General features: G+C 34.6%; 1 pseudogene; it reads right to left on the bottom strand.

Moving 5' to 3' along the window:
* Positions 1–54,302: 54,302 nt before the first annotated feature.
* LOC112410038 (protein enabled homolog) lies at positions 54,303–108,840 on the bottom strand (annotated as a pseudogene).
* Positions 108,841–132,434: the final 23,594 nt, after the last annotated feature.

Raw genomic sequence — 132,434 nt, 5'->3', positions numbered from 1 at the left:
ACAACCTAAGTGTCCATCGACAGATAAATGGATAAAGAAGATGTGGCACATATATACAATGGAATATTACTCAACCATAAAAAGAAACGAAATTGAGTTATTTGTAGTGAGGTGGAGAACTTAGAAACTGTCATACAGAGTGAAGTAAGTCAGAAAGAGAAAAACAAATACTGCATGCTAACACATATAAATGGAATCTAAAAAAAAAATGGTCAGAAGAACCTAAGGGCAAGATGGGAATAAAGACACAGAGCTACTAGAGAATGGACTTGAGGATATGGGGAGGGGAAGGGTAAGCTGTGACAAAGTGAGAGAGTGGCATGGACATATATACACTACCAAATGTAAAATAGATAGGTAGTGGGAAGCAGCCACATAGCACAGGGAGATCAGTTCAGTGCTTTGTGACAACCTAGAGGGGTGGGATAGGGAGGGTGGGAGGGAGGAGGACACAAGAGGGAAGAGAGATGGGAACATATGTATATGTATGACTGATTCACTTTGTTATAAAGCAGAAACTAACACACCATTGTAAAGCAATTATACTCCAATAAAGATGTTTAAAAAAAATATATATATATATTGGAATTGTCAACTTTATGGCTATTAATTCTTTAAATAACTATTAATTAAGTTTAATTTCTGAAGCAAATTAAATTACACATATTTATTTATTTTATGTCAGTTCCAGGAACTTTCACTTCTTTCTTTCTTTTGCTACAAAAATTATTTTAATTGTACTTTTGTCATCAGGTACCTCCTTTGAGTATAAATTATTTACCTAAAATGGCATGTTTAAGGTAGTAGCATTTGCTTCTTAGAAAAAAAATGAATATGGGTAGCTTTTACGTAGTGGTATAGTTAAAACTGCTTTTGAAAAGACACCAATGTACTTTGTAAATTAACTCTGGGTCTATTTACCCAAGATAATATAAATTTTATTTCTATAAATTAAACAAATGTTCCCTTCATTAACACATTTAAAATGTCAACAACTATATCATTAGATCCCTGGAATTTTTTTAAAAGTACACTTTAGGGATAAAAGTACAAACAATATTTAATAACTTGAAGAGCATAACCCTGAATTAGAGTTACTTTTAAAAATCTTTTTAAGTATGACAAACATTTAGAAGGATGTACAAATCTTATGTGAAAAGCTCAATAAATTACCAAAAAGTTAATAAAACTATGTACCAACACAAAAATTAATAAAAATATTAATTCCAAGATAAAGAAGCCTATCTTCTCCAAATTAATTAATGTTTAATTGTGCTCCCATGGATTCATTTTCATCCTTTTGAACTTTATGTGAATGGAATAATCTAGTGTTCCTTTTTCTTACTTCTAGCATGTTTTAGTCAATGTTATACTGTTGTATGTAGCAATCTTCTACTTATTTCCAATGTTATTTAAAATTATATTTTACAAATATAATGCAGTGCATTTATCCAAATTACTCTTGAAGTATGTTTGACTATGTAGTTTGCAGTCATATGGGACCATAATATGACTAATGTATATCTACATATGACTTTTAATATATTTATATACAAATTACTGTTAGGTATATACCTATCAGTGGAGGCTCTTGTGATTAATTATGTGGATTAAAAGTAGTTATACAAATTTTTATTCCCATCATCAGAGTTTGTGTATTCTAATTATTTCATATCCTTGCAATTATATTTTTAGCCATTCTAGGTTTTATATAGTGAATTTTTAATGTGATTTTATTTTCACTTCCTTAATAAGTGACACGTTGAGTACTTTTCATATATTTATATTTCATTTTCCCTTTTGTGATGGCTCTGTTAAATTCTTAGGACTCTGTCTTTTTGTCATGCATTTATAGGTATTATTATTATTTTTTTGTGTGTGTGGTATGCGGGCCTCTCACTGTTGTGGCCTCTCCCGTTGCGGAGCACAGGCTCCGGACGCACAGGCTCAGCGGCCATGGCTCACAGGCCCAGCCGCTCCGCGGCATGTGGGATCTTCCCGAACCGGGGCACGAACCCGTGTCCCCTGCATCGGCAGGCGGACTCTCAACCACTGCGCCACCAGGGAAGCCCTATAGGTATTCTTTATGTTTCCTAGATATAAATGCCTTGTCAATGATAATAAATGCATATTTCACTTATTCTCTAGAGTTTGCACTTTCATTTCCTAAGCTTTGCAATGAACTGATTCTAAGGTGACTGTCAATGATTATGCTACTTCCTATGGCTTTGTATGATCCTGCACATTTGTATATGGGGGCTGTAACTTGCTTTTCACTAACAAATATAGCAAAGCAGAAGGGATATTACTCCTGTGATTAGTTTGCATCACACAGCAATGGAGTTGAGATGTTACTCCCACGATTACGTTGCATTACATAAGACACTATCTTAGTAGTGTGGATAAGTCATTCTTCCTGGCTTCATGAAGTAAGCAGGCATATTGAAGAAGCCCAATTGCAAGAAACTGCAGAAGGCTTTTAGGACTAGATGAAAGCCTTTAGGAGGCAGCCGGCAAAGAGTCAGAACCCCAGTCATGCAGCTGCCAAGAAACAGATTTTGACAACAACCAGAATGAGCTTGGGCGCAAATTCTTCAAACTGTGGTAGCCCAACTGCAATCAATGTGTACGTGTGTGTGTGTGTGTGTGTGTGTGTGTGTATACATACATACATAAATATATATATATAGTTGTGTCTATATGAGCATGGAAATTGACAAAATGATATTAAAATTTATATAGGCATAAAAACTAAAGAAATAACCAATTTTAGAGAACAGAGTTCACTGTACATTAATTTATAATTACTATAAAGCTACTGCAATTATTCAGGGGGTTATAGGCAGAAGGATAGATAACTAAACCCATGGAATAGATTCAGGATGCTAAAGAGACAAAGATATAAATGTATCTTCATACATTGGAAAGGTAGCCCTGCAGAGCAGTGAAAAATGTACAGTCTTTTAAAATCATGACATTGGATCAATTAAATAGTTACATGAAGAACACTAAACCATGAATGCTACCATCTACCATACACCAAGCCACTCTAAATAGATTGCAGAAGGTAAAAGATCACATCTTCTAGAAAATAGCATAAGAAAAAATATCTAGAATCTTGGAACAGCCAGTAATTTCTTAAATAGGACATAGAACACGAACAATAAAAAAATATATAGACATCCTTACCACAAACCTAGTGGCTTAAAACAATGCATATTTATTTTTTCTATTGGTCAGAAGTCCAGGCATGGTTTCGTTAAGTGCTCTGCACAGGGCTTGGGTCAAAAGTCTGGTTTATTCTCAGAATTCTATTGCTAACATTATAGGTAATAAAAAAAAAAGAAAGATATTTCTTCTCTAATATCCAGTTTTTCTTCACAGGCATTGATTTTTCTCTTACGTCTCTTATGTCTCGATCTCCCTGCTTTAATGTATCTTAAAAGTGCTCTAAGGCTCACCAAAGGGGAAAAAAAGGAAAAGTTTTATCAAGGGCATTGCCAGTCACTGATGTCAATGAACCAAAAGTACAGTGTTGCAAGGTAGGCATGTTCAATATTTTTTCTGCTGATCATTCTAATATTCTTATACCTGGCAGCACAGTTTTTTTGTTTGAAGTCAGACTGATGCGACAATTAATTTGGTTCTCATGCATGTACAATCGGTATGACAGTGGGCAGATTACTAACATTCTTCCCATTCATTGTAGGGTCTGCGTACCTCCTCCTTTGAATCTGAGTGGGTTCTAAGACTACTCTGACCAGTAAAACATGAAAGAGGTTATTCTATTGCCCATTTTCAGGGCAAGGACTTAAGAGAATGGCAACTTATACTTCCTGTGTGTTGAAAACCAGCCTCCATTCTCTGAGAAAGTTTATGCATTTCAGTGATGAGGTCCTTGAATTTCTCAGCTGAGCTCTGAGCTGACAGCCAATTCAAATTTGCTAACCATGTGAGTAAGCCATCTCCAAAGTCAATCCTGCAGCTTTAGTCAACCACCCTAGCTGATGCCACATAGGACAGAAATAAAGTGTCAAATGAAGTCCTTTTTAAGTTTCTGACCCATAAAGTGATAAGCAAAATAAAATTGTTGCTTTAAGCCACAGAGTTTTGGTGTAGTTTTCAATACAGCAATAAATAACCAAAACAATCAATGATCTAGAATTTTCTAAATTAGCTAGAGGACATTTATTCTTGCAAAGGAAGGGACTGTTGAGAAAAGAAAAAAATTAAGGTAGAAAACTATATTCTGGGCTGAAGACCATTTGCTACTCTCAAAAACACCTGAAAATGTTTTCTAGTACATGCTATAAAATATTGATGATACGTATTAATAATTGATAAAAGTAAGCAATAATGATTGTAAATTTATCATATAATGCAACCTTTATAATAGTGGAAGTAATAATTTTAGAATATTTAAGCCTAGATTATAAGAAAAGAATACAAATAATTTGTCTCATTCTTATAAATCTATTAAAAATAAAAATGAATAAATAATAAATGAAAGCAATAAACTACTACTTTTGCATTTCAAGATGATTTTTAATAGAATGGCAGAATAATAAATATTATCTTTGGGGAAATGTGGGAAGTTAATTCCAGCAAATCCTCCTATTTTCCCACAGGAAAACCTTTTAGAAAATAGTCTTTTGTTATTAAAAAGAAATGTACTACTTGAATGGAAGATACATGTAAGGTCAGTTATTACTTAGTTACATTGGTCCTTTAATTTTGAGAACAACAGGTATTAGAGGAAGCCCATCCTTTCCCCTTGTTCTGAAGAGCACATTTAATTTCTTAGATAACTCTTTCCTTAATGGCAATTTTCCTCTCTCTGCCTCTGGAGGAGTGACACTCAGGTTCTTCCATTTTTCTCAAATATGCTTTTTATAGCAAACCCCTGCTTCAAAAGTATTTCTATTCTTCCATAGCTGCATTAACACTAATTGTCATATATTTGTACATCTCATTGTATGTCTTATCCCAAGACCAGGTTCAATGAATATAGAAATTCCTATTAATGCTGCAGTGTATCCTTTGCCCCACCCCCAAGCTGTGTCTCTAATAAAACCAAATGTTAATTTGTATACAGTTTCTGCTTTGGTTACACATTTGGGTTTCCTGACATACAGATTATTTTTGCTTTGGAAGTTGGTATCTTTGCCAAACCTACAAAATATATAGCACAAACAACTAACTTTATAAAACAACTCTCAAAATTTCCTTGAATCACTCTGAAGACAGTACCTATTCCTTGCAATGGTAACAGCATTGGTCCAAATATTTTAGAACTGTCATTTTAGAACATTTTTATTGCATAAAACAAAGAATTTTAAAATATTTTTGCAGTTTAGAGGCCAAACTGGATATTAAAATAATGGCCAAACATGCAGAGTGGATTTTGTTGGTGATTCTGAACACAATATCAAAGGATGGAATTTCATTTATAATCTCTAGAAATAAATGTTTACTTCATATAAGTTACTGAAAAGAAAAAGAAGATAAATCAATGGATATATAAGGGAGAATGATACAAGATGATCATTTTAAGTATTTGCAATAATAGTAAAATTATATATGCTCAAACCGATGCTTGCTGAAAATTAACTAGAATAGAATACTTATACTCTCCAAGAGAATCAAAGTGAATTTCTGTAATTTTTCTCACCAGATATTTTCTATTAAAATTGGTAGTTTTTAAACTGAATTCAGATGAACACAAAGCAGATAGAAACCTGATATTCCTGAGGATTATCAAACCCTAAACGTGATAGAATAAGGCATTTTGAATAGTAGCTTTAACGTAAGTGTCAGACTCAGATCTCTGATTTGGAAATCCCTTTGGCTCAATCAGAAGGTAGCTGCTGTCATAAGAAATGAGATATTTGAAAGGTATATTACAATTCTGCTGGCATGTATTGTCTTTAAAAACTCCTATATCCATAAGTTCACAAGAAATGTCCCATTGCCTCATGAATATTTTAGAAATGAGTAATATTTTTTGCTTAACTCTCTGTTTATTTTGGGATATAGGGTATGTAATTTTTTAAAATCAAATCTGGCAATATTTGAATGTAATTAAACTTGCTTCTGGTCAGGTTTTAAGTAAAAATAAAAATGACTGTTAAGGAGATGATCTTAAAATATTTTTAGATACATACATCCCACACTTGATATGAAAAATTTAGATACTATAAAATTCAATAGAGTATTTATGACTTTCATATCACTTTCAATATTAAATCAGAGGTATAATCCAGTGAACAAAATACTCCATAATTTAAACATTCAAGAAGCAAATTTATTATCACACTAATCAAAAAGGTATATGAGATGCTGTGACCAAAACTAAATAATATGCCTTTTATTGCTTGATACTACACTGAATAAATGAATGCTCAATAAATTCTTGTCCCATGATCAATCCACCAAATTAAATTAACTTTCAGTCACGATTCAAGTATTTAAGAATGGAATTATTATTCTAACTGAGCATATAACCAATGAAAATTATTATGGGTTTAAGAAGAAAACATTAGATTCTAGAGGTAAATGATAACATTTTAACATCAAATATGGTGACATACACAGTTTTCAAATCACTGTTGCTAAATTCTCAATTAATATAATTGAGTGGCTCTCTCCACGAGCCACCCATTCATTTTTTCATTAGATCTATCAGTGAAATGCTGTGAATCATTAGATGAATAATATACTGAACACATAAGATGACTGATATATTGGTCGGCACTTTTGTACGAATTAATAGGCAAGTGTAAGTATTTTTGTGTTTACTTTGGACATAGTTTTGAACCAGAAGCTGCTAGTTATGTAGAACATGGAATATGAGCAATAATGCATGGAACAAAGACCATGGCTATAAAGAAAATAATCACAAAAGAAATGACATTGAAACATTCTCTGATCAAAGAATATGAACTTCCCAGCCCCCACATTCTCCCCAAATTAAGAAGTATATACAGGGAAGATGGGACAACATGAGCAATGACACAGAGAATTTAAAAACATTATCTACTCAGTGTTCTGAATGCATCCTGATATGGCCAGAAATATGAACAAGCTTGAAGAAATGTCAGAAGCTAATTGCATATTTTAAGAGCCTATTATGAATTAGAATATTTAGGCCTTTCACATGATAAGTCATTTAATTTAATCCTTATAAAACTTTATTCTGAGATAGGTAGACATAAAAATCTTACACAAAGTAGAACAAACAAAATCACAGACATTGATGACCTGATAATTTCTCAAATATTCCGTACGTCTCAAAAGAACACTCATTATTTCTATAATTCAATGCTGCCTCCAAGGAGATGGGCCTGCAAATCCTAGGGCTGAACATAAAATATCTTGCTTGCCAGGCTAAGGAACTAACTTTTTCTTTTACTGTAAGAAGGAAAACAATAAAAATGACAACACTGTGATAGTGCTATGAACAAATGGCATTTTAAAAGGGAAGTCTGTATTCCTGTCCTACCACTAGGTTTTTCAGAACCATTTTTTTTAGATTCCATATATATGTGTTAGCATACAATATTTGTTTTTCTCTTTCTGACTAGAGGGGTGGGATAGGGAGGATGGAAGGGAGACACAAGAGGGAGGAGATATGGGGATATATGTATAGCTGATTCACTTTGTTATAAAGCAGAAACTAACAAAAAAAATAAAAGTCAAAAAAAAGGGAAGTCTAGAAGACAAGTTGGGAGTTGAATTCAAAGTGAAAAAATAGACATGTACTGAAAGAAATGAGATAAGAGACAATAAACCTTGAATAACGGCAAAGGCAGCAATGTTGGCAAGAAAAATATAGTTTTAGATAATTAAGAGGGAAAAAAACCTTTTCTACTTGTATTTTGAAGATGTAAAAGAATAAAACTAAATATAATAATCAGATGTTTAGGTTATTCAACAAATAATATAAAAAAACAGGAGAAAACCTAGAGAGATGATTTCTTATAATTTTGAGAAATTTCACATAAGTTGAATGATTCAGGAGGCATTTGGATATCAATCTTGGGTTTTCAAAAGTGATCTAGGTCAGAAATATATATTTATACCTTAGAATTTATACTACAGTTGAACCTGTATTAATTCAAACACATGTAGTATGAGAAGGAAAATAAACCAAAGAAGAAAGGCTTGAGAAAACCATTTAAGGGCCAGGAAAGGAAGCTAAAAATGAAAATGTCAAGGGTTTGCCAGTAATGTGGACCTACCAGAACTCTCATACACGGCCAGTGGGCATGTAAAATTGGTACCATCACCTTGGGAAATTATTTAGGGGTAGATACTAACACTGAATATATGAGTTCTCTATAAAGCACCCAATAATTGTTGTCCTAAGCAGACAACCAAGAGAAGAGCATTTAAATATTTAATGAAAGTGTATACAAGAATGCACACAGCAATTCTAATAAAATAATCAAAAATCAGAAAATATCCAAATACCTATCAACATTAAAATGGATAAATAAACTGATATATTCACACAAAATACTATACAGCAGTGAGAATGAATGGCTTAATCTACATGCAACAATATGGATAAATCTCCCAAAAATAATGTTGAGTGAAAGAAGCCAAACGTAAATGATTACTAATATATGATTTTCTTTATGTAAAATGTAATAACAGGTAAGACTATTTTGTGACATTACAAGGTAGTAACGATACTCTTGAAGGAGTGTTCAGTGGCTGAGATGGAGCAGCAGGACTACAACGTGTTGCTAGTAGAGATCTGTTTATTGATCTGGGTGCTGGTTACACTCAGGTGTTCAGTTTGTGTCAATTTAGTGAACTGAACACTGACTGTTGTAGGATTTACTGTATGCTTGTTAGATGTCAGTACAAAGGTTTAATCAATTCCACGATTAATCATCACAAAACTATGAAGCTATCTAAAGAAAGGAACAAAAAAGAAAAACAAAGACTGTACACTGAAGTAGAAGATGGTATCTGTTACCTTTAGCTAAATTCACATCTGTATTTTGGATGTCAGCATTTGACAGAATCTTGTTTAAATAAGAAAACGTGTCACATACTCTATGGTGCTGTGTAAATTGAATTAGACTTCAGTCAAAGAAGTTTATGTCATAACATATCGTTCTGTACAAGACTAGAAGTATATAAAAATGAAAAATTACAATACTTTCTTGAAGATGGTACATAATAAAAATGCTTTTTATTTTACTCAGTCTATTAAAAAAGCTACTTCACAGTGTCAAAAAAATATTTTTGGTATGAAATGTTAGTAAGATAATACCTTAGGTCCCAGCCATATTTACTTAACTAAGACTGAGTATTATCAGATAATAAAAAGCTGATTTTGTCATCTATGCAATTGATAATAACTTTGCTATTGAATTGATTGTGTAGATATTTAAATAAAATAGAAAATTACAACAAGGAAAAGCATTTTTTTGTTATATAAAAGGATGTTGCAGAATCTAGATATACCATGCAATCTTGGTGTACTCTTTTGAAAACCCTTATTCTTGACCTGCTCAACGAATCATCAGAAAGTTTTTTCCAAACATGTGCTGCTGTAAACTATCTGAAGAAATTAGTTTACAAATCAAATGGAATAAATATAGAAACAGGCAGGAATAATCTGTAAATATGAGCTCTTTCCTGTACCTCATCCTTTCTCTAAATGCTGCCGAGAGAGAAGATAACATGGCTGACTTAATTTTAATGAACCATAAAAATTATCGATGATGCGTCCACCTCTCCCCCCACCCAAATACCCAAAATCAAGAGGTGTCCTCCACTTAACTCTTACTAGAATTGTAAATAAAATCTCTCTTTTTTTTTATGAAAAATTTCTTTCTTATAAACCGGCATGTCTCTCTCTTATTGATATCCTAATTTCTGCCAGCCTATCTTAAAACAATGTATCGGGCTTCCCTGGTGGCGCAGTGATTGAGAGTCCACCTGCCGATGCAGGGGACACGGGTTCGTGCCCTGGTCTGGGAAGATCCCACATGCCGCGGAGCGGCTGGGCCCGTGAGCCATGGCCGCTGAGCCTGCGCGTCCGGAGCCTGTGCTCCGCAACGGGAGAGGTCACAACAGTGAGAGGCCCGCGTACCGCAAGAAAAAAAAAAAAAACAATGTATCTACTTCCATTTTTGCTATTATTCAAATAGGGGAAAAAATAAGGAAAATTAATCAAGTGACTTTATGTAATTCAATATTGTGTGCATTCAAGCCAGTATTAGCATCTTCTATATTTTCAAATTAGATTTTTACATATAATTGTCCAATGATTTACTTTTCTAAATTAAAAAAAAAATTATTGAAGTATGGTTGATTTACAATGTTGTGTTAGTTTCAGGTGTACAGCAAAGTGATTCAGTTATATATACACATATATGTATATATAACTGAATATATATTTTCTTTTTCAGATTCTTTTCCCATATAGGTTATTACAAAATACTGAGTATAGTTCTCTGTGTTACACAGTAGGTCCTTGTTGGTTATCTATTTTATATATAGTAGTGTGTGTATGTTAATCCCAAGCTCCTAATTTATCCCTCCCCACCTTTCCCCTTTGGTAACCATAAGTTTGTTTTCTACGTCTGTGGGTCTATTTCTGTTTCGTATATAAGTTCATTTGTACCTTTTTTTTAGATTCCATATATAAGCAATATCATATGATATTTGTCTTTCTCTATCTGGCTTGCTTCACCTAGTATGATAATCTCTAGGTCCCTCCATGCTACTACAAATGGCATTATTTCATTCTTATATAAAACCAGATACAATGATTTACATTTAATTAAAGGACTATATTCCAAAACTATTGATTGTGAATGATCTAAGAAAGAATTATAAATTCTAAGCCTATCATGTCTTAGACAACGTTATTCTTGAAAAACTAGGTAAAAGAGAGGGGGTATTAAAGTGGTCTGCACCTATATCTTTTTAAATGTTAACTTTGAAACAGCCCTGTTCTACTAACATGGGATTGCCACACCATATATTTATTTTATAAGGATGAGCATTCTTTCAAATATAAGTCTATGGAAGTCAGGGAACAACTCTATGAGAATGCCTTTGTACTTTTATGTTAGTTTGCATGTACACAACTAAAAGATATTTCTTTAATTTGGACTCATGTCTTTAACCTGAATTTGGTTTTAGCAACTATTAGAGAATCAGGCTTCAATCTGAACTGGCCCATATAGCCTGCTATAGATGCCCAACCATCCCCAGAATTACAGAAAAAAAAAGAAAAACAAAACTAAAAAAGAATCAAAGGTTTGAAATTTATGTAACTCAAGTAATCCAATAGTTTCAAAAGAAATTATATACATATTTTTTCTATCCCTATACTAGAATACTCATATAGCTAAAGCTTTATACCTTTATAACTTATCTGGATATTTCAAAAGAGAATCCAATCTTATATTATTAGTCTTCTATACATGGTCCTTACATATCAACATAGATGTTGGAGGACGCTTGCTGATTTCCACAAAAACTTTTAGTTCTTGGCTTAGATTTAATGCCTCTATTAAATAATTGATAGCAATTGATATCTTTACAATATTTAGTGTTAAAACCATGAATATGCTATAACAAATACATTAATTATATCTTCTTTGATACATCTAATAGAATTTTATATTTTCCATAGAACTGCTGTATATCACTGCTTAAATTTATATATAGATATTTTATATTTTATGTTATTCGAAATTGAATCAGTCTAAGATATTGTTTATTTCTATTTCTAGAATATCAAAATACAAGTAAATTTTGTATAAGTTTCATATGACTGCCATACTTTTATTAATTTTAATCACTTGTATGTTGATATTTATGAATTTTCTAGGTAACAACCACATCTGAAAATAAAGTTTAAATATATATACATTAAAAATATATTTAATTATTTAATTTAATAACTTATGAATTACCTATAATTTTTAAATGCTTATAATTTATAGGTCCAAATATGTACATTATTAGAATAAAAATATTAATAAAATTATAAAATAGTTATAATAAAACTACATTATATATAAATATAAAATGATTTATAATTTAATTTTAAAAAGTAACATATTTCAGATTTTTTATTTCTTCTTGAGGTAGTTTGGTGAATTTTATTTTTCTAGAATTTTTTCTACCTCATTTAAGCTTCCAAATTTATCAGATATACTATTTATCATAATATAATCTTATTATTTGTTGCCTGAAGCATCTATAATCCTGTCCCATTTTTATTAATCATGTGTGTTATGTTTCTTTTCTATATTTTTTTAATCTTGCCACATAATTGCCTGTTACTATTCCTTAAGTTCACTGATACTTTCTGACATTATTCAAAGTTCTCCTATGTCTATCAGTGAATTTTTCATTTCAGAGAGTCTATTGTTCAGCTTCCACTCATTATAATCATGCTTTTCCTTAAAGGTTGATCTTATTTATAGTGGCTGTTTTATAGCAATTGTCTGTTAATCTAACATGTTTTTCATTTTTGGACCTGAATTTATTTTTTTTTCCTATTACTTCATCTGTTTCTTTGAATGTCTAGTTTTTTAAATTGGAAATTCAACCATTTGTAATTTATAGGGTTAAATACCTATGTTTAGTTTTCTTCATTCCAAGATTATTACTGTTTGGGAAAGTTAAGTTGTTCATAAGTAAAACTTGAATCTTTTTAGGCTTCTTTTTAAGTTTTGTTTGGTGTATATATAGTAGCCTTTTCTCAAAGGTACTTTAAGATCTACTATATATCCTGATCCTTTAAATGGCTCTACTGAATGCACAGCATGTTGAACTATATCTCAATATTTGGGTGGTGGGTAGTCATATATCTCTCTGCCCTGTTGTAATCTCTGAAATTGTTCATCAACTTTTTGTGTTTTCACATATAATTGTGAAATACTGGTTTCCAGCAACAGGCTAAAGCGTAGGCTATGAACATATTTGTAATTTTTTCTTGGCATCTCTCCTCTTTTGTAGTATTTTCCCCTACAAATCACAGTTGCTGCAGCTGTCAAGAATTCTGATTTCTTGATCCTCAACTCACCACAGTCATTGTGTTTTGCTTGGGTTATTCATCTTTATACCATGCCTGGAAAACCTCTTCATGGACACACTTGAGGTTGTATTAGGGCTCACCTTGTTTGTTTCTTTCACTCAGGGATTACAATCTCGTGCTGCCTGTTTCCTAGTATCTAAAATATTTTTCCTTGTATATTTCATTTCCTTCCTACTTAAATGTGAAATGAAAAGTCTGGCACCAAACTACTCCAACAAGACTAGAAGTGCAAGTTTATACTTGCCTGTTCCGTTGTTTTTGAAAATCTGCCATAGCACATTTTACAGTTTCCAGTATTTAAAAAAAAATTTCTTTAAACAGATTGAGCATAGATTATTATAAACACCATGTCATATAAATCTATTGTGTGTAGACCATGAATGCCTGGTAAATGTATTTTCAGTTGATTTTCACCCAGGTTCAGCATTTCTTATTCTCTTGTATGCTTTGTAAAATTTCACAGCTTACTGGCCATTGTCTTGAACAATAATTACAGTGTTCTCTGAAGTCAAAGAAAGTTGTCCCTTCCCTCCAGATATCTTTTCCTTCCTTTCTGCTATCATAGGTTTGAGAAGGTCTCAAACCAAATTAAAGATGTAAATTCCCCTGATTCACCCAGGCTGAGCATACTATGAATATACAATAGAAGGTTAAGTCTGTGACCATAAACTCTTCAATATTATTTTTTTTAATTTCATTTTTCTCTTCTTTTCCACTTTGTGCTAAGGAAGTCCTCCCTACATTTCTTAGCACTTGTTTGCTTTTACTTTGAAGATTAGTTCTTTAGCTCAAGAAAGGGGAAAATGGCAGGACTCTAGGCTATGATCTGTGTCGTTTTGGTCTGCATCAACGAGGGAACCAATAGAGCTGACTGGAGTATGCGTAAATGCCATGAGGGCAAAAGTATCATTAATAAGTATTTTCCCCTTCCTTCTCTTCTCTTCCTTCCTGCTTTATGTAAAAATGGACATGGGAGTTTCCCACTGTCTTTTTCATATTATTAATATTTCAAGCATCTGCTTTGCCAACACAGATGTCTACTCTATAGGGTAAAATGTGCATTATAGGATAGTCACACAATCCATATTCCATTAGAAAATATTCCTATTAGAAATATTTATTTTGAACCTAAGGTGCTTCTTGTACTTTTCTAATTCCTCTATAAGTCAAATCCTTATAATTACTTCTAAGTATAGTAATACTGAGTTTTATCCACTATCAACATGAACTGAACAAATGTTATGTTTGATATTACATGAGGCACTGCTTTTGGTGAAAAAAGTTGTAAAATACCAGGATTCCATAGACAAAAGGAACTGGAAAGAACTTACTTGAGTTCTTTTAGAAGAAAAAGGTTTTACTGGATTTTAAGACTGTCATCATTCAAATGAATTGAACCATTATAACCACACTTACAAATGCTGGAGGAAGTCACAAAAAAGAAGATCCTTATTATATACTTATGCCAGAAAGTTAGCATCTCCCTAGAGGGAAATTTTTGTCATGCTCCGTGACTTACGATATTGTTAGGAATGTTAAAAGGATTTGTCATGGTAAATCCACATGGTTAGAATTATAGTATGTAGAAATAGCATATCCTAAAAACTATGTTAGAAAAATAAACCGTTTTTAGATTTACAACACCAGATTAACAAGACATAAAGAAAGGAGGCAAGTCACACAAAAATTTAAGTTGCCTAAATATCCAAATCCAGATATAAAAGGAAGATTAAATTATTAACTTCTATCACAAAATTAATAGGGAAATGTAAATGTGCTCTGATAAAATAACTAGATTTTCTTTTCTAAAAACAAGAAAGCCTAAACAAATGATAAATGTATTTAATTTTATAAACGTATTCTAAAATTATTTCCTATGTAGTGATATTTAAATCAATTATTTTATACATAGGTGAAATGCCAGAAAATAATTTAAACTAATGTTTGGTTGTCACAAAATATGATTGGTTTATTAAATCTAAAATTCTTTATTTCAATGGGCCACCTTAAATATTATTCAGTTATGGAACTTTCAACCTCTGCCTAATTGTATCCTGAAAAATATCTCAAAATACAAAAAAATTCAGTTTCTTTATTTAGATAATCTGACAATGTATTTATCTGGTGAATTATTCAAACCAAATTCTAACCAAGCCTCTAGTCAAAACTTTGTAACAAATTTTATTAATTCTACCATTGGGATATGTTTGTCATTTATTGAGGGGATTGGTTAGAATGCTAACACTTATTTCATAACCATAGAACTACTGAAGGGGATTTTTGAGAATGTAGGGCTTAGTCACATCAAGTTCAGGGTATAGCAGTGAGGAACCGTAATAAACTGCACATATTCCTAACTCATCATCCTGAAGGTTACTAGACAACTTATAAGCAAAACCCACTTTATGCAGACACCATATAGATAAAGACAAACAGGCACATATTATATATGAATGGAAAACTGATGCTCAAATATTAATATAAAAATATATTATTTTTTATTAGCTTGTGCATTATTTATTTCCCCTATTCAAATACACACCATCCTGAGAGTGAAGCTTTGAACAGAATTTCATACCTGCTCTTTCCATCCCATTGAGGGAAATGTCTTCGTTAATAAGAGACACAGGGGTGACCTTCCAGATGGCGGAGAATTAAGACATGGAGATCACCTTCTTTCCCACAAATACATCAGAAATACATCTACATGTGCAACGACTCCTACAGAACACCTACTGAACACTGGCAGAAGACCTCAGACTTCCCAAAAGGCAAGAAACTCCCCATGTACCTGAGTAGGGCAAAAGAAAAATGAAAAAACAGAGACAAAAGAATAGGGACAGGACCTGCACCACTGGAAGGGAGCTGTGGAGGAAAAGTTTCCACACACTAGGAAGCCCCTTCACTGGCAGAGATGGGGGTTGGCAGGGGAGAAGCTTTGGAGCAACAGGGGTTTAGAGGGCAAAGCGGAGAGATTCCTGCAGAGGATCGGTGCCGACCAGCACTCACCAGCCCGAGAGGCTTGTCTGCTCACCCGCCGGGGCGGGTGGGGGCTGGGAGCTGAGGCTCTGGCTTTGGAGTTCAGATTCCAGGGAAAGGACTGGGGTTGGCTGTGTGAACACAGCCTGAAGGGGGCTAGTGAGCCAGAGCTAGCCAGGAGGGAGGCTGGGAAAAATTCTGGAACTGACTAAGAGGCAAGAGACCGATGTTTCAGGGTGTGCAAGGAGAGGGGATTCAGAGCACCGTCTAAATGAGCTCCAGAGATGGGCATGAGACGGGGCTATCAGCGCGGACGACAGAGAAGGGCATGAAATGCTAAGGCTACTGCTGTAGCCACCAAGAAGCCTGTGTGCAAGCACAGGTCACTCTCCACACCTCCCCACCCAGGAGCCTGTGCAGCCCGCCACTACCAGGGCCCCATGATCCAGGGACAACTTCCCCGGGAGAACGCACGGCGCGCTTCAAGCTGCGCAACATCATGCCGACCTCAGCCACCACAAGCTCGTCCGATGTTCTGTACCCCTCTCTCTCACTGGCCTGAGCCAGAGCCCCCTAATCAGCTGCTGCTTTAACCCCATCCTCTCTGGGTGGGAACAGATGCCACAGAGAGGGGACAGAGGCGGGGCCAACCCAAAGCTGAACCCCAGGAGCTGTGTGAACAAAGAAGAGAAAGGGAATTTCTCCCAGCAGCCTCAGGAGCAGCAGATTAAACTTTCATGGTCAACTTGATGTATGCTGCATCTGGGGAATACTTGAATAGACAATGAATCATGCCAAAATTGAGGTGGTGGACTTTGGGAGCAGCTGTAGACTTGGGGTTTGCTCCCTGTGGCTGACAGCATCTTGGTGCTCTGGCCGGGTGTCAGTCCTGTGCCTCTGAGGTGGGAGGGCTAAGGTCAGAACATTGGCCTCACAGCTCCACATAATATCAAATGGCGAACGCTCTCCCAGAGATCTCCATCTCAACGTTAAGACCCAGCCCCACTCAACAACCAGCAAGCTACGGTGCTGGACACCTTATGTCACACAACTAGCAAGACAGGAACACAACCCCATACATTAGCAGTGAGGCTGCCTAAAATCATAAAAAGGTCACAGACACCGCAGTACACACCAATGGATGCGGTCCTGCCCACCAGAAAGACAAGATTCAGCCTCATCTACCAGAACACAGGCACTAGTCCCCTCCACCAGGAAGCTTACACAACCCAATGAACCAACCTTAGCCAATGGGGGCAGACACCAAAAGCAACGGGAACTACGAACCTGCAGCCAGTGTAAAGGAGACACCAAACACAGTAAGTTAAGCAAAATAAGACAGAGAAACACACAGCAGTTGAAGGAGCAAGGTAAAAACCCACAAAACCAAACAGAAGAAGAGAAAATAGGCAGGCTACATGCAAAAGAATTCAGAGTAATGACAGTAAAGATGATCCAAAATCTTGGAAATAGAATGAGGAAAATAGAAGAAACATTTAACAAGGGCCTAGAAGAACTAAAGAGCAAACAAATAATGATGAACAATGCAATAAATAAAATTTAAAATAATCTAGAAGGAATCAATAGCAGAATAACTAAGGCAGAAGAGCAGATAAGTGACCTGAAAGATAAAATAGTGGAAATAACTACTGCAGAGCAGAATAAAGAAAAAAGAATGAAAAGAATTGAGGACAGTCTTAGAGACCTCTGGGACATTAAATGCACCAACATTCGAATTATAGGGGTCCTAGAAGAAGAAGAGAAAAAGAAAGGGACTGAGAAAATATTTGAAGAGATTATAGTTGAAAACTTCCCTAAAATGGGAAAGGAAATAGTCAAACAAGTCCAGGAAGTGCAGAGAGTCCCATACAGGATATATCCAAAGAGAAACACACCAAGACTCATATTAATCAAACTATCAAAAATTAAACACAAAGAAAGAATATTAAAAGCAGCAAGAGAGGGCTTCCCTGGTGGCGCAGTGGTTGAGAATCTGCCTGCCAGTGCAGGGGACACAGGTTCGAGCCCTGGTCTGGGAAGATCCCACATGCCACGGAGCAACTAGGCCCGTGAGCCACAACTACTGAGCCTGTGCGCCTGGAGCCAGTGCTCAGCAACAAGAGAGGCCGTGATAGTGAGAGGCCCACACACCGTGATGAAGAGTGGATCCTGCTTGCCACAACTGGAGAAAGCCCTCGCACAGAAACGAAGACCCAACACAGCCATAAATAAATAAATAAATAATTATTTAAAAAAAAAAAAAAAAAGGGGCAAGAGAAAAATAACAAATAACACAAGGAAATCCCCAGGAGGTTAACAGCTGATCTTTCAGCAGAAACTCTGCAAGCCAGAAAGGAGCGGCATGACATATTTAAAGTGATGAAAGGGATTCAGATTTGACAGAGAAATTAATACCTTTACAGACCAGTAAAAGCTAAGAAAATTCAGCACCACCAAACCAGCTTTACAACAAATGCTAAAGGAACTTCTCCAGGCAGGAAACACAAGAGAAGGAAAAGATGTACAATAACAAAACCAAAACAATTAAGAAAATGGTAATAGGAACATACATATCAATAATTACCTTGAATGTAAATGGATTAACTGCTCCAACAAAAAGAAATAGACTGGCTGAATGGATATAAAAACAAGACCCGTATATATGTTGTCTACAAGCGACCCACTTCAGACCTAAGGACACATACAGACTGAAAGTGAGGGGATGGAAAAAGATATTCCATGCAAATGGAAATCAAAATAAACCTGGAGTAGCAATTCTCATATCAGACAAAAGAGACTTTAAAATAAAGACAATTACAAGGGACAAAGAAGGACAGTACAGAATGATCAAGGAATCAATCCACCAAGAAGATATAATAATTTTAAATATATATGCACCAACATAGAAGCACCTCAATACATAAGGCAAATGCTAACAGCCATAAAAGGGGAAATCAACAGTAACACAATCATAGTAGGGGACTTTAACAGCCCACTTTCACCAATGGACAGATCATCCAAAATGAAAATAAATAAGGAAGCACAAGCTATAAATGAAACATTAAACAAAATGGACTTAATTGATATTTTTAGGATATTCCATCCAAAACAACAGAATGCACTTTCCTCTCAAGGGCTCATGGAGCATTCTCAGGATAGATCATATCTTGGGTCACAAATCAAGCCTTGGTAAATTTAAGAAAATTGAAGTTGTATCAAGTATCTTTTCCGACCACAATGCTATGAAACTAGATATGAATTTCAGGAAAAATATATGTAAAAAATACAAACACATTGAGGCTAAACAACACACTACTTAATAACTAAGAGATCATTGAAAAAATCGAAAAGGAAATCAAAAAATACCTAGAAACAAATGACAATGAAAATATGATGACCCAAAACCTATGGGATGCAGCAAAGCAGTTCTAAGAGGGAAGTTTACAGCAATACAATCCTACCTCAAAAAGCAAGAAACATCTCAAAAAAACAAACTAATCTTACACCTAAAGCAATTAGAGAAAGAAGAAAAAAGACACCTCAAAGTTAGCAGAAGGAAAGATATCATAAAGATCAGATCAGAAATAAATGAAAAAGAAATGAAGGAAAGGATAGCAAAGATCAATAAAATTAAAAGCTGGTTCTTTGAGAAGATAAACAAAATAAATAAAACACTAGCCAGACTCATCAAGAAAAAAAGGGAGAAGACTCAAATCAATAGAAGTAGGAATGAAAAAGGAAAAGTAACAACTGACACTGCAGAAATACAAAGGATCATGAGACGTTACTATAAGCAACTTTATGCCAATAAAATGGACAACCTGGAAGAAATGGACAATTCTTAGAAAAGCACAACCTTCCAAGACTGAATCAGGAAGAAATAGAAAACATAAACAGACCAATCACAAGCACTGAAATTGAGACTGTGATAAAAAATCTTCCAACAGAAGCCCAGGACCAGATGGCTTCAAAGGCAAATTCTATCAAACATTCAGAGAAGAGCTAACACCCATCCTTCTCAAACTCTTCCAAAATATAGCAGAGGGAGGAACACTCCCAAACTCATTCTACAAGGACACCATCACCCTGATACCAAAACCAGACAAGGATGTCACAAAGAAAGAAAACTACAGGCCAATATCACTGATGAACATAGATGCAAAAATCCTCAACAAAATACTAGCAAACAGAATCCAACAGCACATTAAAAGGATCATACACCATGATCAAGTGGGGTTTATCCCAGGAAATCAATCAATGTGATAAACCATATTAACAAATTGAAGGAAAAACACATATGATCATCTCAATAGATGCAGAAAAAGTTTTCAACAAAATTAAACACCCATTTATGATAAAAACCTTGCAGAAAGTAGGCATAGAGGGAACTTGCCTCAACATAATAAAGGCCATATATGACAAGCCCACAGCAAACATCATCCTCAATGGTGAAAAACTGAAACCATTTCCACTAAGATCAGGAACAAGACAAGGTTGCCCACTCTCACCACTATTACTCAACACAGTTTTGGAAGTTTTAGCCACAGCAATCACAGAAGAAAAAGAAATAAAAGGAATCCAAAATTGAAAAGAAGAAGTAAAGCCATCACTGTTTCAGATGACGTGATACTATACATAAGAGAATCCTAAAGATGCCACCAGAAAACCACTAGAGCTAATCAAAGTTGGTAAAGTTGCAGGAAACAAAATTAATGCACAGAAATCTCTAGCATTCCTATACACTCATGATGAAAAATCTGAAAGAGAAATTAAGGAAACACTCCCATTTACCACTGCAACAAAAAGAATAAAATACCTAGGAATTAACCTACCTAAGGAGACAAAAGACCTCTATGCAGAAAACTATAAGACACTATGAAAGAAATTAAAGATGATGCAAACAGATGGAGAGATATACCATGTTCTTGGACTAGAAGAATCAACATTGTGAAAAATGAGTATACTATTCAAAGCAATCTACAGATTAAATGCAATCCCCATCAAACTACCACTGGCATTTTTCACAGAAGTAGAACAAAAAATTTCACAATTTGTATGGAAACACAAAAGGCCCCGAATAGCCAAAGGAATTTTGAGAAAGAAAAATGGAGCTGGAGGTATCAGGCTCCTGGACTTCAGTCTATACTACAAAGCTACAGTAATCAAGACAGTATTGTAGTGGCATTAAAGAAGAGATATAGATCAATGGAACAAGACAGCAAACCCAGAGATATATCCACGCACATATGGTCACCTTATTTTTAATAAAGGAGGCAAGAATCTATAATGGAGAAACGATAGCCTGTTAAATAAGTGGTGCTGGGAAAACTGGACAGGTACATGTAAAAGAATGAAATTAGAACACTCTCTAACACCATACACAAAAATAAACTCAAAATGCATTAAAGACCTAAATGTAAGGCCAGACACTATAAAACTCTTAGTGGAAAACATAGGCAGAACACTCTATGTCATAAATCACAGCAAGATCCTTTTTGGCCCACCTCCTAGAGAAATAGATATAAACCAAAAATAAACAAATGGGACCTAATGAAACTTAAAAGCTTTTGCACAGCAAAGGAAACCATAAACAAGATGAAAAGACAACCCTCAGAATGGGAGAAAATATTTGTAGATGAAGCAACTGACAAAGGATTCATCTCCAAAATTTACAAGCAGCTCATGTGACTCAATATAAAAAAAACAAAGAACCCAATCCAAAAATGGGCAGAAGACCTAAATAGACATTTCTCCAAAGAAGATATACAGATTGCCAACTAACACATGAAAGGATGCTCAATGTCACTAATCATTAGAGAAATGCAAATCAAAACTACAGTGAGGTATCCCCTCACAGACAGTCAGAATGGCCATCATCAAGATACCTACAAACAATAAATGCTGGAGAGCATGTGGAGAAAAGGGAACCCTCTTGCACTGTTGGTGGGAATGCAAATTGAAACAGACACAATGGAGAACAGTATGGAGGTTCCTTAAAAAACTAAAAACAGAACTACCATATGACCCAGCAATCCCACCAACTGGCATATACCCCTAGAAAACCATAATTCAAAAAGAGTCATGTACCACAATGTTCATTGCAGCTCTATTTACAATAGCCAGGGCATGGAAGCAACCTAAGTGTCCATTGACAGATGAATGGATAAAAAAGATGTGGCACATATATACAATGGAATATTACTCAGCCATAAAAAGAAACGAAATTAAGTTATTTGTAGTGAGCTGGATTGTAGGGCGCGGCTGGATAGCCATTGCGCATGCGCTAAGCATGCCGCTAGGGCGCATGCACCTAATATGCTAATCAGGTTTTGAAGCAGTGGCCTATCCAAAGTCCGGCTTGCGAAATGCGATAACCATACGGACGAATCGGGGACTTACACGAGTCCTTAAGCCCTTATATAAGCAGACAGGCTCGAGCGTACGGGGTCTTCCTTCCATCCGCCTGAAACCAAGCTGTACTCCAATAAAGTGTGATGCGAGAAGAATCTAGCGTGTGGTGATTCGTCATTCTGCTGGTCAGAAGCGGCTCGCCGCACTGGATGGACCTAGAGAGTGTTATACAGTGTGAAGTAAGTCAGAAAGAGAAAAATAAATACTGTATTCTAACACATATATATGGAAACTTAAAAAAAAAGTTCTGAAGAACCTAAGGGCAGGACAGGAAAAAAGACGCAGACATAGAGAATGGACTTGAGGACACAGGGATGGGGAAGGGTAAGCTGGGATGAAGTGAGAGAGTGGCATTGATATATATACATTACAAAACGTAAAATAGATAGCTAGTGGGAAGCAGCTGCCTAGCACAGGGAGATCAGCTCGGTGCTTTGTGACCTCCTCGAGGGGTGAGATCGGGAGAGTGGGAGGGAGGAGATATGGGGATCAATGTATATGTACAGCTGATTCACTTTGTTATAAAGCAGAAATTAACACATCAGTGTAAAGCAGTTCTACTCCAATAAAGATGTTAAAAAATAAAATAAAATAAAATAAATGAAAAGGAAAAAAATAAGAGACAATATAAACTATGACTATTATGATGGAGATCTGAATAAACAAGTAAGGCATTTGATACCCTATCTAACAGGTCTATAGTGCATTTCCAAGGAAGTCATGCACTTGTAATGGAAACTACAGAAGAGGAATAAGTTGATGAGCCAAGTGTGGAGAAAGTGCAGTGGAAACACTGCCCAATGTTTACAGAAGCTTTTAGTGGTTTAAATTATCTCCAGGGACACTGGAAATTGACAAGGGAGTAAGAATTCTTTCAGCACCAGTAATAAATGGAAGAGTTCTTTATATAGTTAGATTTTTTGTTCACAGGGAGACAGGAGAGCATGATTTCTACTACCTGAAAATCTGTTGTTAGTAAAACAGTCAGACATGTCATAAAATATTGACAAATATTAACCTATTTACATGAGAATATCACAGAATTTCTCATAGAACACAGATATCATAGCACATGTAATTATTTTCTAGTTAGGAATGTTAAAAATATCATATCCCATAAAATGTACACATAATTATCTAGGATTTAGTGGTGCATTCTATAAAATAGTGTGCATTCACGCCTTCTATATGTATATGACTTTAATTGTTCATCTTCAGGGCTTACTACTTCCCTCATGTCCATAATTACATCTATATTTATATATCTGCATCTATATATAAATTTATCTTTAGAAGTCTACTCAAAACTATCTATTGATGGACTAAAAAAATTTCAAACTTCATGTAAATAAATATTTGTTGATTACTTCCCCCCCATCTCTTGTCCAAATGGTACCCTCCTCAGTAAACGTCACTTAAATCCACATTATGCCAATAAAATTGTGTTGTGATTTTTGACTTTGATATTATCCGTCTTTTACACACCACATCTGGTACATAAGCAAAACTTCTTGTCTTCTTAATGTATCCGAAATGATCTCACCTGGACTATGATAGTAGTATCCAAAATGGTTGTCAGCATTCTCTATTACTGTCTGTTTTCCACATATTTTTGGTAGCATTAGAGTCATACTTCTGTGACCATAAATCAAAACCCATCATTACCATGCAAACTTTTTGATCACATCAAAACAAAATCCAAATTCTTGCTCTCATTTTAAAAAACAAAACAAAGAATTAACTATAAGTCTATATATATTAACTTGCCGAAGGCTATTCCGCTAAGTCATTTGCAACCATATTTTTTACTCTCAGCTCACTACACTTTAGCAAGACTTATATCTTTGCTCTTTGTTATTAATAACAAATTAATTATCATAGCAGTAAATTTGTTATTGCTGTTCTCTATGCCAGAAATAAGCTGCTGCCTAACTTGTTTCCCACTTAATTCACTGTCTGCTCAAACGCCATTGTCTCCCTGGACTACTCTTATAAAAATAGCCACATCATCTATCATTCTTTATCTTCGTTTCCTGTCATATTACTGTTTGAAATATTATGGGGTTTTTTTTTTGTTGTTGTTAGTTTATTGACTATCTCTGCCAACTAGAATGTTAGCTCCACTTCCGCAAAGGTTTTTATCAACGTTCCTATCTGCTATATTCCCAAAAAACTGTGCTTGGGACCCAGAAGATTTTTTTTTTAATTTTGTTAAATGAATGAATGAGTGAATGCAGAGTTAACTGTATTCTTCTCTGGAGGGTTTATGATCAGTTTTATCCAAAAGCTTACAGCTAACTACTTAGGGAACTAGGGGATATTGGCATACTAATGATTGAAAAGGAAGTTTGAGCTGAAATAATAATTGTAACATTTAAAATTTGGAAAGAAAAAAGTTTACTTTTAATTGTGCTACCATCTTCATATTTTTCTCTCAGTAGGCAACTTTAGGACAATCATAGTGCTTAATATTTATAATTAGATTTTTGTTGTTTTACAAAGAAATGTTTTAATGTAATGTAAAAGGTGGAGTGAACCAAAACCTACCCATCCCATCAGTTTACCAAAACTATTTTTCTGGTATTAGCGAATTCTGATTTGCTGTTGGTCCTGTATATAGACAGACAGAAATGAAGTAGAACTGCCTGCCTTGTAATGGGATAATGCATAATACTTTGTGTTTTGTAAAATACATGGTAAAAGGAAGTTTTATTAAAAGTATTATGAAATACATAGGCCAGGAGTTTAGACGACCAAAAAGCTGATAAAATAGGAAAGACATATAATTAGAAATATCCAGAGAATAAAGATATGTTACAGGAAACTTATGATGGAAACAGTGTATTTCCTGTAATTAAGATAATTTTCTCATAATTTCATTCATAGTAATCCATTTTGAATGACACTCATGATGCACTGTTTGTTGAAAGAAGCAGGCAACAGAACAGCATGGACACTTTGATTTTAACCTTGTTACATTAAACATGGCACACTGTCCTTGTCAACCTTATCAATTACTCTATTTAAATTGATTTATTACATTAGTTTGCAACTGTATCTTGGAAACGTGTGCTGACAACTTTTCATTCAATTCATCAGTTCTTTCTTTCAAAAGATCAATTACCTTATTGTATTTTCTAGACCATTACCTGGGATTGAAGTAAGTCTCACAAGGTAATTACTTACGTTGTCCTTCTAGTACTTTAAAGTCTGAGTTTATTAACCTTTCTTAAGCCAAGAGAGAATTTACAAGACATCTAGAGATTTATTGATAACTATTAGTTTAAATGACTTTAGTAAGACTTTTATATCTTATCAACTATCTCATTATACATATTTTTAGCATGCATTACTATTTTATCTGAAACTTAGCAAATTAAATACATTTTAACATACTTAATCTATAAACATAAAAGTTTTGTTAAAGAAAGATGGAATAGTTCTATAAGTATAGTTTGGAAGCAGAGTACAAATTAGTCCATCATGCTCAACACTCTCTAATAATAGTAAATGTGATGAGAAGTTATTCTGATGACAAGGATATTCTCTCCCTTCTTTCTTTGCAAGATTCCTGTTTATACTGTTTGTAGTACACCAATCCAGTGTTATCTTAAAATGCTAGCCTGTTGACCATACTATATACTAGTATCCAATTTTTCTTTAATGACTTCTGACTAAAGAGTTCTGAAACTCAGATGAGAATTTGATTGCTTTGAGGCCAAAAACATGAATAACTTATGTCCTAATATATAAGAAAAGAAACAAATGCAAAAAGTAAGTCTTTTCTTGTAAGATTAATTAAAGTGTTAAGAGTTTATTTTATAAGAAGGACTATAGAGATAATAAATAGAAGTTTGGTATTTAACACATTATTCTCAGAGATCTAGGCAGTGCAAATAAACTGAATCAAATGCATATACATACTGAAAAAGAAGGAAGAAAAGATAAAATTAGGATTGCCTGAAAATAAAATTTTATAGCTGAAGGCCATGGTCAAAAATTAAAATATTTTTTAAATTATGAAAATGCCATACAAAGGCAAATGAGGTAATTAATACAAAATAGGTTTTCTACAACAAAAATAACACAAATAGGAAATATATTTTAAAAACTGACAAAATATAAATTATATTAGAGCAAATAAAACAGATATCCAAAATCTATGATAGAATAAAAAATTTACTAAAGGACAAAATTAAAGCTTTATGTAAAATGAGATGTTTTGCTTTTGGAAATGAAATCCATAGCCAGCAGAATCTCATTACTGTTGTTAGAGCATAGTTTTATGCAATTTCTTGGATGCTAGTTTCATATATTATCAAATATAAAATATTTCTTATCTTTGATCAAGCAATTCTACTTCTAAGGATTTGTTATATACATATAGCTGCAATGTGAAAAAATATTTATGTGAAAATAATTTCTCCAAATCTTTTATTATAATAGTAAAAATTTATATAGCCAAAAAGAGAGGACTAGTTATGTAAATATATACAAACCATTACCTCAGTTAATAAATAACATTAGATAATCTTTAAAATGATTATTTATGCATATATACTACAAATATACACATATATACAGAAAACATTCATATTATCTCAGTGAAAATATCTGTAAAAGTGTATTATGTAAATATATGCATTTAGTGATATCTGGAATAAAGGCCATCAAAATATAAAATGTGATTATTTCTGAAGGTTGAACTTTACAGAATGAGTATGTTCTTCCATGTCTTTTACTGTATGATTTAAATAGTGGATACTATGCATCTATCATTCTAAAAAATATCATCTCTTAATTAGAAGGTGAAAATTAAAGTAGAGCTAAGAAAGCATTTTTGTTTATATAACTATTATTTTTCAGTACAGAAATAATTATCAGAACAATATAATGCTATATGGTTTTAACACTAATAATTAAAGTTATTATTAACTTTAAAAGTTTCTCTCCTGAAATTACATTGCATTAGATGCTATTTAGTGATTCATTACTATTTTATAGAATGTATACTTCTTTAAAAGATACACATAAATCATATAGCTGTATGGGGAACTATCTCCAAATATATGGAAAAAATAAACACTATTGTGAAAAATGCCTGAAAGAGTTGGATGTTAACTCTATTTTTTAATTAAAGTATAGTTGATTTACAATATTGTGTTAAATATTGCACACCAGTTTCTGCTCTACAGCAAAGTGATTCATTTATGTGTGTGTGTGAATATATATGTATATATATATATATATATATATATATATATATATATATATCCTTTCTCATATTCTTCTCCATTATAGTTTATTACAGAATATTGAATATAGTTCCCTGTGCTATACAGTAGGACTTTGTTTTATCTATTTTATGTATAGTAGTTTGTATCTGCTGACCCCAAACTCCTAATTTGTCTCTCCCCTACCCCTGTCCCTTTTGGTAACCATAAGTTTGTTTTCTATGTCTGACTCTATTTCTGTTTTACAAGTAAGTTCATTTGTATCATATTTTACATTCCACATATAAATGATATCATCTGTTATTTGTCTATATAACTCTATTTTCTTTACTTTTAACAAAAAGTCTTGATTTGGAAGTGAGCATTATTAGACATGTTTAATTCTTGAAAAAGTAGAAATACCTGTTTAATATGAAATTCTGTAGTAAGATGACATAACATATTTTTCTATTATTTCTGTACATGTTCTTTCCTGTAATTATAAACTAAGTTTGTAGTTTTTATTTTAATGAGGGACTAATCATATTGATAACAGAAACAGAAGACTTCAATTACTCCTCTGGTTTCTTTGTTTGTTTTAGTTAAATCTGTGCTCTATAAAAATGACTTTCTCCTTCGCTTTAATATATAATAATCTTAGTCTCTTAATTGATCAAATATTCATTCATTCAAACATTCGATGAACATGTATTTTGTACCATCCATACGCCCAACACTAAACTAGGCACAGTGGCCTATTTAAAAAAAAACATAGGGCTTCCCTGGTGGCGCAGTGGTTGGGAGTCCGCCTGCCGATGCAGGGGACACGGGTTTGTGCCCCGGTCCGGGAGGATCCCACATGCCGCGGAGCGGCTGGGCCCGTGAGCCATGGCCGCTGAGCCTGTGCTCCGCAGCGGGAGAGGCCACAGCAGTGAGAGGCCAGCATACTGAAAAAAAAAAAAAAAAAAAAAAAAAAAAAAAAAAACATAAAAGAACTAAAAATTCTTAACTCTGAGACAAAACCATAATCCAATAGTTATAATAAAATCTAATAGATATATTAATACCATGAGTACCAAGCTCATGATAGGGAGTTTCAAAAATATCTTGCCACGGTAGGAAATATAAATCTTCCTACAGAAAATATCTAAATATTGGTGCTACGATTTAAAGATACAATATTTTCCCCTATTCACAGAAAGTATAAGGCGTAGTTATTATACTAATTTAGGTGGAATTAGTGATTAAACACTTTGTGATTTAAGTGTTTTGGAAGGTAACTTATTTTGAGTTACAAACAGAAGCTTAGTGAAAAAGTTTTGTCTGTTTAAAGTTGTAGCTCTAAACCTGCGACAAAGACTTGAAAACCGCCCTCTGGTGACGTCTGAGGACTTCCTCTGCACCATCTGTGCTTTTGAAATGTCAGCACTATAAGTATCTGATACTGAGAACAAGCTGCAAGGAGCTCACAGAAATAGGACTACTAACTTTTATCAGATTCAGCCCACTACTTGCCATAGATGGCAACAGAAACAATCTGATGTCCTTTACTTGATGAAAATGGTCTTCAGCAGAAACTGTTAAAAATGTAGGGATTCCTAAGAATTTGCTGACACAATATTACAAATTTGGATAAAATTTCAATTTTTTATGGTAAATTAAAATTTTATTATTACTTTTTTTGGCTGAGACGCTATAAGGAACTTAAGAAAATTGGATATATTCAATGCCCATTAACCTTTGAAATGTTTGTTACTGACCAAAGAAAGATGGTATTTTGCCTGTATTCGAATCAAATAATATTTACAAATGGTTTAATCAACAAAATGACATAATTATTCTCTGTATATTACTAAATAGCTAGTTGATAAGAAAGAAAATCCAACGAATATGCAATCATCTCATCTCAACATTAATTTTACCTGCAATAAAAATTTGAAAGAAATATAAATTTCTGTCTACCATCTTGTGGGATTTTAAAAAAATGATATTTACTCATACAAATATCTATAAATGGGTTTTACAATCTATCTTACAAATATCTTGAATTAAATTAATATAAGCTAATGTAAGAAGATCAGTGTGGTGGTATTTTATAACAAACCATGTAGAAGTAATTCAACTGTCAACTTAAAATGTTAGGGACTTAAAAACATACTTTTTTCCAGAGTAAAAAACTTTTCATATAACATACACAATGTTTTTCATTAGATACATTATTATATCAAAAAGGAGAAGTTGCAGTTTTGTTTTTGTATAGAGTTAATATGATTCCAACTATCAACTTGAAGAGTAGCTGTATAACATAACAATGGGTGCATAATCAAACCATGAGTTACAAACCAGTTACAGTATAAAGAACAGCAGTGACTTCTGAAATAATAAGTGTTCTTTTTCCCTTTTAAAATTGTCAACCATGACTAATGTGCCTTTTTTTGGTACATCACCCAATTTGAGAGTTTGTTGGTATATATATATTTTTTTAATTGGAGTGTAATTGCTTTACAATGTTATGTTAGTTTCTGCTGCACAATAAAGTGAATCAGCTATATGTATACGCATATCCCCTCCCTCTTGGACCTCCCTCCCCCATCCATCCCACACGTGTAGGTCATCACAGAGCACTGAGCTGAGCTCCCTGTGCTATACAGCAGGTTCCCACTAGCTATCTATTTTACACATGATAGTGTATTTATGTCAAACCTAATCTCCCAATTCATCCCACCCTCCCCTTCCTCCCTTGTGTCCACACGTCCGTTCTCTACGTCTGCGTCTCTATTCCTGCTCTGCAAATAGGTTCATCTGTACCATTTTTCTAGATTCCACATATATGCATCATTAGTAGAGATGTGGATGGACCTAGAGTCTGTTATACAGAGTGAAGTAAGCCAGAAAGTGAAAAACAAATATTGTATATTAACGGATATTTGCTGGTATATTCTTGAACAGCTTTTGCTATTTATATAGCCTTGGGATATGAATTAAAGTTGTATAGTGCATATGAATCCCCCACTGATGAGAATACTCTTTACTTGTTTCTACTCATGAGGACAATAATTTTTTATTTTAAAATCAGGAAAATAAATAAAATATATAGATATAAATCTTTGTGCTGTAAAAATGAATCTAAAGCAAGGAAGAACCAATATTGATCATACATAAATGTAATATTATATTTATATTAACAAAATTTAATTTAGTTAAATGATATTTTTTTCATGTAGCCAACAATTTATTTCTCTAATTATATAGAAATGAAATGTCAGTAAGTATTATTTCCTGGAGGACATGACACTGATTCACTGCAGATAACTGCTGTATAAGCAGTTATAAAATGTTCAGTAATTGTGACTTTAACTAATTTATATTGTTTATTAGTCAAAGTATGAAGAGTTTCATATTCCTATATTTTGGTGCAAAGAAGAGCTGACCCCTGTGAATTGTTAGATTCAAGCATAAAGTCACATAAAATTAAGTAGGTACAGAATTACTTAATGAACTCAGACTGATCATAATTCAAAATCTGAAAGAAATTTAATTTTATATTGACTATCTTCTATCTTTCTGTTTTATTTTTATTGCAGGAGAGATATTTCTTATAATATCTTAAGAATAGTATGAACTTTTTCTTTCAAAAGTAGGCTATAAATATAGATTTCCTATAGCTCTTATTGAAGTAATTTAAGCCACCACTTTTCAGATGCAGACTTATTTTTTCCTCCTGATTAGGTGACACCAAACTAATTTACTCTTTTGTATTATAAGCACTTCGCTGGCTTTTTTTTTTTTGCATACTGTTTGTCACAGGACAATGCAAAAAGAAATACATCAATTTTTACTATTGTACAATAGCATCTCAATGAAGAAGACAGTATATGGTATGGCGACGACAACAGTGCACAAATGTAACTGACATTTATCAATAAATGTAAAGACAATGAATTTTAATTATAAAACTATTTCCAAGTAGGTATGGACATTTTTTTTGTAAATACCAGATTTTCAGTAAAAGGGGTTTCACTTCTTTCAACTGAGATGGTAAGACAAGAATCTATCAGATTTCAGGGCAAAAACACAATGACAACTCATCAAGAAAATGAAGTAATAAATCTTTCACTGTCAAAGATTATCACATTCAATATGACGGAGTATCATATTCAATATGATGGACAAACCTCTTTTAGAATAACAATGGTACACTCTTGACAAAATACTTAATACAAAATAAAATAAAAAATGAACTGCATAAAGGCAAGACCACATTAAACAGGAGTTGAAACTTGGAAGAAGGCAAAGATTAATTTCTGAATTTGGGGGCTTTGGCCTGAGGGAGTGGTGTAAGGCAGAGAGAGGTGCTTGGAAGCCGAAGATACAATAAAGACCCCACCATCATTCTGGCTTGAAAACTCAGATGACAGGGCTTCCCTGGTGGCGCAGTGGTTGAGAGTCCACCTGCCAATGCAGGGGACGCGGGTTCGTACCCCAGTCCGGGAAGATCCCACATGCCGCGGAGCGGCTGGGCCCGTGAGCCGTGGCTGCTGAACCTGCGCGTCCGGAGCCTGTGCTCCGCAATGGGAGAGGCCACAACAGTGAGAGGCCTGCGTACAGCAAAAAAAAAAAGAAATAAAAAACTCAGATGACAGAGCAAGGGTTAACCCCTGCAGCAGAAATCTGAGAAAGGAATTCCAGAAAGAGAGAGCTTTAATTTTTCTGTTTAAATTTTGCCAATTCACTGGCTAAACTCTGAACCTCTTATTTATAGCATTCATGCTGCCAAGCTAAAGCTCAAAGAATTGAACTGAGATTTGAACTGCCATCCACCACAAATGAGAAAGAGTTTGCAATTTTTACCTTTCCAATTTAATTTCCCACACAACAAAATTATTACCACTCTCTGGGAGAATACAACAAAATCCACAGTCTACAATATCTAACATCACAAAGTCCAGCACACAATGTAAAACGATTTGACCCATGCAGAACCAGGGAAAACACAACAGAGATAATCCAGGTGTTGGCAACATTAGGCAAGGACTTGAAAGCCGCTATTATATCTATGCACAATGAAGTAAAGAAAAATACCCTTAGAATGAATGAAAAGATAAGAATATTAGCAGAGAAAAAGAACCTATTTTTAAAAAGAGGTAAATATAGAATTTCTAATTGTAAAATATGATGTCTATAATAAAACCTTCGCTGAGGGCTGCTGGTTTCAGCTACAACACCAAAAGGGCTTGATAGTCATCCCTCCTGTCCTCACAAGAAGCTGGACAAATTAAAAATCAACAATCTTTCTCGGACCCATTAGAGAAATGAAGTCACAGGACAAACTGCTATGCTGAAATCTGAAGAGAAAGGAGCACCCACAGTGTTAAAGGAGGCAACACCTGTTTACCTGGAATAGAAGCTCCTGGTGCCATAAACTAGCATGAACACTGAAATGCTTGATAAATTTCTGATATTGATAAATTCCTGGAGACTGAATATGAACTGGTATGAAAGTGAAAACTCCTGAAGGCTGCTTCTGTTGGAGGTCTCGCTCTTTTATAGGTATTCTTTCTAAGAATTTTACCACATTCTTATTATGAGAATCTGTGAAACATTTCCTCATGAATCTGGCAGAGGAAGGGGAGAAGTAACTATTGTAAAACATGCCCAGATCCTTCTCCATAACTAAGACCTACTTTCTTTGCAAGAATGGAATTCTGGAACAACGTATTGGGTGTGCATTAGTCAGTGTTCTCCAGAGACACAAAACCAACAGGAGAAGAATACATACTGTCCTCAATACCTCAAAAGTCCAAAACACTGTTAGATCTAATTTTGATTTTATGAGGCTGAAAACAGTTTTCCTATGCATGCCAGTGGGATTGAATCTTGCGAATAGGCTCAAGAAACTTTATTTCATAAATACAACCCTGAATTTTGTTAGAATTTATCATCCACCCTCCTGGAAGAAATGTGGTAATGTCTCAGTCGGGGACTTTGAAACTGAGGATTTTGTTTTGAAACAAAACAACCACCAAAGCTTTGAACATCAGAGGGTAAAAACACTTGTTTTAAATCCTGCCCACCTCCTAGTGATAAACAGCAGAGGAGTTTAGGAGTTAAGATACTGCTGTGGAAGACTTCCCTTAGCACTTCTCTACATGGGACTCTGCCTGATAGAATTACCTCTGACCCTCATGGCATGTGGAAGTACAATTATTTAATAAATCAATTACTAATATACATTTAAACATGGAAGCCACAAAAAGTCATTGATTTGCCCAACGGACTCCAAACACAAGGTCACTTTAACTTATTTCCTCTTTGTGAACTTTACTCAGATTTCATCAGCAGACTTTGGGTGGACCCGTATTCCGTGGGTCTGCATAAAATGGTAACTTGGGTACCTGTATCAACAGACTAATAATAATCTGGATCTCTCGCATACCTGAAGTTTCTCAGATCACTGGACGAGATACATATGACTTTTAATCTCCCTTAGGATAGGAAGAGTTTATCTCTACCCCTAGGAAAGCAGCAGATGTGAGAATAGAGGGAGGATATATACACTACCACTCTCTCACTTTGTCCCAGCTTACCCTTCCCCCTCCCCATGTCCTCAAGTCCATTCTCTAGCAGGTCTCTGTCTTTATTCCCGTCTTGACCGTAGGTTCTGCATGACTATTTTTTTTTTGACATTCCATATATATGTGTTAGCATACGGTATTTTTCTCTTTCTGACTTACTTCACTCTGTATGACAGACTCTAGGTCCATCCAACTCACTACAAACAACTCAATTTCATTTCTTTTTATGGCTGAGTAATATTCCATTGTATATATGTGCCACATCTTCTTTATCCATTCATCCGATGATGGACACTTACGTTTCTTCCAGGTCCTGGCTATTGTAAATAGAGCTGCAATGAACACTGTGGAACAGGACTCTTTTTGAATTATGGTTTTCTCAGGGTATATGCCCAGTAGTGGGATTGCTGGGTCATATGGTAGTTCTACTTTTAGATTTTTAAGGAACCTCCATACTGTTCTCCATAGTGGCTGTATCAATTTACGTTCCCACCAACAGTGTATGAGGGTTCCCTTTTCTCCACACCCTCTCCAGCATTTATTGTTTCTAGATTTTTTGATGATGGCCATTCTGACAGGGGTGAGATGATATCGCATTGTAGTTTTGACTTGCATTTCTCTAATGATGTTGAGCATTCTTTCATGTGTTTGTTGGCAGTCTGTATATCTTCTTTGGAGAAATGTCTATGTAGGTCTTCTGCCCATTTTTGGATTGGGTTGTTTGTTTTTTTGATATTGAGCTGCATGAGCTCCTTGTAAATTTTGGAGATTAATCCTTTCTCAGTTCTTTCATTTGCAAATATTTTCTCACATTCTGAGGGTTGTCTTCATCTTGTTTATGGTTTCCTTTGCTGTGCAAAAGTTTTTAAGTTTCATTAGGTCCCATTTGCTTATTTTTGTTTTTGTGGAACCCAGAAAAATGGTACAGATGAACCGGTTTGCAGGACAGAAGTTGAAACACAGATGTAGGGAACAAATATATGGACACCAAGGGGGGAAAGTGGCAGAGGGTGGGGGTGGTGGTGTGAAGAATTGGGCGATTGGGATTGACATGTATACACTGATATGTATAAAATTGATGACTAATAAGAACCTGCAGTATAAACAAACAAACAAACTTTGTTTTTGGTTATTTGTATGGAAATATGTTAATATAAATGTTTCAGACATTACATGAAATTTTTAAAAATCTTATATATTCTGGTATGTCATAAGTCATAATTCTAGTTATTACTTTAAAATGTATATCTCAGAAATAACTAAATTTCCTTATCAATTGCATTATGAACTTTCATCAAATCTTTAACCGTGGTCATTTTTAAGTCTTTTGTCATTTACAGACAGTTCTGGGTGTACTCTGATGCTTTCACAAAAATATTCCTATAAAAGGGTTTCATCTTCAAGGAATGCATGGAAAAGACTCTGACAAGTACAGGTTTATGATAACTGACTATACTGCTGAACTGAATGAATAAGCATTTTTAGAACTCTAATGGAAAACTGATGAATTCATAAAATTGCTAACAAAAGATCAAGATGAAAAAAAATAATTACATGGGACTGAGTGAACTGATGAGGATGATTATAATTTTTGTGACTTTCTGTTTGAATACAAAAAAAAATTACAGGCCAATATCACTGATGAACATAGATGCAAAAATCCTCAATAAAATACCAGCAAACAGAATCCAGCAGCACATTAAAAGGATCATACACCATGATCAAGTGGGGTTTATCCCAGGGATGCAAGGATTCTTCAAAATATGCAAATCAATCAATGTGATACACCGTATTAACAAGTTGAAGGATAAAAACCATATGATCATCTCAATACATGCAGAAAAAGCTTTTGACAAAATTCAACACCCATTTATGATAAAAACCCTCCAGAAGGTAGGCTTGAGGGAACTTACCTCAACATAATAAAGGCCATATATGACAAACCCACAGCCAACATCGTTCTCAATGGTGAAAACCTGAAACTCTTTCCAGTATCATCAGGAACAAGACAAGGTGGCCCACTCTCACCACTATTATTCAACATAGTTTTGGAAGTTTTAGCCATAGGAATCAGAAATAAAAAGAAATAAAAGGAATCCAAATTGGAAAAGAAGAAGTAAAACTGTCACTGCTTGCAGATGACATGATACTATACATAGAGAATCCTAAAGATGCTACCAGAAAACTACTAGAGCTAATCACTGAATTTGGTAAAGTAGCAGGATACAAAATTAATGCACAGAAATCTCTTGCATTCCTAATGATGAAAAATCGGAAAGTGAAATTAAGAAAACACTTCCATTTACCACTGCAACAAAAAGAATAAAATACCTCAGAATAAACCTACATAAGGAGACAAAAAACCCATATGCAGAAAATTATAAGACACAGATGAAAGAAATTAAAGACGATAGGAATAGATGGAGAGATATACCATGTTCTTGGATTGGAAGAATCAACATTGTGAAAATGACTATACTACCCAAAGCAGTCTACAGATTCAGTGCAATCTCTATCAAATTACCAATGGCATTTTCACATAATTAGAACAAAAAATTTCACAATTTTTATGGAAACACAAAAGACCCCGAATGGCCAAAGCAATATTGAGAATGGAAAACGGAGCTGGAGTAATCAGGCTCCCGGGTTTCAGACTATACTACAAAGCTACAGTAATCAAGACAGTATTGGTACTGGCACAAAAACAGAAATATAGATTAATGGAACAGGATAGAAAGCCCAGAGATAAACCCACACACATATGGTCACCTTATCTATGATAAAGGAGGCAAGAATATACAATGGAGAAAAGATAGCCTCTTCAATAAGTGGTGCTGGGAAGACTGGACAGCTACATGTGAAAGAATGAAATTAGAACACTCCCTAACACCATAAACAAAAATAAACTGAAAATGGATTAAAGACCTAAATGTAAGGCCAGACACTCTGAAACTCTTAGAGGAAAACATAGGCACAACACTCTATGACATAAATCACAGCAAGATCCTTTTTGACCCACCTCCTCCACCTTCTCTGATTGTCATGGCTAGTACTTGCAAAACTATGTTGAGTAAGAGTGGTGAGAGTGGACATCCTTGTCTTGTTCCTGATCTTAGACGAAATGCTTTCAGTTTTTCACCATTGAGAATGATGTTTGCTGTGAGTTTATCGTACATGGCCTTTATTATTTTGAGGTAGGTTCCCTCTATGCCCACTTTCTGGAGTGTTTTTTGTTGTAAATGGTTGGTGAATTTTGTCAAAAGCTTTTTCTGCATTTATTGAGATGATCATATGGTTTTTATTCTTCAATTTGTTAATATGGTGTATCACATCGATTGATTTGCATATACTGAAGAATCCTTGCATCCCTGGGATAAATCTCACTTGATCATGGTGTATGATCCTTTTAATGTGCTGTTGGATTCTGTTTGCTAGTATTTTATTGAGGATTTTTGCATCTGTAGTCATCAATGATATTGGTCTGCAATTTTCTTTTTTCATAGTATCTTTGCCTGGTTTTGGTATCAGGGTGATGGTGGCCTCATAGAATGAGTTTGGGAGTGTTCCTTCCTCTGCAATTTTTTGGAAGAGTTTGAGAAGGATGGGTGTTAGCTCTTCTTTAAACGTTTGACAGAATTCACCTGTGAAGCTGTCTGGTCCTGGACTTCTGTTTGTTGGAAGATTTTTAATCACAGTTTCAATTCATTACTTCTGATTGGTTTGTTCATATTTTCTGTTTCTTCCAGGTTCAGTTTTGGAAGGTTACACCTTTCTAAGAATTTGTCCATTTCTTCCAGGTTGTCCATTTTATTGGCATAGAGTTGCTTCTAGTAGTCTCTTAGGATGTTTTGTATTTCTGCTGTGTCTGTTGTAACCTCTCCTTTTTCATTTCTAATTTTACTGATTTGAGTCCTCTCCCTCTTTTTCTTGATGAATCTGGCTAATAGCTTTTCAATTTTGTTTATGTTCTCAGAGAACCAGCTTTTAGTTTTATTGATCTTTGCTATTGTTTTCTTTTTTTCTATTTCAAGTATTTCTGCTCTGATCTTTATGATTTCTTTCCTTCTGCTAACTTTGCATTTTGTTTGTTCTTCTTTCTCTAGTTCTTTTAGCTGTAAGGTTAGATTGTTTACTTGAGATTTTTCTTGTTTCTTGAGGTAGGCTTGTATAGCTATAAACTTTGCTCTTAGAACTGCTTTAGTATTGTTTAGCCTCTATGTGTTTGTGTTTTTTACTTTTTTTTCCCTGTAATTCATTTCTAATCTCATAGTGCTGTGGTCAGAAAAGATGCTTGATATGATTTCAATTTTCTTAAATTTACTGAGGCTTGATTTGTGACCCAAGATGTGATCTATCCTGGAGAATGTTCCGTGCACACTTGAGAAGAAATTGTAATCTGATGTTTTTGGATGGAATGTCCTATAAATATCAGTTAAATCTTTCTGGTCTATTGTGTCATTTAAAGCTTTTGTTTCTTTATTTATTTTCATTTTGGATGATCTGTCCATTGGTGTAAGTGAGGTGTTAAAGTCCCCCACTATTGTTGTGTTACTGTCGATTTCCTCTTTTATAGCTGTTAGCAGTTGACTTATGTATTGAGGTGGTCCTATGTTGGGTGCATATATATTTGTAATTGTTATATCTTCTTCTTGGATTGATTCCTTCATCATTATGTAGTGTCCTTCCTCGTCTCTTTTAACATTCTTTGTTTTAAAGTCTATTTTATCTGATATGAGTATAGCTACTCCAGCTTTCTTTTGATTTCCATTTCCATGGAATATCTTTTTCCATCTCCTCATTTTCAGTCTGTATGTGTCCCTAGGTCTGAAGTGGGTCTCCTGTAGACAGCACATATATGGGTCCTGTTTTTTTTATCCATTCAGCAAGCCTGTGTCTTTTGGTTGGAGCATTTAATCCATTCACGTTTAAGGTAATTATCGATATGTATGTTCCTATGACCATTTTCTAAATTGTTTTGGTTTGTTTTTGTAGATCCTTTTTTTCTCTTGTGTTTCCCACTTAGAGAAGTTCCTTTAGCATTTGTTGTAGAGCTGGTTTGGTGGTGCTGAATTCTCTTAGCTCTTGCTTGTCTGTAAAGCTTTTGATTTCTCCATCGAACCTGAATGAGATCCTTGCCGGGTAGAGTAATGTTGGTTGTAGGTTCTTCCCTTTCCTCACTTTATCATGCCACTGTTGTGGAGGCATGACCTCTATGCTATGATAATCTTATTGGACCTTGTCAGGTGCTTTACCCAGCATGCTAGTGTTGTACTGTCATTTCATCGGCTGTATGAGATGGCTCAGTGGATGGTAGCTTTAACCACAGTCTGGAGATTTTGAAGAGTCCTCTTGCTTTAGGACCCACTCAAAATTTGCAGACTTTTGAGTCACTCAACTATTTTGAGCAATATATTCCATCCAGTGTCCTTGGTGTTTCTTCCATCATTTCAAAAAAGTCTCAGAAAACTGTTTTTTTCTTTGTGGTACGGGCTACAACATGCTGAAATGTATTAAGAAAATATCTTGTTCTGCTTCATATGATTATATACTTTAAAAATTCATAAATGTGATAGGTCCCTCATTCTTCATGCCTTTTATCTCTTACCATGAGGCATACTTCTGTTTTACTTTTTCATCTAGAATACCTGCAACTCCCTGCTCACCAGATCCAATTAGCATCATTGATTATGTGAACTTATGTGTGCTTTTTTATGAATGGCAAGATGATCAAGTTTACTTGGGCCACATTATTATGGTTGACGGCTTATACAACCATAAGACAGTCAATGTGGACAGCTCTCCTTACCACATAAAAGTCAACTGTTTTTGGTCATACTTATTGTTGGAGACTGAAAAAAAAACCAAACCAAACCAAGCCAAACCAAAACAAGGAACACCTAATTTGGCAGATAATGGACTGAAATGCCAAGTGCCAGAGACTCTGTTGAGTTCTGGCAATCAAGATACCTCAAACATCACAGCATCTTGTGTCCTGGCTACCACTTGACTAAATTTAAGATAGTCCACAGACAAATGTCATGATTCATTTCCCCCCCTAAGGATCAAGCAGGTAACTGAGTTAGAGAATAATAGGATTTACTGCCTTCCTTTTAATTTATTTATTTTCTGGAATTCCATTATTTTTTAAACTTTAAAAAAAATTCTATTGAAACATAGTTGATGACAATGTTGCATTAGTTTCAGGTGTACAGCAAAGTGATTCAGATATATCTATCTTTCTATATATATCGATACACACACACACACACACATACACACACAATACACAGGCACATGAAAAGATGCTCCACATCACTAATTATTAGATAAATGCAAATGAAAACTACAATGAGGTATCACCTCCTGCCTTTTTAAAATTTTGAAGATGGCATCAATCTTTGCAACTTCTACTTGTGATTCACTCTCTTGACTGGGGCCTGGAACTTCAGGGAATTTCATTTGGCTCTTCCTCCTACTATGACTTTTAACCCCCAAACCGTGTAACTCATGTGAGGGCTTTCTTAGATGTTAAATGTTTGTGTTCTAGTTACATACTCTAAGATTGGGAACATATTAAGTTGCTCTCTCTGGCACAACTAAAGACTCTTAGTGAGTGCATTCTAACTCTGCATTACTAAAGATAAAGCTTTTCCTAAGCAGCAATATAATCTGCATGGCTTTGCCTGTTATAGATTATTGTGCAAAATGTATTGTTTCCCCTTATTTTTCTCACGCAGGGCACTAGTTTAGAATAATCTATTTGATAATGCTCACCACTTGGCTATATAAAGATCTAACAGATGTTTGCTTTTTTAAGTTATATTTTAATTTACTCCCTAGTAATATCTGTATTTTATTAATAATAGCTTAATAATAATGTGTGATCATTACAGATCACTTAGAAAACATTAAAAATAATAAGAAGAATTCATAATTTTATCCCACAGAGATAATTTAAGAATTTAGCATATTTCCTTCTAATTCTTTTTCAATGACTACGTTTAATGTGTTTCTATTTATGTATGCATGCGTGTGTGTGTGCGTGAGTATGGCCTCTTCCACCACAAATCTGTATGTATAAATAGAAATAAAATTTTTATTTTACAATAGTTTAGATTGACAGAAAAGTTGCAAAAATAGTATAGAATTTCCATATTCCCTGCACCTAGTTCCTGCTATTGTTAATATCATATATTACTATGGTAATTTATCAGAACTAATGAACCAATATTGATACAATATTATTAACTGGCCTACTATTATTAATATTACCTAATTTTTTACTTACTGTATTGTTTACTGTTCCAGTATCCCATCTAGGTATACTACACTACAGTTACTCATGTCTCTATAGGCTCTTCATCTCAGACCTTCCTCATTTTTAATAGCTTGATCCTTTTCAAAAGTACTAGTCAGGTGTTTTGTAAACTGTTCCCAAATGTGAGTTTGATGGCAAGCATAAAGAGGTGGTATTTTTGAAATAATTTTATTTTTGTTATTTTAATTATAAATAATTTATACTTTTTTTTTTTTTTTTTGCGGTATGCGGGCCCCTCCGGACGCGCAGGCCCAGCAGCCATGGCTCACAGGCCTAACCGCTCCGCGGCATGTGGGATCCTCCCGGACCAGGGCACGAACCCGTGTCCCCTGCATCAGCAGGCGGACTCTCAACCACTGCGCCACCAGGGAAGTCCTATACTTTTTTTAAACTCGAATTCTGCCATGATATTTTCTGTTCATGAACTTCATCTCATTTTCTTTATACTGTTGGTTTTTTCCTGTCAATTTTCTGTATACATTCTTTATCATTTTAAAATTTTCTTTTTAAAAATAAACTTAAAAGAATTTTAGAATAATTTAAGAAGGTTTATTGAAAACTTGCAAAAATAATACAGAGATTTTTGGTATTCTCTAAATCACTTTCCCATGCTGCTGACAATGTAACAGGGTACATTAATCAAAAGTAAGGAATGAGCATTAGAATATTCCTATTACCTAACTCTGGATTTTATTCAGATTCCACTGTTTTCCATTAATATTCTGTTTTGCTTCAAAGATCCACACTAGAATACCACATTGCATTTAGTCATCATATCTCCTTACCCTTCTCTGGTCTATTACAGTTTCTTAGTTTTTCTCTTGTTTTTTACTTAATGTTATTTCCCAAGTTCTTTGGATCCAATAAATAAGTAGGTAGGTTCCTTATACATGGTGTTTTACCTGAATCTCTCACTATGAGGAAGTATGACATGATGAAACCATTTTTCTTATGTTTAATTAACTTCATATTACATGTTTTTGCCTCTGTTTTAGCAGTTTCAACTAAATAAATTATGCATAGTAAAGTTTTTATTTATCTTTTATCACTGTTTCTATACATGTTATGCCGAATCTCCCTGCCCAACCCCCTACTAGTACCTTAATCAGATTTTGTATCTTGCCAGCCACTTTATCTTTTTCAAGCTAAGTCCAGCCTAAATAAAGTTCAATTCCCACCTTCATTTGAAGCTCATATTCTACTTTCATTCCACTATGAAGACTTGACCTGGGATTCTGAATTTTGGAGTTGGGACCCACAGTGGTATTGTCTGGTTCCAAGTTACCTCCTTTTTACTCCTTCTCTAAAACTTAGATGTCTGAATGTAAAGAGCAAAATAATATGTGGGTCTTCACTAATTGGCCATTTAATGGTGTTCTTTCTTTTGCGTGTTGTTGATTCTCAGGTGAAGAGTGACTGATCCTTAAGGCACTTGGTGTGATTGATGCTCAAATCTTGATCCTTCATGGGGAAACCATGTGTTTTGTAGACAGCTCATTGGAGTTACTCTCTCTAGTTTCCTATACTTTCTGCTTGTCCTTTTACCCCCTTACTCACCTCCTTTATCTGAGGCTCTGACCCAAACACACTTCTTCTTTTGATCCCTTCGAATAGCAGGCAGCTCTTTCGAGTGAATCCGGGTAGGGTAACTCAAGTCCAGAAAATACTGATGGCATTTTCTTAGACATAACAAAACACGGGGATATGGACTGCTTATTTTTGACTCCTGTTTCAGTCTTGTCGCTTCTCCCTATATTTTTGTGGGTGATGGTGGTGGTTGTTTATGATGTTAATGCAGGCACAGATAAATCTTGCCTAAGAAGATGTCCAACTGGGGAATAAGAGGGTACCGCTCCTGTCCTCCTCCTTGTGCCTTTCCTTCTCCTGCCACTCATCCTCTTTTGTTCTTCTCTTTCTGACGTACACTCTGATACCCACAAGAAAACAGCCCTGAGATAAATGTTAGGCTTTTCTAGGTTGGGTTGAACGCCATGCTGAATAACATCAGTGTTCTCTTTGTAAAGAAAGAGATCACGAACATGGAACAAACAAATAGTAATGCCCATTACAGATGTGAACCTGGCACATATTCATATCTGACTCTCTAGTCCATGATTAGGGGAAATTCAAGGTCACATGATAAGTTAAATACAGCTAGAGGAAACTTGTGATGCTTAGTGAGATAATCTATAGTTAATCATTAGAATGCATTTAGAATTTACATAGTACAAAATGGTAAAACAAAATCATAGAGATCAGAATCAGAAAAACTATGTTCTGGTCTAAGTCTTATGAATAATTAGCTGTTTCTTCTTAAGCCTACTTAAGTTTTTCTTCTTCAATTTTCTCACTTGCCTGTTCACTAGAAGCGTATTAAATCCCATTTCTTATCTGAAACTGCAATGAAGTAACAGTAATGGTAATAATCATTGACATCAATATCATTTATTGAACACTTACATTTGAGCAAGTTCCCATGAAAACAAGTTAATACTACGTGTAAATAAATAATATACATAGTGTGCATATATGTATACAACATTATGAATATTTAGTCATATACTCACTTGTTTTCTAATAATAGCCTTTCCTCTATTTTCCCACTTGCTATAATATTTTGAAAAACATTGGTTTCTTTTCAATATTGGTACTGTAGAAAATTTAAATTATATTGGCATTATTACAACTCACATTGTAAGATAAGCACTTTAGACCTTTAGGCAGGAAGAAATAAACCAAGCATAATGGCCCTTGAGGCAGGCTCTAGATATTTATTACCACTCCCTTACAAAATCACAGTCCAAGATGACAAATAGGCCCCATGCAAAGAAAACAAATATTTAAAATAAACTTTTTAATTGAACTAGTTCATGGTTCCAAATAAACCATTATATATGAAATACGATCACAATTACCCTAGCACTTAGTTCCTAATATATCATCAGAGTCAAGTGAGAGAGTAAGTAGCATGACACTGGAAGTATTTAATTATTTTCATTTAATGATACTTCTATAACGGGACTCTGTGGAATCTAACCCTGTTATCTCTGCCAATTTTTATATCGGTTCAATATGAATACACTGAGAGTGAGAGTATTTGATTTAATTTGCCAGAGGTAGTAGTGAGCCCAACAGCTAAAATTATGGAGATACCCTTTGACATATGTGATCTGAGGACAAGTTGGCTGTGACATCTATTACACAGCTTCAAATGATCTGGCTGGCTGAGTGCCTCTTTTGCAGTCATAACTCTACTTGCTTCTTTCATAAAATGAAGTATTTAATTTGGCATGATCACTTCAGCTAGAAGAGGACCTATTTCTTCAGTTAGAATCTCCAAACAAAAAGTACCCTTTCTGACCTCAGAGAATCTTTACTGTGATTTTTAGGACATTCCTCAAATCAAATTTGAAATGTAATTATCAGAGACAGCCATTTAATAATACATAATTGGCACTCATTTCATTTTACTCTTCTTTGTGTAGTCAGGTGCCAAAGAAGCTTATATATTTCAAGCATAATGATGATGATAATAATAATAATAATGCTATTTTTAAATGCCTGCATTAGTATTTCTGTCCTCAAATACTATTATGTGCTTTTCCACTTTAGCATAATTACAGATATATCCATTAGCCTTCAAAGCAAATGTGAGGAAATGTGTCTCTGTCTGGATTGAACATTAAATTTGGCAAACTTATTGCTGCCATCAAAGTGCCAGAATTAAGCTGCATGCAGTTCAAAGGGCACTGCCTATGTACCTAGAGTTCCCTATTTATGCTAGTCCCCTCTCACCCCAAAACATCCTTAACCTTAGTGTTTCTGATGCTATTAACAGAATCATATGAGCAGGAGTGTTCTTCAGAGCTCTTTGGTACAAGCTCTGACACAAGGCAGAGATAACTAGACCCTCAGGAATAATGGGCATAAGGTCTGTGCCTACTTCTAATTATTGGAAATTCCTCACCACTTGCAAGAAAAATTTTTCTCCTTTTATCTCTATGTACTAGTTTAATTCCTCCTTTTAGAGTGTATGTGAACAAGCAGACATTCATTTTTTCACAAAATTCCTCAAATATTTGAGTGGAGCAAACTGTCAATACGTATTTTTTTTAAAAATTGTCTACAAAATCACAAAAGCATTTATCTCTCATAGTTCCTCCTCTGTTGTTTCAAAATAGCACAGTGGAGACAAGTTACAATTCAAATTTCAAATACAGGAGTTATTTATCCAGAGACATGGAAATGTTTCATCACTTCAAAACACATAAAGCCTAATTTTAAAAAAAATGCAATGAGATAATCTCAAGGTCTAAATTTATAGGACCTTTTATTTATAGGTTTCACAGGTTATTGTAAAAGCACACAGAGAAAAATATTTTTTCTATCGTAATTACAATGTATTCAGTTTAAAAATATGAAATATTTGATTCTAGATAGTTCTATTTGTATCGATCACCTATCAAAAGAAACAACATTTGGGTATTTATTCATACATAAAATGTTAATTTGTGTTTAATTTGATGAAATGACTGAAGTAAATAGGTCATACTTATTTTAAAAGATATTGTCACTGATCACAAGTGATGACTGAGTTTTAGTAAGTGTAGACTAACTTATCACCAATGCAATTTTGTATAAAAAATTTATTAAACAAGATAAAATACAGAATTATTTATGTTCCACATCATATGTAGTTAGATAGATAAAAACTGATTAATAACCACTATGAAGATTTTCTAAAAGATGTAATAAAGGATAATATCTTCATTATACTGATAGAAAATTATAAACTGATTTTACTCTTCAATTTTAAATGTGAATATTCTGAAATGTTACTGAAAAATGTAACTTTTTTTGTAGTTAAGAAGTTACTGGTACTTCTACTAGTACTACCAGAAAGAGAAATTAAGAAAACAATCCCATTTACAATCACATTCAAAAAGAATAAAATACCTCGGTATAAATCTAACAAAAGAGGTCAAAGACCTGTACTCAGAAAACTGTAAGACATTGATGAAAGAAATTGGTAACCACACAAATAGATGGAAAGATATACCATGCTTCGGAATGAAAGAATTAATATTGTTAAAAGATCCATGCTACCCAAGATAATCTACAGATTCAACAAAATCCCTATCAAAATACCAAAGGCATTTTTCACAGAACTAGAACAAATAATTCTAAATTTTATGTGAAAACACAAAATACCCTGAATAAGTAAAACAATCTTGAGAAAGAAGAACGAAGCTGAATGTATCACGCGCCCTGATTTCAAACTATACTACAAAGCTACAGTAATCAAAACAGTATGTTACTGGCACAAAAACAGGCACATCAACGGGTAAATGGATAAGAGAGATGTGAGATATATATATATATGTATATATATATGTATAAAATATATAATGGAATATTACTCAGCCATAAAAAAGAATGAAATATTCTCATTTGCAACAACATGGATGGACCTACAGGGTATTATGTTAAGTGAAATAAATCAGACAGAGAAAGACAAAAACTGTATGATTTCACTTACATGTGGAATCTAAAAACCAAAACAAATGAACAAACATAACAAAACAGAAACAGAGTCATTTATACAGAGAAGAAACAGGTGGCTGCCAGAGGGGAGGAGTTAGAGGAAGGAGAGAAATAAGTAAGGGAAATTAAGAGGTACAAATTTCTAGTTGCAAAATAAATGAGTCAGGGATATGTACATTGTGGGGAATATAGTCAATAATTATGTAACATCTTTGTATGGTGACAGGTCAATTATACTTCAAAAACAAACAAACCGGGGCTTCCCTGGTGGTGCAGTGATTATAAACAAAAAAAAAAAAAAAAAAAAAAAAAAAAACCCAGGAAACTCATAGAAAAAGAAATCAGATTGGTGATTGCCAGAAGCAGGGAGTGGGAGAGGGGGAATTCAATGAATGCAGTCAGAAAGTACAAACTTCCAGTTATAAGATAAATAAGTACTAGCAATGTAATGTACAACACGATAAACATAATTAACACTGCTGTATGTAATATATGAAAGTTGTTGAGAGTAAATCCTAGGAGTTCTCATCAGAAGGAAAAATGTTTTGTATCTATATGAGATGACAGATATTCATTAAACTTATTGTGCTAATCATTTCATGATGTATGTAAGTAAAAATATTATGTTGTACACGTTAAACTTATACAGTAATGTATACCAATTAATTACATCTCAATAAAACTAGAAGAAAAAGGTACTAATAGATGATAACACAAAAATGTTCTCTTTATTTACAGTATACTGATATGAGAAGGTAAATAACTTAACTCAAAGGAAGAGACTGTCTTCTTTTGAGTATGGAGGTTCCTTTAAAAACTAAAAATAGAGCTATGATATGATCCAGCAATCCCACTCCTGAACATATATTCAGAAAAGATGAAAACTCTAATTTGAAAAGATACATGTACCCCAATGTTCGTAGCAGCACTAATTATTTTTTTTAATTTACTTTATTCAGGTATAGTTGATTTACAATATTGTGTTAACTACTGCTGTACAGTAAAGTGATTCAGTTATACATATATATACATTCTTTTTCATATCCTTTTCCATTATGGTTTATTACAGGACACTGAACAGCAAACCTTGTTGTTTACCCATTCTATATATAATAGTTTGCATCTGCTAATCCCAAACTCCCAATCCATCCCTCCCCCACCCTCTTCCCCCTTGGCAACCACAAGTCTATTGTCTATGTCATAGCAGCACTATTTATAATAGACAAGACATGGAAACAACCCAAGTGTCCATCAATAGATGATTGGTCTAAGAAGATGTGGTGTGTGTGTGTGTGTGTGTGTGTGTGTGCGTGTGTGTATATATATATATATATACACACACGCACACACACACACACACACACAATGAAGTATACTCAGCCATAAAAAAGAATGAAATATTGCCATTTGCAGCAACATGGTTGGATCTAGAAAATGTCATACTAAGTCAGTCAGAGAAAGACAAATACTATATGATACCTCTTGTATGTAGAATCTTAATGAATCTATATACAAAACAGAAACAGATCCACAGATATAGAAAACAAACTTATGGTTACCAAAGAGGAAAGGGAGGGGGGAGGGACAAATTAGGAGTATGGGACTAACAGAGATAAACTACTATACATAAAATAGATAAGCATTGAGGATTTACTGTATAACACAGGGAGCTATATTCAATATCTTGTAACAACCTATGACAGAAAACAATCTGAACAAATATATATATAATTGAAATATTTTATCAATTTGCTAAACCTGTGATAATGTACAGCAACTACAGTCTGTACATTTTCACAGGTTTAACAGTTGACAAAATTACAGTCTCTGCCTTTTTAAAATATAGTTGATTTACTCTATCATGTTAGTTTCAGGTATACAACAGACTAGTTTCTGAACAATCAAATGTCTTGTGTTTCTAGTAATATGTGTCAATTTGGAAAGTATGCTGTGTTGTCTCGATAACTTTTTGATTCAGTCAATTTAAAAGAAAGGCAATTGCAAAAGCAAGATGTATATGTGTATATATATATATATGCATGCTATGTGTGTGTGCATATAGACAGCAAAATACGTATATACATGTGTGTTTATGTATGTGCGTTTGTGTGTGTTGATGTAGGCACAGAGATATAGAAGTCTAGTTGACCTTTGAATAACTCCATGGTCAGGGGTGCTGACCCTCCCAGCAGTCAAAAATGCGGGCTTAACTTCACACTTGCCCTCTGTATCTATGGTTCAGCATCTGCAAGTTCAACATGTAGTACTGTAGCGTATTTAGTGAAAAAAATCCACCTATAAGTGGACCTGTGCAGGTCAAACCTGTGCTGTTCAAAGGTCAATTGTAAATACAGATATAAGTATGCTCATTCAAGTTTCCTAAACATTAGCATAATACTAGTCTAAATACTAAATAACTAAATGAATAATGCTCATCATATGAAATGTACCAATTTCTTTCAAGACAGCTGTACAGCTTTCCTTGATAGAATAATCACACTTAGATATTTCATTTTTGTAATAAAATTTGCGTATCTACCTTTTAAAAAAATTTTCTAACGTGTAATATTACAATTGTAATTATTCTCCAGTGTAAATGAATACTAATTAATCAAATACATTAAAATGTATCTGAAGACATAATATGCTTCTCCAGAGTGTAACTATTGAATTGGTGATTTCAAACATTGGTAGTGTCTTAATTTCTGTAATATATTTGGAGAAAATAAATTAAAAGTATCCATAACCTTCATTTTGTTGGGTGACTTTAGTTATATTTTACCCCTTAAATTATTTTTAAAGGCATATGGCTTTATTCTCTTTTTTCTTTTTCATTTTATGGGTATCAAGAGAACAGTTATTTTTGCTGCCATAATGAGAATAAAATTTTTTCCAAAATTTGACCACATGCTTGGCATATAAAAAGAAGATAAGCCTTAGTAGAAATATACTATAATAAAACATATAAATACAGAAAAAATAGTATGTCCAACTATACCCATTTATGAAAATAATATGTATAATGATACAAATATCAATCTAAATTGTTGAATATGAGGAAACTATTCCTGATATGAAACATGAAAGTCACCAAGTTACACATTAAAATAAATGTGAACTTATTGACTAATAGGTTACATAATACTTTATGTTGCAAGCCAGGTTGTAAGTGCTAACTTTTGAAATTTCACAATATGAAAAACAGTATTTGATCTGTTTTGAGAACAGGAAACTGAGGCTCAGAAATGTTATTTAACTTGTCCAATAACTCACAATTAGCAAATGATGAAGGCAAGATTTGCACCTGGGTTCTTTGCTGATTAAATGTACACATTTTCCAAGATGAAGAGTGTTGTGATGGTCTTTTGAAAAGCCAGTAATTTTTTGAGGTACTACTGAGACTCCTCAAGGCTATCAGAGAATATAAACAAGAGGCAGGGTATGGTGTGAAAGGACTGTTATTTTTATTTTTGAATTTTTTTACAATTCATAATGTTTTTAATATACTGCAATTGTATTTCAGTCGCACAAAGTTAGCATGTAGGAAATTTAAATGAAACTATGGTAAAAATAGCAGAGAACTAAAAAAATCGAAAAAGGATAGGAATAAAGACACAGGTGTAGAGAATGGACTTGAGGACATGGGGAGGGGGAAGGGTAAGCTGGGACGAAGTAAGAGAGTGGCATGGACATATGTACAGTACCAAATGTAAAATAGACAGCTAGTGGGAAGCAGCTGCACATAGCACAGGGAGATCAGCTCTGTGCTTTGTGACCACCTAGAGGGGTGGGATAGGGAGGGTGGGAGGGAGACACAAGAGGGAGATATGGGGATATATGTAAACGTATAGCTGATTCACTTTGTTATACAGCAGCAACTAACACAACAATGTAAAGCAATTATACTCCAATAAAGAAGTTTAAAAAAAAAAGCTAAATATGTAAATAAATAAATAAATAAGTGAGGGAAGTACAATTAAAGCATGAGAATTCAACATTCATTGGTATTTCATCTTCAGTTTTTTCATACTGACACTTGATACTTGCAAATTTTGAAACAAACTTTGAGATCATGATGACTATTCTGAAGAGATTTCAGCACCAGAACTAAGATTTGTACATTCAGTTGTTTTGCGATTGACTTGTTAGCCATTTGCATAGCGTATAGTACAGATTTGTCACTGGTCAGATCACAGTGTTGAAGGAAAGAAGTACCTTCCTGTAATTAGAAAGGATCCCCTAAACTGCACTCACCTTAAGACATCCAATGTACAAGAGCACAAAAACCATCACAATAATGTGTCTCCAAGGAACATGGTTTTGATAAGGAAAATAACTTAAGCTTCTGTTTCCCATTTTAATTACTGAAATCTCTAACAATGACAAAACTGTCACATAGGACAGTAAACATATACAGAAATTCAATCAAACTTCTTGGAAAGAACACATTTAGCAATCTGGGATAATGCAGAATGACAGGAAATATAACGTGATTCAACACTGGTTCTTGTAGTCATTTTACACAGACATCATGTTAGTATTAGACCAAGGCACAAAACATTTATGTAATTATACAGAAAGGATCCCCTAAACTGCACTCAGCTTAAGACATCCAATGTACAAGAGCACGAAAACCATCACAGTAATGTGGTTCCAAGGAACATAGTTTTGGTAAGGAAAATAACCTAAGCTCCTGTTTCCCATTTTAATTACTGAAATCTCTACCAATGACAAAAATGTCATATAGGACACTAAATGTATACAGTAATTCAAACTTCATGCAAAGAACATATTTAGCAATCTGGGATAATGCAGAATGACTGGAACTATAACGAATGTGATTCAACACTGGTTCTTTTTGTCATTTTACACAGACGTCATGTTAATATTAGACCAAAACACAAAATGTTTAGTGCATAAACCAGTTTCTTTTTTAAGATCTATCATTTTTATCTTGGTCTTTTATCTTACTTTGACCACCTGTACCCAGTACTCTATCCTACTGCTCAACTTAATCAACAAAATCAAAAGTGATTTCTGACCAGATTTATGGGGGACATATACATTTATATCATCAAAGTGTTTCCATGACCAAAAGTACAATAATAAAGATGAAAATGCCTCCTATTTCTTTTAGAAAATAGTACTTTATAAGCTTGCTGCATCTTTAATGTCTTTACTATTGGACGACAATGAATAGTTGATAGAAAAAAAACTATACTTAATTATGATAGCTCATCCATCACAGATTAACCTAAAAATGAAGTTTCTACAGAAACAGGAACTATTTTAACAAGGAAAAAAAATTCCCTCATTCAAACCTCTTTGAAGTGGTAATGGCTGCAAACCTGCAGCATTTAGAAAAGTATGTTATCAACAAGCTCTGTCTTATGAACTTAGATTAAGAAATCTAGAAAGCAGATGGTGGATTATTCCTTCACAATTTTAGTAAAATTACTAATAATCAAAGATTTCAAAGCAAATATGGCACATAACAACCCAAGCATAAATCAAGATGGAGAGTCTGGAGAATTTTTGATTTCCTAAATTTTCAAAAAATTCTATCATTGCAACATACAGGATTTCTCCCCTATTTTAATCTTAGAAGTTTCAAAGGAAAGGGAGTGGATTACATACTCACACGTGAGTGCCCGCACACACGCACGCTCACACACACACACTTGGTGGTAAGTAGAGTATCTAGCTCCTTCTTCCCACCACCTAAGTCTCACTTTATTTATTAAAAGAAAATTATGCAGGACCCCTCGTTGTTTTCCTTTTGTCTAATGATTTCTATGACCTTAATTGCTGCCATCATGGTTACTTTTCTAGTATTTCAACATAAGATTCAAAAGCAGCTTTGTAGTCAGGAACGTGTACCTGAACACCTGTATAACTGCAGGGCACCTAGGTAATAATAACTGACAAATTCAGGGATCGAACTTTTGAGTTCCACAGTAAGATATAATTCATGTGAATTATAAATGGTCTGAATCATGTTTCAGACCACTGAACTTACTGAAGTTAAAATACAAATAGCTGAAGGCATGATGTAAAAGATTAAGTACTTGGTTCTGTTAACATATTTACCAATTAAAGTCACAAAATATTCCTCATTATTATTCATGCAGATAATTGAGAAAAAGATAGTGCAGAAATTAAGTTTAAATTAAACATTATTCCTTCCCTTCCTCCCACTTCCCTATACTCTACAAAATGTTTTCCCTGGGACTAGGCCTTGAAAAGGCCACTACGTATTAGTTTGACATGCATTACTGTCTGCAATTAAAAAAGCTAATTTTGTGATGGTTGTAATTATATTATAAAAATGTCCACATTCATCAATCTAAAAAGGTTGAAAACCTACAGTGAATCTACAATATAGTGTTTTACATTTGACCACTGGTTTGTGTTATGTAGGAATCATAGATTTGGTAAATCACTAATAATTTAGGAAGGCATCTAAACCTTTAAATTCTGGATGAATTTATGTTCGAATCTACAAAATTGCTTTAAGGCTAAACTCGAGAGACTTCCTATCATTCTAGAATTCCTCACTCTGGGCAAATCATTTTTAGGACACTTTCTTATAAATATCACTCTTTGAAAGCACATACAATTCCAACTGTTCCACATTTTATGGTCTTAACCTACATAGGGCTGATCTCAATTATTCATGGGACATCAAATGTGATAGGAAGACAAACCTGAGAGAAACATTTACAATACAATAGCATAACTTGCTAAATTCTTCATCAGCATTCTCTGAAAAAAACTTCTCAAAGTCTTTCTCCTCTTTATTTTAGCAATGGATTGTGGAAAATGTGTGATTTTCTGTTGACATGAAAATATTTCAAGGCACGGTGTCCTTGCCTGACTGGTTTAGTATTTTCTGCATAACTGATACAGGAACTCCTATACAACTCTCTTCCACCCTGTTGTAAAGGTCAGAAAAAAGCATCAAACTGGGAGGGTACTAGCTTATTGCCAGAGTAGTAATGTCTCAAGACTTTCAAAGTATGTTGTCTTTTCCCTCGCTCTGTTTGTCTCCATTTTCTGTTTACAGCTCACAGAATGTAGCGGTTTTGTTGTTGTTAACAGTTGTTCTTTGCAGGTTTTTTTTTTTTTTTCTTTCTCCAGATTAAAGTCCTATCTCTTCTTAGTTTGTTTCTCTATGTGATATTTCACTTGGTCAGTTCCTGCCTGATTGCATCGATGAGCTCTTCTTGTAGCTTAGTTACTTCTTTTCTCATTTCTTCTAAAGTGTTTGGCTTCAGCCTGTCATAGTCCAGTCCTTCTGTCTGGACTCCGTTGACACTGGACTGTGATGAGGGTGCAGATTTTGGTCTGTAAATAACAGGTGACTTGCTGCCATTCATTGTATTTGTTCTTTCCCAAGGTTTTCTTGTTGGTTCAGGTGTACTTGTTGAAGAGGCCTTAGAAGTTACAGGCTGAATCTTCATTTTCGTCTTCTTTTCGTTCTGTTCCAATTGTTGATCACTTTTTAGCAATTCTCTTCCTCCTAGCCAGCAGGGTGCTCATTTCTTCCATTAACCCACCACCCCTAACGGAAGGGGTCCTTTTCCACTACCTGTATTTTTTAGAGGCCAAATTCACACCAGTGATCTCTCCGCTTGGGAAACAGGAATCCTCCATCCATGACACTTTCCTAAGTTTTGATCCAGAAATTGCAGCTGCAAGTCCAGTTAAAGGGTGACTGTCTTCAAACATGGATCCCCAAGAGATCCAGATGCAGGGAGGGGAGAAGCAGGGGGTGGTGGAGGAGGAGGGGGTACCTGATTAGGAAGAAGGTGGTAGAGGAGGCGGAGGCCCTGAGGATGGAAGTGGATGGGATGGAGGGAGTCCTGGGGGAGGAGGGAGTGCGGCTGATGCCTGGGCAGGACCCGGTGGGAGTGGAGGAGGGGGTGGAGGTGCCGGTGGTCCCAAGTCAATGCAAGCCTGGCTCAGCAGCAGAGGAGACTCCCAGCACAGAGCTTAGAGGAGTCTCCACAGAGGCAGGGGCAGCAGTGTTTGACATTCTTCGCTCTCGCTCGCATTCCAGCTGCTCCCTTTCTAGTTGCTCTTGCCGCTTTCGTTCTTGCCTTTCTCTGTCCAGTCTCTCCACTCTTGTCTCTCCCACCCCAGGCAATCCTGAACTTCTCTTTCTTGTCTCTCTCTCTCCAGCTGCTCCTGTTCTAGTCACTCCCTCTCCAGCCCTCCCCTTTCTAACCTCTCCCCCTCCAATCTCTCCCTTTTCATTCTTTCGCCCTTTCCCGCTCCAGGTCCTTTTCTTTGCTGTGCTTGTAGTTGCCTCTGAATTTTTTTGTGTGGTACGCGGGCCTCTCACCGCTGTCCGGGGCACGAACCCGTGTCCCCTGCATCGGCAGGCGGACTCTCAACCACTGCGCCACCAGGGAAGCCCTATAGTGTATTTTTAATTTTAGTTATTGTAATCTTCAGCTCTTGTTTTATATATATATAGTTTTATCAAGTTCTCAGTGACTTCTTCAATTCTTCTCCTGAGTTTGGTAAGCAACTTTATTATTATTACCTGAACTCTTTACCAAGTAGATTTCTTATCTCCATTTAGTTTAGTTCTTTTTCTGAGGTTTTGTCTTTTTCTTTCTTTTGGAACATATTCCTTTGTCTCCTCATTTTGCTAATTCTCTGTGTTTATCTCTATGTATTAGGTAGATCAGATATATCTCCTGGTCTTGAAGGAGTGGTCCATTGTAGGTTTCCTGTGAGGCCCAGAAGAGCAATCCCCTATGGTCACCAGAGCCGGGCACTTCATGAGTATTCCTTCTGTGGGCTGTTTGAGTCCTCCTGTTGTGGTGGGGTCATGTTTGCTACTGGTGTACTGATTGGTGCGGCTGTTCCCTGGCCCAGCTGTTTGCAAGGCCTGGTCATGACTGCTGCCCCAGTGAGGCTGGATTCAGGGCCTGACTGCAACAGCTGTGGGTATGGTGGTTTTATGGGGTTGGTCCCCTGGCACAGGAGTCATTTTGTGGGGGAGGCATGCCAGACCCACCTGAGGCTGCCTGCCAGGTGTGGTGGGGTAGGGCTTGCTTTGGAAAGGCACTGACCAGGGTGGATGGATTGGACAGGGTGGGTCCTCAGGGGACTGCTAGGACAGGGAAGGAAATACTAGCAGGGTAGTTAGCAAATGTCAGAAATAATGCCCACCAGCGCCTGGCCAGCTAGGTAAAAGGAGAATTAGAAAAATGGCATCTACCACTGGTTTGGTACCTTGATAAAGTTCCAATAGATCCCTGATCCTTTGGGACTCACCCTAAAGTTTGTCAATGAATCTCCTTCACATATAGCCCAGGCACTTTTCAAACACAGGTCTCTTTGCCGGAACTCAGAGTGAGTGAGTTTGCGCACAATCCATTTAAGAGCAGAGTCTGTTTGCTATAGCCCTCCAGCTCTCCCAGCCATAAGCCTCGGTGGTTTTCAAAGCCAGACATTATATGGGATCACCTTCCAGGTGCAGGTCCCCAGGGCTGGGCTGCCTGATGTAGAGCTCAAACCCTTTGCTCCTTAGGGAGGACCTCTGAGTTTGTGATATCCCCTCCCACTGTGGGCCACTGTGCCAGGGATGTGGGTCCTGACTAGACTGCATCTCTGCCCCTCCTAGCCATCTCAATTTGGATTTTTCTTTATATCTTTAGCTGTAAAAGAGGCATTCTTCTAGTCTTCAGGTTGTTCTTAGAAAAACTTCTATACATAGCATAGTTTTTGTGTGTCTACGGGAGGAGGTGAGCTGAGGTTCTTCCTACTCCACCATCTTGATTCTCTCCTCCTTCTTGAAAGGACTACTCTTGATGAAGATATACAGTGAATTAAAGGCAAGTATTTTGTTTGTGAAGGAGCAGGAGCATCTGTGGCATATACTAGAAATTTAACAGCATTATATTCTTCCAAACCTGGTTATATGATATTTTCCCCATTAATCACATGGCAAGGTATATATGAGTAGTAATGCAGAGAGTTGGCAAGTGTCATATTGCAAAACAACACACAATTTATTTTCCAAAAATACTTATTCTGAAAATTAAATGACACCTTAAACAAAATAAATGTCCAGAATATAACTTAAAATTTGGCTGTTTTATCAACAAAGATTATCCACTTCTCTTTGACACTTAATCACTTTTGTGCTATCTTTATATGGACACTATTTTTTAAGCTGAAAATTTTCATCATTATCAACATTAACATTTATTGTGTACTTAATCAAAAAAACTTAATCTACTCAGGAAGGATTAAAATTTTGAAAGTGCATAAATATTTTAAATATCTTGATCTTCTACTACTGATGATACTTTCTACTGCCACTAACATTGACTGTTCATTTGTTTCTGTGTAAAACAGATCCACCAAAACATAATTTCCAGAACATAATTTCCAAGAAAGATTAATTTGGAAAGCAGCAGATTTAAAAGTTCATTCAATATCATTTTTAAGCTTCTCTTGAAACCAATGACAAAATTTCTTGGCAAGAGTGAAAACTAGAGTTGCTAGTACTGTACTGACTGTTGTTTTTTTAAAAATGGATTTAACTGGAATGTGGATTTCTTCTTAAAATAATGCAATGAGGAACAAAATTCTGGAAAGTATATTCCTTTTGTACATTATCAAATGTCAGGAAATATCTTGTATATTATGAAATTACATTCATTTTACATTTTAGGAAAATACTCATAAATTATGTAAATGATTTGTGAAATTATTATGGAAAATATGGAATTATTGTGAAAAAATATGGGAATTATCTTCCTTTCTTTAAACATGTACTACACGACAAATATACTTCCTCTGCAGCTTAAATTAGTTTTGTTTACTCTCTGCAAAAGTTAAAAAGTTACGTATCTTATTAATACAAGATTATTTATTATAAATTTGCTTTTCTTTTTGCCTACCTTACCTAAAATTTTCATCTCAGAGAAGAGTAAGATAAATTCTAAAAGGAATATGGAGACTGAGATGTACTATCGAGGGATATACATTGAATAAAGAGATAATATTCATGTTCTAATATAAAAAGCATTATACATTGTGGGGAGGATAACTGTGTTAATCAAGATGTTATTATGAGAGAGGATTTTCTAATTTTCTACCAACATTCCCATTAGAATGTCAATAATGCACCTAAAGGAAACACATAAGTACATTGTCCTTTGTGGTGGAGGGTAAGCATCATCCACAGGTTTCATCATCTCTGATTATGGTAGAATGAGATTTAGTCCTTTTCTGACCCAGTGATATTTGAGGGGTGAGAAGGAAAAAAGTAAAGAGAGAGAGAGAGAGAATCACATTTGAAAGAGTCCCATTTTCCACCTATATAGTCTTTAACATAAAGAGGGGGATATATGTTATATCAGGCAAGATTCTACAACGGCAGAGATAGGAGAGATAGTGACTCACCTGGCTCTCTAAATTAGATTGAGGAAAGTGGATATCTAGAAGGCTTCTATATAATAATCTAGTACACAGATATCACCACAGAACCTTGGCAGTGTGCTTAGGTATGAGTCATGAGCCTTTCAGAACCTGTAGGCTTAGAATTAAGAACTAAAATATAGCTGTGAATAAAAATGCTGAGCAAAAAACACAAGTGGGATTATTGTAGTGAGTCAGATGGAAAATTTTGTGGGATTTAAGGTTTGTTTTCACCAAGAAGAGAAGCTGAGCTATGTATATCAAAGAGTGTCCCAGCCTATGCTGACTGTCTGGATGTGATTATTATTAATAGCAACTCTTTACTGTCAAAGTATTCCATTCTGAACAATAAGTCACATGGTCACTACAGATAATGTATATTCTCCAAGGGCTTTGCCATTGAAATTATAGAAGTAGAAAGAGGAAAGGGATGCTGAGTAACTAGAAAATTTTATCTAATAGACACCAAACATTATTTAAAAGGACTACAAAAAACTAAGGTATCATACAATTTTCAAACTTTATATAACAGAAAGTTACTTTTCTCCCTCATCCATGCATACATGCTATTGAGTCAGACCAAATTAATTAGAGATTAACTATTATGCTTTCTAGGCACATCAGCATTGTAGTATGAAATAAATTTTCCAATTCCACATCATTGCACTATTTATAAGATTTAAAGATAATGGAATAAAATTGTATTTTTGTTTTGTCTTTATTTTTGAATTTTATTTAATTTTTTTATACAGCAGGTTCTTATTAGTCATCAATTTTATACACATCAGTGTATACATGTCAATCCCAATCGCCCAATTCATCACACCACCACCACCACCCTCTGCCGCTTTCCCCCCTTGGTGTCCATACATTTGTTCTATACATCTGTGTCTCAACTTCTGCCCTGCAAACTAGTTCACCTATACCATTTTTCTAGGTTCCACATATATACGTTAATATATGATATTTGTTTTTCTCTTTCTGACTTACTTCACTCTGTAGGACGGTCTCTACATCCATCCACGTCTCTACAAATGACCAAATTTCATTCTTTTTTATGGCTGAGTAATATTCCATTCTATATAAGTACCACAACTTCTTTATCCATTCGTCTGTTGATGGGCATTTAGGTTGCTTCCATGACCTGGTTATTGTAAATAGTGCTTCAATGAATATTGGTGTGCATGTGTCTTTTTGAATTATGGTTTTCTCTGGGTATATGCCCAGTAGTGGGATTCCTGGATCACATGGTAACTCTATTTTTAGTTCTATAAGGAACCTCCATACTGTTCTCCATAGTGGCTGTATAAATTTACATTCCCACCAACAGGGCAAGAGGGTTCCCTTTTCTCCACACCCTCTCCAGCATTTGTTGTTTGTAGATTGTCTGATGATGCCCATTCTAACTGGTGTGAGGTGATACCTCATTGTAGTTTTGATTTGCATTTCTCTAATAATTAGTGATGTTGAGCAGCTTTTCATGTACTGCTTGGCCATCTGTATGTCTTCTTTGGAGAAATGTCTATTTAGTATAGTCTGAAGTCAGGGAGTCTGATTCTTCCAGCTCCATTTTTTTCCCCTCAAGACTGCTTTGGCTATTCAGGGTCTTTTGTGTCTCCACACAAATTTTAAGATTTTTTGCTCTAGTTCCGTAAAAAATGCCATTGGTAATTTGATAGGGATTGAACTGAATCTGTAGATTGCTTTGGGTAGTATAGTCACTTTCACAATATTAATTCTTCCAATCCAAGAACATGGTATATCTATCTGTTGGTTTCATTTCTTTCATCAGTGTCTTATACTTTTCTGCATACAGGTCTTTTGTCTCCCTAGGTAGGTTTATTCCTAGGTATTTTATTCTTTTTGTTGCAGTGGTAAATGGGAGTGTTTCCTTAATTTCTCTTTCAGATTTTTCATCATTAGTGTATAGGAATGCAAGAGATTTCTGTGCACTACTTTGTATCCTGCTACTGTACCAAATTCACTGATTAGCTCTAGTGGTTTTCTGGTGGCATCTTTAGGATTCTCTATGTGTAGTATCATGTCATCTGCAAACAGTGACAGTTTTACTTCTTCTTTTCCAATCTGTATTCCTTTTATTTCTTTTTCTTCTCTGATTGTCGTGGCTAGGACTTCCAAAACTATGCTGAATAATAGTGGTGCGAGTGGACATCCTTGTCTTGCTCCTCATCTTAGAGGAAAAGCTTTCAATTTTTCACCATTGAGAATGGTATTTGCTGTGGATTTGTAGTATATGCCCTTTATTATGTTGAGGTTAGTACGCTCTATGCCGACTTTCTTGAGAGGTTTTATCAAAAATGGGTGTTGAATTTTGTCAAAAGCTTTTTCTATATCTCTTGGGATGATCATATGGTTTTTACTCTTCAGTTTGTTAATATGGTGCATCACATTGACTGATTTGCATATATTGAAGAATCCTTGCATCCCTGGGATAAATCCCACTTGATCATCATGTATGGTGCTTTTAATGTGTTGTTGGATTCTGTTTGCTACAATTTTGTTGAGGATTTTTGCATGTGTATTCATCAGTGATACTGGTCTGTAATTTTCTTTTTTTGTAGTATCTTTGTCTGGTTTTGGTATCAGGGTGATGGTAGCCTCATAGAATGAGTTTGGGAGTGCTCCTTCCTCTGCAAGGATGAGTTTGAGAAGGATGGGTGTTAGCTCTTCTCTAAATGTTTGATAGAATTCACCTGTGAAGCCATCTGGTCCTGGATTTTTCTTTGTTGGAAGATTCTTAATCACAGTTTCAATTTAATTACTTGTGATTGGTCTTTTTATATTTTCTATTTCTTCCTGCTTCAGGCTTGGAAGGTTATACATTTCTAAGAATTTGTCTGTTTCTTCCAGGTTGTCCATTTTATTGGCATAGAGTTGCTTGTTGTAGTCTCTTAGGATGCTTTGCATTTCTGCGGTGTCTGTTGTAACTTCTCCGTTTTTATTTTTAATTTTATTGATTTGAGTCCTCTCCCTCTTTTTCTTGATGAGTCTGGCTAATGGTTTATCAATTTTGTTTATCTTCTCAAAGAACCAGCTTTTAGCTTTATTGATCTGTGCTATTGTTTTCTCTGTTTCTCTTTCACTTACTTCTGCTCTGATCTTTATGATTTCTTTCCTTCTGCTAACTTTGCGTTTTGTTTGTTCTTCTTCCTCTAGTTCCTTTAGGTGTAAGGTTAGATTGTTTACTTGAGATTTTTCTTGTTTCTTGAGGTAGGCTTGTATAGCTATAAACTTCCCTCTTAAAACTGCTTTTGCTGCATCCCATAGGTTTTGGATCGTCATGTTTTCATTGTCATTTGTCTCTAGGTGTTTTTTGATTTCCTCTTTGATTTCTTCAGTGACTTCTTGGTTATTTAGTAACATATTGTTTAGCCTCAATTTGTTTGTGTTTTTTACGTTTTTTCCCTTGTAATTCATTTCTAATCTCACAGAGCTGTGGTCAGAAAAGATACTTGATATGATTTCAATTTTCTTAAATTTACTGAGGCTTGATTTGTGACCTAAGATATGCTCTATCCTGGAGAGTGATCTGTGCGCACTTGAGAAGAAAGTGTAATCTGCTGTTTTTGGATGGAATGTCCTATAAATATCAATTAAATCTATCTCGTCTGTTGTGTCATTTAAAGCTTCTGTTTCCTTATTTTCATTTTGGATGATCTGTCCATTGGTGTAAGTGAGGTGTTAAAGTCCCCTACTATTATTGTGTTACTGTCAATTTCCTCTTTTATAGCTGTTAGTAGTTGCCTTATGTATTGAGGTGCTCCTAAGTTGGGTGCATATATATTTATAATTGTTATATCTTCTTCTTGGATTGAACCCTTGATCCTTATGTAGTGTCCTTCCTTGTCTCTTGTAACATTCTTTATTCTAAAGTCTTTTATATCTGGTATGAGTTTTGCTACTCCAGCTTTCATTTGGTTTTCATTTGCCTGGAATACCTTTTTCTATCCCCTTGCTTTCAGTCTTTATGTGTCCCTAGGTCTGAAGTGGGTCTCTTGTAGACAGCATATAGATGGGTCTTGTTTTTGTATCCATTCAGCAAGCCTGTGTCTTTTGGTTGGAGCATTTAGTCCATTCACGTTTAAGGTAATTATCCATATATATGGTTCTATGACCATTTTCTTAATTGTTTTGTGTTTGTTTTTTTAGGTCCTTTTCTTCTCTTGTGTTTCCCACTTAGAGAAGTTCCTTTAGCATTTGTTGTAGAGCTGGTTTGGTGGTGCTGAATTCTCTTAGCTTTTGCTTGTCTGTAAACCTTCTGAGTTCTCCACTGAATCTGAATGAGATCCTTGCCAGGTAGAGTAATCTTGGTTGTAGGTTCTTCCCTTTCATCACTTTAAGTATATCGTGCCATTCCCTTCTGGCTTGTAGAGTTTCTGCTGAGAAATCAGCTGTTAACCTTATGGGACTTCCCTTGTATGTTATTTGTCGTTTTTCCCTTGCTGCTTTCAATAATTTTTCTTTGTCTTTAATTTTTGCCAATTTGATTACTATGTGTCTCTGCTGTTTCTCCTTGGGTTTATCCTGTATGGGACTCTCTGTGCTTCCTGGAATTGGGTGGCTATTTCCTTTCCTATGTTAGGGGAGTTTTTGACTATAATCTCTTCAAATATTTTCTCGAGTCCTTTCTCTCTCTCTTCTTCTTCTGGGATCCATATAATGCAAATGTTGTAGCATTTAATGTTTTCCCAGAGGTCTCTTATGCTCTCTTCATTTCTTTTCATTCTTTTTTCTTTAGTCTGTTCTGCAGCAGTGAATTCCACCATTCTGTCTTCCAGGTCACTTATCCGTTATTCTGCCTCAGTTATTCTGCTATTGATACCTTCTAGTGTAGTTTTCATTTCAGTTATTGTATTGTTCATCTCTGTTTGTTTGTTCTTCTAGGTCTTTGTTCAACATTTCTTGCATCTTCTCAATCTTTGCCTCCAATATTTTCTGAGGTCCTGGATCATCTTCACTATTATTATTCTGAATTCGTTTGCTGGAAGGTTGCCTATCTCCACTTCATTTAGTTATTTTTCTGGGCTTTTATCTTGTTCCTTCATCTGGTACATAGCCCTCTGCTTTTTCATCTTGTCTATCTTTCTGTGAATGCAGTTTTCATCTCACAGGCTGCAGGATTGTAATTCTTCTCGCTTCTGCTGTCTGCTCTCTGGTGGTTGAGGCTATCTAATAGGCTTGTGCAAGTTTCCTGATGGGAGGGACTGGTGGTGGTGAAATCTGTTGCTCTGGTGGGCAGAGCTTAGTAAAACTTTAATCCTCTTGACTGCTAATGGGTGGGGCTGTGTTCCCTCTCTGTTGGTTGTTTGGCCTGAGGCAACCCAACACTGGAGACTACCTGGGCTCTTTGGTGGGGCTAATGGCAGACTCTGGGAGGGCTCACGCCAAGGAGTACTTCCAGAACTTCTGCTGCCAGTGTCCTTGGCCCCATGGTGAGCCACAGCCAACCCCCTGCCTCTGCAGGAGACCCTCCAACACTAGCAGGCAGGTCTGGTTCAGTCTCCCCTGGGGCCACTGCTCCTTCCCCTGGGTCCTGATGCGCACACTACTTTGTGTGTGCCCTCCAGGTGTGGAGTCTCTGTTTCCCCCAGTCCTGTCGAAGCCCTGCAATCAATTCCCACTATGCTTCAAAGTCTTATTCTCTAGGAATTCCTCCTCCCGTTGCTGGACCCCCAGGTTGGGAAGCCTGATGTAGGGCTCAGAACCTTCACTCCAGTGGGTGGACTTCTGTGGTATAAGTGTTCTCCAGTCTGTGTGTCACCCACCCAGCAGTTATGGGATTTGATTTTACTGTGATTGCGCCCCTCCTACCATCTCACTGTGGCTTCTCCTTTGTCTTTGGATGTGGGGTATCTTTTTTGGTGAGTTCCAGTGTCTTCCTGTCGATGACTGTCCAGCAGCTAGTTGTGATTCTGGTGTTCGCACAAAAGGGAGTGAGAGCATGTCCTTCTACTCTGCCATCTTGGTTCAGGGCCTACTCTAAAATTGTGTTTTTAGAGGTTTTGAACTATGTATAGGGAATTGAAACGCATTACTCACAAAGTAGTTTCAAAGATATCAGCCCCTGCATTATGAAAAATGGTATAAACATTACTTCCATTTATGTTTATTTTCTCACTCATGTCCCTCATACTGGATTTATGGTTTCTGGAGCTAATACGTGCTTTGTTTTTTGCTATTAGTACAAAGAAGTTATATTGCTAAATATAGCTATTTACAAATAAAGCTCACATTTCAACCTCAACAGAAGATGGGGAAATTAATTTTTGTACTCATTATATTTTTATATATGTTCTTATTTAAATCTGAAGAACAACTTACATAAATTACAGAGGAAACTAAAATATATTAAAAATGTTCCACAATTACATTAAAGAAAAAAAGTTTTTGTTCAAATACAGAAGATAACAAACTTACCTAAATGTGTGATAACCTGAAATATTCTGCAAAGTTGTGTTAAAATTATATTTTTGAAATTATTAAATATATATTAATGCCTCTAAGGTATAATATTCTTCTAGTGTCATTTTACCAGGCAAAATATGAGAAGACGGAAAGTTCTTTCACTTTTATGTTTAATTTTAACATTTTAATAAGCAAGCGAGAGTCACAGAAGTCATTTGTTAGGTTAAGATAAATGTTACAGAGACCTTGATAAAATGTCAATGTTAGCAGAAGAAAGTCAACATATGATACAGTTAAAGTGTGTGTATGTGGGTGTCCGTGTGTATATATGTATATAATCTCTTAACTAGATAAACGCTCCATTTATAATTTTAATCCAACACACATATAAGGCAGGAAAAATGATAAAATATTTTAAAAACAAGTTTATGTTTAACAAGTATCATTTATAATTTTTAAAATTCTATCAAAACTTGACTGTGTTTTGAAATTATTATAAGTGAATAATGTCTACCCAACTATAATATGGCTATCAATTTATTATATTTCAAAGGCAAAGGATTTAGGGTGATATTATGGAGGGTGATCATTTTAAAACGGTATCAAATACTGTATACACCACAATACACCTGCAGAACATTTGTTTTATTAACACACCCACCCACCCCCAGACACACTTTTAAATGATTTCTTTATAAAGTATGTAGTAGCTGAACTCCACATAGACTCTGTTATGTAGAAGGAGATTAAATAGATGTAAGTGTTATATTTAAACTAAAGATTGGATCAGATTAGATACTTTGCTAAAGATTTATCTTGAAAAATTCTAAATGGAATAGTACTACCTTAGTTAACAAAGGACAAAGAGGATTTTTAGGGCTGTGAAAATATGCTGTATGATACTGTAATGATGTATACATGTCATTGTACATCTTTCCAAACTCATAAAATGTACAACACTAAGAGTGAACCCTATGTAAACCATGAACTTTGTGTGATTCCAATGTGGCAATATAGGTTATTCAACTGTAATAACTGCACCACTCCGGGAAGGGGGTGGCATGGTTCATAGTGGGGGAGGGTGTGCATGTGTTTGTCAGGAAGTATATGAGGAATCACTGCACTTTCCTCTCAATTCTTCTGCAAATCAAAAGCTGCTCTAGAAAATTAAGTTTTAAAAAATTAAAATAAAACGATGATTAAGTCACACCTGATTTAAATCCGATGCTTATTTATCATGTTTTGTGGAAATTCAAAGTAAATGTTGCAAGTAACAGTAATTTGCAAATTGAATTAGTTTTTTTAAAATCAACCACAATTTATTTTATTTTCAATAATAGTGGGATATTGTGTAAATCATTAACAGATCCATTTCATCTCAGACAACCAGAAAGTCTTGGTAATAATCAATATCTGGCTTTCTTTTTAGTTATTATCATACTTTCAATCCAAACTCCATTCAAAAAGGATAAATCCCACTCATTAGTATCTTGAAAACATAATTTTGCAATAGGACATTGCTAAAAATTCCACAGATATCTACAACTTTGTTATAATTATATCTGTTTTGCAGAGTAATTTATTAATATGACGTTTTAAAACCCATTATTAAAAGCAGAAAACCAATAGAAAATTAGAGCACATGAACAAACACTTCACAAGAGTAATATCTAAATAACCAACAAGATTTGAAACACTGGGTAGGATCATTAGCCATTATCAACATGCATATTAAAACATTTAACCCATACCAAATAATGGATTAAAAATATCAGAGACATCAAATTCTGGTGAGTGTGGTACAAACATAATAAAATTATGTTAAAACAAAAAAACTAAATTATGAAAAAACAGTCATCTTAAATTCAAGTTTTCACAAGTGCTTCAATTCAATAACTGAAGTAATTTACCTGTAAGGTATTTAAACAGCCTTCTATTACAGACAGAATTATAGTTACTTTATACTGGAAGAATAAGTTTTTTAAGCTAACACATAAGGGCTTTAAATACTGTTTTATTTGTATATAACACATTACAGTGTTTTAATATAAGGCCCTTCCTCCTGATACCCATAACTCTTATTTCTTTACAGCATTCAGTATATATGGACTATTTATCCCTTAATAAAATGTGCTGAAGCAGTTTCTGAAAGCCATTTCAGTGGAAGTAGTTCCATCATCTATACTGCCTGTTGATAAATTCTATTATTTTACTTTACAGGTTAACACTTGAAATACCCAAAGTACTATCAGAGATAACCTGAAGGAGCAAGCAGCATGGATTTCATCTGTATAAAATGTTAAGGAAAGATTTGAAAAAAAAATTTTTCACTATAGTAAAGAACATCTCAACAGATGGAAAAGCTAATCTTGCATTTGTGATGAACATCAGAAATTCCTTTCAGAAATATTATTAGCAAAATTTAGCTCACCGGATATCTGGTAAAAGTCATATTTTGCTAAAAGCTATGCAATTAAGGAATTACTTGACTTTGGTTCAACATTCTAAAATTATAAATAAATTAACAGACGAAACTGCCAAAAATCTTTCCAGCCAGTAGGAGTTCAGGTTAAGGTGGTAATATCTTTTGGGCAAAGAGATCTATTTGATTAGAATACAGAGGTAGGGCAAGAATAGATGTCCAAAATTATGTGTTCTCCTAACTTAGCCCTGGATTTTCTTCAAAGGACAAATCCGGTGAAGTTCCGACCATAATGTCCAAATCCTTATTTCTAAGTTAAAAAAATCTATGTTGCATACAGACCAATTTATGTTTTGCTTCATTCAAAATTTCATTTTTTTTACATTTAGTTATATGGAAATTCTGAGACTTTTTAAATGCTATATTTAACTAAGTTATTTCCTTATATCTGAGGTTAAATTTATCTTGTTATTTCTTTTTACATGATTTCTCAGTGTCCTTCTTATGTACATTCTTTTCTACTGTTGTTTTGGGAGAACTGTCTAACCAAATGTTATTTTTAGGATACATCAGATAAGTTTCTGGGTACTATAGCGTTTAAGAACATAGGCCTGAACCTAGAGTCTGGGACTGTAAGTCTGTCCTGGCCCTTACTAAATGAGTTACCTTGGTACCCAGAGAAAACCATAATTCAAAAAGACACATGCACCCCAGTGTTCACTGCAGCAGTATTTACAATAGGCAGGCCATGGAAGCAACCTAAATGCCCATTGACAGATGAATGGATAATGAAGATGTCGTACATATTTACAATGGAATATTACTCAGCCACGAAAAGGAACGAAATTGGGTCATTTGTAGAAAAATGGTACAGATGAACTGGTTTGCAAGGCAGAAATAGAGGCACAAATGTAGAGAACAAACATATGGACAACAAAGGGGGAAGCGGGGGTGGGAGGGGTGGTGGTAGGATGAATTGGGAGATTGGGATTGACATATATACACTAATATGTATAAAATAGATAACTAATAAGAACCTGCTGTATAAAAATAAATAAATTAAATTAAATTTAAAAAAATAAATAAATGAGCTACCTTGGGTAAAGTACTGATTGAACCTCTCTGCTTAGAGACTCCATCTGTAGATGGGGCTGTAGGATAATGATTAAATAAACCAACCCATGAAAATACTAAGAGGAGCGGAGACCATGTATCAATAAATTCTCAATAAATAATAGGTATTATTTTTATATTTGTACATCCTTTTGTCTGTCTTTAAGTACAGTTGGTTGCCTGTCTAACCTATATTTTACAGCCTGTCACTGTGCCAGGCCTCCTGCTTATTTCTCATAAAATGAGAATAACCCTCAAAAAATATCCCTGGATTACTGCAGTAATCTCCCAATTATTGCCTGGTGTCTGATCAATCAGTTGTCCAGTGATGTCAGATTACTGTGTAAAAGAATATTCTCCAAAACATATTCCATTAAACCTTGGTCTTTTTTGGTGTATCATGTGAGAAAAGTAATATGTGGTTTATGTTCAGAAAGCCCATTGTTTTACATGGTCTTTTTGGATCTCCATAGGAATTTTAGCAAAATACAGCTCCTGGGGAGTACTGCAGTTAAATTTTGTTTAACTCATAATTTGACAAGTTTATTTCAGAAACTTCGCTCCAACTAAGAAATCGTATTACTATTATTAACTACTGTTCTGAGGAGCATGTTATAAAAACACTACAATTGCTCTATCTTGAATTAATAATTTTTTCTCAGAGTGTAAGGCAAGGAATTCATGTGATTTGGGGGCAATGGAGTTACTACAAGTATACACAAATACAGATGAGAATCAAATATTGTCTGTGTGATGGAATAGATAATAGCTGGAATATATGAACTAATTTTCAAATATATATATCTGCTTTTATTACTAATAATATACTCCTATTATTAGTATATACTAATAATATACTTAAACATGCTATTTAATATATAGCAATTTAGTATTACATAAATGTTAAAATACAATTAAAATCATGTAAGACTACATATTACACTTCATTGTTATAAAAAGGGTAAGAACTATATATGAGGAGAAAAGACCTAGTTTTAAAAATCAGCTAAACATGGACTAAACGTCTGTTCCCTCATTAACACAACTGAAACCACTATTTATATGAAACCTCACTTATAAGGCTGTTATGAGCAAAGTTTGTCAACATTGGTAAAAATTTCTTCAGAGTCCATAGCATCAAGTACATAATAAGATGTTACTTCTTTCATTCTTTCCTTTTGCTTCTCAAGTGTAATTTTATCAGGGTATAGACTTGTCTTTTTCATTTCTACATTCATAGCATATATAGCTCACTATATACATTATAATATATATAGTAGCTCTCCAAACAATATTTGCTAAAGTGATTGATTGTAAAATGGGGATGGCAGAGAGTTAAAAAAATTATTAATATAGAAATAAAATATGTAGCCAATAATCACATTACTAAAATGCATATTTATGGAATTTTAATTTTTATTCATTAAATAAAGATGAATATTTGTTCTGTTTGTTTTATACAAGTATAATTATTTTTCTACTTCGTTTGCATACTCACTTATAAATCTACAGCTGCTTATGTTGTCCCAGCTGGCAAGAAATGTAATTTTCACAGCATTTGTCATAGATATTAGGAATATGCAAACCTCACCTGAGCACTCACACTATTTAAAACCCCAGATTGACTCAGAGCATTAACATTACTTCTTCATACTCTTAGCAGGAATCTGTCTTTACGTTTAGCCTAAGTCTAAGACAAATAAATTTGTCTGAGAAAGTCAACTACATATAGTCAACTCTCTTTGCCTGAGCTGCTAGTAATTTGTTTAATGTAAATTATGTACCCAAAGCAAATCTATGAGTCATTAGAGAACCATACAGTAAACCCCCAAAAGAGCAAATCGTCCCAGGTAAGCTCATTTTCCTATTGCAGCATATGGGCTAAAAATTGAAGATTTTTTAAAAGTTTGTAGTTTATTATCATTACCATCAAAAATAACTGTTCTAAGAACAAACATACTGTAACATCAGAGTGGTCATTGTTCAGGATTTCTGGCTGCAAACAATGCAATCATGAGCCACTTAAGCAGAAACTGAATTCATTAATGGATGTTTGCCAGTTTACAGAATCTCTGGTAAGGCCAAAACAAGCAAGAAAAAGGTAGCAACAACGTTCCACACACTGCAGTGATTTCTCTACCTAAACATCACTGCCACTATCAGTGGCTCCTATCACATTCAAGGACTGGTATCAGAAACTCTACTACTGCCACCCTTGAGGAGCAGGACACCCTGTCTCATAGGTTGCTAAAAGACTGATTTCCTTCTAGGTGTTTCGGACCGGGGCACGAACCCATGTCCCCTGCATCGGCAGGCAGACTCTTAACCACTGCACCACCAGGGAAGCCCTATATCTAAATCTTGCTTGGTTGCATTCACTGGAGTAACTGGATTAAATAACTGTTCTCTACTTGAAAGGGATCCTGTGGATGCAGGCTTTATAATTCTGAGAAGGTAGGACTCATACTGTCAAAAATTATCAAGATACAGAGATGGAGTGCAAAACATTGGATAGCTATAGGTAACAGATGGTCTCAGAGTAGTAGGAATAGGAATAGTAGGAGTAGTAGGAATACATGCTCTTTTACCAAAACAATAAATGTTTATTTAGAACACTGAAAGACTTGCTTTAATCATATATGTAGCTATTAAGTGATCAATTATTTATCAATTGTGACACTGTAATGAGTGTTGGTGGCACAAAGCTACAGATACCATTCTGAACTACTGTCAATATAGCATAGAAAGTAGATATATGGTTGTAAGTTCACAGAAACAAGGCAAATCTGTAATGACGATATACAGATGGAAAATCAGAGGGGACATTTTGTTTGTCTTCATGGGAATGTCATAATTATCTTCAAAAATAAAATTTTGGGGACAGAAGATGTGACACTGAAAAAAGTAAACATTCTAAAGGTGGACAAAGGGACAAAAGGTATGTTTTTCTCAGGAGAAATATACAGTTGAAGTTAGAAACCATCACATTGTGTTGAGAATTTTCTTTGCTCGAAAGTATATTTTATTAGATATTAATACAGCCACTCTTGCTTTCTTATTTTTTATTAATGTTTGCACGGTATATGTTTCCATTATTTTATTTCAACCTATCTATGCTATTGATGAACAGAAATTCTTGTAAGCAACATACAGTTTAGTCATGATTTTTTGTCCTGTTTTGACAATCTGTATCTTTAGATTGGCTCCAAACAACAAATGCAGATACTTACAGATCATGATAGAAACAGACACTGGCATGCTTTAACCTCAGAATTCCAGTTTCTAATACCGCAGCACAGTAAGTATTTCTAATTTTGCTTCATGGCTTGAGAATGGCAGGAAATGACACAGAACAGGAATAAATTATACATCCATCAAATCATTGTCAAGTGCCTACCATATGCCAGGCTGTGATATCTGTTGGAGTTGTAGTGATAATCAAAACTGGTACTTGTTGTCAGAAGGCTTACAATCTAGTAGACTATAGTACCAGAGCAAGTTCTGTAGTGTGACTCATTAAACTGTTCTAAATACACATGTCTATTGTCAAGACTGGTCCTAACGATGAGAGATGGAATTGGGATGGGGTTATCAATGGTCTCAATTGAAGAGAGAAGAGGAATTCAGAAGTTAGACATTAGGAAGATAAAACATAAACTATTCCAGGATATCTTTTCTTTCTCTCTCATATTTTGGTTGTTAGTCAAGAGTCAAGATGTTTTTCTACTTCTTAAATAATCTGTAACATTCCAATTGAAAACGTTCCCCTGATTTAAGCCATATGAGGTTTTACATTAAATGACTTAAAATTTCAAAATTAAACTCTAATTAAAACAATATCAAATGTGTCAGTTTTATGTTTAACTTAATATATATACACAAGTCAACCTACTTATGAAAAGGTGTATCCATTTTTAATGTCTGTATATGAGTTCATATTAACATACTGAAAATATCATAGGATTAATTCTGATGATATTTACAATTAAAATATAAGTTAAAAAAATTTTCCCTACTACTTTAGTACTTAGGAAGGGTTGAATATTTGTTTAAAGAATTAATTATGGTAAAGCACAGGAAATATAATTTTATGATTTCAATCTTCTGCTTCATTGATTGATAAGAAGCTCAAGTTCTTTTGCAAATACTTTATTCTGACTATCCTCCATCTAACTTGCTCTGTTTTAATTCCTTGTCCTTGGGGCTATGGGTATAAGTCAAAAGTTTGTGCTGAAGATGGAATATATTTTTATTCATTTAGAGTAAAATAAATACCTCCCCTTTGTTCTATTTCTGGATATATCCTCAGCACTGGAAGACTGCCTTGTACAGAGTAGGCAACTGATTAATATTCTTTGAGTTAAATACTTTAGACTTCCAGACCTAAACCTCATGCTACAGGAACAGTTATCAGAAAAGTCTTATATTAGCAGTCACAGGGTATTTTAGCATGGGTAACTAAACTATAGGTTAATTTCCAAAAGATAAACAACCTACTTTACTTGCATTTATAGCAAAAGGAAGTGATATGGGGCTTCCCTGGTGGCGCAGTGGCGGACATTGACAGTCTGCCTGCCGATGCAGGGGACCCGGGTTTGTGCCCCGGTCCGGGAAGATCCCACATGCCATGGAGCGGCTAGGCCCGTGAGCCATGGCCGATGAGCCTGCACGTCCGGAGCCTGTGCTGCGCAACGGAAGAGGCCACAACAGTGAGAGGCCTGCGTACCGCAAAAAAAAAATAAAAAATAAAAAAGGAAGTGATATGATTTAGATAACAAAGCTTACCTAACCTCTAACACTGAGTATTAGTTTGGATCCACCTATTGAAGACACTACAGGGATAATCAATATCCAACTGAGATCCACTAATGCATTTTGTATTTTGCTGATCACCCCCAAATATATTTATTTTTGTAGAACAATCTTTGGAAAATATTGTAACCAGTCATCCTTATTCATCAACTTCTGAATATTTATATATAACACTTTATCTGAAAAAATCATTACCCTTTATATGTTCTTTTTTATCCCTAGGCACACTCTATAATCTTGGAAAACGTCAAAGATCAACATAATAAAGAATTGTAGTATAAAGCAACTATTCTTATAATGGTACTTATTTCTATAATAGACTTGCTATTTGTTATAGTTTAGCTTTGAACAACATATAAATTTTGGTAAAAAATATTAAAACAAAATTTATATGGAAGCTATTTTTTGTTAAAACATACTTTGACTATATTAAAGATAAAGCCACTTTCAGAATAAAACAATTTAAAAAAAAGAAAGTACTAAAGAAGGAGAACATGCTTCCCAGCTGAGCTAATAGCAATGAAGAACATTTTTTGGATTTAGTCATGGCACTGGGAGGTTGAATGACAGTTTGATGGCCTTGGAGACTAGCAGCCTTGACAGAGCCTCTGAGATCTGTCAATCAGGGATGAGTGGACAGGGTTAAGACCTAAGGGCCATGAGAATAAAGGTAATATAATAGAGAGAGCCTTGTCTCAGGAGAAGAACAAAAGTTTCTGAAACACACACATCCCTAAAAGAAGCATTGATAAGTACAGCAGCTGCCTCATAATGACGGCAAGAATAACCAACTAGGTTATTAAATGCTCCCAATTTGTAGGAAGTCCATTTACCTCCATAGGAAAGTGTTTAAAATTCAGCAAAATGAATTCCTAGGGAGAGAGATGTTTTTATCTCTGTATTTAAAAGTTTTGGGGCTTTTGCATCCATTTCAAAACAATTATTATTTTCCATTTTGCCACTTCATATAACTGAAAACAGTGGCTTCAAATGTAATTAAATTACAAAAGAAAAAAAGTTATCTCCACAGCTCAAAGCTAAAAGAGTTAATCTTTGAAACATGGTCAGTGTTGAAATGAGTATTTCCCAAATGCTCCATTACAGCTAAATACTTGAATTCACCCTTTATTTGAAAGAATGTTTTCTGTTTAAAGTTTTATTAAAACTTCTGGATACATTAGAAATTTAATTTAAGGGCTTATCAAATTATATCAAGTAAAATTGGCCTCAGACATAATAGAGTTTAAAACTTGACACAAGCTGGAAGCATTGCCTCTTGGTAAAACTCTTTCACGGAAAAATGTCACACAAATGTGTTCTTAGAAAAATAAAATGTATGGAGAAAAAATTAATTTGTTTTTATTTATTATACTTATAAGCTCTGAATACAGATGGAGAACTCGAATCTTATTAATTAAACCAGTTATGTTTGGATTTATCACTAATTGTTTTAAAAACTTAAAATTAATAAATATATATCTGAAATATTCTAAACTTACAGAGTCTGAATAAATTTGAAATATCTATATTAATACGTTTTAAAACTTTAATAAGTACAGCGCTTCACAGGCGACTCAGAAAGTAATGAACATATTAGTATTTTAGCAACTTTACTATTTAAAAAATTAATCCACTCACATATAAAAAGAGTAAAAATAGTACTGAAATATCATTTTTTTCTATTAATCATTTACGTTAATCTAACTAATATTTTTAAAATGCTGACATGACCCTCTGTCTTAGAATTGACAATTTTAGCCTTGCTTCCTAACATTCTTGGAAGCCTTATGATGATTGATTTTGTAGTGAATACAAAAAATTATGATAAAGGCTCTTTATGCTTTCCAAACAAACCAACCTAGTACTTAAACAGCAATTACAACAATAAAATCTATTCAAAGGTTACCCATCAGTTGAAATTACTTTAAAAATTTAATGTTTCTTTTTCCAGTGACCAGAGATTTCTTGCTATTCTTGAGCACGTACTACCCTTATTCACTGCACTGACTGCTGTTTCTCCATTTCTTATTCCTGCTCTTTTAATCTTGGTTCCCCATCACTATGGATGATTTCAGGTATCTGTTTTCTTCCATCTCCTCTTCATTTTTTCTCTCTCTATTCCTAGGGGCTTTATGAAACCTCATCTTAATCAACTACACACATACAAGTGTGGTATTTTAATCCAATTCTGACCCTACCTACACCGAGGCTGATCAACAAGGCTGGGAAAACACACAGAATTATTTAAACTATTCTCACTTTAAATTAATGATCACAGGCTTCCAGAGGAATGGACTGATCATGAAACTCCTCCCCAGTCCACACACTTGTGCTGTCCTAAAACATCCTATACTTTCTCCCCAAACTTCACTCTCACCTTACAATATTGATCTCTACCTCACTGGGAAAAATCAATCAAAAGAGAATTTTCGAAATCTCAAACCACCACCCAGGTCTCCCAAGGTCACCAATATTCATTTTTATTAAATTGTATCATCCTCATTCATGGTACTTTTCATAGCATTTTCATCACTTTCTATCATAATGAATAATTTACTTATTTGTGTTGTTTATAGTTTGTCCCCATTTGCTCTATCTCCCAGTGCCTAGAATAGTGCCTAGCTCATACTGACCCTCAATAAATATTTGTTGAAGTACTTATCCATATAAATAACTTCTATATCTGCACTTTAAGACCTTGCTTATGTTCTCATTCTGAAGCCCTGTTATTAATCATCCACCTGCTGGAAATGTAAACTTAAATACTCATCAACTTATGTTATTATTTATATATTATTCATTGAAAGTATTATTTATGATTGTCAATAGCTAGTTATGACAAGTAATTACTGGTTAATAATTGGTATTGATGGTCTTTATTCATCATTTATTTAAATTATTCATAAATCATTTGATGTAGAGCCAAGACTATTTTTAATATGATTTCATTAATTGGAGTCCTATATGAACTTCCTAACTATGCCTAAGATGTGTTATCTATGAGTTTCTCTTTCAGGTTCCTTAAAGAAGAGTTAGAACTAGTTCAGTTGCATCATTGGCAGTGTTTTCTGCCACCTACGAAATCATGTTTTTTCAATATTTTCTGAGCCACATTCTCCAACTGCCTATTCCATTCTTTTAGTTACACAATATTTTTCAACAGTTTTAAACTAAGGTATTTTTTTAAAACATCTGAAACCAGGACTCTTCTAGGTTATTATGAGTTTTGCCTAGTTTTATAGTTGCCCTGCTAATTCCTAAGACAATAGATTTTCCTTCCCTTACACTTATCAAGGCCATCAAAAGCATAAAAACTGCAACTCTCTTTGCATACACATTTTATTGTTTTATGCAGTGCTTAATGAAATAATATAATTAAAGCTATAAAATAAACTGACATTAAAAAGTTTAAAAACCAAGAAAACTGAATTATTTTCCTATTGCTGCTGTTTCAAATTACAAGGTCAGCAGGGCAGCATCTTCTCTCATCTCTGACCTTTTTTTTCTTATCCTTTATCTCTCTCACTTTGGCCCTCTGAATTCCATTTTATAAAGGTCCTGGTGATTAGATTGCACCCATTTGGATAATCCAGGATAAATCCTCTTATCTCGAAATCCTTAAATCTGTGAAGTCCTTTTGCCACATAATACAATATATTCAAAGGTTCTGGGGAATAGAATATGGACATCTTTGGAGGCATTATTCTGTCTACCGTACTGACCATAAATTTCATCTCTTAGGAACAAAATTACACCCAGGTATTGCTCAGTAGAGAGTAACCTGCAAGTGTCCAGTGGTAACCATGCTTTAAGCATCAGTAGAAAAGTTTTAAAGAGGGAAAGGAGAGTGTTATTGATCTCCAAATCTGCTAAATAGAGGTCTATTAAAATATTCTCCTCTGAATGTCTATTACACTTTATATTTCATGTTTGTCCAATTAACATCATACTATGAATTTTCCATGTTAATAAACAGAGCTGCCATCATATTTTCAATATTAAAAGTGAAACAAAATTTATTTAATCATTTTTGTATTGATAAGATTTTATATTTTCCAGTTTTTTTTTCTTTTTGCAATCAAGGGTACAATAAATATCCTTATACATCTTTCCTTAGTCAAAAATGTATATATATATTTTTCAGACATAGTCTATAGAATTCTACTTTAAGTGCAACCAACTGATGAAAAATTAAGCTAATGTTGTCACTGGATCCAGACAAATAGTTCTCCCAAATGACTATGGCAGTATACATTTCCACCTCTACCTTAACATGCCTTTGCTACACACTTAATAAAATTTTTTTTTCTCAATTTAATTACTGAAAAATATTTCATTGTTTTAATTCACTTTTCTCTATTAACTAGTGAGGAAGGGAAATTTAAATGCATTTAAGTAAGAATTTCTAAGACTTTGAAAGTCAAAGTAACTCAAAATAGCAGTTTATAGCATTGTTGTAGTGCTGCGAGAATCTGTCCTGTAGCACCTGCCTCTGATGTTCAACAGTAGTAGTAGCCAAGAATGAAAAGTGGATTTCAGTCCAATAACCATGATAGGGCAATGCCATGAGCAGTGATCAGCAGGAGAAGAATGCATTCAGCAGAGTCTGTGGCATCATTTTGGCACAGTTTCCCACAATCTGAATTCCTGTGATTCCTTACTATTTTCTCAGAAAGATTCTCCAGGTAACTTTACAGTTAATTCCAAATTATTCAACTGCCTCTATGAGATATCCAATAAATAAATAAATAAACACACACACACACACACACACACACACACACACACACATTAAAGTGACCTAAAGTCAGTTTCAGTTGCTTAGAGGTAAGAAACCTATGTAAATTATTTAGTTTCCTCACATGTAATACAGGGCTCATATACTAGTAACCTTAGGGGTTCTAGTGAGGATTAAAAGAAAATATATGCAAAGCCCTTAACACAGTGTTTTTCAGTAAAAATTATTAACATATTTTAATATCATTTTCATTGTTTTAATTCTAACACATACAATTGACACAGGTCATGAGAGGAATAACGTGTCTAGCGACATAGCATAGGACCTAGTATCCATTAAGTTTTTAATAAATAGAAGGCTCTTTACTGTTTCATTCCTTCAACACCTATTTATTGAGGGCTTACTATGTGCCAGAGTCTTTGAGGTACTGGGATGGATTAGGGTGCATGTGAGATAAGAGTTCTGCAGGAGACATATAATTAACAATAACAGAAATAAGTCAATCACACAGTACTGTTTATGTGCAATTCTACTAGGTTAATGTGTATAGCTTAGCGCAGGTTAAGGAAGACACGGAGTGTCAGAAGGGGAAAACAGGGGCTGGTGGCATTTTCAATTTTAAATAATCTTGTTAGGACAGGCCTCAAAGGCAGATGATATTTGAGATTACTGGGAAAAAAGTGAGGAATTTTGTCATGGGGATGTCAGAGAGACAAAAATATTCTATAAAGGATAAAATTAATGCAAAATTGCTAAAATTTGCCTGGTATGTTAAGGAACTGTTGCAGACTTTCAAGTGCAGTTCAATTTGTGGAAAAACATATCTTAAAAAAATTTAATTCATTAATTTATTTATTTTTTGGCTGCATTGGGTCTTCATTGCTGCACGCGGGCTTTCTCTAGTTGCGGTGCTCAGCCTTCTCATTGCAGTGGCTTCTCTTGTTGTGGAGCATGGGCTCTAGGTGCACGGGCTTCAGTAGCTGTGGCTCACAGGCTCTAGAGCACAGGCTCAGTAGTTGTGGCGCATGGGCTTAGCTGCTCCGCAGCATGTGGAATCTTCCCACACCAGGGATTGAACCTGTGTCCCCTGCACTGACAGGTGGATTCTTAACCACTGCGCCACCAGGGAAGTCCCTAGAAAAATATTTTTATGGCAGCGCAGGTATGACAACTACATCTAACTTATTTCATATTAAATATAATCAAAATGGTTTTCCTAAAGAATAGCCATTAATCATTTAATTTAGATCAGTAAACAAAATTGCTTATAAGTGAGTTTTGCTTCTCATTTACCTAATGTTGGTATGCAAGTCTTATAGATATTGGACATCTTTTGAGACATAAATCAGGACATTGTCTGAAAGCTTTTTTTTTTTTCGCTTATTAGGTAATTTGGAATCTGTTAACATCTAAAATCCACAATAATATATAATTAAAAGAAAGATTAGTTTAGGCTGATTTTTATTCTCTTCTTTCCTTTCCTTTGTTTTCCTTCCTTTCTATTTCTAATATTTCTTGGAACCTTGATTAAATGATGTATCTTAAATTAGTCTGTCAATACTGAAATAGTACAGTGTTTTTAATTCAGAGATGTAAATTACTTTATTGACAATAATCATAATAATTGGGAATCAAAAACATTTCTTCATATATTATTACATATAGTAATATTTATATTACATAAAATATGTTGATTCTTTTACTTATAACAGCCAAAACCACTGCTTCTCAAACTGTAATGTACCCAAAAATTAATAAAAAGATATTATCAAAAAATACAGATTCTGATTCAGTAGTTCTGAGATAGGACTTGAGATTCTGAATTTTTAGCTCCTTCATAATGCCAGTGGTCCATAGATCACACCATGATAGTAATGGCCTCTCCTATGCCTTAAGAGATATTTTGATATATTAGAAATTTATGAATAATTTAGTATACATATGATATACTAATAAAGAATATAATGTTCCATGACAGTTCACATTGATTAAAAAGCAAGTATTTTCAACTCTGAATATATAAAAATGAGATATTCCAATAAACATCATTTAGCTTCACTGCAGAGATAGTGATTTTAAAAAGATGTCTGGAATAAACATGGTAACTGCTGTAAAAATCTAACATCAGAATACAGTAAAATGTATGTACATTTTTATTTTTAGTTGATAATCAATTAATAGAAACATTGTTAACCGACTATTAACATTGCTATTTTCTAAAGTATGTAAGAAACATGGAAAGGTAATGTCAACAGTGTCTATTTTTGCATCTTAGAAATTCCTTTGTTAAGCCTCAAATTAATTAATTAATCAATTAATTAATGCAATCTACAAAATAACTTCTGATCTCATTGAGGCTTTAACCTAGGCCAAGAAGTGATTTTCAGAAGGCAAAAAAAATTACAAATCATCTATGTAAATGCACATACAGGGTATTCACTCAAGATAAGGAAAATAAGACAGCTATATCATATATCTTTATTCTGTTTAAAATTGAGCTGTAGGGGCTTCCCTGGTGGCGCAGTGGTTGAGAGTCCGCCTGCCGATGCGGGGGATGCGGGTTCGTGCCCCGGTCCGGGAAGATCCCACATGCCGCGGCGCGGCTGGGCCCGTGAGCCATGGCCGCTGAGCCTGCGCGTCCGGAGCCTGTGCTCCGCAAACGGGAGAGGCCACAACAGTGAGAGGCCCGTGTACCAAAAAAAAAAAAAAAAAAAAAAAAAAAAATTGAGCTGTAAATGTCCATTTTATACCAAATAGTAGCATTTTATTTTAGCATTTACATTAACAAGATGCAATAATGCAATCAGTTGTTAATTATTTTGAGTAGTGGCTGTGCTTTCCATTCATGGCTTGGTATATTTATTGGCAAATTGTTATAGCAGCATATGTCTGGTTTTAATGATATTTCACTAACTTATGGGGATGAACTGTTATTTAGAAACACATAAGATCTAGTTCACAGGGTAGTTCATTAGTCCATAAATAACCACAGTTATTTTATTTTGCCTTGACTTTACAATATGACTTTTTAATATCTCTGTTTTTATTTTTTTAATCCTATGACACTAGACTATAAACTACCTAGTAGGTTATGATTTTTTTGCATGGACTTTCCACATGTATTTTAATATCACCAGGAAAAGTATAATTCTAGAAGACTGAAGTACCTCAATAATAGTCTTCAACTGAATACATCAAATGATGTTAACTTTCACTTTTTTCCCTCTTTATTATACAGTGTTCCATGTCTGTATCTGTCTCCTTTTGGAGAATGCTCCATTTTTCCAAGCCATTTCCCAAGTTGCTTAATATCTTAATTTCTCAATTACCATGGCATCCCAGACAGTGTGCTGTGCAAACTTTCCCTCAGGGCAATGGCATTTCTTCAGCAGAATTAAATGTGTTGTATACCTATCCTTTAAAATATAAAGCCTGCAAAAAGTAAATTTTCTTATGAAATTTAATAAAATTTATTAAATAATAATAAATGATGCTAATGATGAATCCTTGGAATCTCTGGTATAGCACCAGGAATTGTTATCTATCTTATTTTTTGCCTCCTAGTCCCTACTTACTCAATCAAAAAAATATGCAAGACAATGGAGTGAATTCCTATGACACTAAGAAGTTAGGGATAAAATGCATTATAATAGATTTCTTTCCAAGTTCACAAGAAATCTTGACTCTATTCTTTGGTCAAGATAAGCGTCCAGGCACTCATTACATTAAAATTATAATATTTACTGCCAAGAACGTACTAAGCATCTAATTTTCACCTATATTTTACAAATACATTAACTAAGACAGACTGTGGAAGCGATTTAGTGAATAGTGCATTAGCAGTTTTAAAAACAAAGCTAAAATTATATTAAATTTTCCCGACCTCTACTTTTCCCATTACACTTTAGAAGATGGGAGTACAAAATTAAAAGAACACAGATTTTTTTATCCTAGATTTTATTAGCTCTTTGTACACTTGATTAAATGGTTTTCAAACTGTGTCATTCAAAAAAAAATACAGGCCTCTTGTCTAAAATATTTGGGAATCCATTCTGATGTAATTCTTGGTAAGAGAAGAGCACATTTTCTATACTTTGACCATAATGGTTTGACAGTAAATGCTTTTTTCTTTTAATAAGAACACTTCATTGTCCAAAAACTGTAGAGTATTAACAAATTTGAATGAAAATATATGTTGTGTTTGTCCTTTACTGTCAATGGTACACTATTCTTACTTAATCACCACTATAAAAGAGACTGAGGTTTAAATAAAGTCAGAAAATGAGTTAATTTTATAGTTTAGCTCAACCAGGAGACTAGTTAGTCTTTGCCTTGTATTAATATTAGATACAATGTATCAATACAAACATTTATCAAAACCTTGAAATAATTATCCAGTACCATCCTAACTCATTTCAACATTAAAAAAATATTAATGACTTTGTGTTTGAAAACTCATAAATTACAAAAAGGTTTAACCTTTATGAGAGAGAAGGTAGGCATTCTCCTATATGTAATCTTTCAAAAATTCACTTTAGAAAAACAAAATAATTTATTTGCCCTTGACTGAACCTAAATTTTAATTATGGAATATATATAAGGGGAAAATACTGCTTTAACAGAAGGCATGTTTATGCACTTAGAAATAAAACAGGATATAATAAGTGTTATTTTCAGATCTTAGAGAAAATGAACAGAAAATCAAATCACAAATGCAGGTGAAAGATAAAATTCCTGGATAAAAAGAATTCTCAAAGGATTCAACAGCATACAGAATTCCAACTTGTAGTGTATTTTAAGTTTTTTCTTAGTCATATTTTTTTGTGGTCCATATCTTGCAATTTTCTTTTATTTTAAAGATATTGCCTAATGAACTGCTTTATCATTTCCTTCCTTCCTGTCTCTTTATTTCTTTCTTATCCTTTGTACATTGTTATTCATTTTAGTTTATTTTTGTTGTAATTTTTGATTTTTGTTTTTCTAAAACAGAAAACATCTATGTTTGAGTTTAGATATGTAATATAGTAATACCTAAAATATCTAAAAACATTTGATTGGGACATATTCATTTTACATGCAAATTTGGAATAAACATTTCTTTAAAAAGTTGATGAAAGAGAAGTTGAGGCTGCTTCAACTAATCCAATATTTGAAACTGGGTCATCATTTTATATCAGTCATAGGTCTTAACCCTGTTATTGGTTTCAGTAACACTGAAGAAAAAAAACTGATTCATCAATACAAGTAGGCAGAAATAATAACATTTTATACTTGCTTTTTTCTGTATCCTTTACAATATTTACTATTATATCTTAAGAACAAAATAAATTGCCAAAGTTTATATTTCCTGTTTGGTAGCAAGCAGTCTCACAGCAAAACTAAAAGGAGGGTACAGAAAGCTTTCATATACCACACACACACATCCATATCCCTCCCACACCATTATCAACATCCATCAGAGTGATACATTTGTTACAACTATACTGTAATCTACATTGACACATGGTCATCAGCCAAAGTCCATAGTGTATATTACGGTTCACTCTTGGTGCTGTACATTTTATGGGTCTGATCAAATGTATAATGACATGTATCCACAATTATAGTATTATAAAGTATTTTCACTACCCTAAAAATCCTATGTGTTCCATTTATCCATTCCTCCCTCCTGCCAAACTCATGGCAATCACTGATTTTTTTTTTTTTTACTGCTCCATAGTTTTGCCTATTCCAGAATATCACATAGTTAGAATCATGCAGTAGGTAGCCTTTTTCAGATTGGTGTCTTTCACTTAATACGCATTTAAGTTTCCTCCATGTCTTTTCATGGCTAGATAGCCCATTTTTGCAAAAGATATACCTGATAAACGACTGTTATCCAAGATATAGAAGAACATTTAAAACTTAATAAGAAAACAAACACCCCAATTTAAAAATGGGCCAAAGACCTTAGATACCTCACTGAAAAAGATATACAGAGGGCAAATGAACATATGAAAAGATGCTCCACTATACATGCCACCAGGGAAATGGAAATTAAAACAACGAGATATCACTACACATCTATTAAAACGGCCAAAATACAGAACACTGACCACACCAAATGCTGACGAAGATACTGAGCAATAGGAACTTCCATTCATTGTTAGTGGGAATGCAAAATACTACAGACATTCTGGAAGACGCTTTGGCAGTTTCTCACAAAACATAACATACTCTTACCACAAGACACAGTTGTGTTCCTTGGTATTTACTCAAATGAGCTGAAATCTTATGTCCACACAAAAACCTGCACACAAATGTTTTTGGCAGCTTTACCCATAATTGCCAAAATGTGTAGGTAATAACCAGGATGTCTTCCAGAAGGTGAATGGATAAACTGTGGTACATCCAGACAACGGAATATTATTCAGCACTAAAAAGAAATGTGCTATTATGCTTGCTTTTTATTTTAGTAAATTCATTTAAACTCTTGAAAACAAAGGAGCAGAAAATTCATTTTCAAAGTTAAATCCATATAAATACATTGGCATATATATATCCATTAGTAAATTTAATCTGAAGGTGTAGAAAAATAGATTTCTTACTTTTTTAATATCTATTGTTTAGCAAAAAATCGTTTTTTCACAAAAACTTTTTTCACATTTTTGTTAAAGTTTGACACAGAAAAATGTGATTATAAAGCACAATCTTAGATACCACTGCACTTGTACCTGTGAAATGTTATTTTTTTAACTGAATTTTGTAGGTGTTGAGTAAACTATTTTCTATGTAATTCAAATTATTTGCCTTTTCAAACAGGTTAAAAATGTGAAATATAGAATTGTCAAGTGCGGCTCATTTTGTTTATGAAAATATCAAGAAAATGTGAGTTACCACATTATATTTTAGAAAATATTTATATATTGGGACTTTTACAAAGATCTGAAAATAAAAGAAAATATGGCTCTTTGACATACCTGGAATATTTTTCTGGACTCAGACTACATGTGTCAACATGAGTCAGTTTGTTCCCTATGCTCTTTGCTCAGGAAGATAAAACTGTAAATCTATACTGAACTTTATTTTTTGCTTCAGGAATCTCTTGCAGAGAAATTTATCTGAAACAGTAGCCTGCTCAGCTAGACAAAGCATTCACTTATCACACAATATCGATACCTGCTTCAAGACCATCACCACATGTCATATCTATGGCTAATTACAAATTGGAAGATCTAAATTGGACTTTTTAAACCTAGATCCCAAAATCCTATTATAAAAGCCTCTTCTGACTTCCCCTTTTTGAGACACTGCTAAGTCTCTATCAAGGTAATATTCTCCCTCAGTCCCTCACTGCAATGAGTTCTAGAGAAGGCAACCTCCATGCTGGTAAATGCTTCTATCACATGTTTTTTCTACTCCAAGGCTAAAGAAGACTGTTCCAGGTGAGTAAAATTCAAAGCACTATTGCAGCTGAGACTGAAGACTCAGCCATGTGGCATAAGTGTACCTAGCTCTGGACAGTGAGACTTTTTGAATGCTGGAACCCATAACTTGCTCAGAAAACTGAATGAGCAAATCCTTGCAAAACTGCCCTTGCTAGAGAGAAGGCGTGGCTATGCCTTCTTCTCTTTGTTTCATTTGTCTCTTACACCATCTCATCCACGTTGAGTCTGTAGACTGCTTTCATTTAAGAAATGGTACTAGACCTGCTCTTTTCTGATTGGGTCAAGTTCTCTGTTACTAGTTGATGTGCTAGTTTGTTAGTTTCTCATTAGTCTTTCCATATCAATTGAAGGGCAAGATGGAAGTCTTGAAAAGAATGTGGAAAAGAACAGATGTAAGAAGCTACCTACATTTAAGCCTGGGTCAAGGCTAGCCTTTGTCTTTGAGCAAATTAGAGAAAGGCGGCAGGTCTGGGATGGTAAATTAGAAATTGCCCCTCCCCTGGGTGTTATGGCTCAGTTGGAACAAAATATTTACCACGAGGCATTTCTGTTTAGAAAAATGGTCCCTTGTCCTTGCAGAGGAGGACACGTGACTTGATGAATGGAATCCCGGCTGCATTTAATTCACCCCTCAGCAGGGCATCTATGTGCCCTGCACAAACTCACCAACCATATGAGAAAACCCTGAATCCAGTTTGCTATATTTAAACCAAAGCCACGATTATAGATACACAACCCCACATTGACATTTATCCGAAGCTGGAGTTTGCATTCCCTACTTGATACATTTAAGGTACAAATTCAGTTTTAGTGTATACATATTAACAAGGTCACAAATAACTTTGAACTTTGTTTCATTTAGAACTTGAAACCCAGACTGCATTTTATTTTCCCTTTAAATATATTGTTAATTAGTCTCAAAGTCTATAGCATTTTTTTTCTCTCTTATCAGTTCAGAATTACTCCCTTCAGAATGTGGTAAAAGACTGATGTAAATTTAGAGTTATGATCTAATTTTTCTTATAAGAAATCAATACGAAAATTTGTATGAAGGTCTTGCTCTTAGTAGTTTTTTTTTTTTAATTGAAGATTGAGGAGGATTAAAGGTACATCTAAAAGAATTTTGTTGCAATTGAGAAAAAAAGTATCAGTTAGATATGTCCCTTATAGTTTACCATATGAATGAGGCTCCACAATTAGTCCCTGCAGGAGAGTATCTGTGTCATATCCTCAGTCCCCCCAGTGAATCTTAAGCCCCACAACTCAACTCCAGTATGCATGCCTTAAGTTCTTCCCAAAGTATTCTAGCTCAGTCTCTTTTCATAATTTACTTCCTTTGCTCTTTTATTTTCCAAAAGGAAACTCCTCAAGGGTAATGAGTAAAACACATGAATTTAAGCTCTGCAGAGTCAAATGATCACTACCCACTTTTTCAATAACTCTATGAAGGATATATAATTTGTTATAAATATAAACTGAGAAAAGAAGAATTTAAACCATTCACTTTTATCGCTAACAGGCTGGACTAGGTTAAGTTTGCATCACCTCTATATGGCTAATTGTTTTGCAGGGAATATTTTTTGGTTCCATCATGGAACAGGAACAGCAATGCTGTGTGGCTAATTCTGTTTGAGGGAAGTCTTTTAACTATATGATAATAATTTACCCTTTAACTATATGATAATAAAATTTACCCTATCTTAAAATAGTTTATTTTATTCTCATCATTGTCCTTCCTCTTCTGTACAAAATTAAGCCTATGTTAGTATGTGCATAAATCAACATGGAAACATTAAAAATAATTACTTCGTGTTAATTTCACTTACGAAACATTTGCCACATGTCGAGCACTATGTGAATCATGCTTCTCCTATGTGACACTTCTGAAAAAGCCAAAGTTATCCACCACCTATAGAAAAACCAGAGAAAGCATTTTGAGTGTTAAGTTCTTTGCTGAGTTTAGCTAATTTTACACCTTTATTTTCCTTTTACCCTCATTTACTGACCTAAGAAATTTGTTTTTGCCATAACATGTATTTTTGTATGTCATTTTAAATCCAGCTAAAATATAATCATGTAAAAATAAATAATGCTATGATTTTTTTTATTACTGGCAAACACATTTGTACAGAAACTCCTAAATCACAGAACCTTGAAATGAATTGAGGCAACAACAACATCTGCAGCAGAAAAATAACTATTACTATAAAACCTTAATACCTAGAACCTGTAATTAACCAGCATTCATTAAAGATCTGAATTCACAGAAATGATGCATACATAAGTAGCCATGCACATTTAGTTTAGGAGAGTGTTTCTGCAAGACTATTTACTATAAAAAGAAAAATGCACATGGATATAAGCAATTGTAATGGTATTTATATATAATTCAGCACATGGTAAATGTACATAAAGAGCCCAAGTAGTTAGATCATTTTGTTATAATGGAATGACATCTGTGTTATATAAAACATCATATTCATTGTCTGCCAAAATATTTTTTGTTTGTTCTTTTTTCAGTTTTCCTCTTTGTTATTCTGTGACAAAATTATACGACAGCTATAATGGCGTGGCAACCAAAAGCTTAAAGGCTTTCTCAGGAAAAGAAGAGATACTAGTTTGTGATAACAAATGCTTACTCTATTTGTGATTTATCAAGTGAGACTGATGTGAAAATTTTTTTCTCAAAGTGAGAAATATCTCTAAATTCTCTAAAACTATTCAAAATATGTCAAATACTTATTAAATATTTAGTAACATGTTAAGTAAATTCTGACCACTTTTCAACAGAAATTTAGTGATAGTTTACTCAACATGTCTAGAAACTGACTTAACTCTAATTGGAAGGGGAACAAGTGCAGAGTCCATTAATTTCACAACTAAGTGTTATTTGTATGGATTTTGGAGTCATAAAAACTTAAGAAAATTATCCTTTGTGAGACTCTGTTTTTGCTTTATCTATTATCTGATGATATTTAATCCATCCTTACAAGGTTTTCACAAATACGGGCACTCTGTATTTTTTAATGACACTATAATAAATGCTTGAGACCGTATAAGATGCTATAAAACTACTTTCTGTTTTTATATTTAGGTAACTTGCAGATTCATCCTGAGTGAACTGAACAGATTTCTCTGTAATTCTCTAGTGGTAGTGTATCTGCTCCAAATTACTTGTATAATCATGTGCAGGCCCCAGAGTCATCTATTCATTGATTTGAATTACATTTTCTTGCCTCTATGGGTTGTGGTAGGGAGTTACCCTGTGGAAGTGGAACAAAGAATTTGCCTGTGATATGTCTGACCTGGTCTATACTTGCTGTTCTTAATTGTACACTGTACTAACTGACATGATTAACTTTACATCAACTTAACTAGGCCACAGTACATAGATATTTGGTCAAAAATGTCTGGATGTTGCTGTGTAGGTATTTATTTAGATGAAATTAACACCTGAATCAGTGGACTTCGAGTAAAGCAGATTAACCTTCATAATGTGAGTGGGCCTCATCCAAACTGTTGAAGGCGTTAAGAAAAAGACTGACCTTCTCCAAGGAGGAAGGAAATCTTCCAGAAGTTTGCATTTAGACTTAAACTGCAAGATCACCTCTTCCTTAGGTCTCTAACCTGCCAACTTACCTTGCAGATTTAGGACTTGCCAGTTTCCATAATCTTATAAACCAATTTCTTAAAATAATCTGTACCACCCCCCCACACACAGTCCCTATTGGTTCTGTTTCTCTGGGAAATCCTGACTAAAACACCAACTAAGCTTTGTGCATTTATTTAGAAAATATTTTGGGGGTGAAACATTTGTCATTCTAGTCAACTTCATCCATGTACTACATGCCAGGTACTATGTTAGGTGTGGATGAAAAAAAAAAGATAAATAAGACATAAGTTATACTTTGAGATGACTTGAAAATTTTGTAATGAGAAATATTAAAAATATCATTGAAATAAATAGTAGTATATTTAAATATAGAGATAACAGTTCAAAATATGGAGAAAAAAGAGTCAATAACAAAGAAAATTCATTAAAGAATGAACTATGAGGCAGAAATTGCCTGCAATGAGAATGGAAAGAAAAAGCATAGAGCACTATGAATGTCATGAAATTACACTGAATTTTATTCTATAAATTAAGTCATTCATTGAAAGTTTTTAAGCTCAGGAATCAAATGTATAGATTTAGATTTTTGTTTTGATCATTCTGATGATATTATAGGTGATAAATTTGTACAAGGTGGGAACAGAAGGCAAAACTATTGAGGGTATTATTGTATTAAGTTAGGAAATAAATGATAATGACCCAATCTACAGATGGAGTTAAGGGGACATATTTACAAATATGAATGAGACTGATTTGGGGAGTTTCATTAATGGGGTCATTAAAATGACTTCTATTGAGATTTCTAGCTTGGGTCATTGGGTGATAAGGCTACCTAAATAAGACATGCCAGACAAAAAGAACAGATTCAAAGAACAATATAATGAACTACATGTTGGAAGTGTTGCATTTCAGACACTAGTTAAGTAACTATATGCTGTAAGCTTGTTTACTTTCTCCAATGTAGTCTGATTAGACCTACAATCAGCTGCCACTAGGTAGGTGACTGGTTTTTGAAGTTCAACCAGTGAGACAGAGATCTTTTCTAGTCATAGACAAATGAGACGATTTCCACTTTACTCCTTGGATAAGGAATAACATCCACGTTAGTTTCTTTCTAGTGGTGTTGGAATTAAAATCCTTTTAATTGAAAGAAGAACAACAAAATCCTAGGAAAGAAGTGAAGGAAGAAGCTCCCTAACCTTGCAATACAATTCCCCAATAACCATATGCACAAGAAAGGAGAAGGTTGTAGAAAAAAGTGTCTGTAAGTTTGTGGATATTTCCCTGGCTTTCTTGGATACTGGGATATTTCTAAGCTATTCCTCGTAAAACAAATTAACTTTCTGATTCATTTATTTCCTGATCCTGAATAACTCATTTCTGCAAATGGTTATTTCGGGAATTATATTACAAAGTTAGGAAGGTTCTTCCCTCACTTCTTTCCTAGGATTTTGTTGTTCTAATTTTTCTTTTCCCTTTTGATGAAGAAATATGTATAATATTTTTAAAATATAAGATGAGCATTGAACTAGATATCGACAGATTATGTTCAAATTCTTGCTCTATACAGCTCTAAAGCATATGTTACCAGACAGATTACTTAAAAGTGAGGAACAGTTAAATAAATATTTATAGCCTATTTCACACAGTTGTAGGAATAAAGTTTGAAATATATGAACACTTCTAGAAGATGGACTTGTACACTGTAAATATTCATTAAAATTTAGTAATTACAGATCTTTAGTTGCAAATAATTTTAAAACTATTACCCCAAATTTCTGATTGTAAAATTCTTGTCCCTATTCTGTGACTTTAAATTCTTAAGTTTTCATTCTGTAAGTGAATTCAAATCCTTCCATTTGTAAGAAGAAACATATACAGATTTCCATAGATTGGGGGGGTTATTTTTTTTTTTTTTTTTTTTTTTTTTTTTTGCGGTACGCAGGCCTCTTACTGTTGTGGCCTCTCCTGTTGCCGAGCACAGGCTCCGGACGCGCAAGGCTCAGCGGCCATGGCTCACGGGCCCAGCCGCTCTGCGGCATGTGGGATCTTCCCGGACCGGGGCCTGAACCCGTGTCCCCTGCATCGGCAGGCGGACTCTCAACCACTGCGCCACCAGGGAAGCCCTGGGGGGGTTATTTTAAGGGCATATAGGCAAGTTGTTACTGTAGAATATTTATTTAGATTTATCCTATAGATGCCACTCCCCTTCTGATACAGGTTTTCTTTGTCATCACTTCTTGTCTACTCCACATCTTTTATCAACCTAGACTCTGTCCCTATCCTTGTTTCTCAATTACAGACATACCAGGAAGCAGGGTTTTTCTGGCTGGATAATCACTATATATAGGCATATATAATCACATATATAGGCAAACTCTTCAAGCTAAGTGTTCTTCCTCATAAGTGACACTAAGCAGGCTAAGGATGGATGACATTGGAAGGATTCCATCTCTAATTCAACATTGGAAGGGTATCATCTCTAATTCAATCAACTTGGACCAAGTTAGCAGAATCATATGTAATGAAGCTAGAGATCTAGCTGAGCAGGACCACCTTTGACTGCTTGCTGAGAAGCTATCTTTGCATATTGAAGACTGCCATTCCCACTAGCAGAAAAGTAGGTCAGACAATACATATTTTACAATTTTATGTAAAATTTTAGTAAAATTTTTAGTAAAATTGCATTGCAAATTTTCATGGATTCATTACGATACAGATCTACTTAAATAAATATTGCTATGGAAATAATTTGACAAGAACAAGAAATGATGCCAGAGGGAATAAAGCAGGGATAATACATACAAACTCACAGTAGAGGCAGAAAAGATATTTTGTAAAATTTATTCTATGAATCTAAATAGTATTACCATGATGCACAAGCACATTTGCAAAAGGTTTCCCTCAGGAAAACCATATTCTGAACCATAATATGAACCATGCAGAAAGATTCATGGATCAGGAAAAAATCATACAGAAAAAGTTAAAAGATCATTAGATCATTATTTTCCTTAAAATTCAGAAAACTACTGTGCTTTACAACACTTATAGGTTTCACGTTTTGGTAACAACAATGTGGTAGGCAGAACAATGCCCCCACCACCAATAAAATAAAAAATTAACAGTCTTATTCCTCAAAGTGAATATGCTGGGTAAAATAAGAAGAATTACAGTTGCAGATGGAATTAACGCTGCTAATCAGCTGACCTTAACATGGAGAAATGATCCTGGATATTCCAGGTGAGCCCAATATAAGCACAAAAGTCCTTAAAAATATTGAATACAAGAGGGAGGCAGAAGAAGAGAATCAGAGAAAGATGTAAAGATGAAAGGAAGCTGAGTAAGAGTGAAGGGGTATGAGAAGAACTTGACCAACCATTTCTGGCTTTGAACATAGAGGAAAGAGGCCCCAAACCAAAGAATGCAGGCAGTCTCTAGATGCTGAAGAAGGAAAGAAAAGAGATTCTAGCTAGAGGAGATTAAGGTTACAGATGGAATTATGGTTTCTAATAAACTGACCTTAAAATAGGGCCAGTAGCATGGATTATCTAGGTGGGCAATTGCTAAATAAATATTTTATGTGAAATGAATGAACACAATGTAGGGAAGGGACATTTAAAATTGACTACTGATAAGTTAATACAAAAATGTGGGTAAGGGCTTCCCTGGTGGTGCAGTGGTTGAGAGTCCGCCTGCCAGTGCAGGGGACACGGGTTCGTGCCCCGGTCCGGGAAGATTCCACATGCCGCGAAGTGGCTGGGCCCGTGAGCCATGGCCGCTGAGCCTGCGTGTCCGGAGCCTGTGCTCCGCAACGGGAGAGGCCACAACAGTGAAAGGCCCGCGATGTTGGTGACGCAATTCTGAACGAAATTGTTTTCATTTTTCATAGACTTCGCAATTAAAAAAAATTACAAAATACCAAGGTGTAATTGAATAGATATGAGTATTAAAATCAAGATTCTAGTGCTTAGAAAGCTCAAAGCCAGATAAGTATAAATGCGTGTTAATATTTAAAGTTTATGTGTATTTGTATAGAATAACAAATTTATGGCATGCAAGTCTGAACAAAAACTCATAAGCCTTATTTTAAAAGGTCAAAAACTGTGCTATTCTCCCCTTCAAATTAGGGGAGTACTTTCTTTTTAATCATTTTATGAAATTGCTGTATATTTCATTTCAGGCCTTAAAAGATATGGCAGTCCCACTAATTGAAATAATTTTCTTCTTTATTCTAATTAAATCCCTCCCTTCTTTAATATGCACTGGAAATTTATGTCATAGAGGAGTCACCAATAGTTTATTCCCTGGATTACCTTATGGTCCACTCAGCAGTACTCTAATACTCAATTTAAACATACATTAAAAATGTTTCTTTATAATTTAATTGGAAGGAATTTTAGCTCAGTTAATGAATTAAAACTCATTCATGGCACAGACATGATTGTTCTGCCTCCCTTTAGTTTGTAGACTTTATTGCACATACCACCTGCTTGACACTCACTTTAAGATGTCTAGGAGTTTGGATTGTCAACTGGATTTCAGAAATTAATAATTGTTGACTTGTAATATATTTTCAGCTTTATTAAGGTATAAATGACAAATAAAATTTTAAGATATTTAAAATGTCCTGGAATTTTGTTTGTTGGGAGCTGATTGATCACTGATTCAATCTCCTTAATAGTAAGCAGTCTGTTCGGATTTTCTGTTTCTTTATGATTCGGTGTTGGTAGGTTACATGTTTCTAGCAATTTATCTATTGCTTCTAGGTTGTCCAGTTTGTTGGTATATAGTTGTTCATCCTCATATCTTATGTTCCTTTGTATTTGTGTGTGTGGTAGCAGCATTACAACTGCTACTGCATTTTTCGTTTATAAATTTATTTATTTGAGTCTTTTATTTTCTTGATGAATCTAGCTAAAGGTCTATTTTGGTTTTTTTCAAATTGTGATATTATTAATATATATTTATGATTTCTGAAATAAAGCTTGTAAATTATTAACATTTGGAATGAGCTGAAATAAAGGATTTATGTCTTATCTTTTAAATCGTCTCAGATCAAGCTCTTCCAAGGGCTAATGAACACATAGGAACCATCAAGATTAATACAAACATTCTGATCTCACAAGTAAACATAGATGAAGGTCCCACAAGTCACTCAGTAAGTAAGAATACATAGCAAAAATGATGAAACATTCTGTGCTTTGTTTCTGGTTATTTTTCAAGTGAACTATACGATTTTAAGTCTCTGCAATTCAGTTTGTATTTGTGTGCAATAGGAGAATTGAATATTATGCAAATTATTATTATACCTCCAAAAGTTCTTATACCAACGGCAATAATAGGCATCATCCATGCCATTTAATATTTAGATTAATTTCATGTAATTGATTCTTGGTACTTTTTTTAAAATATAAATTTATTTATTTAATTTTGGCTGCATTGGGTCTTCGTTGCTGCGTGTGGGCTTTCTCTAGTTGTGGCAAGCAGGGGCTACTCTTCAGTGCGGTGTGAGGGCTTCTCATTGAGGTGGCTTCTCTTGCTGTTGAGCAGGGGCTCTAGAGCACAGGCTCAGCAGTTGTGGTGCACGGGCTAGGTTGCTCTGTGGCATGTGGGATCTTCCTGGACCAGGGCACTTTTCTGTCCTAGTTCTGTAAAAAATGTCATTGGTAATTTGATAGAGATGGCATTGAATCTGTAGATTGCCTTGGGTATATGATCATTCTAACAATACTGATTCTTTCAATCCAAGAACATGGTATATCTTTCCATCCGTTTGTGTCATCTTTTGGTACCATTACTCAATATATACATTTTCTACTCTCAAATAAAACTTAAACTATGGATTAGTCTCAAGTTAATGTTTTCTTTAAAGTAAATATAACAAGTTTTTGAAAATGTAAAACAAAATTATTGTTAGACAACAATTTTATTTTATATTTTTGGAAAGCAAAAATAAATAAAACAACTGACAATGTACAGTGAGCCCCATCACAATGAAATCTCAATCATAGACAATGCTATCCATCTATTAATATCTCCTTTCTTTTGCGTGGGTTTGTGTGTGTGTATGAAATAAAATTCAAATGTGTAAATAACCATATTTATTCAAAATACATTCATATGAAACTAAGTATCTACACATATGTAAAGGGAAAGAATAATTATATCATCTACTGTGTCAGATGTTTTGAGTTTTATATGATACAGTCATTTAGTTACCCGTCTTTTCATCACACTTCATATTTCCAGAATATTTTATAGTGTTATCCATCTAAGAGATGAACACATGTTTGTGAATGACTGAATGGTTATTAAGATTGGTGAAGTTAAGCCATTCTCTTTTCAAGAATTTTGTAGACTCTGGTTTATGAAAATCTCTCAGAAAAATACAATGTGATGATAAATAAATATATTCCAAAAAAATAACATCAGAAGAATTTTAGAAAAATACCCATAATTCAATATTGAAAACATAATTGAAAACCAGAAATGCACATATTTGCCTTATGTTTGCCAATACTTGTAAACCAAAACCTGTTACTTAACAAGCATATGTAGAAAAATGCAAAATTATATCATCCATGAAAGTGAGAATTACAAAAATACATTTACTTTCAATCAGGGAAACAGGAAAGCTTATTTTGGTTTGAAAAAAAAAACAAAACACACAATTTTACATGAGAATTAATATGTCCTGTTCTGACTTTAGGTGCTATTGAGATTTGAATTTTAAAACATGTATGATTCAAGTAACCACAAGCAACAAAATACACATTAATGTCAATCATTGTTGATAACACTAGATAGTGCCAACCGAATCTGAGAGTAAAATATCTTTCAAGGAATACACCCTCATCTCAGGCAACAATGATGTCCATAGGTAAAGCTCCACCAAAAATGAATTGCTAATTCTAAATTATAATGCACAAAAGGAAATAATTTATCATGAGAATAAGCTAAAACAGTTAAGTGACAAGGGTAGATTTACAGGAAACTTAATTATGAATATTACAGTATAAAATAATATAAGCATGCTTACTACGATTAAATGAACAATATACTTTCAAAGTAGTCTAGACATATTTGAGAAAGATCTAACTAGAAATTCTTGCAATTAGAAGAATAACAATACAACTAAAATATAAGCTCAGTGATGGATATAAAACAAGTTAGCACAGCCACTTAGAGAATTTGTGTACCCGAGTATATATTTTAAGTTACAAATATGTGCATATATATTTGTATGGATTTATAGATACAGATACAGATACGATAACAGGTCAGAGAAAGAAAGATATGGAAAATATGAAGGAGAGAAAGAGACATGGGGAATACATTAAAACAACTGAGCATGAGTTATGGAAGATGCAAACAGAAAAGAATGGGGAAAATAATGAAGTAATAATGACCAAGATTTTTTCAGAACTGATGAAAATATGAATTCAGATTTAGGAATTCCAACAAAACCCAAGAGAAGTATGGAAATATAAACCTACTGACAAATAGAGTATCTTAAAAGAAGTTGGAGGGGCTTCCCTGGTGGCGCAGTGGTTAAGAATTCACCTGCCAATGCAGGGGACATGGGTTAAAGCCCTGGTCCAGGAAGATCCCACATGCTGCGGAGCAACTAAGTCCACACGCCAAAACTGCTGAGCCTGCGCTCTAGAGCCCATGAGCCACAACTACTGAGCACACATGCCACAACTACTGAAGCCCATGTGCCTAGAGCTAGTGCTCTGCAACACAAGAGAAGGCACTGCAATGAGAAGCCCACGGACCACAATGAAGAGTAGCCCCCGCTCAGTGCAACTAGAGAAAGCCTGCACACAGCAACAAAGACCCAATGCAGCCAAAAATAAAACAAAATAAATAAGTAAATAAATTTATTAAAAAAAAAGAAGTTGGAAAGAAAAGTAATAAATAGTAGACTGAAAGATGATGCTTCAACTCTAACAATAAATGCAGAGTAATAGCTTCAAAATGTGGGGAGAAAAATTTGCAACAGAAACTGTTTTATTCACCTAATCTAAGACTCCACACTGAAAAAAGAAATATATTTTTAAGTAAAAATAAATAGATAGATAACTTATAACAAACATGTCCTCAATGTAAGAGACTGTAAAGTCTGTACTTACAGAAGAAAGAATTTGAACCTAGAAGACTGAGCTGCAAATAGGAATAGTTAAAAAAGATAATGGCAATTATGTAAAAATTCTGAATGCTTAAAACAATGAAAGTAGCAGTAATGAAACTGTAAATAAAAATAGAACTGAAACACTGGATAACAGTAATGGAAAGACACAAAGGTGTGACCAGAATTAAGGCTTTCACAGAATCTTGGCATACTTGGAAGGAGGAAAGAAACAATGATAACTGTGTATGCTAAAGGGTATGTGATACAATGATAGAAACAGAATGTTTAACTTCCAAATCATACAACTAACTTTCTATATTATGAGGGTAAATAAAAATATTTTAATATAGCTATACTATTTTGATAAACACTTAATGAAGCATTTATAATGGTAAGATGTACTATATGTAGTATCAAAGGAACTAGCACTCTCAGATGTTCAGTGTTAGGGACAACAAGTGCTGAATCTTCTAATGTATGAAAATTGTACCATAATTATAGATGAAATAAATCCCCTGAATCTATGCTAATTATTCTTACATAAGTTAAATGTAGAAATTGAATCTGTTTTACTTGCTATGTAGAAGCTATGCAATGCATTTTTGATGACTAGAATATTTTCTATTTCCCCACTTGGTAAGAAATATGGATTGCTTTTCATTTGATAACCTAATGTTTTTTCTATATTTAATTTTTTTATAGAATATGAAGATTATGCAATCTTATACAGTTTGCTTAACAAAGATAAAAGGAGCTCTTTTAAGTGTCAGAAAACGGCAAAGTCAACAGTTTTCACAGTACTGAATTGCTAATTAGTGAGTTTTTCTCCTGCATATGTAACAATATCACTTTTAACAAAAGACCTAGGTAAGAAATATTGCCTATAGTAGGAAAGTTCCAAAAGTTTGGTGTCAAATAGACCTAAGTTTTCCAGTCCCTACAAATGTTTAGCTTATAAACAAGTGTAATTAGATCTGATACTTGGTTTCCTCAAAAGAGGTATAAAACATGTACAATATTTATCTCATTTTGGAAAAATATATAAAAATTGTATGTTAAGTCTGTAGCACTACATCTGACACAAAGTAAGTCCTCATTAAATGATGGCTACTAGAATAAGTTTTCCAACAATTATTTTATAATTTCATAGATGATTTTTATCACAAGACTCACTTTGACATCATTTTTCCTTTTTTCTGGAAAGTTCTAATTTTTGAGAAAAATATCAATATACCTAAAATATTATTAAGGTTGGGAAAAATCATGCTTTGTATACAAACAATTTAAACTTATATTCCTCTGTGTGTGTGTGTGTCTGTGTGTGATTAAATTGTCTGTATATTCTCCTAGTTTTTCTCAGATTATCCATGCTAATTTTTTCTTTATTCACTTGTTTCTAAATCAGATTCCAGTTTCATTTGGTTGTTTGTATGAGTTTAGAAACATTTTTTGTGTGTGTCAAATTTGTTTAGGAATTTTTTTTTGCAATAAAAGCCCTAAGCTTGCTACAAAGGATTATATAAGATTTATTTTCTAGTAAATAATTTAATAAGTTGACTATGTATGAATCATTATAATAGAAAAAGGAGCAGGGAAATTTTTTGATATGACTCATAAAGGTAGAATAAATGCTTCTGAATACCTAAAAAGAAATAGTTATTTGTCAAATCGTAACACTTGAAAAAAAATTGCAAGAGTGCAGGTGAATCCAGTTAGAATTTTTGCCAAGACATTCTTAACATACATTTAGAAAAAATGGAGAAAACTGACTTAATAATTTGGACAAAGTATATTCATAGAGAAAGTAAAGGAAAAAAACCCCAAAAAACAATTATATCACCAAAAAGTCCCAAATATTTAGGAACATACCAGAATTATTAAGAAAATATTTGTCTAAAGAAACAAATATTTTGATAGTTTTTAAAGGTCATCAGAATTATTACCTTGGACTTTTAATAATCACTGAATATAATTACATGTATATGTTGTAATTTAGAAAACATTTAAATATTTTTGAAAGCAAATGTTTGGGAGTGTGACCATAAGTAGCATAATAATATTATGGCATTCATAGCTTGTAATCTCATATTCATTAGTCAGTATCATGCCCATGACATACAGGAAAATGAAGTTTATCATATAAAAGTTGAGAATAAATTCAGTGATCAACAGCGAATGATCTTCATGATATGCAATTCAAGGTTTAAAGCCAGTAGAGCCACAGTTGTACTCTGAATCACACTGTGTGCACAGTAACTACAGTATTGCCTAAGATCATGGAGACTGGCTAGCACTTTTCACATACTGGAAAAAACGGAGAATACTGAGAATTTGGCCCTAACCCAATGTCTTCCCTTTCTTCTATCCAGAGATAGAAGCAGCCACATGAAGGCTCCTATCTTCCCAGACCACAAATGCACTAAGGATTCATTAAAAAAAAAAAAAACTGCAACACTAGACCTAAGCTTGAAAGCTTGCAAGAGCTCCAAGATGGCCCCGCTGACAATGTTATGCTTGGTCTTGTGGCTTCAAGACTCCTTCTGCCAATGGGCGGACAATACATTCTATCTGATGTTTGATGATCAACAAACTTTCTGTGAAAGGCCAGACAGTAAATATTTTAGGCTTTGTGGGCCATATGATCTCTTTCACAACAATTCAAACCTACAGTTGTAGCATAAAGGCAGGCATAAAATATATATAGATGAATGTGATTCCATTCTAATAAAATTTTATTGATGGACTTTAAAAATTTAATTTAATTTAATTTTTGCATTTTATCCCATTGATTAAGAAATGTTTAGGAATATAAAAACTATTTTTTTGTGAACCCCCAAAAAAAGAGGCAGGCTAGATTTGGCCGACTGGCAATAGTTTGCCAACCCCTGATTTAGGTCACCATGATAATCAGATATAGACAGAAAAGACCTGACAAAAATAAGTAACAATGCATCTAAGCTGTGCTATGAGCTCAGGAGGAAGGCAATCAGAAGGAAAAGGTCCAACATGATTTATCAGCTACAGAAGAAAGTTTACTAAAATTCTAAAAAAACCAATTACTTATACATGATTAAGAATAGCACAGGTGTTTTCAATGCAAAATAAAAAAAGTATCTAGAAGTAAAATGTATTTTTTAAAATGAGATGACTCAGTGGAACACCAAAGTTTCTTGAACTAAAAGGTTTGCTTTCTAGTTAAAAAATCAATAAGTCAAGTAAAGGAAAGAACAGCTGCCCCTGAGTCCTAAATTATGGACAAAGTAAAGGAAATATCCTAAAACATAAACAGAAAAAAAGGAAAGAGATTAAAAATATGAAAATTATGAGGAAAGAGACAAAATCCCTGGAGTTCAGATATTGAGAATTAATAACTAAATATTAAAAACCCAGGTAAAAAAGAATTGATAGTAAAAATTTAAAAAATGACAACAAATAATAGAGACTCATTCCTGGGCCAAAGAGAAATCCAAGTCTACTTTCTTGAATGCATTGATTTCTAGCAGACTAATCATGAAAGACATGCACATAGACATTTCCTGACAAAAGCCATACATTCCCACCCATTTTTAGGAACTAGAGCAATAATTTAAAATAAAAATGTGAAATATAATGAAATAAAACATGCTTTTTAAAATATAAAATTAATGAAAGAAAACAAAATTTAGCAACTTCTCCATAAATAATTGTCTGTAGAAAATGATGCCATACATTGAGATTGAAATTTTGAGAAGATACAGGTTTGAAGAAAGATTGGTCATTTTCAAAATGTTGAGTTTCAGATATAGAGAAATAGAAAACAATGTCATGGAATTAGTGATTAAGAAACTATGGGGTAGAAAAAAAATGTGGAACTCAACACTACATAATTCTTGGATAAAACTCTGGGAGTCAATGAAATGGCCCTGAAAAACATAGTGTGGTAAAAGAAGAGACAATACACGAAGATAAAATTTTGGTAACACCACCATTTATAAGTGAGTAAGGAAAAGAAACCAGAAATGAAACTCAAGAAGAACAGGTAGCACAACATGCTAGAGTAGTAATACAGAGACACCACTCTTCTTGAAACAAAATATAAAATTCTGAGGAAAAAACTTTGGGAACAATAATGGTAAATTCTGCCAAAAAGTTCAATTAAGAGAAGTGTTGGGAAAAAAATCAGCTTTCAAAATGTGGAGGGTTTCAATGTAATTAACAAAAGTAATTTCAATGGAGTGCTTTGACAGAAGCTATGTCACTGTCATTTGGAGTGAAGAGGTGAAAAGAAAGCAGAAAATATGTAATGTGTATATTTAAGTATTGTGTACTTTAAGATATTAGTATTCTTGGTTTTATGAATAAAGAAACAGTATCAGAAATATCAAGCAACTTTTCACTCACAGCCAAGTAACAGGATTCCTGTATTTGGGAATGATTCCATATATTTTAACCTTATATTGATTTATTTTCATTTATATTTATTTTATTTTATATTTATATATTTATTTTAACCATATGTTTAACATTGTAGTGTGTGTGTGTGCGTATACCTTTAATCCTAGAAAGGTGCTCCATTAGTAAAAATATTAGAAGGTCAATTCAGAAAAATCACAGGAATTCATATTTTTATACTCCAATAACTTCAGCTTGTATATTGTATAAAGATATAAATACTATTTTATTTTTCAACATGTTGGGACTGAAGATCTTTTTTATTCAACAGTACATTTTAGTTCCTTTTCTCTCCACTAAAAATGGTAGAAATTATATCAATATTATTTATTCATTTTTTATTAAGCATAAGTATTTGGAGAACATACAAATATGTTCAGATCATTTAAAGGGCATTCCTTCATTAGCAAATGTTTGGAAAGCCAAACAACATGCTTAATAAAATTATGAAAACTTATTTTTACTTTTTCCTCAAATAAAATTGCATACTTTAAAATATTTAATGCCTTAAAAAGGAGGCAAGAACATAAAATGGAGAAAAGACAGTCTCTTCAATAAATAGTGCTGGGAAAACTGGACAGCTACATATAAAAGAATGAAACTAGAACACACCCTAACACCATACACAAAAATAAACTCAAAATGGATTAAAGACCTAAATGTAAGACCAGATAGTATAAAACTCTTAGAGGAAAACATGGGCAGAACACTCTCTGACATAAATCATATAGCAAGATTATTTTTGATACACTTCCTTGAGTTATGAAAATAAAAACAAAAACAAACAAATGGGACGTAATTAAACTTAAAAGCTTTTGCACAGCAAAGGAAGCCATAAACAAAATGAAAAGACAACCCTCAGAATGGGAGAAAATATTTGCAAATGAAGCAATCAATGAGGGATTAATCTCCAAAATATACAAACAGCTCATGCAACTCAGTATCAAAAAAACCAAACAACCCAGTCAAAAAATGGGCAGAAGATCTAAATAAACATTGTTCCAAAGAAGATATATAGATGCTTTAAAAGCACATGAAAAGATGCTCAACATCACTAATTATTAGAGAAATGCAAATCAAAACTACAATGAGGTATCACCTCACACTGGTCAGAATGGCCATCATCAAAAAATCTACAAACAATAAATGCTGGAGAGGGTGTGGAGAAAAGGGAACCCTCTTGCACTGTTGATGGGAATGTAAATTGGTACAGCTACTATGGAGAACAGTATGGAGGTTCCTTAAAAAACTAAAAATAGAGCTACTATAGGATCTAGCAATCTCACTCCTGGGCATATATCCATATACACACACACAATGGAATATTACCCATAAATTTGCAGCAACATGATGGACCTAGAGAATATCATACCCAGTGAAGTAAGCCAGACAGAGAAAGACAAATATTATGTGATATCACTTCATCATGCAAATGGATCTACAAACGAAACAGAAACAGACTCACAGACATAGAAAAAGAATTTATGGTTACTAAAGTGGAGAGGGAAGTGGGGAAGTGACAGATTAGGAGTATGGTATTAACAGATACAAATTACTATACATAAAATAGAAAAGCAACAAGGATTTACTTTATAGCACAGGAAATTAACACCCAATATTTTGTAATAACCTAGAATGGAATATAATCTGCAAAAAAATCCCTCAAATCACTATGCTGTACACACATGAAACTAACAAAACACTGTATATCAACTGTACTTCAATTAAAAAAACAAATAAGCAAACAAAAACAACCAGAAAAAGATAACCAGAGTATTTACCCTTTGTTTTCCTAACTTTTAATTGTATCTGCACTTTATTGTTCAAATAAAAAAATCACATACAAATATGAGACTTTACTTGATCTTCCTGATCTTCTTCATGCAAGTAGAAACAATACCTCCTTCCTTTGAATTCCTGTAGTATTTTATTTAAGAATGTCTTTCAACAGTTATTACTATTTTATTTTGCAGTCATTAATTTTATCATCTCAAACAAAGATTGTAAAACACAATACCTGTTTGAGATTCAAATGTTATTTGTCTCAGAGATTTGAATAATATGAGAAAACACAATAAATATTTATGGAATTAAAGAGCTAATGAATAAATAAACACTATCCATGTGATTTTCCCCACTTTTTTACCTGATTTTCAACAAAGAATTTAGTACTCAACATTAGTTTTCTCAGTGTAGTTTCCTCCACTACGTGAGTATGTCAACCTACTTATACTCACACATTTATATGTTTAGCATTTAGAAGTTACAGAATATTATATATGAAAAATAATACAGTTTTAAATCCCTTACCCATACGCCTATTGAAAAATAAAATACCAAGAAAATAATCTATACTTCTGAAGGCAAGAATATATCGAAAAGAGGAAAAATTATGCTCAGAGCCTTTTGGGCTTTAGGGATAGAATAATTAAAACATGTAATTTCCAAGGAATGCTGCAGAAGTGTAAAAGAGATAATCGAGGTTTATTAAGTCAGTAGGACTACGTCCCATGCGGACACGCACTTAAGAGTTATAGAGAGAAAAAGAAAATCTGAACACAGAGCTTTTAGTTTGTGTGTGTGTGTAATAATGCAATTAGAGTTTAGTGTCAGAGTATATAATTATAATGTGAAGTACAGATCAGAAATTCCAGCATGAATCCTGTGCTTCATATTTTCATTATATTAATGTATGCATCTAATTAATCTATACTAATTGAAGCTAAATGTGAAACTCTTTAGGTTACAGTAAATTTTTATGTGTTTTGAAAACTCTAATTCAAGATATATATGATTACATTATAATATGCCCTTCAGATGCTAAATTTATATGGCAATATTCATATATCTAGTACACTTCCTTTGTTTTCTTTAGGTTCTATACTGAAGTGCTGTAATCTGCTAATATATAGTTTATAGAAATAACCCCCCAAAGTGCTACCTTTATATGGTCTGCAAATATTTTATCAACAAATGTTGCACTGGGTTTTAGTCTGCAGGAACATTAAATATTTGGGTTTACGCAAATTATATGAATAAAAACAAAGCAGACAATAATAATTAAAGGAAAGAGAAGAAAGTGAGAGAAAAAAAGGAAGGAGGAAGAAAAGATTATGGCCTTGGAATCAGAAGAAAAATGAGGAAAATTTAAGACAGAGTAGGAAAAAGAATTGGAATGGGCAGTTGGAAGGGTACCAAGATAAAAGTAAAGACTAGGCATAGAAAGGGAATGAGGTTGGAATGAGAAGGTGCTTTTGGTGCCAGAAGGAGAAAAGATATTGGGTTCTGAGCCAGATCGGGCTGTGAGGGTGCTGGTGTCCCTTACAGGATTGAGTTATGGCTGGAAGGGAGAACAGGATGTGCCTGGCCAGGAGCAGAGATACTGGAACAAAACTGCAGCATATGAAGTGAGAGGAATATGCTCAGAGCTGTTGGAGGTTGTAGTTATTTAATCATAACTTTGTTCCTTCTGGTGCCAGAAGTCTGATGGAACTCCCTCCCACAGAGGTCAAACAAATGATTTTCTCAACTCAGTCAATTACCCACCCTGTGAATAGAAGGTCAGAATGCTGACTAACCACAGTTTAAGACAAATGCGGTGCATTAGATGTGCACTTGCTCCCAAGGTTCCTGTGACCTAATCATTTTAGAGATTTAGATACTGCTTTGCTAAGGTCAGACTAACTGAATGATCAGTATGTTAAAATACTTGTTTTGATATTCTTATAATATATCCTTACTAAGGATATTATATAAACCATTAGGAATTATATAAAGTACTAAACAATAACACTTTAAGGAGATAGAATAGTTCAGTACTAACATACCTTACTAGAAATAGTTACTAGCTTTTGATTCAGAAAAAAGTGAAATTGAATCCCAAGTCTGTTATTTAACTATTTGAATTGGTAATTTAATGTCTTAGAGCCTCGGTGTTCTACCATTATTATTTAAATAGTAATACGAAACCCACATGGTTTGTGTAATGATAAACTGGGACTAAATCTTGTTTAGCACAATACCTGGTACACATAATAAATGATACTTACAGAAGATACTTGATAAGATCTCGCTATATGAACCGTTCCTAAAGGCTCTCAAACTTTCCCACTTTTACCAAACACATTTCCTTAAGCCACTCCTAGAACTATTACACTGTCTTAAAAACAATCCCTTTCTCCTGAATCTTTATTCTGCTGTTCAATCAGTCAAGTGCTGCTGTTTATTGGTGAGTAAGTAACAATTTCCTTCACAAGAGTTTTCAACTTTGGTTATGGCATTTTCTTACACGGTTCCTCTCTTCTGAACTCATTTGTTCCTATATTCTATAATCTTCTATTTTGAAAGAGCTTTCAAGTGTAAAAACAAATCATTCTTTCTTACCATAACTGATATGTCTTATATTTTAATAGCCCTTTATATTTAACAATACACTGATACGAATTACACAGTGTATCATATCTCATTTTGCCTTGTCTCCCCCAAATATCACATAAAAATCTTAATAGAATGTGCCAAGTCGTATACCTCTTTTAATTCTCCATTGAGAAGAACAGTGCCTTGTCACTGTACAGGGGGCAAAACTTTCACCTCTATACTCTTAAGGTTTTCCTCTGGCCCTGAGAATTAAACTGACATAAAACAGATTAACAGGAGAAAAGCATTCAGATATAAGTTTTATGTGACGTGGAAACCTTCATAAGGAATGAACACCCAAATAAGTGATTATGTCTATTAGGATGAACAAAGAGAGGCAATAGTGGAAAAATAACTGAATTATGTGTTAAAGCTAAAAGAAAATAAGAATTATTTTAACAAGATCTGTTTGTACAGAACTCTTTTGGTCTCAGGTTCTTGTCCTTGATGATAAGAATGTTACTTTCCTTCTGATACAGGTGTTACCAAACCAAACTTGGGTCTTCTCACCTGTGCACAGTAAAGCCAATCTACTGACACCAGGTTGTAGTGAAGGAAAGTGTAGCCTTTATTGCAGGGCACCAAGCAAGGAGTCCAGGCAGCTAGCGCTCAAAAGACCCAAACTCCCCAGTGGCTTTCAGGCAAAGGTTTTTAAAGCCAGGGTGAGGGAGAAGGGTTGTGGGGTATATGATCAGCTCATGGATACTCTTCTGATTGGCTGGTGGTGAGGTAATTGGGAGTCAACATCATCAACCTTCTGGTTCCAACAAGTCTGGGGTCTACATGCTTGTGGGCAGCATACAGTTAACTTCTTCCACCTGGCAGGGGTTTTAGTATCTGAAAAACAGCTCAAGGATATGGCTCAGAATATTATCTGTAGCCCTTGAGAAGGAACTAAAGGTTCTTGACTTTGTTTAATGGCTAAACTATTACTATTCTGTCTTGCTTGGCTGTTTTCCTTTCTTTCTGCATTTTCTCACTTCTCTGATTAAATTTATTCTTTGGAACTCGGGGAAAACCTAGGAGGCTAAAGATTTTCTACAGATAAGAAGCAGGTGGAGGACACGGTGGGGGGTGGGTGTTCCCGGATGGCCCCATCGGGTCCTGCTCACATAGGAAGGACATCCTTAGCATGGGCAATTCATCTTCTGCTCTTAAGAAAAAGAAGGAAGGTCACAGTGTTTTTCTTGCATTTTCTGTTTTGCAAGTGCCTTTAACTCAAAATAGTCAACGTGACAGAGCAGCAAATTTGGGGGTGGTATATTCTGCCAGCCTTCACTGGTAAAATAAGTCCAATAAAAATTGAACGGTCACTTAATTTGAGAAGTATATATCAGAGGATTGCAACACCACAAATTCCTTTTCATTTTGAAGTCCTCTGCTGAGTGAAGACAACACTAAATTAATATTAGTCATTTTTATTAGTCGAAGTTTTATCTGTGATATCAGTGCAAGGTTCCTGGGCCAAAGCTAGATATTAGCAACTCTGCATTCTGAATCTAGATATTGTCAGAAATATATCTACAGAGGTTGACAGGAAGGAAAAAATTCTATGAAAACATATCAACTCTACTTACACTATTACTGACAAATGTCTCAGACCAGGAAACCCAAATCTTTTTGTTTCTTATCTCTTTTTCCTTGAATCTCAGAGAATATTTACATAAATTATTGCAAGAACAAGTAGCTGGAATAAGGAGAAAATGGCAGACAAATAGAATCAGATGAATGGCAAGAAGCAGCATGATAGCTTCCGAGTTTAGCACTAAGGTGGCCAAGGCTACATAGCTTCTATGTGTCCCAGGCCTGTCACTAGACAGGGTGCCATTTGCACAAGAGAGAGATGTGGGTCGGGGGGAGGAGATGGCTGACTATAATGTAAATATCTACCAGAAAGTGGAAAAATAATAACAAGGAATGTCAACTTGATTTTTAAGATAGTGTTATTATTAATTTTTAAAAAATTAATAAACAGAAACCTCGGTCAAGTAGATGTGGGATACCAGAAGTTAGAGCTTTCACACCCTGCAAAGATAGCAGAGCCCAACAGGAAGAAGAGATTCCTCTTCTTTCCTGTCAAGGACTCAGCCAACAAAAAGCCATGGTCTGTTTGTTTCTGATTCCCTCTAACTTCCTTTACCCTTTTATGAAAGTGTTCTTCTTGGGACTTCCCTGGTGGTCCAGTGGTAAAGAATCTGCCTTCCAATGCAGGGGAGGCAGGTTCGATCCCTCGTTGGGGAACTAAGATTCCACATACCCTGGGCCAACTAAGCCCGAGCACCACAAATACAGAGCCCACACGCTCTGGAGCCTGTGCACCACAACTAGAGAAAACCCGCACACCACAACTAGAGAGAAGCCCGAGTGCCGTAAGTGGAGACAAGCTCGTGTGCTGTAACGAAAGATCCTGCATGCTGCAACCAAGACCCGACTCAGCCAAAAAAATAAAGAAAATAATAAAATATTTAAAAATAAATAAATAAAGTGTTCTTCTTTCCTTACCATGTGGTGGCTTGCACATGGCTCACCATGGCTGCAGACCCCAAACTGCAATTTTCTGCTTATCCCGAATAAACCCATTTTGCTGGAGAACGCGGTGGCTCCAGGGTTGCTGAGAAAACAGGTGAGGTACCCATGATTGAGCCCATTGTGCTCACTGCTTATCTCACAAGACCCTGGAGTTTGAAGGTATTTCTTTTTCTTGGATCTGAGCTTACATGCTCTTTGTGTTTGAAGCTCTCCCATCTTTACTTAGGATCTTTTTAAAGGTTTCATCTTTCTGGTTAAGGCCTTGTTTTGTACATAAATACTCCTTTGGCACTTTGGTCTGACTGGAGATCAGACTGTTTCACCGAAGCTGGCTAGTCTTCAAACCATTCCTTCCGGAACAGGGTTGTTTCTCTGAAACAATGCCAATTTTTTCAGCCTTTGGCCAATTCCTTTGGAAGGGCTATCTTCTGGAGAGTGCCTTAAAAAAAAGCATTTTGCCTGGCTCCTCTGGGACCAAGCTGTCTTAAGACTGGCTAAGATGGCTTGTAAACTGTTCAAATTAAGCCATTTGTGCTGTAAACTTATTTAAGCTGTTTGAAAATTGTTCTTTACTCTAGAAGAAAAACCTCTAGGAAATGGCATCCCAGTATCTAAGTGTCTTGAGGGAGCCTCACTCCCTCCCCGCAGGGAATCTGGCCAATTTTATGTTTAAAAACATGGTCCTTCCTCAGGTATATTTCTAACTGAATGGACCAACCTGACCAAAGGCAATTTAGAATATCAGTTGCCATTATGGGGAACTTTTGAAATACCCAAACTTAATTTACTTAAAACTGTACTGGACTACAATAGCTTGAAAGTTTCCAGAACTGAGTGGAATGCTTATTTCAATTAATATTTTGAAGCTTCCTAGCATTATTAGGAATCTAAAATTGCCTCTGTAAAATAAAGTTTTAAAGATTAACTGAGGCAAACAAATGACTAAAGAAAGATAAAATGGCTCCCGCAGCCTCAGAATCTTCTTCCTTGGCTTCCCCTCAGACTCTGTCATTGGCACTATCTTGTCTCTCTCAGCACCTCCTGGCCAGACTCAGCCTCCAGAGCTATCTTCCTTCTTCCCTTCTACACCACCTCCACCTCCACCATACTCCCAAATTTCCCATACTAATTCTCTTGCCAAACTTCCCGTTTTCTCTGAAACTCTCCCCACTCCCTTTTTCTCTGACTGGTCAGAACCTGTCCCTTTAAAATTAAGCCTTCTGAGGATCCTGAGGCTAAATTTTTAATTTTTTATACTTTCTGGATTAAAGCTGAACTGTGAGACATAGTCAAAGATTTTCCTAAAGTAATCAAAGATCCTCATAGATTTGCTAAAGAATTTAATATAGCCATCCACACTTATCAACCTGGTTTCTCTGACTTACATCACCTAGTTCTTATGCTTGTTGGTAAAGGCCAGGGCCAGCACTGGATGAAAACTGCTAATTGGGTAAGTCTTGAAAAGTCTCTAGAATTAGAACTGGGAGACCGGCCTGCTAACTTACGATCACATTCAGGCAACTGCTAGGCAATTTCATCGAGCAATTCTTAGCGCTATTTGAAAGCCTGTTGATTAGAACAAAACTCAAGTGTGCACACAAACATCTAAAGAACCTATTCATAATTTTTACAGTCAACTTCAGAATGTTTTAAAAGAAAATTCTAGTCTTCCTTCAGATGCTGATTCCACCTGAATAGCTTTTAACTCTATGCTTATTAATGGGGCTGAACCAGGACCTTTCCCTTCCAGTAAAAAGGACCAGGATGGAATGGGAAATTCTCTCTCTTTTTTTTTTTTTTTGCCGTACGCGGGCCTTTCACTGTTGTGGCCTCTCCCGTTGCGGAGCACAGGTTCCGGACGCGCAGGCTCAGCAGCCGTGGCTCACGGGCCCAGCTGCTCCATGGCATGTGGGATCTTCCCAGACCTGGGCACGAACCTGTGTCCTCTGCATCAGCAGGCGGACTCCCAACCACTGCGCCACCAGGGAAGCCCTCCACTCCACATTTAATTAATCTGGCAACCAGCTCTCTTGCACTCCAGATGAGTCACCGCTAAGGAAGACCACCAAACTTCTTAATCTTAAACTCCAGCAAATGAAGGCTCCTAAATGAAACCAAACCCCACCTAGTTTCTGCTACTATTGAAAAGAGGCAAAACATTGGAAAGGAGATCTTTACAAATTTAAGCACTGTAGATACCTTCAGCTCACTAGCCAGCCTTTCCAAAGTCCTCCCTAATGATGGGACTACAAGGAACTACTGGGCTTCCTCCCAATCCTCCCTCTTGACTGGCTTGGAGGAACTTGTCTCCATATTAGGGATCAGTCTCTTCCAGTCCTGACACTGGAGCCACACTCTTAGTGCTCAGCCCTGCTACTATGAAACAGCTCCTGCTTCGGAGTACTAAAACAGTTCAACTAGTGGGCATCTCTAATGAACCTCAAGAGGTTCCTGTCCCCGAACCTATTCCTTTTTGTTTGGGCCCTTTGAGAGATACTCACCCTTTTCTCCTTAGTTCCTCCGCCCCTATACGTTTATTACGCTGAGACTTCTTAGAGAAGCATCATGCTTCTAATTCTGGAAATTGATAGTAGTCATCAAAGTAACCAACTAGGTGAATTAAATGACCCTTTGACATTTTTCATTTGTTCCTTTTCTGATGGAACTAGAGCAGATTCTGGCAACAATGATCCTTTGTCCCTTTTGAATCAGCTACCACTTTCCTTATGGGCAAAATCTCCAACTGATGTTGGCAAAATTCACAGCCACCTCCCAGCAAAATTTAAATAGACCCCTCAAAACCTCTTCCCAAAATTAATCAATATCTGTAGGTCAAGAAGCCCTGTGAGGCATAACGCCCATAATACACGTCCCAAGGTTTCATTATCCCCTGTACTAGCCCTGTAACACCTCCATTAAACCAGTGAAAAAAATCTAAGGGCCCAGGGTGGAGGTTTGTCCAGTACCTCACAGCAATAAACAACACTGTTGTCCCTTGATACTTCACAGGTTACTAACATCCATTTCCACTGAAAGCAAATTCTCTACTATAACTGATTTATGCAGTATATCCTTAAGTATTCCAGTTGATGAAGATAGCCAATACCTTTTTTGCCTTCACTTGGGAAGAAAAACAATTCACCTGAACAGTAATTCCTGAGTGTTATACTGTGAGTCCCTATTTCCTGAAAGTCCTGAAGGCTGATCTGGATGCTTTGTTGCAATGTGGATGATTTGCTTCTTTGCTCTCCTTCTCAAGCTTCCTCACAGGAGGACAGTGTCCAGTTGCTAAAGCTTTTAGCCTTAAAGGGACATAAGGACGCCAAGAAAACTGCAGTTTGCCCAAACTCAGGTTCAATATTTAGGGCACTGGATATCAGAACAAGTGCTACACCTACATCCCAATAGATTTCCTGGTGTCTTAAAGCCCAAAACTAAGTGCCAACTGTGGGGTTTTCTCAGGCCAGTTGGTTATTGCTGAAATTGGATTCCAAATTGCTCTCTTTATGGGCAAACCTCTATATGTTTTACTCAACAATAACAATCCCAATCCAGTTTTATGGGAAGAACCAGATAACACAGCCTTCAAGACCTTAAAGGAGAGTCTGATGAACTCACCTGCCCTCTGGCATCCCAATGATCAGATTCCCTTTTTCCTTCTTGTATATGAAAAGGAAGGGAATGCCCTTGGGGGACCCACCCAAAAACACAGGCACCACTATCAACCGATAGGGTATTATAGGCAGCAACTGGACCCTACGGCATGGGGATATACCCTTGCCTTCGAGCCATTACAGCCACTGCCCTTTTGATTAAAGCCACAGAGAAAATCATGGAATCCCTTCTAACCATTTTTGTACCTCATGCAGTAGCAGCTCTCCTGACTTCTCATCACAGTCAGCATTTCTCAGCCAGCTGCCTCATCTCTTATGAAGGTCTTTTATTAACTGTTCCTCACATAACTCTTTTACTTTGTAATAAACTTAATCTGGCTACTTCCCTCCACATCACTGATGAAGTCCCTTACGACTGTAACGCTAACAAACTACCTCCTGACTCCTTGTGATGAGTTACAGGAAACTCCACTGGGTAATGTTGACTTCTCATGGTCCACTGATGGTTCTTATTTAAAAGTGACAATGGTAAATATTGTCCTGGAAATGCTATTACAACTCCTTTGGATGTTGTTGAGGAATCATCTCTACATATTGCTACTTCAGCACAACAGGCTGAGTTATACAGTCTTTTATGAGCTTATATTTTAGTCAAGAACAAAACTGCCAATATTTATAGTAATAGTATATATACTTTTGGAGTAGTTCATGATTTGGGGATAGTGTGGAAGCAACGTGTCCTCCTTACTTCCAGTGGAAATACAATTAAAAATGGTCCCTGTGTTCAGGAATTATTGGATGCAATACTTTAAATCACTGCTTTAGCTATCATTAAGATTCCAGGGCATTCTAAACTTGATTCTGTGGAAGCTAAGGGTAATCGCACCTTGCTGATATTTCTGCAAGGAATGCTACCCTTTAAGGGATCAACAGCAGTCAAACCTCTGTCATGGTCCAACGGGCTATTTCCCCAAATAATAATTTAGAAAAACTGGCTAAAGAAGCCCGATAATTGGCCTCAGAAAAAGAAAAACAAGATTGGGAATTCAACAATTGTTGGTCTGATAGAAAGAGGAAGCTCTGGTTTGGACCAAATAACAACCCAGTCTTACCAGACACTAAAATTCCCACTCTTCACTACTGTCCATGAATCAAACAATTAGTCTACTGACAAAATGGTAGCCTTCATGAGTCAATATGGTGGGGAAACATTAACAAAGCTGCATAAAGTGCCTGCCTCACTTGTCCCACTTGTCCGAAGTACAACCTAGGGAAAACTGCTTCCAGTCATTTTAAACTGCCTAATGGACCACTGAAGGTCTGGCAAATGTATTCAGACAACTTCCTCTGTTTCATGGATATAAATATGCTTTAGTCATGGTCTGTATGTTTCCACACTGGACTGAAGTCTTCCCTTGCAGATAGGCTACTGCCTCTTCCGTGGCTAAGGTCCTGTTGGTAAAGATTATTCCTACCTGGGTAACTCCTCTCAAGCTCCATAGATCAAGGAACCCATTGTACTGGCCAGGTGCTCTGACAAGTCTGCACTGTTTGGCTAGTTTTACAGCACTTTCATTGTGCCAAACATTCTCAATCCTTTGTTTTAGCCTAATGCAATAATGGCATTTCTAAGACTCATTTGGCATACTTTGTAGAGGCCCTCCAAATACTTTGGCCAAAATCATTGCTGTTGGTCCTTCTAAATCTCACATCCACCCTTTTGGAACTCATAATCTCTCACCCTTTGAGACAGAGGATACCCACTGCACTTGGCACCTGCTTCTTTTGACCCACACGAATAAAAGAAGAGAGACTCCAATACTGCAAGGACCTAATTGCTTCTATTAAAAATAACCATGTTTTGGTACAGCAGTCTTATCACAGCGTGTCCTCAGGAGATGAAGGCCTTAAGCTTCATACCTTGCAACCTTGAGATTTTATCTATTGGAAAAACCCCTTCAACCTTGCTGGTTGAAGTACTGCTAACAAACCCTTGTGCCACCCAATTCTAAGAAACAGACTCTTGGATTCACGTGACACACCTAAAGAAAGCACCAAACCTTGACTAGACCTGCACATCAACTGGTAACCTAAAAGTAAAGATTTCCCAAACTGAAGCAAATGATATCTGATGAAACAGCTTTCCCAAGACTACCTGGATGTTTGTCACCAAATCTTTGATGATGACAGAATTCAGATGATTTCAAGTCTTTGATCTTGAGAACATATGAACTTCAGATAAAAAGTGCCTGAGAGTTCTCTCTCCTGCCCCTCATTGTTACCTGAATGTGACCTTAATAGGTTTCCAATCTGTGAACTTTCTCTCTGATGTGAGACACTACACCCAGGGAAGATCCTTCCCTTTTGAGGGACAGAAAACAGCTGAAACTAGAAAACCTGACACCTAATCAGTGAGGTTTCCAAGAAAGAACTTGATCAAAAGAAGAAAATGTAAAAAATTAAGAGACCTTGGGGCTTCCCTGGTGGTGCAGTGGTTGAGAGTCCGCCTGCTGATGCAGGGGACACAGGTTTGTGCCCTGGTCTGGGAAGATCCTACATGCCGTGGAGTGGCTGGGCCCGTGAGCCATGGCCGCTGAGCCTGCGTGTCCGGAGCCTGTGCACCGCAACAGTAAGAGGCCTGCGTACCGCAACAGTGAGAGGTCTGCGTACCGCAAAAAAAAAAAAAAAAATTAAGAGACCTCAATTAGAGTTGGGAGACCAGAAGGGGGAGCTCTCATGCCCTACGATGACAGCAGAGTCCAAAATGGAAAAGAAAGACTTCTCTTTCCTGGCAGAGATTCAGCCAATGAAAAGCCATGAACTCTTTGTTTACTAGAGCTCTCCCAACTTTCTCTCCCTCCCAATAAAAGTGTTCTCTTTTTGTTGCCTTCTGGGGCCTTGCACATGGCTCACCATGGTTTTTGGCCCAAAACTGTCATTCTCTGCCGATCCTGAATAAATCCATCTTTGCTGGAAAAATATCTGGCAGTCTATTTGTTTCAGGTCAAACATAGTTACCTGTGAAGTAACAGACTGTTCAATGCCCAATTAGAAGGCAACTTCTATTCCAAGACCAATATCAGATATGAAAATAGAATTTGGGGTGAGAATATTCTGCTTCATAGGAGAAGGCCGAAGTATTGATAGCTCTGCTTAAAATCCTGTAAATTTTCAGATAATTTCTCTTAGCTGTTTGCACTGAATCTTCACAGTCTTACAGAGTTTTCCCAATCGGAACTCATTACCTACAATGCTCTGAAATGTGTATTCAAAATACCTTGTTTCATGCTTAGTAGTTTTTATTTTCTTCCTTCCACAAGAACACATTTTCTAAAATTTTCTGCAACAAAAATGTATACTACTGTCTTTTGAAAATAGACTTATCAGTCATTTGAATTGACACTAGTCCTAAAAATTACACATCAAACAGACACATTTGCTTCCTCATGAAGGTCCACACATGAAAGTTAGAAATTATCATCTCTCTCCTGGGAGCATTCCAGTGGCTACATGGTGATAACTAACACAAGAACATTTCTGAACATAAGTGCTGAACACATGTAGGAAATCCATTTTAGGAGCAGTAAATAGAGAACAAATCACAGATTCTGGTGACCTCTGTATCTTCCATTATTTTATATTCCTAAACCTTATTCCATCTTACTTCCTAATTCCATGCTCCCTTTTAAACTATAAATTAATAGATCCTCAAAGTAGTTGGTCTGATCATAGTGTAAAAGTGATTTAGGTAAATTTTTCTTAGCTCTTCATTTTTAAATGTAATTTTAGCCACTCAAAGGAAACTTAGATATAAATGTAGATTATGTTTATATGATATAATCAAATGTGAGTTTATTTATTGGCTATAACTTGTTATTCAGGTAATTAGAGCTAGATAGGTAAATAGGTAGGGCCCCTGGCTCAAGGAACTTAACACTGTGAGCAGATCACACAAAATACTGAGTAAATCAGGAGGAGAGAGTAATCAGGTCTGGAAGATAGCAAGATCAGACAAGTGTGTACTCTGTTCTTTTAACCCTCTAGTTATTTCATTAGTATTTCAATAGTAGAGAGCTACTTCTCTCTACTATTTCATTAAAAAAAATACTCAAATGGTGATCTATGTTTAATATCAAATACATTTGATATATTAGCATCTAGCACATAGTCACTGGTTTAGCTTCCACCTGCCTGCCAGTAAATTAACTGTGATGATTATCATACATTCATTTACCATAATAATTATTAAATAAGCCCCTATTACGTTCCAAACATTGTTGTAAATTTTGTGATTCAGCAGGGAGCGATGCAGAGTATAACACACATTAAACCAGTAAACATATCATACATAATATTTCATATACTGCTGTGCTATGAAGAAAATAATCAAGGTCAAAAAAATAGGAGTAAATGGAATGGGATGGGATTGTTTTGGAAGGGGATTTAGAGAAACTTCTCAAGAAAGAGACCTCTGAACAGAGACCAGCTGAATGAGGAGTGCCCCCTATGAAGATACAGCGAGGGAATTCCAGGAAGAAAACAACCAGCAAGCTTAGAGATACTGAGGCAGGAAGGGATCAGAATAGTTGGAGGAAAGAAAGAACAATGTGGCTGAACTGTAGTTGACAAGGAGGAGAATGGTACTGAATGATACTGTAGAAGCAGATAGCAGGTAGACTGCCAAAAATAAATAGGTTGATAAATAAACAAACAAACATAGGACTTTGGCTTTTTCTGTAGATGTGATTTAAAGCTACTGAGGGATTTTTAAAATGGAAGATACTGCTTTGAATTGCCCTGGGGGAAGGGTAAGGAACAAACACACGGCCTGACTGGCAATAGTGTTTGCAGGCTGACCAGTTAGGATGTTACATTAGTAACACAGATGAAGGACTACGATTCCTTGAAATCAGTGTTTGTTGTGGCGATAACAAGAAGCGTCTGGCTTCTGGATATGACGTGATCATAGATAACTGGTATACAGATAAGGGAGATAATGAGGAAAAGAGAACCTTAGATTACTCTGAAATTGTACCCTTAGATAGTATGTAATTGGTGATTGTATGGGTAGTAAGTCATCTGGATGCCAAATGGATATTTGGGCAAGCCCATTTGCTTTTGTCCTTGGTCACGAACCATTCTCAATGCTTCTTTTCTGTGCACTGAGTCAGGGGGGCTGACCCAGGAGGGAACCTGACATTTGAGGACAGCCTCCTTTGGGCTCACTTGCAACTAGAATTCTCACTGGGTTCAGTCAATTGGAGGAGGATTTAAATGATCTCCTAAATGCTATTGATTTATAAATATATTTTTCTAGGGAAAAAAGTTATTCTCCTTTTTGTGTCTATATATGAAATGTGCCTATCCAATAAATATCTAAACTCAAAATGTTCCATACTGAACATTCTCTGGAAATATGCTTGCCTTCTTGTTTCTCTCTTGAATCACACCACAATTCTGTAAATTCCTGAATCTAAAACCTATGAATACATCTGATTTTCTAACTACCAGCATATACTAGTTATTAAAATCATATTAATAAAATCCAAAAATATTTTTACTAAAATTTTCTTTAATTTTTCTCCTTTACTGTCTTTCATAGACATGTCATCTCTTCCTTTGGACTGTTCCTCTAGCCTTCTGTGCATAAATTTGTTCTCCAACTTACTAACTGAATGGCCCTACTAAAATTTAACTATTTTGATGTATGTCATCTATAAAATCTTCAATTGCTTCTCAATAGTCTGGGATAAAGTCTAACTGTCTTTTATTTACACATATAACTCATTATTTTTTGGTTTTGTTAACACTTCATGCTCAACCGTCATCATACACAAATCCCCATCCTTAGTGTACACACACATACACAGGCCACAATGGGATCCAGTAGAAATAGTTATATTCAATTTTAGGCATACACAGCATAGTCTGCATCTAACCCTTGCTTTGATCACCCTCTCTCTCTTGCATAGAATACCCTTTGAACCCACTTCTTTTCTTTTCTTTTTTTTTTTGGCCACGCAGTGTGGCACGCGGGATCTTAGTTCCCGGACCAGGGATGGAACCCATGTCCTCCTGCATTAGAGGAATGGAGTCTTAACCACTGGACTGCAAGGGAAGTCCCAAACCCACTTCTTCTAAACAACTATAAATATAATTGGCTCGACTTGCTTCTTATGAAATGTTCTTTGTCCCAGTTAGAATTATCTCACTTATTCTTGATGCCTCAAAAGAATCCACATTTCTATATTTATACCTCTAGCATTTCCTTACAAATACTAGTTTTATTTCTATCTCCTCCAATTAAGCACAAAATAATAGTATCTTTCCCAATACTCTGGTTGTTAAATCTTAGGCTCATTACCTCAGCCAATCAGATGTTCCATTCTGAAACTGTGAAGTTTGATGAAGTAAAAAAAACAAATGGATCGTTAAATTATTCAGGGCTTTTGTTGTTACAAGTCCCCCAGAGATGGTAGTACTGACACTGCAGCAGCACGGGCTTATAGAGCACTAGCCTCAGCAGCTGGTCACAGTGATAACCTCAGGTGCAATACATTTCATCCACACTCCCCAAACCTAAAGTTTTTTCAGTTACCTCCTAGAATATCTGCTATATCATGCACCTTCAAATACTTACACATCTACTTTATATACATTCATGTATATTTTTAGTTAGTTTAGCTAAATTTTACTAGGAAAAAAAAAGAAAGAACCTTGACTGAACTGCCCTTATACTCTCAATACCAAATAATATGCTTACATCATTGAAGCTTAATTTATATTTGCAGACTGTATAAATGAATACGTTTCATCCTTAAAGATGAACAACATAACAAATGTTAACATTCATCAAGTGCTTATTTTGGGTGTAGCTCTTTGCAACATGCTTTGCAGAAATGAATTTATTTACTCCTAACCCCATCCCTTGAGGTAGATGTTATTCTTTGCTTTACTGTGTAGGATACTGAGGTATAAGAGTTAGTTATATGGCTCAAAGTCATATCTCGTAAATAGGGAAGCTGGGATTTGTACTTGAACATCTGCCTCTGAAACCCACACCCATTCCATTGCCTCTTAAAGCAGGATAAGAGGTATATTTTCTTTGTTGTTTGTATTTGTTTGTGTATTGAGATCATTACTAGTTTAAGCAAAAATAAATGAGTACTCTTTGAATTTTTAATATTAGATTACATTTTTTCTACTGTCCTTTGCCCAAAATAAATGTGAAAAATAATACAGGTTTATCCAAATTCAGGAGAGAAGTGAAAACGATTTTAATGATCATCTTCTCAGCTGTTTGGTTTGCTTATTATCAGCATGGTCCATATGAATCAGTTGACACTAATAAGAACATCTAAGAGAAGAATATATGTTTTCAATTTAAAAGTCTAGAATCTATCAATCCCAGTTAAATGAGCATCATGTTTTATAAATTTGAATGTGTTATACTAGAAATGTATAAATATTTAAACATATCTTCTTTATATGATATATATATATATATGTGTGTGTGTGTATATATATATATATATATATATATATATATATATATATATATATCATTGTAAATGGATATATGTTTTACTTCCACGTAAATTTGGTTTTTAGATCCTGTGTCTTTATATAGACAAAGTCTAAGCCAAAATAAGAATTAGCTTGGCTTAGTAGATGCAGAATACTGATGAAGAGCTATCTTTTTGAATTTCTTCCTAAATGCTCTTATATTAAGCCTTAGAACTGCAGGAACAGAGAGTTCCACAGCCTTGGAAACATGACAAAGACATCCTCCCCTGAATTTTACATCATTTATTTCAGTTAACTACAAAATGTCAGAAATGAAAAGGACACCACCAGAAATTTTCTCAGTAAATTTTCACCTCAATTATGGCCATAAGAATATAGCACAAAAAAATTTAAACAGCACAAAACTAGAAGTAAAGAGAACAATTTCCGACAGACTTGCTTTCAATTGTACCTATTAGAGAAAGGATTATCTTCTAAAAATCAATATTGTACAATCATAACTTTTTTCTTGACCTATAAAACGTTGAGGCTACTGAGTTTGTAATTCTGAGAAATAAAGCCCCAATATTTATCCTAGATGTTGTTGAGTATGCCCCAAGTATGAGCATGCAATGTTTATTCACATATTCACATCCGTTAATTCATTACAAAAATTTTTTTGAGGCAAAATTGTACCTTGAAGTCTGTGGCCTGCAAAAACTTCAATAATTATGCATATGGATATGTACATATATTACATAAAAAATACATAGTATAGAGTGTCAATGATCTACATTGAAGTTTCTGGTGATCACAGACATAAATCATTTCCTAAATGAACCATTAAGATATTTATTAATTCATGTGTATTAGATTCTAATAATTTTGAAATAATTTTTACTCACATGTGAAAGAGAAGGAATTTTGTTGGCTCAAAGGGAGAGGCAGGACTCAACTTGGTAGATTTCATGTTCTTGTTTTTTTTTTAAACCTACCAGGAGGAACTGAAAGCTGGGAAGGGAAGGAAGCGTTACTGCATGGGGAAAAATGTAGAGTAAGAACAGTAACAAAATTAATGTCTGAAATAATCTAACCTAAGTTCTTTATCATACTAGTAGTTATATAGAATGCAGTTGCTTTCTGAACACACTATTCTAATTCTCTGGATTCCTGTTCTGATTCGTTCTTTTGCTTTCCAGTCCTACTTCTTTTTATTATTATTATTATTTTTTTTTTTTTGCGGTACACGGGCCTCTCACTGTTGTGGCCTCTCCCGTTGCAGAGCACAGGCTCCGGACGCGCAGGCTCAGTGGCCATGGCTCACAGGCCCAGCCGCTACGCAGCATGTGGGATCCTCCCAGACCAGGGCACAAACCCGCGTCCCCTGCATCAGCAGGCGACTCTCAACCACTGCGCCACCAGGGAAGCCCCTCCAGGCCTACTCCTTAGCTTTTACTCTCAGACTTCATTTCCTTGTTCTCCTGGATTTGGCATCTGTTTTCTAGAAGCCAGATTTTCCACTACTTTAATTTAAAAAAAAAACAACAAAAAAACCAAACCTGAAGCCTTAAAGAATTCTCCAAGAGGCATCAGAGTATCATACTCATGTAAATCTCTTCAAATCTATAGATATTTATGTCATCCTCATACTTGACAGATATTCTGGCAGAAATATTTGAAGAAATGAAAACTCAGAGTCGCCCAAATTTAATTTTAAAAATATACAAAACATCAGCTTGAAAGGGCACCTATAATGTCAAACAGAATAAAGAAGAAAAAAGTCCAAATAGAAACTTGGTAGAGTCAGTTTCTAAACCATCAAGAAACAGTTCTGAAGACTTATAGAAATGAAAAGCAATTATTAAAAATTAAGAAATGGCCTTCTTCAGAGCAACACTGGATACATGAAATCAGTGGATTAATATTTATCATGTTTTGAAGTTAAAAACTTATTATTTTTGATATGGAATACTCACAATAAAATGAACACAAGCTGGGCCATAAAAATCCTCAAATTATTAAACAATGAACATCACTTATCTATATTATATTATCTAGGACATATTGCAAGTCACAAATAAGTGGAGATATCAAAAAATATCTTACTTCTAAAAACAGTTATGAATATTCCACAGACAAAAGTAAAAAAAGCTTAAAAGAGATTATGGATAACTGAGAACTAAATTACTGTAATAAAACATAGGAAATAGCTAGAGAGAAATATTTAACTTGGAAGTCATTTTTTCAGAAATAAGTTTGAAAACTACGATCTCAGTCTCTAACTCCAAAAGCTAAACTCCCAAAAGATTTAATTCCAAAATATTAATAGAATTCACCTTTCAAAATATGAAATAATAAAAAAGATAATGAAAGAAATAAAAAAATGGGGTAAATCCTAAAATTTTAAATGGTTTATCAAATATATATATATTACTTCTGAAATAGATTTTTATTGTTTAATCAAAATTATCATATTGATTCATTTAAAAATTTCTTTTGGAAAAATTCCTGAGCTAAAAAATTCCTGAGCTAAAATTTCTCATATAGCATGACTGAATACACTGTAAATTTTACTCAGCAGCAAAATACCTTGGAATTTGTTTAGCTAACAAAATTTACAGTAATCTGAAAAACACTGACCCTTGTCTTATTTCAATAATTTAGCTATTACAATAAAATCTCTCTCTCTCTCCCTCTCTCTCTCTTCTACCCAGTCCAGGAAAACTCTGTCAAATCCTTAAAATGCAAACATAAAGCAAACACCAGACAAATGAGACTTGGTAAGCACTCTGTGTGAAACTAGGTTTTCCACTAGGTTCAAATCTAAATAATAATTTTCCTTGTAATTTTTCCATTTTATAAATCAAATATACTTCAGTGTCCAGTTTACTGTATAGAGTTCTTTTATATCTCAAATCACTTTGTATGGATATTCTCACTAAGTTCTCCCCTTAAGAGAAACAAACACTAATGTATTACCAGAGTCTTCACCACATAAGTTAGTATATACTAGAAAAACTTTTTTGTCTCAAACTATTTCATCCACTAATCAGAATGCTGTCCAAATTATTTTGTTCTTAAATCCAAGACAAGCTATTTGCTATATTGCTAAGGAATAATAAAAAGGAGAAAATTCAACTTAACTTCAAAATAAATTCCCAGGAGAATAAGAGAAAATAAATATTAATTTAAAATTAGTAATACATATGTGAGAAATGAATTTGTTATACTGTAATATGAGCATATTTAGACATTTTTATGATGTCTATGTTGCTTTTATTTTCATATAGACATTTAAACCATTGTTTTCATACTGACTGTAAAATTTCTAGGAAAGATATAGCTATGTTTGAATATACATTATATATAGAATATATAAAGTATATATAGATTCAGATATATTTATTTAAGCACAGACATATATCATATATGTGATATGCATGTGATATATATGTGAATATATATCTGTGCATATATATAATGCTTCCAGGATGAACCCAACGAAACTTAAAATATGGACTAAAGAAGGGCTTCCCTGGTGGCGCAGTAGTTGAGGGTTCGCCTGCCGATGCAGGGGACACGGATTCGTGCCCCGGTCCGGGAGGATCCCACATGCTGCGGAGCAGCTAGGTCTGTGAGCCATGGCCGCTGAGCCTGCACGTCCGGAGCCTGTGCTCCGCAATGGGAGAGGCCACAGCAGTGAGAGGCCCTCGTACCGCAAAAAAAAAAAAAAATTATGGACTAAAGATATTGTACTAGTACTTATTATTTACTGCATCACTAGCACTTCATCAATCATTCTGAGCAAAATCTGATTCACTTGTCATCCTTACTTGGCAATCAAAAATCTATCTCAGAAAAAATGTTTATCCATCACAGCTCCATTTCCACCAACATTAAAATGCGTATTTTTTCTAACTTAGTCACAAAAAGTTCCCAAGTTTTGACCTATAATGAAGATAAGGTTTTTGAGTTTAAGGATGACTTTGTCTTAGTTTAATTTAACCAATTTTTGGAAATAACCAGCCAACTACTTAATGGTTTTGAAATTCTTCATTTGCTTTAACTTGGTGTCAAGCCTCAGTTATTCAGGTCCCTTGAACTTCACCATCATGGCTCATATGGGGGTAGTGCAAGATTGCTCAAAATTTGATAGAACTATTTCTGTCTACCTCAAATATGTTTCTATGGTATATTTTCTTTGTGACGCCCCTAGTTGGCCTAGGGAACTAAATTCTATTTTTTTTTGATAGACATTATTTTCAAGTCTTCCATCAAGAAATGTCTACACTTAAAACCTATACTTCAGTTTACTGAGCCTATGCTTTCCTTCCTCCACTAGTTGAGAATAATCTTAACTCCAGCAAGAAGGCTTTAGGATGCCAAATTTTTTTCTTTTGATCTACAATTTTCTAAAATGGCAATGCCAATAGTTTTGTCATCAGTTACCACATACTGCCACGAGTCATTACAATCTAGGGATCGGTATAGAATTCAGAGAATAAAAATCTGGGTCTTAAACTTGGTTACACAACAAGGTCGGCAAGTTGTATAATGTCTATGTCCTCTTTTCTCCATTTGTTAGAAAAACTAATAAAATCCTATTTGAGATTGTTTTGAGCATTTTGTAGTACCTAATCCTATTTAAAATAGTATTTATTACATTATTATATATAAGTTCACTCACTGATATTAGTACTTGCCAAGATCTACTCTACCTACAAAAGTTTAACACCAAGTCAATGGTGTATTGTGACTCTAAAATATGCATAACAAAGCCAGTAAAACACAATTTTTATATGCACACCTATTAAAACATTAAGTCCTACAGACCTTGGGAATATTCTGCTATAGAAAGATTAATTTAGTTATAAGAATATTCTGCTATAGAAAGATTAATTTAGAAAAGTGATTTGTTTAGCACAATATAATTTAAAAAATAATCACCACAGCTTTTAAAAAGAGAATAAAGCAATTTTTCAATGGCATACTATTATTGAAACTATTTGAGGGTACATTGAGAAAAACAAATTCCAAAAATCACAAAGCTTCAAACAATGAATTAAGATGTACTTTCTCATTCCACTCAACACAGCTATGACATGAAATTTTCAAAGCTTTGGATATGAGTCACTGTCTACTAACATTCACTTGGAATTCTTTTATTGATTTTTTTTTTTTTTTTTGCTATGGCATGGTGCCCTGTGTCTGCTGGTGCTAACGTTTATCTAAGATCAGCATTTTTTCTATAGCATTCTGCTGTGTTTATTTGTTTGTTTTTTATTTCCTTACTGCTGTAACACAATTGTCTATAATTTAATTTATTCATATTGTCTTCTTTAAACCACTATAGATTTAACTCTTCATTGTGCAAATAATATCATAGATTTCTTTTTAAAGTTTTTAGATTTTGTTATTACTTTTAATAGAAAATCATTTATGTTATCATCAACTTATTTGAAGACACATGAAGCTGAAGAATCCTGGATCTTGTTTTTCAACATAGTTTACTTTTCACTGGATTTTTATGATGCATTTATATATATATATCTATAATAATAGTGTCAAATAAAAATTACAAAAATGCAATTTATTAAACCATTTTAATACTATAAAGAAAATATGGATAATAATCTGATAATAATAATCTTCTGATATATTTAGTAAAATATCTTTTTTTAACAGCATACTAATACCAACATTGGACATACTTAAATATTAATATTTAAGATAACATATAGTATGCCTGTAAATGCTAAAAAAGACAGTTGGCTACTTCTGTTTTTGCTATCTCTTTTTGCACTTTCCACTGTCATATATAAATATTTTTAAAATATAGAAAGAGGTCCAATAAAGGTTCCAAAAGAATTGTCACAAGATTAAGATTAATCATTAGAAACACTCATAACATATGTGATGGAACTATGCTTCCATACAGTACTGCAAAGATTTAAAGTGTCTTTCAGTTCTTATACTGCCTCTTCCCAAACATAACCCTCAACAGAAATGTAACTGCGTGGGGGGGGGCATTCTTTGTTACGAAAAGAAACAGATATTAAAATTTCATTAAATCAGTGCATGCAGTTTATAAGTAATTCTAAGTCAACAGAATTTTGTAATAGTTTTTATCATATCTTCCCTCTAGATTAAATAATATAGTTGTGAGGTCTATTTTTCATACTCTACTCTGCCAAGACTGACAGAAACCTGACAAAGGGATTAGCGTAATACTACCTATTTTTTTATTTTAGAGGTTATTATTGAATTAATACTGTGATAAACGAGTGTTTAAAAAGTGCCTTTAAGGATCTGTACTGATGAAAGTGAATTCACTGTGATTATTGACAAAATCTGTTGAATTAATCTTAATTTCTCTTTGCATTCATCATCCCTTTACTCAGCTAGCAGATATTTATTACATACATTTAAGTGCACAGTGATACTACAGGCATTTAACAATTATTTGCTTATATGCAAATATTTTAAGAATAATATCCTGATTTTTCTTTAAGGTTGCATCCACATTTTCAATATTCTGAAAGAAAAATGATCAGTTTAGTTTAAAATTTTTCATCTTAAATATCTATATACCTACCAGCACTGCAGATCTCACCTGCATGTGAAAATAATCTATTACCAATGTAAGACAAAATTTCCTTACAAATTTTTGAATATATGAATTTAAATCTCTTGGAATATTACTGATAGTAAAGCCTTGATAAAAGAAAAAAATACAACCATATATGTCTGCATAAGATGATATTCTATTCTGGTCCTCTCTCCTACAAATTTCAATATTCATTTTAGCCAATCCCAAAGCTATCATCAAGAATTAGTACAGAAACCTCCATCTTAGTTTTTCTCTTCAGAATGGTGAGTCTTAAATATGAACCTCAATGCATTTCAAATAATTAAATATATGTAATTCAATCTTCCTTAATCTTTTCCTTCCCAGTAATTTCCCCAAAACTGAATTCTACAGTTCTTCAGTAAGATAAACACCATATATTCTTACATGAACTTTCTAGCAGCATTAGACAGCAGAAGGTGAAAAGCCTCACATTTATCATCAGATTCCAGGCTTCATCAAGCCAAACAGTTTATTAGATTTGAAATACAATTTAATGATCACATCTGCCATGACTTATTCTTCAGGATGGCCCTTGACTCTGTTCATCTTCATCTTTGCTGAATTTTACAGACAGTAAAACAATATCATCAATTTTCTACACATCAATTTTCTACAATTTTCTACACATCATATCTTGCCTGAAATAATTCTTAAAAACTTGTATATTTTTTCTCATCATTTAGGAATTTCTTCCAATGGAGGTGATCTATGATTTATATTGTCATAATAATTAATAACATTGAGTTAGGCACCAAATTAATGCTTAATAAATGGCTGAATGAATTTTTTTTAAAGTAAATCAATTGTTTTGACAAATAGAACCCTTTAAGAATCATGTTAGGACTATAATAAAAAATAAAATAATCTATTAATTGGAGTGTATCACAGCCTAAAATGAGGACAGTAAAATATAAAGTTTACTCTTATGGACTGAATTGTGCCCCCCCTCAAATTCAAATGCTAAAGTTCTAATTCTTAGTACCTCAAATGTGAATGTACTTGGAGATGAGACCTTTAAAGAGGAAATTAGATTAAATGAAATCTTAAGGATGGAGCCCTACCAATAAGACTGGTTTTCTTATAAGTGGAAGAGACAATAGGGACACATATGCACAGAGAAAAGGCTGTATATGAACACAGCAAGAAAACTGCCATCTGTTAGTCAAGAAAAGAGGCCTCAGGAGAAACCAAACCTGCCAACACTTTAATCTTAGACTTTCAGATTCCACAGCTGTGAGAAAATAAATTTCTGTTGTTTAAGTCATCCAGTCTGTGGTATTTCATTATGGGAACGCTAGCAAACACATACAACTGTCAAAACACAGTATCTTCTATGCAATTTGGCTTCTGTTAAAATGAATAATTATTATTTTTTTAATGAAAAAATATAACAAAGTCTGTGTTATCTAATTACTATCACTTCATGTCATTTTAAAATATGACAAACATTTTCTAATTCCATATTAGAACTACTATAGTGCTTTCCTAATTAATGAAAAATCTCTTATTGCTCAATATTATGTTGTGTTATGGAGAAATTAATATAACATTTCTTTTATGAAATTGCTAAATGGAGAAATAAACTCACTTGAATTTAGGTTTTAAGAAATTACAAAATAAGGGAACTTTTAAATAAAAACTGAAGCATGTACCATTTTAAATTTGAGAAGATAAGATCTCAAAATATTAGCAAGGAAAAAACACATTAGCAGTTTTAACTACAATTTTTAAATTCAAATCTCAAAGGGCTCTCACAGTTCTAACTAATGCATATCTTAATAAAATTCATATCCCCTTAAGTGATCATATACCTTTTTTCTTCCTTACTAAATTGTTAAATTGACAGTTACTTGCAGGCCATATAATGTCCATTTTAATTTTGTATTATAAGTTTCAGTTCTATTTTCTGAGTATCTGAAAATATTGATGGCCTCTTAAAATATGTATTTGTTATTTACAGGATTTTTTTTTCTATTTCAAATTTTCATGTTTAAAGAAATTGTGCTAATAAACATTGTCATCTGCAATCTTGTGAACAGGATATTGGACTAAGAGTCATTAGAGTTGACATCGAGGCCCACCACTTACACTTACTAGCTTTGTAGCTTGGTACAAGTCATTTAACATCTTTGAGATCATTTATTCATCTGTAAATTACCAGTATTCATCTGTAAACTATCCCCCAAAGGATACTTGGTTGCATTAGATATACTAGACAGGGGTTGGTAAACTCTATTATCCAAACAGAAATCATTTTAGAGCGATTAAAATATTTTGAATTATTTAAAATAAAAGTAGCTACAATAAGCATATTATGATTCTATTGATTTGATATTGATTTTTGCATCACTTATTATATTGCCGTTATATGTTCCAGGAAAAGAAATTCTTTCTTTGCCTAATGTACCCCAAATTAAAACAATTTAGCTGTTCAGAACAGTCACCATTTAAAAATGATAACAGCATGTCATCATGTGCACTATGGCTAGTCCTATACCAGTAGGTCCTTTATTATAACTTGAGTGATAGTAGCACAAACTCTTCATGAGGCTCTTTCTCCAAAAAGTGAGCTTCTTATTCTATTTCATGTGAGATATTAAAAGTTGCAAAGGAAAACAAAAAACAACACACCTTTAGACCCAAACTGACCTGCTAGATGACCAACTGATTGACTTACAAAGAGAAATGTGGAAAACCGTTTCCGTGACCCTTACTGAAGGTATAGAAGTGTGAAAACTGAGTAAATTGAACAACATCATTTTTTTCTTTCCATAGCATTTTGTTAAAAATCCTGTGAGGCTCCCCCGACCGAGTTTTATTGAGATATAATAGACTTATTAGTTTGAGGTGTACAACTCAATGATTTAATATATGTATATATTGTGAAATGATCACAGTAAGTCCAGTTAACACACATCACATTTTTTTTTTAGATTCCACATATAAATAAGATCATACAGTATTTGTCTTTCTCTGTCTGACTGATTTCACTGAGTATAATGCCCTCAGTGTTCATTCATGTTGTCACAAATGGTAGGATTTCCTTTTTTTTTATAGATGAATAACGTTCCAGAGTGAGTGTGTGTGTGTGTGTGTGTGTGTGTGTGTAGGTGTCACATATTCTTTATCCATTCATCCACTGATGGACATTTAGGTTGTTTCCGTGTCTTTTACTGCAAATAATGCTGCAGTGAACATGGAAGTGCAGAAATCTCTTTGATACAGTGATTTCATTTCCTTTGGATATCTACACTGAAGTGGAATTGCTGGATCATATGGAAGTTCTGTATTTAACTTTTTGAGGAACCTCCATACTGTTTTCCACTGTGGTTGCACCAATTTACATTCCTACCAACAGTGCACACCACATCCTCACCAACACTTATTATCTCTTGTCTTTTTGAAGACAGTCATCTAACAGGTGTGAGAAGATACCTCATTGTGGTTTTGATTTGCATATTCTTGATGATTAGTAACATGGATCACCTTTTCGTGTACCTGTTGGCCATTTGTATGTATTCTTTGTAAAAGTTTCTACTCACTTCCTCTGCCAATTTTTTAATCAAATTTTTTTGCTGTTATTGAATTGTATGATTTCTTTATACATTTTGGATATTAATATCTTAGATACAGGAATTGCAAATATTTTCTCCCATTCCAGAGGTTGCTTTTTCATTCTGTTTATAGTTTTCTTTCCTGTGCAAAAACTTTTTAGTTTGATGTGGTCCCACTTCTTTATTTTTGCTTTTGTTGCCTTTACTTTTGGTTTCAAATCTAAAAAGAAAAAAAACCAAAACACTGCCAAGACCAATGTCAAGGAGCTTACTCACTATGTTTTCTTCTAGGGGGTTTATGTTTTTAAATATTACTTTCAAGTCTTTAATCCTTTTTTTTTTTTAACATCTTTATTGGAGTATAATTGCTTTACATTGGTGTGTTAGTTTCTGCTTTATAACAAAGTGAATCAGCTATACATATACATATATCCCCATATATCCTCCCTCTTATGTCTCCCTCCCACCCTCCTTATCCCACCCCTCTAGGTGGTCACAAAGCACGGAGCTGATCTCCCTGTGTGAAGCAGCTGCTTCCCACTAGCCATCTACTTTACATTTGGTAGTATATATAAGTCCATGTTACTCTCTCACTTCGTCCCAGATTACCCTTCCCCCTCCCCATGTCCTCAAGTCCATTCTGTACATCTGCGTCTTTATTCCTGTCCTGCCCCTAGGTTCTTCAGAACCATTTTTTTTCTTTTTAGATTACATATATATGTGTTAGCATATGGTATTTGTTTTTCTCTTTCTGACTTACTTCACTCTGTATGACAGACTCTAGGTCCATCCACCTCACAACAAATAACTCTATTTCGTTTCTTTTTATGGCTGAGTAATATTCCATTGTATATATGTGCCACATCTTCTTTATCCATTCATCTGTCAATGGACACTTAGGTGGCTTACATGTCCTGGCTAGTGAAAATAGAGCTGCAATAAACATTGTGGCGCATGACTCTTTTTGAATTATGGTTTTCTAGGGGTATATGCCCAGTAGTGGGATTGCTGGGTCGTATGGTAGTTCTATTTTTAGTTTTTTAAGGAACCTCCATACAGTTCTCCATAGTGGCTGTATCAATTTACATTCCCACCAACAGTTCAAGAGGGTTCCCTTTTCTCCACACCCTCTCCAGCATTTATTGTTTGTAGATTTTGTGATGATGGACATTCTGACTGGTGTGAGGAGATACCTCATTGTAGTTTTGATTTGCATTTCTCTAATGATTAGTGATGTTGAGCATCCTTTCATGTGTTTGTTGGCAATCTGTATACTTTTTGGAGAAATGTCTATTTAGGTCTTCTGCCTTGGATTGGGTTGTTTGTTTTTTTGATACTGAGCTGCATGAGCTGCTTGTAAATGTTGGAGATTAATCCTTTGTCAGTTGCTTCTTTTGCAAATATTTTCTCCCATTTTGAGGGTTGTCTTTTCATCTTGTTTATGGTTTCCTTTGCTGTGCAAAAGCTTTTAACTTTCATTAGGTCCCATTTATTTTTGTTTTTATTTCCATTTCTCTAGAAGGTGGGTCAAAAAGGATCTTGCTGTGACTTATGTCATAGAGTGTTCTGCCTATGTTTCCCTCTAAGAGTTTTATAGTGTCTGGCCTTACATTTAGGCCTTTAATCCACTTTGAGTTTACTTTTGTATGGTGTTAGGAAGTGTTCTAATTTAATTCTTTTACATGTGGCTTTCCAGTTGTCCCAGCACCACTTACTGAGGCTGTCTTTCCTCCATTGTATATTCTTGCCTCCTTTATCAAAAATAAGGTGACCATATGTGTGTGGATTTATCTCTGGGCTTTCTATCCTGTTCCATTGATCTATACTTCTGTTTTTGTGGCTGTACCATACTGTCTTGATTACTGTAGCTTTGTAGTATAGTCTGAAGTCCAGGAGTCTGATTCCTCCAGCTCCGTTTTTCTTTCTCAAGATTGCTTTGGCTATTCAGGGTCTTTTGTGTTTCCCTAGTAGTCGTGAAATTTTTTGTTCTAGTTCTGTGAAAAATGCCATTGGTAGTTTGATAGGGATTGCACTGAATCTGTAGATTGCTTTGGGTAGTATAGTCACTTTCACAATGTTGATTCTTCCAATCCAAGAACATGGTATATCTCTCCATCTGTTTGCATCATCTTTAATTTCTTTCACAGTGTCTTATAGTTTTCTGCATACAGGTCTTTTGTCTCCTTAGGTAGGTTTATTCCTAGGTATTTTATTCTTTTTGTTGCAATGGTAAATGGGAGTGATTCCTTAATTTCTCTTTCAGATTTTTCATCATTAGTGTATAGGAATGCAAGAGATTTCTGTGCATTAATTTTGTATCCTGCTACTTTACCAAATTCATTGATTAGCTCTAGTAGTTTTCTGGTAGCATCTTTAGGATTCCCTATGTATAGTATCATGTCATCTGCAAACAGTGACCGTTTTACTTCTTTTCGGATTTGGATTCCTTTTATTTTTTTCTTCTCTGACAGCTGTGGCTAAAACTTCCAAAACTATGTTGAATAA

The sequence above is a fragment of the Neophocaena asiaeorientalis genome, unplaced genomic scaffold, assembly GCF_003031525.2.
Source record: "Neophocaena asiaeorientalis asiaeorientalis breed wild unplaced genomic scaffold, Neophocaena_asiaeorientalis_V1.1 scaffold158, whole genome shotgun sequence".
Classification (NCBI taxonomy): Eukaryota; Metazoa; Chordata; class Mammalia; order Artiodactyla; family Phocoenidae; genus Neophocaena; species Neophocaena asiaeorientalis.
The sequence above is the reverse complement of the archived record's forward strand: the minus strand, read 5'-3'. Positions and strand labels throughout refer to the sequence as shown.